Source organism: Enoplosus armatus, chromosome 22 (assembly GCF_043641665.1).
Source record: "Enoplosus armatus isolate fEnoArm2 chromosome 22, fEnoArm2.hap1, whole genome shotgun sequence".
NCBI classification, from domain to species: Eukaryota; Metazoa; Chordata; class Actinopteri; order Centrarchiformes; family Enoplosidae; genus Enoplosus; species Enoplosus armatus.
In genome coordinates this window covers 471,803-613,416 of record NC_092201.1, presented here as the reverse complement: position 1 = coordinate 613,416, position 141,614 = coordinate 471,803, and the positions used below count along the sequence as shown (strand labels likewise).

Sequence of the window (141,614 nt, the reverse complement as noted above, 5' to 3'; positions counted from 1 at the left end):
CGCTCTGGATCCAGTTTACATGGTAACTACAGACAAGATGGCCGCCGGGCGGGGCGGGGCGGGGCAGCGGCCGGGCGGAGCCTCCGGGGGGAGCTCTTCTCCTGGTTGATGTTTCTCATATTTGGCATCAGATAAGTTAAAACGTCCCGTTTCCATCGTGTGCTTTTTGTCCTTCGGCCTCTTTTCTGCTTTAAGGCAACTTATATTTGTGATGATTTTAATAAAACCTTTTCTTAAAAAAATGTACAAATTTCTTAATACAAACCTCTATGGCATCATCAGTAAACACTGTATAGAAAATATATAAATATGCTTTTCTCTTTTTCAATGTACAAATGTTCTGCAGCTCCCGGTTCTCTTTTTTTTCCTTTTGTCCTCCTCCTCCTCCTCCTCCTCCTCCTCTCATCAGTCTCTCTTTCCCATTTTTGACCTCATATATGCACAATTGCTATTTACAGTGAGGGGGCGGAGCTGTGGCGAGGGGGGGCTCTGGGGGTCTGGCTCACGAGGAGTCTGTGCAGGGCGACGGCGGCGGCGGGTACAGGTGGTGGGAGTAGCTGCGCTCGGTGTAAGGCGACGGCGGGCAGCTCTCACAGTTCTCCTCCGCCGACAGGTACTGGCTGCGGGGCGTCGGCGGCGGGGGGAAAGGCTCTGAGTCGTAGTTGAGGTCGCTGGTGTAACCCTTGGCGGCGGCGGCGGCGCTGGACTTGAGTGGCGCCCGGCGTCCCGGCGTGTAGTCACTGTCGCACACGTCGGTGCTGCAGGGGGTGGTGGGGGGGGCGAAGTGGCGGTAGGTGTAGGGCCGGTAGCTGAGAGAGAGAGAGACACACTAACTTAGAGTCTATAGTACGTTACAGTCTTTATGCTAAGCTAAGCTAAGCAGCTGCTGACACATGAGGTCTGACTGCTGGTTTTCCTGGATTCAGTTTTTTACGGATAATAAAATAAAATAATAATCAAACAACACGATTCTTTTAAATGAACTCGTGTGTAACGCACGGATCAGAGCAGAGACGGAGGTCTGACCGATCCTGGTCCTTCAGCTCAGACTGCCCTGACAGCAGGGACTTAAATCTGGACCCTGGTTCCTCTGATGGAAACAACAAACTAAATAAAAACTTGGTTCCAGAGAATCTGAACACTCTCTCGCTTCTTCTGCAAGAAGAAGAAGAAGAAGATCATATGAAGCCGACAGGAAGCTACAGACGGAGCCGATTTAAACCAAACAGAAAGAAACCGACCGTCTTTGAAAGCAGCTCTGTTGTAAACGTTGACATGTGCAGCAGGAAGACTCTAATCTGCTGTCGGGTTACATTAAAAACCAGATCGTTACTCTAAACACACAAGATGGAAACTGAAGCAGTGTCAGTTCCAAGGACTTGAAGTGGACCCTGAAGATACTGTACCTGTAGGATCTGTGTGTTGAGGGACTGTTGGAGGAGTAACCAAACTCCATGGTGTACTGAGAGCGGACCGTAGCAGGAGACGGAGGAGGATTCAGGATCTGTGACAACAAAACACACTTCAGTTTCACTCTGAATGACAAGACTTCATCATGTGAGCTAGCTGTTAGCAGCAGCTGCGAGTTAAAGCTAAAAGAGACAGACAGCCGGTTCATGTCTCCACTTATTATTGGTGCCGTCACTCTGTTCTTTCCACCAAAGCTCATAGATAATTTTCACAATTTAAAGATAAAACAAAGCGTCGACCCCTCTGAGGGACGAACAGCTGATTTAATGTCGATGTGTGTGTGAAACTGGACGTAGGGCCTGAACAACGTCCCGGAAAGGACAGAAAGTCAAAAAAAGTAGAACCTCTGAAACCAGATCTGGTCTCATGACTTGCAGGAGGCTGTAAAGTCTCACCGGGGGGAAGTAGGTGCCCTTGGTGCTGGACGAGCTGCTGGACGAGGCTCCGGTGACGTGAGCGCGGTCGTACGGAGGCCCGCTGCTCCCGCCCATGATGCTGAGGGAGCCGATCACAGACTTCCCTCTGGACATACCTGCGGAGGGTTTGAAACGAGCATCAGCATCACGTTCATTAAACGAGACATGCGAGACGTACGAGACGTCCGAGACTCCGAGCGTCCCACCTGGCAGCGAGCTGGACAGCGAGCTGGGATGCGGCACGTATCCCAGCGGCACCGACGACGGCCCGTGAACCACGAAGTCGTTGGTGACCGTCTCGCCGTCGTCCTTCATCTGTGGACAGAGGACGCGCTGACACACGAAATACACTGCGCCCACCACGAAGAGCGCCATGACCACGCCCACGATGGAGCCGATGGTGTTGTTGGAGGGAGGAGGCGGCTCCTCTGTCGGATCTGAAACCACAGAATAAGAGCGACGTTAAAACACAGCTGACAGCATGTTAAACATTTACAGATTTATTACATTATTTATGATGTGTTGTTGTGTGTCACTGTGGCTTGCTGATAATAATAATAATAATAATAATCATAATTATATTACAGAGGACATAAAACCCAGACACACTAGTATAATAAAACACACTGCAGGTCCAGCAGGCGGACTGAGACTCACAGCAGCCGATCTCATCGGAGTTGTCGGTGCAGTCCATGTTGTGGTCGCACTTCTTGTGTTTTCCGATGCACTGGCCGTTGGAGCAGGTGAACTGGTCAGGGGGACATCGAACTGGGAGACAAACGAAACCGTCACAAGGTCATCAGATACGATGATTCCAAACATATGAAGAGTTACAGAACGGTTCATGCACCAACAGCCGAATGGATTAGTCGATTGTTGAAGTCATTATTCATGTAAAGACATTTTGTGGTCCTCTGAGTTCTGACGTAAAAAATCTGTTATCTCTGCTCCTCATGAGGAGTACAGACGTTCAGGAAGCAGCTTCTCACGTTCAACATGTCACTCATTCATGTTCCTGCAGGACTTCGGCTGCAGTCAGATCCACGTGGCTCATTTATATGACGTTATGTTGTGAACTTTAACCTCCAATCTAATGCACAACAAAGGAGAAGAAGAAGAGTGTAACCCCTGACCCGAGCCGCTAGCATGCCGGCTCGTACGAGCGATCGTCTGTCCGCACCGACAGATTGAAAACACACGCTGACTTTGGAGGAATTACCAGGACACGCGGCCTCTCATGACCGAGGTGTACACGGCCGAAGACAGAAGCATAACGTCACACTCGGCTGCAGGCGTGCCGGTAAAAGGTGAACAAGGTTATCCTTCCGGTCTACGTGACGTCAGGTTGTGTTTCTCCAAAAAGTTGAATCCGTCTCAACTCGCAGCCTAAACCGAACATTCTCATTTAAAATGAACGCGCTTTCGCTGCAACGCTGGATTTGGTCTGAATGCCGCCTAAAGGAGACTCGACCAAAGATCCTCTGTGAGGGAAGAAGCTCCACTCTGTTTCTGTAGTCCAACGACTCCAACAGAGTGAGACCTCTTCTCTAATAAAACCATCAGCTGATCAGACCCATGCTGGTTACCCGTCTCACCTTCACACTTGTTCTCGTCGGAGCGGTCCTGACAGTTGATCTCTCCGTTGCAGCGGAGGCTCAGGTCGATGCACTGCCGGCTGTCGCACTGGAACTCGGACTCGGAGCAGACGGGACAGTCCTCCTCGTCGCTGCTGTCGTCACATTCGGGGTAACCGTCGCACCTCCAGGCCTGAGGGATGCAGTCCACCTCCCCGGACGTACAGGAGAACTGCTCCGGGGAACAGGTGGGGGGCTCTGAGGGAGGGGGGGGGGGCACCGTGAGACTGTCAGACTCTGTGAAAGCCAGTAAGTGGACCTTGAGTTCAGGTTATTTATGGGGCTTTTACCTCCGCAGGAGAGCTCGTCCTGCAGCAGCACCAGGTGGACGGGACACGAGCAGCGAGTCGTCCCGTCCCCCTTCACGATGCAGATGTGGGAGCAGCCGCCATTGTCCCAGGTGCACGGGTGTTTACCTGGAGGGACAGAAAGCTCAGGCGAGTCCAGAAACCACTGCAGAGTCCAGTATGTTCAGTGAAGTGATGAAGCAGAACCAGATGTTTTAGGTCACGTTTGAGGATATTTGACACTTCACTTGTCGTCTTATTTTGTAAAACTGATCAGTAACTGAAGGTGAATATTGTTAAAAATCTGGTCATACAGTAAATTGTGATCTTCTATAATATTTGTATCAGGAACAAAAACAACATGCAGCTGTAAACGTCGTCTGTGAGGCGAAGGACTCGGACTCACTGTACTCCCTCATGTCCAGCTCGTGGACGGCGTGGATGTCACTCAGGTAGGCGATGCGGGCCTGGATCTTGGTGCGTCCCTCCCTGGTGGTCTTGTCGATGCGTTCGATCATCTGCTGCTGCTTGTCGATCCAGTACAGGTGGTTCCCGAACACCGTCAGACCCACCGGCTGCAGGATGTTGGAGTCTGCGATCACGATCCGATTGGCTCCTGAGTTTGTTAAAGAAAAGCAACGGGGGAAAAAACAAAACAAGGCTGTAGGGCAAAAAACTTCAGGAGCAAAGGCAACAAAACGGGTGAGAAACTGAGGGGTGAGGCAGGAGGGGGGGCAGGAGGAGGTGACAGGGACACGCCGAGGTCAGCTAGAGATCACACACTGCTGACAGTACTATAAGAATATATTCTTATTTTAAACACAAACACAAGAACACAAGTGTTCCCCCGCTGTACATGTCCCGAACAGAAGAGGGTCCCGGTCTCTCCGAGTCCGTCTGTTAGAATTTATTTAAAAGAGACGTTTGTCAGAAAAGCTGACTGAACTCCGGGATCAACGCTGCTCCTCTTTACTAATTCTGGTTTTCCAGTTTTATGTCTTCACAGCAACATGGTTCTGGTCCTGGTGCCCAGTGAAACTCAGATCTACTGTCAGTAATTTGTTATGAATGGAGCGTCCTGAAGGGGGCAGCAGCCTCTGCAGAGTGAACGACATCACGGAGCTTTTGACTGTCCTCAGTCCTGCATCAGAAACACGAAGAGCAGCTCAGGAACCAGGACTCGGTGTGATGGCGAGCTGTTTACAGATGGTTTACATTCCTGTCGGCCTGCGTGGGGCTCCGGAGAATCACAGGAATGTGCTGAGCTCCAGGCCCCGAGCCACCGCCCCCCCTCCAGAAACAAAACTCCCCTTAAAGAGGCTTCATCTGCTCGGTTCACACACAGTCCCAGTCCCTGAAACTGAGAGAGACAGACAGGCAGAGAGACAGGCAGGCAGGCAGAGAGACAGGGGGACAGAGAGACAGACAGACAGAGACAGGCAGAGAGACAGGGGGACAGAGAGAAAGACAGACAGGCAGAGAGACAGGCAGGCAGGCAGACAGACAGAGAGACAGGGGGACAGAGAGACAGACAGACAGAGACAGGGGGACAGAGAGACAGACAGACAGAGACAGGCAGAGAGACAGACAGACAGAGACAGGCAGAGAGACAGACAGGCAGAGAGACAGGGGGACAGAGAGAAAGACAGACAGGCAGAGAGACAGCGAGAAAGACCGGCAGACGTAGAGACAGATAGACAGGCAGAGAAACAGGCAGACAGAAGGACAGGCAGGCAGAGAAACAGAGAGAGACAGACAGGCTGCTGTTCTACATGAAGGTTCACTGTCTCCATCAGGACTCGTTATTTTTGGTGAGTCCATGTTTAAAGAGGTTTATGGACAAGAAATAGTCCCATAAAAGTGCATATAGTGTTTTTAACAAATGAAACCAACCAGATATTCATCAGTGAGCTGTACAGGTTCAGGCTAGCTGTTTCCCTCTGTTTCCAGTCTTTATGCTAAGCTACGCTAAGCAGCTGCTGGCTGTGGCTTCATATTTATTCTTTTATGTCTGAACATCGGGATATACCTGCATGTTCAAAATGTAAGACGTGAGATGATTTACTGAGTTCTGTACATTTGTTGAGTATTTTCTCTGCTGTCATGAGACTCGCAGGATTAAAGAACTAAGTTTAGGAAGTTGTGATTAGTATTACCAATACTGTTCCAGAGCCTCAGACTCACCGGAGAGGTCGCTGCTCTCGATGCGTCGCAGGTCCGAGTCGACCCAGAACAGCTTCCCCACCTCGTTATCGATGGCCAGAGCGACGGGTTTCCCCAAACCGCTGAAGAACAAAACCTCCCGCTCCGTCCCGTCCAGCGCCGCCCGCTCGATCTTTGGCGAGCGCTCCAGCAGGTTGGTGAAGTACATGTACCTGCAGACAGCGAGGAGGGAAACACATCTCCTGTTCAGATCAGCAGTGTTTCAGGCTGCTGCCTTTCTGATGTTTGTTTCTGGCGTGTTTTCCTCTCTGAAGGAACCAGAACATCTGCAGACTTCATTTCTCGACCACACAATGACCCAGAGATTACTGCGCGAACCCCGGCCCGAAGGGAAGCCTGCAATTATGGCTCCAAACAAGCGGCTCGGCACCACGGAGCTACGACGGCTTCAAGAGGATAAACAAGAGGACCAATGATCACAAACAGGATGCAGAGATACAAACTAAAGTACTTTCTGAACACAAAGTACTGCAGTATTTCAGCCATTCAGAGCTGCCTGTGAGTATCTGAGGTGTCAGAGAGAACCTTCTGAAGCTCTTTAATGTTTCCTGGAACTGATTTAAAACCAATTTAACTTCAGACACAAAGAAGAAATCTGGCAAATAAACTAAAAGAAAGTCTTTTAGTGAAACTTGTGAAGTTGATGGCAACTTCCCAAAACCTTCACGCAGCCTGGTGACCTGCGAGTCCGCATCATCATCATGGAAGCAGAACATTAACAATGAAGCGGCTCTGCTGTCAGGTTTAAACCTGTTAGTGATGTTTTATTTTGTCGTTTACTGCCGTCTTTAAATAAAGGCTGATGCGGTTTTGCTGGTCCTGTGAGGAGACTGACCCTCTCTCCGGGTTGACGACGATGGCTCTGGGTTTGTCGTGCTCTCCTCTCAGCACCACCCCGACTCTGCTGCCGTCGGTCCGGGTCACGTTGATGACGTTGGTGACCTCGCTGGTCCAGTAGATGAAGCGGCTGTAGATGTCGATGCTCAGGTCGTACAGCTGCAGACCCTGACTGGGTCCCCCCAGAGAGCTGGACACCACCGTCATGCTCTGACAGGACGAGACCAGAGACACCGCGGTTAGGAACTTCTCTAATCATTTTTATTAACGGTTTTATGGACTAAATTCATCTACATCTCCTCCTGTCTGAGACGAAAACTAAATAAAAAGTAACTTAAACACTAAAATGTGTTTCAGTTTTTATCAATGAATAAAAACTAAATTCCTCTTCCTCACCTGGTTTCCGTCCTCCTGAGCGCGGCGGATGACGTTCTGCTTGGAGTCGATCCAGTACAGCTGTTTGTCCAGCGGGTCGTAGTCGATGGCCCGGACGTTCCTCAGGCTGTGGATCGGCAGGATGATGTCCGGACTCTGCTGCTCGTCTATCACCATCCGGTTGATGGCCGTCTTCTGGCTGAACAGCAGGAAGGAAGTCGGAGCTGAAAGAAAAACAGAAAGCAAAACATTTAAAACAAGTCTGTGAAAGAAAAACAATATTAATATTAAATTATTCTCAGATTTCTACCACTAGTGGGGTAAAAACAATGTCCTGAGGGGTGACATCAGAGGAGAGGTTGTGTTGTTCTCTACGCTGTCAGCCTGGACCAGCCTGGACCAGCCTGGACCAGCCTGGACCAGCCTGGACCAGCCAACCTTCAAGTCATATTGACTCCTGGGGAACCTTCCTGAAAGCTCCGATATATCTGACTGAAAATCAAACAAAGATGGACGCCTAGCGTTGGCCAAAGACTGAATATGATATACAGTGGTCTTAGCATGCTAACGCTAACATGTTAACATGCGTCAGTGGGGTCTTAAATGTATGTAAACGTTGTGGTTTGAAAACAAACTGCAGCCTTAGAGGCTCCTAACAGGTTTCAGTGTGGATCAGGTTCACGGCGGTCTCACCGCTGCAGGTCTTGTTGTCGTAGTTGAGGGAGAAGTGGGCGGGGCATCCGCAGACGAAGCTGCTGACAGGGACGGCGAGGCAGAGGTGGGAGCAGTGTCCGTTGGTGGAGGCGCAGGCGTTCCAGCCGCCCTGTCTGGACGAGTGGAACACCAGGATGTCCATGACGTAGTCCAGGTGGCCCTGGATGACGGTGCGGTTCTGACCGCTGGTCTTGTTGGCTCGCTCGATGCTGCGCTGGCTCCAGTCGGTCCAGTAGATGTAGTCCTGGTACTGGGTGAGGCCGAAGGGGTGAGGGAGGTCGTCGGCTATCACCTCCCGGTCCTGACCTGGAGAGAGAAAAGACGAACAGACGTGAGACGATCGAGAGCGTCAACGAAACAAAGAACTAAATGAAAAGTAAAACTAGTTCAAGAAGGTTAAGTTAAAAGTAAAAAAAGTGACGCCATCAGTTTTTACGTTTACATTGTCAATGTTTCTCTGTGTAGTTCAGCAGATTGATTATCTGCCAGGTTGAATGACTGTATTTATAGATTTTGTCATGTTTCACTTCAAATGAACTTCTCTAATCATTTTTATTAAGTGTTAAAACGGAAGATTTATGGACTCATTTCATCTACAATCCCAGAGAACCCCCCCCGCCCCCTGTTGTCGTAGTTGTTTCATTCACCACTTAGAAGACTGAGACGAAAATATTGATGACTAAGCTAACCTGTCAGTTTCTGTTGACTAAATTGACGAGAAGGAAATCAAAAGCAGGTGTCAAACATGCGATCACAGAAGAGTTGAGACAATAATAAAGAGTCTGGTGCAGCAGACATCTGCCTGGGAGGGTTATTTTCTGTCCTCGTCCTGAGCCAACACTGAGGCTATTTCCCTGCACACAAAATTGGTAGTGTTGTAAGAGCAGTGTGAGTGTGTGCTGAGCCTGGAGTCTAATAACAGTATCCTTTTAGGAGTTTTCTGCGAGGAATATTTCGGTCCTGGTTTACATCCACTGGCGCGCTGAGAGGAACAAAACTCCACCGAGCAGAGCAGCTTTTGTTTCAGCTGCACTTTGAAGAGAGCGAGAACACGTTCTTCTTCACGAGAGCAGGAATATATCAATGCGCCCCCCCCGCCGCCGCCGGACTGGAACCAGTGATGCTGTGATCACACGTTCAGCATTTTAAACGACTAAAAGTGGTCTGACTGTTTCTGTGAGAGCTAAAGGTTCTTTACCACAGAGCACAATGTTTTAGGGGTCATTTAAAAACATGTCTCCGACTGAACACTGCACACACAAGAAGACATGTTTGTCTTTACTGGACGCAACTCACCGAGCATGTTGGACGACTCGATGAGCGTGGTGTCCAGGTCGGTCCAGTAGAGGCGGCGCTCCGCGTAGTCGATGGTGAGGCCGTTGGCTCGGCCCACGTCGGCCACCAGCGTGATCCGACCCGTCCCGTCCATCGCTGCTCGGTCGATCTTTGGCTTCCCGCCCCACTCGGTCCAGTACATGTACCTGTGGAGAAGAAACACAGCGATTCCCATCAGGGTCTCTGATCCAGCTTCTCTGAGGCTCCACGACCAACTGAACCCCTCGCTTCAGCTTTAACGCGCCTCCTTTACGCATTAATTTCAGCTGCTTTCATCTCTTATTCTTTAGCTGTCAGTGATCACACCTCAACTCCTTTCAGTGCTTATGCTTCAAATGATGCTTCGAGTCCTTTTAGGTCTCAGGTCCTTACCCTTGGAAAAAAAAAAAAAAACCTTCTTGTCCTCTTCTAACTTCCATAACTTCAACTCCTCCCAGACAATTTGCTTCAATTGCTTTCAGTTCTTCAGTTAACGCCTTCCTTCATTTGAAGCACTCATTTCTTTAAGAACTTCCACTTTAACTGACTGTGTTTGTTTGTTGATGCCATTTAAACATCTATTAATTGTATTTCGTCCACCACTTCAACTACTTTCATTTTATTATTATTGCTATTATCATTATGTGATAAACTGGACCTGCAGGCAGCGTCCAAACCCAAATCCTTCCTAAAACTGCATCAGTCCTGTCGGCAGCTCCTAGAAACAGAATCAGTTCTCACCCTTCAGCAGGATCGAGAGCCAGAGCTCGTGGACTGTCCAGATCCTTCCAGACCAGGACCTGACGGTGCTGCCCGTCCAATTTGGCCACCTCGATGCGGTTGGTGCCGGTGTCGGCCCAGTACAGGTTCTTCCCCAGCCAGTCCACCGCCATCCCCTCCGGGTAGTCCAGACCGAACTCCACCACGTGCTCCAGAGCGCTGCCGTTCATGAAGGCCCGGCTGATGGTCTGCAGGGGGGACGGACAGAAACCAGGAACAGGTTAAAGGTCAGACTCTCATGTCAACATTCGGGATGATATATCAGCTCAGTGATTTCCTCAAACAGCTGCTCAGGAGGAAATAGTGCATTTGTCGGGGATGAAGGAACATGTCACCCAATGCACCTCATTATCGATGAAGAATATTATACATCTATGGTTCTATTTTTTTTGTCTCTAAACAAAATAAATGTAACCCTCCTCCATCAGGACTGACGACGATGAGGAGGAAAATCCAATGAACAGGATCTCGTGTTCAGTCTGGACAAGAGGCAGATAAAGCAGAATAGATGGAGGGGGAGGGGAGCAGCCATCAATTATTTCCACCCTGGCGTCTCCTGGGAGCCCATTACTGCTCCACACTGCGGGCCTGCAGCCAACCAGCAGGAGGTCTGCGCTCACATGTTCCCGCTCTCTGAAACTCACCTTCAGAGTGATGTCGGTCCAGTAGATGCGGTTGTCGGTCACGTCGAAGTCGAGCGCCGAGGCCTCCTTGACGCCGGTGAGCGGAATGGCCACGTTGTTGTTGTTGGTCTCCAGGGAGATGCGGCGGATGTCGGTGTGGCGGGAAAAGAGCAGGAAGGCCTCGGGGACGATGCAGGTTCTCATGTCGGCGATGAGTTCGAGGCCGATGGGACAGCCGCACTGAACGCCCAGAGGCTTGTAGAGACAGAGGTGACTGCAGCCGCCGTTATTCTCTGCACACGGGTTGGTACCTGAGGAGGGAGGGGCCACAGGTGAGCTCAGGTTTAATAGATGTCGCCAAGACTAAATAATTAGATATTTTATTTCTATCTTTCTGGGCAACATTAACCGAGTCTGCAACAAAGACTACCTCGGCTGTGACCCTCCTACAAGAATATCAGGTCACATTAAGGTTTCAGAGCGTCTTCGGTCCGAACAGGGAAACAACAAATCCTGGTCACATTTGAACACAGTGAAACACAAAACCTCTGAGGAGTGGACCACAGGATCCTGTGCTCACCGAAGACCTTGTGCACGTAGGTGGCCTTGAGGCCCATGAGGTCGGGCAGCTGGTCTATGATGAACTCTCTCTCTGCGGTGCGTTTGTGGACGCGTTCGATGCTGCGGCGCTGCCAGTCGGTCCAGTAGATGAAGTCTCCGAGCAGAGTGAAGCCGAAGATGTGAGGAAGTTTGTCCTCCACCAGCACCCGTCGTCCCATCCCGTCCATGTTCATCACCTGAGAGACAGACAGAGTATCCTAATCTGCATTAATGTGGAACATAATAATAACAACCATAAAACCCCCAACTGTCAGAGGTTAACAGCCTTCACAATAAGAGCATTTTGTTGCGTTTTAATCTGAAATCAGGAGACAACACAGAGACAGTCGGCATGTGGAGGAAGATGATTCTGAAAAAACATTTGATCTAAAACTAAATAAAAATCGAAAGAAGAAAAACACAAAGCAGCTTCATTTTAAATACTCTGAGACATTAAATATGTTTATGGTCTCTGTTCCCATCATGCCCGGCGGGTGGACGGATGGCGGCCGAGCAGCCTGATGGAGTTTCCACATTGTGTTTCTCGCTGTGGATACTGAGCGCGCTCAGAAGAGCTCAGGCGACCTGGCAGCACATCGCAGCGCCGCTAATTAGAAGCAACAGCCAGAGCAAACAAACAACGGCAGCATATGGCCGCCACATTTCCTCTTCTTCTCTCACTCAAACTTTGACATCTCACTTCTCCGAAGCAGCAGGCAGCAGCAGCGTCTCTAAACCCAGAACTGAGACTGCTCAGGACCTGCTCAACAAAACCTGGGACTGAGTTTAAACAACGAGACATGGATCACTTCATGACTGAACGAGACTACAAAGTTCTGCTGAACAAAGCAGAGAATTCACTGTTTGGATCATGATGTCCACCATGTTGGCCGTGTTTTCTTAACCCCTTTAATACCAAAGTCTGCAGGCAGCAAAGCTAAGGAATAATAATAGATACAGTATTATTATTATACTAATATTATTAATATATAAGATGTTATTACAGGCTGTTAAATGATATTTATAGTTTGTTCATTTTACGTTTACTTCTCTTGCTCTTTGTTGGACTGAACTTCTGTTTGTGAATATTTGGAGGAGCCATTTATTATCTTATATAAAACACAATTTTCATATATATCTCAGATAATCTACTTTGATACTTTTCTACATTTCAAACATCGTCCACAACTACATTAACCTACTGATGAAAATACTGCAAACTTCGACCTTCAGACAAACAAGTCATCATGATCCGTGTCCTTCGCAGCTGATCGGCTCTGATGCAGGTGAGTTCAGACCTGCTCGGGTTAGACTCTGGTCTTGACCTTACTGCAGACTGTTTGGGGCATCATTCATTCCAAACCACTAGACTTGATCCAGTACAGTCAGTCCAACAGGTGGAGCTGTCACTCGTGTTTTTTTAAACATTTGATGTTAATGTTTTAGCTCCAGGTCACCAATATTCTGTCCAAACGTCCCTTTGGTACCAAACATGGAGAACCAACAACCACAGCCGACAGCTTTGAGGAGAAACATCAACCAAAAGAAAACCGGCTCCGTGGAGTTCCTGATCTGGAACTTTAGTTTCCAGTTTTCTGCATCGACTCCTTTAAGACACCTTCATGGCACCAACTCGCAGTACGACGAGTGAAACCTTTGAGAGGATTATTTCTAAAACATGCAGAGAGACTCGAAGCGTCAACAGTCGAGAAATGTCAGGAATCTACAGAGAAGAAAAAAAAACAGTGAGGCCTGTAATCTGTGCCGTCCTTTAACTGATCAACAGTGTAGAGCGACGCTATTCGCTGCTCCCAGAACAGCCCCTGCATGGCTGGCGGCCATCTTTCAAAACATCTCACACACACACACACACACACACACACACACACACACACACACACACACACACACACACACACACACGGAGAGAGAGAGTGGTGTATAAATATAAAATGAAGTTTCCATCCTCAGCGCGATGGCCTCAGCCAAAAGGTCTCCGCTGGTTTGGGAGTTGTGACCGCAGCGCGGCGACGGTTTCAGATTCGGGGTCTATTCTAAACAGAGCCGACCGCAGCTGGAGTGCAGGCCACAATCGGAACCAGATGTGGGATCTGGCCGCAAAAACCGGGTCCTCCGAGAAACCTGAGGGAGGAAGGGAGGCCAGCTGAGGCCCCTCGGCCCCTCCCCGCTGAGCGAGACCAGAACCATCATCACCACCTTGAGGGGGCTCGAAAAGGGGGTTCAGGTGGGGTCGTGCCACCCCGGAGAGGAAAACCAGAAAAATAAAGGACACGGCGAGATGGCGTGAGGATGCAAACCACAGAGACAGAAAAAGAGAAGGCTCCATCAGAGTCGTATTTTCATCCCCGACTGGACCGTCAGCACGACTTTAACACGTCTATGAGCTTCAACGCCCACACGAGTCCGAAAGAATAACCTCCATCTGTGCACCTGGACTTCAGTCATGAGTAAATCTGGAATTTAATTGCAATGTTAAAGAGAACATAAACTACTCCAGATTAAAAACAAGTTTTCTCATCATGTCTATGCTGGGCAACATAAGGTATGACAACAGGATCGTTCTGGTTCAGAAACTAGTCTTGACCACAGAATCCTGCTTGAATCAACGTTTCTAAAAGAACGAATCACATCACAGTACGACTGACTGGTGCCGTCACTTTATTTTGAAGGCTGACAGGGAGCATCATCCCGCCTCTTGTGACCTTTGGCTCACTGGCCGGCCCGGTGGGAGGCCGTGTTCACCAGTTAACCGTCACAGTGAGGGGTCGCTGTGAACCAGCAGGAGCTCCACTCCAAAAGAGGCCGAGAACAAGAAGTCACAGCGTTCAGCTCCTGTGATCCTCCAGGTGAGAACAGACCGAATGCTAAACTGCTCAACTCCCAGGTGACTGAAAACACACAGCGTATAAACTGACAACAAAACAAAACACGGACCTCGATCTTGTCGGTCTTGGCGTCCCCCCAGTAGATCCTGCGTTCGTCGTAGTCTAGCGCGAGGCCATTGGGCCAGCCCAGAGAGGTGTTGACCATCACCACTCGCTCCGTCCCGTCCAGATCAGCACGCTCGATCTTTGGCACCTCGCCCCAGTCGGTCCAGTACATGTACCTGAGAAACAGGAAGAAAGTCAGAGTGTGTGACAGCAGCATCATCATCATCATCATCTTATCTGGAACGAACTGCTCCGACTCTGTTCCTTTAATCAAAGCTTTTATTAAACAATTTTTTCATGTGTTGCACAGCTCTGTAACTTCTATTCTCTGGTGTCATTGACTTATCCACTCACCCAGCCACAGGGTCCAGTACGATGGCTCTGGGCTCGTCTAGGTCTTCAGAGATCAGGATCTTGCGCATGGTCCCGTTGAGTCGGGTCACCTCGATGCGGTCTGTCCCGGTGTCGGTCCAGTAGAGGTTTCGGGCAATCCAGTCAACAGCGATGCCGTCGGGGTGGTTCACCTGAGACGTGACCACGAACTGGGCGTCGCTGCCGTCCAGCAGGGAGCGGCGGATGGCCTTCACGTCGTCGTCCGTCCAGTAGATGTATCCCTCCACCGGGTCGTAGTCGATGGCGATGGCGTGGCGGATGTCGTCCACCTGCAGGATGATGTCAGTGAAGTCCGGCGTGTCCAGAGAGATTCGCCGCAGGTCTGTTCGCCGAGCCAACAGCAGCATCTGAGTGGCACCTGAGGAGCAACACGAGGGTCAGGGTTCAGTCAGCTGCTTCAGGGTCAGTTCACCCAAAGTACCGAAAACATGTCGTGTCTAAACCTGCAGACAGAACGTGTCTGTAGTTCAGGTACAATATAAAGAGTACGTCATGTACTTCAAAACATTTAAAACCTTCTTCTGGATTCATTTCAGTCTGTTGATACGAGACCTGAGCACTCGACAACTTACCGAGGAAACTGAACATGTTATCCTCCCTTCCTAAACTTCTCACGTTAACAGGTTAACTTTATCCAACAGAAAAAAAGACGCCTTGTCTTCTTAAATGGGAACTGTAAAGACACGCCAGGTTAGGCCACAAGTTTAATTTCCATTTTTAATGTATCTATGCCACTGTTGATCAACTAATCGATCGATTGATGAGTTACTTTCCACCACGAGCTTTGGGCCACATTTGGTTTGTGAATTGTTCCTTTAACTCCCTGAAATCATCAGCTCACTGAGTCTAAACCAAACTGTTTTTTTGTGGCAATGCTGAACAAAAGCAACAAATTAGCAAAGCTTTAACATCCCAAACACTGTGTGGTGTGTCGGAGACGTGGCTGCAGTCAAACAATGAAGTTCAACCCTGCAGGTCAGACTGAGACCACGTTTCACTCTGAAGCAAAGAGGCAAAAGAAAAAGAAAAGCCACTGAAATGGTTAAACCCCAGCAGTGAAAGGACACATTGTCTGCAGGGGGAACATGTGATCCCGTCTTTCACAAAAGCTTCCCCGCCTTCACTCCTCTGTCGCTCCGCAGGCGAGGGTTACTGAACCAAAAAATGTAAATAAAAGAGGCGGAGGGAGGGAGGAGGGACACGGCCGGGGCTGCCATTCAAACAGCCGGCCCGGTGATGGAGTGGGGTTACCATGGCGACTGCAGGTCAACCCAACACCACCTCTAGCTGCTCTGAGCGTTCAGAGGTGACGACGATGGTGATGGTGATAATGATGAGCAAGCACGTCTTCAGACTTTTTAAATTAGTGAAAAAGCGAATGGGGTTTGGTACCAGTCTGAAACTAAAACAGTTTCTCTTCCTGCAGGAACACAAATGCACACTAATGAATTCAACATGTCCGCTGGGGCTGAATTCTTGTAAACAGTTACACAAGAGTTGTTCTTTTCTTTCTGAAAATAATAGATAATCTCCAAACTTCTGCGTCTTTCACTGACGCAGTTCAGGAAAAATTTGGATCCTTTTCTGTTTCCACTCGAGTGTCTCTGAAGCCAAAGTGCAGATAACGAGAGCGAGTCTCCTCTGCAGGGTTTTCACCAGGTTCCCTTTACACTCCCACTGTTTCAAACTTTAACACACGTGTGGATGATACGACCTTAAAGTAATAAGACGATATTTCAGGTGTTTCTGCAATAAAGACACAGACGTGCTGACGTTACGAGTCCAGCTGTAAACTAACGTGATGCAGTCCTTTGAGTCCAGCTGGAAACGATAACTGATGTCTGATCAGCAGCACAGACATGAGTCCTTCACACATTCCCACCTGGCTGTGACCTCAGCTGTCTCCAATAGATTATATATATATATATATATATATATATATATATATATATATATATGATATCATAACACAGCACTGGTGTCAGCTGATACTCTGAGATGAGGTATTTCTGTATCTGATACAATAAGTTGGACCAATGCATCCATAACCAGACCTTAGATTTGTCTGAAGATAACAAAAGTAGAAGCATCAAGTTAAGACAGTCCCAGACACGTTTTAGACCCTGAGAACAGAGTGGGACCCTTTAAGACGTGCAGGATCCAACAGAACCATGTTAGTAACAGATTATTGATCCTTTTCATTCTTTTGGTAAACTGATGTTTTAAATGTGCACCAGTGTGTCCGCAGCCTCGGAGGGACAGCACTGGATGATGGTGAGATGATGATGATGTGCGTCCTCACCGTCTCTGCAGGTCTTCCCGTCCTCCAGCAGCTGGACTCCGGTGGGGCAGGCACACTGATAGTAGGGCTTCACCGGAGAGAGGAGACAGAGGTGGGAACATCCTCCGTTCTTCACAGAGCAGGGACTGCTCACTACTGTCAACACAGAGGACACAGTCAGTCTCACTACAGTCTGAAACAACAGGACTCTGTTTCTGGTCATACAGGAGGAGGAGGAGGAGGACTGCTACTCAACATCTCACAGATTCTGAAAGTGACACCAGAAACAGGCTTTAAAAGCTGCATTAGGCCGACTGAGTTTTGTCATTTTAAAGTGAAGCCTCAGTCTGGTGACCTTCTACAATGTCGTCAGTAAATCACGACTGCAGACCAAAGAGTGTCAGTCCGTCTCTCGTGTTATCACGGATCTTAAATGTTGGCATGAAGCTTCTACTGATCAAACGTCCTCTCGGCACTGACACGAGGACTATTTGGACCTACAGATGTTTTGTCTCTTGGCGCTGAAGACGTGGATGTCCATCGGTGAGAAGATGTCCGAGTGGACGATGCGCTGCTCGGCTCCCGTCTGTTTCCTGCAGGAGTGGATGGAGTGGGTGTTCCAGTCGGTCCAGAACAGGGTGTCCTCGTACAGGGTGAGGGCGAATGGGTGAGGCAGCTCCCCTTTCACCACCACCTCCCTGAAACACACCGCGGCAGGGGGGGGTTACTAAGTACATCTACTCAAGTACAGTATTTCCATTAATACTTCTACTGCACTACTTTTATCTTACAGCTGTAATTACTTTTCAAATGAAGTACTGTTTACTGTCCTGTTTTTCATGGAGTATACTGTAGTACTGCTATTCTTATTAAAAGTACATGATTTGGATTCTTCTTCCAGTTTTTAACATGACCTGAAACATATCTTCATAATGTACACGCCTTGTTACTTCTTGTTACTGTTAAATATCATCAAATATATCTGCCGGGTCCCCAACATGAAGTCCCTGTCCTGGTCCTGAATGTGGTGCTGGTTTCGTACCTGGAGGACCCGTCCAGATTGCAGCGATGGATGAAGTTGTGTTTGGCGTCGGCCCAGTACAGTTTCTGTTGGCTGTAGTCCAGAGTCAGACCATTGGGCCAGTAGATCTCTTTATCAATGATCATGGAGCGGTTCGTCCCGTCCATCCCCGCCCGCTCAATCTTTGGGATCTCACCCCAGTCTGTCCAGTACATGTACCTGAGGACACACAGAGACACACATATAATCAGTACATGTACCCGAGGACACACAGGGACACACATATAATCAGTACATGTACCTGAGGACACACAGGGACACACATATAATCAGTACATGTACCTGAGGACACACAGGGACACACATAATCAGTACATGTACCTGAGGACACACATATAATCAGGACATGTAACCGAGGACACACAGGGACACACATATAATCAGAACATGTACCCGAGGACACACATATAATCAGTACGTGTACCTGAGGACACACAGGGACACACATATAATCAGTACATGTACCTGAGGACACACATATAATCAGGACATGTACCCGAGGACACACAGGGACACACATATAATCAGTACATGTACCCGAGGACACACATATAATCAGAACATGTACCCGAGGACACACATATAATCAGAACATGTACCCGAGGACACACAGGGACACACATATAATCAGAACATGTACCCGAGGACACACAGGGACACACATATAATCAGAACATGTACCCGAGGACACACAGGGACACACATATAATCAGTACATGATGATCTTTAAGAGATGAAACAAAACAAACAGCTCCAGTTTAAAACATGTAATATAAATTATTGTTATACATGTTTCTACATGAACGTCACAGTCTGTCCTGCAGAGGACGAGCAGCTCTAAAAAGACACTGTCTGTGGACACAGACAGACGAGTCGGGTCTCAAGTGGAGGATGTACATTTACTGATGCAGCTGTTGCCAGGCAACCAATCAGAGAGCAGATGCAGGCCGAGGAGCTGTTTACTGCCTCGACATGGAGGAGCACAGAGACTGAAGCTGGGGGGTCACAGGGGACGTTACACGCCGTGTTGATACACACCGTGTTATTACACGCCGTGTTATTACACAGCGTGTTATTACACGCCGTGTTATTACACAGCGTGTTGATACACACCGTGTTGATACACACCGTGTTATTACACCGCGTGTTATTACACAGCGTGTTATTACACGCCGTGTTGATACACGCCGTGTTGATACACACCGTGTTGATACACGCCGTGTTATTACACAGCGTGTTGATACACAGCGTGTTGATACACAGCGTGTTATTACACACTGTTATTACGCACCGTGTTATTACGCACCGTGTTATTACTGTGTTAATACAAACTTTGGCTCAGCTGTGATTATAATGAAGACATCAGATGATTATTAATTATGATGAAGTTTCTATGAAGTCTGGTCTGAGAATATGTTTCTACTGTTGTTCCTGTACAGATGTGCTGCTTGCTGTTCAGCTGTATTTCCATCAGGTGTGCCGTTACCTGTTGGGAGTTAGAAACACTGCCGACTCGTCAGGACCTTCAGTCGTGTTTGTAGGCGACTGCTGTGCAGCCACTTCTCCTCTGTTTGTTTTAATTACCATCACAGCTGGACGCCCCCCCTCCGACACATCAGGTCTCCACAGGAGCCAGACCAGAGAGTAAACTCCACCGCGGAGGGGGACTTCATAAAGACCTGAACCTGAATCCTCTCTGAGGTGAAGACCACGATCTGACAGACACAGACCCACCATCAGTCGGCACACGTCTACGAGCAGAGACCTCCCCTCTAAACTGAGTTTATGGCCGGAGAAGGTCCGAAAACATGAATAAAGTTATGAAGCAGAATGATGATTATTTCTTTCCGATGCCACACATTTATCTTGTGATCAATCTGTCATTATTGATCATAAGTTTATTTAATTGAAGTCACTATGGCTGCTGGTTTTAAGTCCACATCCACGAGTCTTCAAATGGGGAGGGGGGAGGGCTGCGGTCCTTAATGAGTCCAATTAGGCGGCTTTTAAAATCTGTCTGATGTAATGACGTGAGCTATCGTCCAATCACAAGGCTGCACACAAAGAACTGTGAGGAAACAGCGAAAAATTTGGAGTGTTGATAAAACAATCTTCCAACGAGGACCATTGGACCTTTTATAGACTAAATAATTGATTGATTAATCAAGAAAATCCTGGTGGGGTTTCCTGCAGGGACCACCTCGCCCGAGACAAAGACCACCTCGCTGACTGGAATGGACAGTTACATAACATGAGGCTCTTTCACACAGCAAATGCCAGATAGTCAATGAGTGTGGTTATTGTTACCAGTGGTTCCCAACCTGGGGGTCAGGGCCCCTCGGGGATCCAAGTAGAATTTCACCAGAAACATCAGTGACACAAAATAATGCAGATTCTCTCTGATTTTGCTTATTTTTCTTGTCAAATACAGAATATGTTCACCTCTGCAGGAAACCATTTGAGAAGGACAAATCACTGAAACTCTGATGTGACGTCACCATGTACTACACCACAAGCTGGAGCTTTTCAGATTAAAGACTGTGTTTCCAACAGGTTCTACAGGATGTTCCGAGTTAACTGTCTGCAGAGAAAGATAAACCAGAAGTGCTCTGTATCGTCACGTCCTCCAAATGAAGAGGTGACCCACAACCAGAGCTGCTGGGCCTCCCCACGTAATCCCATTCAGCCCAAGACAAAAGCTCGAACTGATAGTCTGCCCAGGAGCAAGAGGCAGCAGCAGCCTTTAAACACAGCGGCTGGTTGGGTTTCACTGCACACAAAGCCAACGAGTTGTTAGCTGTGACTAACCTGCACATGAAGACTGAAGGGTTTCAAAATCCACATCAGACAGTCAGAGACCAGGAAACTACAACCTGAGCCTTCAAATGTGACTCAGTGTTTAGAGTGTGTACACAACAGAAGTGCTGCAGGTTTGATTTGAAAGCACTCGAAACATTCAGGTGAGTTTGTCTGAACAACGTGGCGGCAGAAAAAGGAGCAAACCCTCCAGTAAGATGCGGAGCACACAACACGGCCCCTCACCACAAGAGCTGCATTGTATTTGGTACCTGATGCATTAATCATCCCAGTTGAACCGAGTCCAGCTCTGCGTTCCATCGTGGATTTGGAGAACCAGTTTTCCTCGGAGACTCTGCTGCACTAACAGACTGAACCCGACTACAGACTACAACACATGTGGAGGAATAAACGCTTTACATACTGCATTTACACTGCAACAGCTTTTGAAAACTGCAGTTTAAGTCGTTCTTTGTACTGTGCTGATTAGCAGGCTGTGATTTGTTTGACTATTTTTTTCATTTTGCTCTAAATAAAGACTGAAACAGACCATCTCCGATAAATAATAATAATAATAATAATAATAACTAAAGGTCAAAAACTATTCATTTTATAAAAGAAAAACAAGAAATTAATTGTATGTGTGATTAATAAAACAGACGGTACACAAAGAAGGGTGTTATGGGTAACTGGAGCTAACACACACCTGCAAAATCACACCAACACCATGTGGACATGAACTTTAAGCAAGCTGGTTGATTCAACGTCTGACAGAGAAGAAGAAAAACATTCAAATGACTCAAAATGTGTCTGAAAATAAAATAAACAGTGAATGTCTCCATCACACAGAGAAGCAGCGTCTCATCAGCAGCAGACTAGTCTCTGTAGCCAGACCTCCACACTCTGGTCCGGCGCCACCCATCGCCTTCTGGGATAGAAGATAAAAACGCTCTGCCGTGTTTTGCTTTAAACCAATCACAATCGTCTTGGGCGAAGCTAAGCTGCAGCGACGGTGCCGTTGCAAAATACTGTGGGGGGGTGGGGCAATTGCACGTGGGGAGGCGAGCCCTGGCATTAAAATGATAAAAATCCCCGCTAAAGAGAACGCCACATAAAATAGTCAATAGTCAACGACGTATGTAGACTGTGTGATGTGATTTTAGCCATTTCAGCGTGTAGGCGGCTAGCTAGGTGAAGTGTAAGCAGCAGCAACAAAAACACTAGTGAACTCTCGAAACCGTTCAGAACAACTATAATCACTTCTGACTTCAGATCGTACCAACCAGGTCTGTTCCAGCTTAAACTGACCTTTAGCCCGCTAACAAAGCTAGCTCTTTACACTTACAACTCCACTACTCTGCTACTTCCTGTCCCATCTGCTTTTTGTCTCTGTATTTGAGTACATTCAACAGAAGACGAGGTCACTGTGTGAACTAGTTCGTTTCCAGCATTACGAGGACCCCATCACATATGAAGGGAGTGTTCACAGTCCACATACTTCTGGCCACAGTGAAGGACAGACACTGAGTCGTCCTCAACACATAAATGAAAGAACATGTCACTGCTGTGTTCCTGCTGCAGCACCTTCTTCTTCTTCTTCCTCAGTAACTGCTGCAAAAACAAAACAGCTGCCGCGGCAACAAAAGGCCTTTGTGAAACACACGCAACCAAACAAACAGCCGAAAACAGCGACGTATGCAACCCATTTTATGCATCAACGAGGGAGCCTCAGTGTGTGTAGCAGTCATGCTAATGAGACGGATGATGTGTTCGCACGCACGCACGCGCACACACACACACACACACACACACACACACACACACACACACACACACACACACAGGTTATGACTGATTAAATCAGAAGCTGGTGTAGTTATTTGTACAAGAGTGTCATCACAGCTTTGTTCAAAACATCTCTTCATCCTGACGACTGGGTCTGGAAACTCTGACGGGACTCAAACGCCACACAAACATTTCAAAATAATGTTACCAAACAAAGAACAACAAAAGTGAAAGAGTGAGAGAGTGAAAGTGAAAGAGTGAGAGAGATAGAGTCAACGTGTGAGAGTGAGAGTGTGAAAGTGAGAGAGATAGAGTCAACGTGTGAGAGTGAGAGTGTGAAAGTGAGAGAGTGAGAGTGTGAAAGTGAGAGAGTGAGTGAAGGAGTGAAAGAGTGAGAGTGAAAGAGACATGAAGTCACATGGGCTGACAGGTAACGCACTGATTGGACAGTTTGTGACGTCATCCTGAACTTTACTGAACCTGATTATGATCATTATTATTATTATTATTAGTGTCCATAGGTTTTACACACACTTGATATTAAAGACTGGCCACGTGTGTTTCAGCCTGAACAATAGGAGGAAAGTGATGTCACTCCTACACCAGCCAATGAGGTGCTGCAGTATCAAAAACCAACACACAGCCTGTATGTCCTCATCAGTTATCCAACGAGAGCGGGACACATGGATGGCCCCGCCTCCAGCACAGAAACTTCAAAATAAAAGTAGATGTTTAAAACTGCTAACGTAATTAAAAACAACAAAACTGAACTTCTGAACACTGAATCTCTCTAACGCTAAAGGTTTCTGAGATTGTAAACACAGCGTCTTTTCATTAGCACCCACCCAAGTTTTATAAACTACACGCGTGGACGTCAGTCAGTTTTACTGTTTATGTATCATCAGACACAACTGTAGGACTGAGAATAAACTGTACAGTGATATCAGCTCTGTGTATCAGCCAGCGCTCGCTGACTTTTATCTCCGACGCTGCGCCGGATCAAACACGACGAGGAAGAGTTTCATGAATAGAAACCCAAGAGAGAAGAGAAAGAAAGGGAGGAAGAGCGACACATTTAAATAAAACTAATGAATACATTACAGGACGCTTTCATCTCATCATCATCAGTCCTCATGGATCTACATCTAATACAACACCTCTCCAGAGGGAGAGGAGGAGGAGGCACAGGGACGAAGAGGAGGGAGAGGAGGAGGAGGCACGGGACGAAGAGGAGGGAGAGGAGGAGGCACCGGGACGAAGAGGAGGAGGAGGCACGGGACGAAGAGGAGGGAGAGGAGGAGGCACAGGGACAAAGAGGAGGAGGAGGCACGGGACGAAGAGGAGGGAGAGGAGGAGGAGGCACGGGACGAAGAGGAGGGAGAGGAGGAGGAGGCACGGGGACGAAGAGGAGGGAGAGGAGGAGGAGGCACGGGGACGAAGAGGAGGAGGAGGCACGGGACGAAGAGGAGGGAGAGGAGGAGGCACAGGGACAAAGAGGAGGAGGAGGCACGGGACGAAGAGGAGGAGGAGGCACGGGACGAAGAGGAGGGAGAGGAGGAGGAGGCACAGGGACGAAGAGGAGGAGGAGGCACGGGACGAAGAGGAGGGAGAGGAGGAGGAGGCACAGGGACGAAGAGGAGGAGGAGGCACGGGACGAAGAGGAGGGAGAGGAGGAGGCACAGGGACAAAGAGGAGGAGGAGGCATGGGGACGAAGAGGAGGCACAGGGACGAAGAGGAGGGAGAGGAGGAGGCACAGGGACGAAGAGGAGGAGGAGGCATGGGGACGAAGAGGAGGGACGGAGAGGAGGAGGCACGGGGACGAAGAGGAGGGAGGGAGAGGAGGAGACGAGGTGATGAAGAGGGAGAGGAGGAAAGGTGACGTCTTCAATCGACCAACAGTCCAAAACCACGGTTCAACCAGCTCAGGTCACATGCCACCCACACACACACACACACACACACACACACACACACACACACACACACACACACACACACACACACACACACACACACACACACACACACACATACATCACCAGGTCCTCATAAACCCTGATGACCTCTCAGCTCTGGTGTGTCTACCTGTGTCTGCCTGAGTATTTATCCTCTCTCTGATATGAAGACCTCAGATCTTCGTCTCTTCGTCCTCAACACTGACGCTGTTGTTGGGTTTCAGGAGGACTGGGTGGACGGCAGCCTGCTGGAGGAGCAGCTCAGTCACCCTGCAACCCAATCTGATCCAGGACAAGCCCCAAACAAAGCAGCAGGAACACACCCCTCCTCTTCTTGTTCAGGACTCAAGAGCCTCAGGCTGCTTTCAGCTGCACACAAACTCAAAGCTGCTCTTCTGTGTTCACACACATCTGACCAGCTGAGAGGATTTTAACCACAAACACGCACGGAGCTCGTTTCCACGCCGACAGTACGAGTTTAAGACCGATAAGAAGACTTTCTAGGAACCAATTGGTTCTCTTATTTTCCTCTTTTCTGATCCTACAGCTGCAAAACCCACCAAATAATCTGTTGATTATGGTCTCGAGTCGTCAATTTGGTCTTTGTGACGATCTCTCAGAGTCCACAGGGACACATTCAAAGGCCTTGTTTCTTCTGACCAACAGTCAAATATTCAATTTACTGTGAGAAGAACAACAGGAACTAAAGACTATTCAGTTATCACATTGTTGCCTGCTGCTGTTAAAGGAATCTCTCTTGCAGAGAGTTAGATAAACTACAGCTAGCAGCTGATTAGCTTAGCTTAGCATAAAGACTGGAAACAGGGAGGAAACAGTTAGCCTGGTTCTGACCTCATGACTTCAAGGAAGAGGTGGACACACTGCTGACGAGTTTCGTTCCGTTCAGAATCGTTAATCTTTTTAGACGTCGACGGCGTTGTTGGTTCCCTTTTTCTAAGCTATGTGAATGAAATGCACTTCAGTATGTACAACAGTCAGTGAACACAGCACCGCTCTCTCTTCAGCTCAGCATAAAACTAATATGTACAAACACCAGCTCTGATCTCCACTCTGCTGAGAACCTGAAGGCCCCTGAACAGGTCAGACTCACCCTCGTTCTGGATCCAGAGCGATGGCCCTTGGCTGGTCCAGCTCCTGCCAGAACAAAACCTTCCTCAGAGACCCGTCCAGCTCCGCCACCTCGATCCGATTGGTTTCCGAGTCCGTCCAGTAAAGTTTACTCCCTAACCAATCACAGGCCAGTCCGTCCGGGGAGGCCAGACCCGGGACCACTGTCTGGACCGTGCTGGCCCCCGACTGGTTGAAGACAGTGCGTTTGATGGCCTCCTCGCTCACGTCGCTCCAGTAGATGAGGCCCTGGGAGTAGACGTAGTCCACGGCAGCGGCGTCCTCCAGCCCTCCCACCACCACCGTGGCGTTGGCCTTCTCGTGTGCCGCGTCCACGAGCCGAAGGTCCCGCCGGTTCGCATACAGCAGCAGAGGCACGCCTGCGAGAGACGGACAAACACACAAAAATACACCGTTTAAACTGCCGTGAGATCAGCTGACAGCTCACTCTCCACCTTGGAAACAGCAGCCGACAACACAAGCTCCTCTTACATTTGACAGAAGATCGAATGAAAACGCTCCAGAACAAGAGAGTAAGTGGCCCTTGAGTGGAGTTTGTGTTATATGCTGAACTGAAATAGAAATAAATACTACAATACAACTGTGTTGTGTTTTTCATTTTGTTCCCTGTGAAGCTCAAACGATCAGTCAAATAACTGATTAATCAATCAACAGAAATGTGTTTGGAATCGTCTCCTTTGAGTCATTTAAGAAGCAGAAATAACAAACGTTCTCTGGTGTCTCAGATTTTCTGTTTCCCATCAGTCAACTGAATGTTTGGGCTTTTCAACTGACAAAACAAGACATTTGAAGGCATCACCTTGGACCATTTTCCACGATTTTCTGATGTTTTAGACGGAACAACACGTTGAAACAAAACAGCAGCAGATCAACATCATAATAATCGAATCAGTTTACGAACTCAACGACTCTGAATGAACCTGGATCAACTTTAAGAAAACAAAGTCTGTGTTCAGTCTGATAACGCGGTGTGTCGATGAGATGCTGAGGGACTCTCTGGACCCTCTGCTGGATCTTGGCACTCGGCCGAACCCACAATTTGACACATCCAGCTCTGCACGGCAGCGTGGGATCAGAGAGGGGGTCTCGGGGAGCCCCGCTGCTCCGGCTGCCAGCCTGTTTTCACTTCACGTGGAGGGAGTTTCCTTCTCCAAATATTTACTGAATGTCAACATCAGACCTCCGACGGACGTCCTTAAAGGCTGCTTCCACCCTGAACTCTGCCAGGAGGACACGTCAGGACATGCAACATTATCATTATTATCATTATCTATTCATCTGATGTGCCCAATAATCAATTGTTTGGTCTATAAAAAAGCAGTTTTTAACCTGAAAAACAACGATTAATGATTAAATGATTAATCGATTCTCAGAAATGTTTCTGGTGAATTTTCTGTCGACTGATCAAATAATCGTTTCAGCTCCAGTTATTAAGTCTTTTTTTCTTACCGATGTTCCTGTTTTATGTCCCAGTAAAGTGAAGATCCAAGACGTCACTTTGGACTGTGGAGAACATTTTTCACTATTTGGTGTCTTCAGCACTGAGAGTCAAAACTGTAAGGCACTAAAACTGGGCACCATGAACGCACCACTCGCTTGTCTTTATTTGATCAGATGGTTGTTTCTGATGAAGTGGTGAAGTGTTTTGATTTGTCAGATGTTTCATTTGTTGGAATAGTTCATTTGTTGGAATATATATATATATATATATAGAGAGAGAGAGAGAGAGATTAAATAATCACATCCACAACAAGATGGAAACTAGAGCTGCAACTGATTCATTATCAACTAACCAACCAGTTAGTCTCTCAATCAATGGACCGCTCGGAGCTGAAAACAGCCCGTCACACCTCCCAAAGCTCCGAGTTCACTGGTTGTAAAGTCTCGTTTCTTCGGGCCGACAGAGGCTCAGACTGTGGAGGAGGACGACTCAACGTCTCAGCAGTTTGGTTGTTTTTCTAAATGTTGGGGGCCAGACTCATGAAGGCTTAACTCAGAGAGGTGTGAGGAACTCCGTCCACCTACAGAAGAACTGCAGGTGACTTGACATCCATCCATCCATCGACTCGCCCATTAACTGGCTTTGTTCCGGCTCAGACACTATTTATAGATAAAAATAAACTCTGTCCGTCTCTGAAGACTTTAATTAACTATGCAACATGAAAGCATCACATGACTGTATTTAACTGTGTATAAATACGTACTGGCTCTCAGTAAACTGAACCTCTTTGGGTTTCGACTGCTGGTCGCACAAAGGAGACATTTTATTGGCGTTCTGAACATTAAAGGATTAATCAATGAATTAATCAGCACATGAATCGATAATGAAACAATCATTATTTGCAGCCAGAGAGTAAATAAAGACAGAAACTAGAGAAAGAAAAGCTGAACTTAAAGCAAAGCAAATGTTCATTCATTGACAGAAGCTTAATTCTCTCTCTACATTGAGCTGCGTGTTTATCTTTATAATTGTAATTTATAATAATTTATAATTATATTAGTTTATATATCTGTAGTTTGATGATCGATTCATTGTCTCTTTCACTTTTCAGGCAAAACAGCCCAACATGTTTTGATTTTATATCATTTTAAACTGGTTTCCTTGGGTTTTTGGACAAAAGACATCTGAAGAAGTGACTTATATTCTGACATATTAATGGAGAAAATAATCATTAGTCACAACAGTCCTAAATAATTCAACTTAAATGAAAGTGAAGCAACAGAAATTGTCTCTATTTGTCTCATAACTGATAATAAAGGAGCATGTCAACTTGGTCTTCAGTCTGACATGAATGTGGGTCTGTCTCAGTCCAACGTGTCTCTTTAAACCGGTCCACCACGTCCCGGTGGAGCTGTTGGATCCCGGACTTCAGTTTCCAGCTGCTTTGTGTGCGGACCTGGTCTCAGCTAGCTGGCTGCTGGTTAGCGTAACACCAGCATGAACACATGAACTGGTCCGACTGGGACACTGGTCTCTGAAGTTGATGCCGATTTAAACACCAAGAATTAGCATTAAGGTTATTGATTAGCCTTCTTGTTAGCATCATCAAGTAAAGTCCGTCAGTGGGCAGCTAGCTGGATGACTTGCTTACATAGCATTTGTTGTGCTAACTGCTGCTAACCCTGAACCTACTGTTTCAGCCTGTTTAAGTTACTAAATACAAAGTTCACAAGTTAACAGCGGCTGCAAGCCCGGTTACAATAACAGATCCGCTCTGGAAGGGGGGCCGGGAAGGCCAGCAGGGCTGTGGAGAGTCCAGGGGGCTGTTTTCCAGCTAAGCTGGCTAACACGGGCTACTTGTGGTTTCATTCTCCTTCTGCTCCAGCAGCAAACAGGCAGATAAGCACGCATAGCAGGCTGGCTAACGTTAGCTCCGCTCCGGAGAGATCAGCCCCCAGAGCGGGCCCTGGCCCGGACACACATCCACATATCCCCCATTAAAGCTGCTCCTCCCGACCGGTAACAACACTTTCACACATCTACAGATGACACGTCAACGAAAACCAGAGCGAGACGGAGGATTTGTCCAGAAACTCACCTCGTATGAGAAAACAGAAACTACACAACAACAGAGTCCGCAGCACGACACCCATCTTCCTCCCGTTTCTTGGCCCTGCCGCCGCTCTCTCTCAGCGCAGGATTCCCATCGCTGCGGCCGCTTCCTCGGGACAAAACGCGGATTTCCAACAGTACTCGGGTTGTGACTGAGCTACGAGAGACGTTAAATGATCCCCGCTTCCATCCTGGCTGGCTGGCTTCTTGCTAACTGCGTTGGATCAACTCTCTGTGTCTCACATTGTCCTGCAGGAGATCCGTCGTCTCCTTCCGCTGTGAGGAAGCTGCTCCCCCCGCCTCCTCCTCCACCTCCACTACCTCCTCCTCCTCCTCCACCGCCACCTCGCTCCTCGGCTCCGCTGCTTTCTATTGTTGTTCTGATTTCATGCTCTCGAGCCAAAGATAATGTTACAACACGGAAAACGCCCCGCAGCCTGCCCGTTCAGCTGCTGCTACAGAGGAAGCGAACACGTCCCGGATCCTGGATCAGAGACGCGAGCTGCCGCACGAACCGAAGTTCAGTTTACACGCACATTCCTGCGGGACTAGTTTATCACCGAGAGAGAGTTCACACCAGCAGCAGGCACACACCCTGAGTGCTGGGGGTCCTCTGAGAGCAGTTCACACGGAAATAAGTCCCCCTTTCTCCCCTTTTACTGACAGTCTGGAGTCTAAATCAAATACAGAAAAACTGTGGATCGATGGAGTCAAACTCCACAGGCTTGTCCACCTGATGAAGGTAATGAGAGCCGAATGAAACTAAACTCCTAAATTCATTTGAGATTAATGGTGAAGTTCAGAGAAAACAGTCAGAATAACATTAAATCCATCATTTTGATCAAAAATAAGTCAAAAGTCTGAGAAAGTTCTGATCAGAGAGTCAGATTTGCAGATTATCATGAGGACTGAGAGAGTGTCATGATTCTGATTCTTCAAACGAAATCACAGGAAATATCACGACAATATAAAATCTGAATTTAATACATTACACGTAGAGAACAAAGTCTGAGTCCAAACAAAGTCAACTAATTGTCAGCATCTTATTCTGATCTGGACCCTAAACGTTAGGGGGGAAAGAGTCAGAATACATTATGAATTATTATTATTATTATTATTATTATTATTTACAGATTACATTTAAAGAAAAAAGTTGTTTTTCTCAGAATTGTATTTTTTTCTCTTATTCAAGAGTCTGAGTCAAGAGTTTCAGATCGCCTTAATTATCAGAAGAACAGTAAAGTCAAAAAACTGAATTCTGAAATAAAAGTCAAAGTTTTGAGAAAACAGTCAGAAAATATGGATAAGAATAATGGAAATATTTCCTCTCTACATTGCCCCCAATCACCTTCCGTTCCACTGATCAACAGATATTTCATGTGAAGGAAGCCAACCTGAATTCGGTTAGGGTTAACCCGAACCCGTTTGAAGTTTAAAAAACTTGAAATAAACAAGCCGCCATCAGCTCAGCTTTATGAGAGACATCTGGAGGTCATAATTCTCCCTCTTTTATCAAATCAACACATTAATGTGGCTGAGGTTTATCTTCCCACAGAGACACAACTCAGGAAAACAACGACAACACATTCAAAAATCACATTTTTTAATCCTTACAAGAACAAAACATCAAATTCCAAACTTATGCAAAAGCATCACTTCACAAAACAAGACCAAACTATTTCCATCGATGTAATTAATTAGACACTGTAAAAACCAAAGCAATAGAGGTGAAAACAAGTGAACAGTGCAGCTTCAGGCCTTCAGCTCAGAGTCTGCAGGAGCTCCATCAGGCTGCTGCTGCCACCTGCTGGTGAGCTGTCGCTGCAGCAGCCTCTGACATCCAATACAAATGTACTTATTATAGGAAAATAGTGCGCGGCCAGTGAACTCTTACCTATGAAAAACAATCTAATATTTAAAAAGAAGCATATCATATTTATCAAAAACACAATAGTGCATCGATTTCCAAAGAATTGCATCCTTCGTTTAAATCTTTATCCACATGTGAAAGAAAATGTGGACAAAATACAAAAACAACACAGTGAGAGAGTGAGTCCGACATCTAGAGTGAGTTGGTGATTGAAGAAGCAGTCACAGGCTCGTATGGCTGAAGCATGTGGAAGTAAAAAGACATGCAGGTGTACGTCTTATACACAAAGGGTTAATTAACCCCATGGCGAAGAAGGCCTCGAAACCAGAAGGCCTAATGTACATATACATCTGTGTCCGCTCGTACAGTCCAGTGTTTCTCTACAGTAGCTCCAGAGGCTTCCTGAGATTCAGGGAATAAAAATATTGCTGTTTGTTTGTTCTTTGTTTTCCAGCTGAAGGTTTCTCTGCAGTCAACAGGACCAGGACTGAATGAGCTGATCAGCAGGAGGTTAAACAGGTGATGAAGACTTTCTGAACTCACGCTCTGACCCCTTCTCAGCTTTACAAGAACATAAACTAAAGTCAGTATGTGATTAAAACCATAACGTCAGAATTAAGAGAAAAGTCAAAGTTTTGAGGATAAAGTCAGACTGTACGGTAGCATAATGCTGCCAACACTAAAAAAAAAAGCTCAGTTTGTTATTAAAGTTTCTTTCAGTTGATCTGAGATTATAACTTGATATTTTCATGTTATTATGACCTTTTCTCATTACTAATACATTATTTATGAAACATTTAATATTATAAAATATTTTATCTTGTTATATCACGAAACTCACACGTTATTACCCAAAATCAAATGATCTCATGACTCATTAAAACAAGAAACTTTTCTCATTATTTTCTCATTCAGGCATTGACTGAATCTTTCTTATTTTAACAACTTATGAGAAATTTTGTGTCATAACGGGGTTATTAAGTTTAACATAAATAAAGTGATATGTTGTTTGTTAAAAAATGTAAAAAAGAAACTTTTAATGTTATAACAAGAAACTGAGCATGTATCTTTTGTCACAGTGGCAGCAACACACTGCCATAGACTTCAAAATGAACATGAGAATTTGAGAAAAAGTCAGAATTGAGGACAAAACTGACAAACGACATAATTTCGAGATAAAAGTCAAAAAGAAGACAAAAGTCAAGACTTCTAAGAAAAGTTTCAGATTCCTGGTTGAATTCTGTGAATTAGAAGTCCTGAATTCAGATGATTTTTAAAATCTTTTGTGCACAAGATTGCAAATTATTACATTAACTCATGTATTAACTTTTTTAAAATGTAAAGAAAAAAGATTTTTGGGGGCTCAGAAAAACATTCTGAGAAAAAAGTCAGAATTCTCAGATTTTGGTTCAAATTCTGAAAAAATTCTGACCACATTTTTAAAAGTCAGTATGCAATTAAAACAAATTATTATTAGTCATTTGAACCAAATCAAGTCTCAAGTCGAGTCTGACGTCTACAGCTCTGTCCAAAAGTGATCATGACCGAAAAAGGTCAGAGTCAAACAGTCCTGAACTCTTTAAAAGTCTTTGTGTTTCCAACAGAGCCAGAAGAGATTCACACCTGATCGTACCTGACAAACTCTGCTGTTATTAAAAATGAAGGGTGGCCAATATACATTTCCTGTAATGTTTATTCTGTGGTAGTTCTCCTTTTAATATCTCAGTGTTCAGTGTTCATTTATGGTAATATTTGATTTTTATATTATTCTTGATTTGTCATGAGCAACAGATACAGTATCCCATTAACTTTACTGTATCACAATATATCTCGATATAAAAGTACATATCAGCGCTGTCCATGAAAATCCATGAATCTCCAAAATGACTGTTCAATGAAACCTGTTTTCAGCTTTGTGACCGTGTATTTTTCAGATAATTCAATGTCGCCCACACCTATTGGAAGATGATGCCAGACGCAGAGGCTACAGAAGGCTTTGTCCTCATACAGTTCATTATTTTCCATAACTGCACAGGCCTGAGTGCGTTATCCTTCTTATACCACAGCCACTTGCCAAAATCTTATTTACTCACAATGCCAAATAACAATAAACTGAGGACACTATGCCAGAGCTGTGTGGTTATTTCAAAATAAACACACACCCTCAAACACCCTCTGGCCAATCAGAATGGAGTATTCTCTACGCCCCTTCCATTATTGTGTAACTTTGTTTTAAAATTAAAATGTTATCAGATGAACATTAACAATCTTAAATGAACTCATAGTATGTCTTCCTTTCTGTCCTTCTGAGCTTCTGTCATAAAAATCAAAGACCTGTGAAGAGTTTGTCCTTCCTCACACCTCATAGTGCAAGTCGTTGAGCTCCAGTCTTGTGTAGTGGCGTCTGTCGAAGGACTCCAACGCCTTGCGGCCGCCGACGGCAAGGGCCAGCGTGAGCACGGCGAGCCCCAGCACCATGAACGCCACCACGCCGCTCTTCACCGCCCCCCGCGCCACCACCGCGTTCCCCCGGCCGACGCTCGAGTTCTGGAGGGGGTGGTCGGACTGGACAGCGCCTTTGGGGACGATGACCAGACTGGCTGCTGGAGTCGTCCTCATGGTGGACGAATCAGTGGGGGTGGTAGTTGTAGTTGTTGTTGTAGTTAGAGTGGTGGTAGGAAGAGGAGTAGTTGTAGTCGTGGTAGGAGTAGTAGTAGTGGTAGGAGTAGTGGTAGGAGTAGTAGTAGTGGTGGTTGTAGTAGGTGGAGGAGGAGTAGTCGTAGTAGTAGTAGGAGTAGTTGTAGTAGTAGTAGGAGTAGTCGTAGTAGTGGTAGGAGTAGTCGTAGTAGTGCTGGTGGTAGTAGGAGTGGGAGTTGTAGTAGTAGTAGTAGGTGTTGTAGTTGCAGTAGTAGTAGTGGTAGTTTCAGTGTTGGGCGGTGGTTGGTCAGTAGTTCTTGGTGCAGCCTCTTTGCTGGCCGTTACAACAGGAAGTGATGTGGTGGAGCTCAGAGTCGGCTGGGTGGTTGTGGTGGTGCTGACAGGATGAAGCTTTGCTTTCTTGGACGTTTTATTTTGCTTTTTGCTGGTTTTGTTTGTCTTTTTGGTGGTAGTGGTTGTAGAAGCTGCTGTTGTCGTAGTTGTAGTTGTAGTTGTGGTGGTGGTGGTGGTGGGGGGTGCTGCAGTTATCGGAGGCATCGTGGCGATGATGATGATGGGTGGAGGTGCTGCTGTGGTGGCGGGAGCCTGCGTGGTGGTGGTGGTGGTTGGTGATGTGGTTGGTGCAGAGGTTGTGGTTGTTGTGGTGGTGGGGGGTGGCATTGTTGTACTTTGTGTGGTGGTTGTAGTGGTGGAGGGTTGTGTGGTTGTTAGTGTAGTTGGGGCCAGGGTGGTGGTGGTTTGTTCTGTGGTGGTCGTCATGGCCACAGGTCTCACCGTGGTTGGATGAATCACTCCTGTGCAGGAGGAAGACAGAGTGAAATGTAAAAGATGTGTTACTGTGTGCTTTGGCCAGCAGGGGGCAGTTGAACTTCACAACAAGCTGACATATTATCAGCTTATAAAGTAGCAGATGCTAACATGTTAGCAAACAGCTGCCTACGTACATCCATCGATCCGGACTGATCCTTCAGGGGCCTCAAACCACACCGATTCTCCTCCACTGTACTGAGGTGATGTCAGTAGTGATGGGCGTCTCAAACCTCATCCAATAAAACTGAAGCTAACTGCGAGGTGAGGACGATTGGACGTGAACTCACCCAAGCAGAATTTACCTTTGTAGATGTCGTAGGTGTTGATGCCGTCCTGAGCCTTCATCAGAGGACAGTCCTGCTCTGTCTGACAGTGGAACAGGAAGCAGTTGTCATCGCCGCCGTGTTTTTCGGCGTTGAACACAGCCATGTTGCATTTGGCACCTTTAGAAACACAACAAGGTGTCATGATGTACAGACGTACTGATTTTGACAGACTGTGTCTGTCTGTGCTAAACCATGTTACGTCTGGTGTTTTCCTCCCTGAAACGTCAGTTTATTGAAGTAACACAATCATCTTCATTCTCTGATTAGATTTTCAGTCAAATATCCGTCTAATTGTATAATGTGACCAAGTTTTAACTGGTGAGATCAGGAGCTTCTAAAATATCTGTTTGATGTTCACAGAAATGAAAGCAGATTTCTAAGTAAAGCTCTCACATCGCCGCCTGTTTTCAAAGGCCGACGTCTAGACTGGATCCCAAAATGTACCTCGAGGCTTGTTGTTGGCTCCCTTAGGGACGAAGCTAACGGAAGTGTAGTGTATACTAAAGAAACGTTGCCAGAGTCTCTGGAAAAGATACACAGATGGAGAAAATAGATATCTCTCTGTGTCCAGAGACGAGTTCAGTCTTTAGCACAAAGGCTGGAAGCAGGGTGAAACAGCTAGCGTAGCCACAAAACAGCTAGCATAATCAATGCTATGTTAGGTGTTATTAGCTGGTTGATTTTATGCTACAAAACTACAAACAGCATTTCCAATATATACTACCTGTATGTAGCTAGCTGATGTTATGGTAGCTGTTTCTTGCTAACCAGTGTTGTACCATGACAAATTTAGCCTAGCTTAGCACAAATACTGAAAAACAGGAGGAAACTGCTAGCTTAGCTCCAAAAGAGAAAAAACAAATCACCTTTAAACAACCAGTCCACCAGACCATAAGTCAACACAGTTAATCCCGGAGAACCTCATGTCTCAGGGGTCAAGATGCTGACCATGAACCACAACGAGTCCAGCTGTCAGCAAGTCAGGGTTAAATAACTGACACAGCTAATATGAAACCGGCCACCATTTTGGACTCTCTGTTTCCTCAAAGGTCAGCAAGGTCAGGACAGTTTGGTCAACAGCGCTAATGTTGTCTACGTAATAGAGACACATTTTCTAAATGAGAACTTATCTGCAACAAGCTAATATCAGCTGATGTCTATCAGTCTTCGACTACATGATGTTGGTCTTGATGTTCATCACGTTATGGTTACAACAGGCTTCATGAGACTTCTCTGGCCCTTGAACCCAGACTTGTCATGATCAACAGTCCAGTTCATCTCACCTGGCTTGACTTCTTCTGAGCAGCAGGCGAGGACACAGTCGCGCTCGGACCGGACCACCCGAGCGTCCATGGCCGTCGTCGGTCTATTTAAGGCCTGTCTGACGTTGACAATAACGTTCTGGTGTTGTCTGGAGAAACACGTCTCTGGTTCCACAGCTGACACAGGAAGTGATGTCACCGTCAGCAACAGCAGCACAGCGGCAACGAGCAGCCTGAGCGTCTGCGTGGGTCGAGTGGACGCCGGAGGACTCATGGCTGCGGCGGATCTACACTCGGAGATCAGAAAGGCCTCGGTGTCCACAGCAGGAGAGCAGAGATCCACACGAACGTACTGCAGGACACAAACATGTTGTTCACTCTTCATGTTAAACTGACACTGAGGGTCTGACACAAGTCTGTGAAGTCACAGAGATAACACTGACTTTAAAGGGTCTGTTCACCAAATAAACACCTGACACACTTCCACTGCAGAACCTGAACAACCTGTGATCCGACCAGCCCCTCGTGGGCTGCAGGGAGACGCCTCTGAGCCCCGAGCACAGCGCACCGCTTCATACTGAGCCGCTGTGGTCGACTGCAGGACAGCAACAGTAACTCAGCTTGGAAAATAGAGACATGGGGACTGAATGTGATGAACTTCCTGTTTATCAGACCACAAACGAGACAACGAGTAGGTTGGAAAAACGATAGATGCTGCTGGCGACTGGGCCTCGCTGATTACTGTACAAAAACACACAACTTTATTCACTGATTTTGGTGAAACTCCATCATTTTATGGAGAAAATGTGTTCTGGTTTTCCCTCTGATGTCCTCCGGCTGCTCTGCCTCAACTCTCTGTGATTTACGGAGTTTCCTGATGGACAGAAAGCTTTAGAAAGTGACTGCTAACTGCTGCTAACTGTAGCTGCCGTTAGCTCAGTTAGCTCTGAGCACCAGGGGAGTGTTGGTGTTTACACCGCCAGCACAGGAGCTTTGGACCGCCGGGAGGAGGAGGTTTTCAGTCCCGGGCTCTGAGAGTCAGATGGTTAGTCAGCTAACTAAGAGCATAGATATAGATATAGGCTTTGTTTTCTTTCTCCTTCTTCTTGGTGGGCGTGCTGTCACTGCTGTGCCCTGAGCAGATGACCATCCCTGAGGCTTATTACGTAATACGTCTCACGGAAGTAAGACACGACAAGCGAAGGGAGCGTTCAGAGCAGACTGAAGACTGAGCTTTCGGCTCACAGGGATTACTTCTACATACGTTTAATAAGACTATCCAACATTGTAACTCTGTGTATATGACAGAAAGTAAGGAAAAGCATAATAGGTCCTCTTTAAATGAAATATTTTCTCATTTCAGTTTGTTCTGTTTTGGTCTACTGAATGAAACAAGAGGACTGAAGCTTTTTACTTGTAAATGAAACCGTCTGATAAAGCCATGAGGAGAACTCAGGTGTGACATGAACGCAGCATCATGGATGGCTGTGTCCAAACAGAGCTTTGGAAGCAGAATTAAGGACAGACAGAAAACCTCCATGAAAAATACCCATAAAAATGTTTCCTCGTGTGGATGAGACGTCTGCAGCTGTCGACTTAATTAAATCAACGGATTTCCTCGATCATCGATGCTGGAGGGAAATGTCACCTGCTGCTGACTGATTACAGCAAAACAACACAAATATAAATATATAACATATACGAAGGAATAACAAAGTGGAACCAAATGGCAATTCAGTCTAACTATGAGTCTGATTAAATGCTGAATTAAGGAGAAAGTCAATATTTCCTTAATGGCGAAAAGCAAGTCTGTGGCGTTATGTAACAACAGATCCACGTTACAACATCAGAGAACCCTTTACATGAGTTTCTACAAGTTCCAGAACAAACGACATGAAGACGTAGTCTCAGTGACAGCTTCGACTGTATGTGACACTACAACGTCCCCGAGTCCCAGATCTGTCTCAGCTGACAACAACCGAACAAAAAAACTAAATTAGAAATCAATCTGCGGAGGAGAAAATAGAAATCTAAAAATGGAAGCTGCTCCTTCAGGAGCCGACGCAGAGTAGCTTCCATTTTTAGATTTCTACTGAAAGTGAACGAGGTCAGTCGGGTTTTATTGATGGACACGTTGATTTGTCTCCAGCCTTCAGATAAAAACCCCAAATGTGTCGTATTTCAGGCAGAAACTCACCAGAACGACAGACGGTGTGAACAGTCCTCCATCAGATGCTCCGTGGATCTTTGGGTCCACAGTCCACAGACTTTACCCCGGCTCCTGTGAGGGACGGGGGGGGGGGGGCGTTATTTCACCTTATCTGAGCCACTATCAGTGAGTCTGAATCAGGTGTGTTCTGCACCTTGATCATGTTGTCTGGAGGCTTTAATTGGACAAACATGAGCAGAATCCATCGAAGGCTGATCATAGGTCAAGATTTGATAATAATAATCATAAACTTTACATTACAACGTGCTTTGCATGAGAAAAACTAAAAGACAATTACATGAAATCTGGAAAATAAAAGTGCAGAGAATAAAACAGAAGAAGAACTCAAGGTCCACTTACTAGCTTTTTGTGGAGCTTTAAACTGAATCTCATGGGAGACGAACTGAGGAAGACAGATGCAGTTAAAGCTCAGAAAAAAGCTGGTAAGTGTTCCTTGAGTTAATGTTTTCAAATGAAGATGTTTGTAACTGCATCAGAGCATCGACACTGACTGAACATATGTTGAAATGAATGCTGAATATTAAAGAAAGCATCCTGTTTTGATTCGCCACCAAAAAGTTAGATTTTCTGATTTCCCCCACATTTTATTTATCAAATATATTAATGATAAATCTGATTTCCCTTTATGCTGTTTCTAAGCCTTCTCCTTGAGGAGAATAATTCTGGCAGAGAAATACTGAATCCCCTTATTTTGTTGAAATGTTATCATATTTTAGTGCCAGAAGATGTCAAACCATGTTAAAACCAAACCATGAGTCATCTCTGTGTAATCTACAAATGTGCAGCCAGGAATAACACAAATGACCTTGTGTCCTCCCTGCTGTGTTATTTTCTTTATTTTAAAAAGCGTTAATTAAAAATCAAAAACAAGGTATTTCCAATGTGTGCTCCATGTACACATCTACTCCACCAGGTTCAGACAGAAATATACTACTTTTCACTTTCAGGCATATAATCAGCTTATAAAACATTTTGTAACTTCCCTGAAAGGTGCTAATCTGCATAATGACTCATTTCACTTTTACTTAATTAAGTAAACATTTTTTAATAGTTTGAAATATTAATATTATTTTTAAATTGTCGTTTTGCTTCTTAAATTTGAGGATTTGAATTCTTCTTCCACCACAGGTCTAAAAAGTTCTGCCTCAGCTTCTGTTCATAAAGTCTATTCAATACGTTCCCGACAGGCGAACTGAAGGCGAAGCACGACATCGGCGGGCGACGACGCTTCGGTTCGGCTGAGAGTGACTGAAGCGATGAGCACCAAGAGAAGAACTCAGTCACCAAAGAAACTCTCAGTGAGCTCCGGAGGAGGAGAGCCTGGACAGGAAACACACCCTGCCGCTGGAACACCTCTTCATAACTGTATTGTATGTTTTGGTAATATTTTACTGTATGTTATATGTGTTTTATGGATGTGGCTGTTTTACTGTGTTTTTGCTTTTTTAAAATATGAATAAAGATTTCTTAAAAAGGCAAGAGAAGAACGAGGTTAAAACAGATGTGAAACAGGTCCGAGTCTAAGGAGCAAGCTCCGGTGCGTCCACCGAACTGCGCCGTTAGCTAGCTAGCTGTTTGTGGCTAATAAGAACTTGGAAACACTTCTTCAGGCGAAAGCGAAGCTACAAGCCGCTTCGCGCGCGCGTCGTCAGAACTCTGAAACTGCTAGCTTAAAGGCCATGTAGCAAAGTAAAGAAGCTAATTGTTACACATCGCAGTAAAACACGTTCAAAGTCTCTTCAGTAGCTTCATAGCAGGAAGCTAATGTCTGCCTTTGTGTGGCTGTTCGCTTGTGGGTTATTCGTGTACCACCTGCCGAACTAACACGTCGCTGTACTGGTTCTAATTGTGCTAATGTTACTGGATCATGTAGCTCAAACTGGGACACAAGGCAGCGTGGTGTGATTCTGCTGAGGTCGGGTTTTTATTTTCCCTCCACAGCTTCACGGTTGTACCTTTATTTTCACCGAGGACACAGATTAACTCGGCGCGGCATCCATCATCCATCCGTCGGTCGGTCAACAGTCTGATGAGTCGGTGTTGGACTGGGACTGGAAGCCCAGCAGCAGCAGCAGCAGCGATCCCAATCAAACCAGTTCAGTCCCAGTAAGCGAACAAGATGTTTCCCCCATCCCGAGAGGACATGTTGATGAAGAGCTGGTGGCACGATGAAGAAATTCGTGTTTCTCCTTTAAATGTTCAATAATAACCGTCTCTCCGTCATCACCGGCCGCGTTGAACGGTTATTAAAAAGCCATAAATCCCGTCGGCAGCATCTGGTTTCTGTCTCCTGGAGGATGAACTACATTACATGATGGCTGGTGCGGAAGATCTGCTCCTCTCCGGAGTCTGACCCATTTTAGTCTTTGTCCTCTGGCAGGGGGGAGGGATGGAGCCTGCATCCCAAAATCTGTCGGCAACACGCCGTTTTAATACCTCTACTAATTGGCTTGAAAAATATATTTATATGCGAATAAAAAGCTTCTTCTTCCCTTTTAAACCTCGCGTTTAGATACAAATCCCAGTTTATAAAATGTCTAAATATAAAAGCAGTTCACAGGCAGCTTCATCAATAATTGAAGAGGATGAACAATACATTTGAAGAAAAGCACTTTGTTTTTAGATCACAGAGATAAAGAGTTTACTTTATAAAACCTCTCCATGTATGAAATATATGGAAGCTCATTAACGCCCAGAAAACAAAATATATGAGACAAAGTCAAAAAGATTAAATATTGAGTCAAAATGTTTCAAATGTTTGGAAGAAATAATAGACATATATAAAGATAAAAAAAATGAGATTATGGAGATTTACTAAATCAAAATTGTGATTTACTTTTCACTTTTGAAGTCCAAGTGATGACTCAAAATTATACTTATTATAAATCTTCACATACTATTAAGTATTCTAATTTTGATTTAAGATTCTTTTTATTTTATTTTATCATTATTAACTTTTCCCAGGTTGAACATTCCTGCAAGGATAATTTTGATAACAAAGATTAACATTTAGTCATGATTAAAAAAAGAGAACATGTAACACATAATTATGTTTTAAGACAAAGGTGTTAAATTATCACATAATATTGACATATTTAAGTCAATATTGTGATATATTATCACATATGTATGTTACCATTTAAAATTCTAACTTCAACAATGTAAGGCGACAGGAAAATTACAGAAGGTATAAAAGTATATAACGTCAGACTTTATATGCAAGTAAAATTAAGGACTCTTTAAGATACTGTCGATAGTATTTGAAAATTATATATATATGTATATATATTTATGTCAGAATGAAACAAAGAACAGCAGAAGCTAAATGTTAGCAGTAATTATCGGTTTAATAAAACAGTTGATGAATGTAGTATCGCCATTCTTCTTTTACAGATCTGCAGGACCTGTGACATAAACAAAGCCTTTGAAAACACAGCAGAGTGACGACTTTCACATGGAGTTTTATTCTGGCATGACTCTATGGAAGCTCATTTCTGTCGGCCAGGAAAATAAAAGATGAAGTGTATATAAAACTAGAAATACCTTTGAAAATTCTAATAATATTCTTAACTATTATATTCTGAGTCAAAATGATCAGCTGTGTGATAAATTTGATTTATGTCAAATGTATTTGTTATTAATTAAATTAAAATTATGAGATAATTGAGCCATAATTTGTCTTCATTAAGTCTACATTAAGTCTTCACTTTGTATCTCATAATTTTGATCTAAAACGTGTTTTGACTTTTATTATTACATTTAAAGTCACAATTATGAGGCAGCAAGTCAAAATTAGTCTTTGAGTCTTCCATACATTCTTGTATCTGTGAATCTTTGTATCCGTCCAGCATCTTTTCATAAAAACACATCTTGTCTGACTCAAACAGCAGCAGACTCAAACGTCAGGCCAGTTCAGAGAAAACACTCGGCCGGGTTTCAGAGTTCAGTTCAGAGATAAACTCGAGTCACTGCTCAACACCTGAGAGACAACAGGTAATCCTGCCCTCTCGTCATTCCATGTCTGCCATCTCTACGTCCTCCTGCGATCCGGCTGGTCTCTTCTTCTTCTTCTTCTTCTTCTCCTTCTGGGTTGGAGTAGATGATGAGTCCTGTTTCTTCTTCAGTGGTGGTGGTGGTGCTGCTGCTGCTGCTGCTTCAACTGAGGAGTAAGCCAACGACAGAGGAAACATTTTAGAGTGAGACGTCATCATGAAGCATCACAGTACGTTAACATGCTGATGTTAGCATTTAGCTCTGCTGTGCTGTGCTGCCTCAGAGCTGCTAGCATGGCTGCAGCCTCTCAGTCTGGTTTATTCCACGTGTCGGCCTTGTTAAATGACTAACAGTGATGTGCGAGAAGCAGCCTGTATAACAGGTCTGGGTCCAAACAGTGAGAACACGGACTCAGACTTTAGAAAGTAAATGGATCTGTGTGTAAAAACAGTGGAGGTCAGTGTAGTGTCATCAGTTACCTTCCATACCGGCCTTCTCCTGCTGCATGTGCTGCAGCTGTTTGAGCAGCTTTCGCTTCTTCTTCCCAGACAGAGTGATGTTCGTTCTTGGACTCGACCTGAAATAAAACACAAAGTCAGACAGAAACATGACGACGTGTCTGATTTAGCAATCACCACTCCTATTAATCATGGACAGAATATGAATCCTGGCAGGTTTCATTGATCACTGACTTTCTCTTCTTCAGGTGATGGACGGTGATGAGACCCTGATCCACCACAGCTCCCACTATCTGATGCCTCTTCCTCTTCTCTTTGCTCAGAACTCGCCGCCGCTTGAAAAGATTCTTTCCCAGTTCCTGCAAGACGACAACGAAATGAGTTCAAGCAACAAGACAGATTTACGTTTGCAGCTGTTCTCCAGGCCGTCACAGAGAAACCTGAACTTCATGTCATTAACTGCAGAACAACCTCAAGGGTGAAGAGGCAGAAAACAGACTTCCTTTTGCAATGTGACCACCAGGCCAGCAGAGGGCAGGCTGACAACACAACAGCAGTGTGTCTCTCTCATGTGTAATTACAGTAAGCTTCAGTGTTTCTGACATAAATAAATCTGTGACCATCTTTCCAAACTTCAGACAGTTGAATAACGACACTTCCAGAAGCTCAAAGACCTTTCTTCTTATATTAAAGTTGATTTTCAACCCTGTTTGATGACAGCAGGCTGTAGCTACTGCATGAGAAAGGTTTGTTGTTTGTTCTGGTGTAAAGTACTCAGATCCTTTACTGAAGTAAAACCACTACCACCACACTGTGAAAATACTCCACTACAAGTAAAGGTCCTGCATTCAAAACCTTACTGAAGTAAAAGTATGTAAGTACTGTCAGTATCACAGTAAAATGTTCCCCGTCAGTGTTTCTGGATTCATATTTCTGCTGCATTCACATGTCTGTAGATGTTTCAGGTTGAGCTCATGTGGAGTACTTTATATACTGTTGGGTACTTTCACGTACTGACCAGCTGATCCGAGGAGGCTTTAAATAGTTTATTTAGCTGAAGAAGAAGAAGGAACTCTTCATCCTTCAGTTCATCACTAACATCTGGAGATACATGGTTTCCACTGGACAGGAAGTAACTAGTGACTAAAGCTGTCAGACAGATGTAGTACAAGTATCAAGTACTAGATCTCCCGCTGAGATGTGGTGCAGTAGAAGTAGAAAGCTGCATAAATGGCAATACTCAAGTAAAGTACAAGTACCTCGAACTCGTACTTAACTACAGCACTTGAGTAAATGTACTTCGTTATATTCCACCTCTGCGCATGACTGTTAATCAAACCAACCTGTAAATAAGGGAGCAATAAACAGGCTAGCTATGCTAGCTAGTGAAGTAACAGAGTTTACGTTAGCTGTCCTTGCTAGCTGCTAGCTGCTAGCTGTCCGGCTAGACATGAGTTAGCTGCGGTAAAACACTTCCTGTTCTGTATCTTCCACATCGTTACTATTAAACAGAGTTTCTCACAGTTTTCGGTCTGTTGATCTTCCCTCCTGGAGGCGACATGCTGACCCTCTCACATGGGACGAAACGAGCTTCTTCTTCTGCGGTTTCCGGGCAGACCTCAGGGCTCGCGGCTCTTTACTGCCCCCTCAGTTCAGTCCACACATTACAGGGACAGGCCTTCACCTCCAAACAGACAGCCGAGGAAGAAGTATTCCAATCATTACCTTAAGTTAAAGTATCAAGAGGAATAATATTGTGTTATACTGTTATATTATTGCATCATTAGTATTGATGGGTTAATATGTAAACAGTACTTTACAATCGATTATATTTTATAAAGTGGTCGCGTGTTTTGTTTGTAAAATCTTAATTTGAAAAGTAACTAGTGACTATAGCTGTTGAATAAATGTAGTGAGGTAGAAGTATTAAAGGAAATAATCAAGTAAAATACAAGTACTTCAAAATTGTTCTGAAGTACAGTACTTGAGTAAATGTACTATCAGCACTTTACTTAAAGTGTCTATAATGTTGATTCTAATAACACTATTATTTAGCAGCTAAAGAGACGTTTCCCTCAGGAGTTGAGGCCAAAAACAGGGACTTCATTCAGGATCATGTTGCTCTGTAGCTGCTGGACGTTCAACACATCAACTGAAAGGTGACGACATGTTCACATTGTGTTGTCAGGTTGCTCCTGCTGCCACCACGTGGTCAACACAATCAATTATTGCAGCTTTAAATGATCAAATTCAGATGATTTTACCCCATAAAGTTTCAGTTTCCATCATGATTCCACCTTAAACTAAAAACAGGAAGTTTAAGGTGGTTTGAAGGTGTTAGCTGAACTGTAATCAGACTCAGTGTGTGTCTTCTCTCTCCTGTTGTTGTTTCCATGTTTACTCTAGTTTGTTGTTGTCTGTATGTGTTTCTATCTGCTGCTGTGGTGACCCACATCCCCCTGCAGGAACCAATCAGGTTTAATGTAACCCAGAGTGACTCCACTCACACACACACACACACACACACACACAGTGTAACGTTGCTGCAGAGATTTTACCAGGAAGTCAGAGGGATTCTGGGAAGTGAGACTGAGACGGGATCAGAAAAAACCCCCAAAACAATCATGAGAAGACGAAAAAACCTGACAGACGAGTTCATTTGTGACTGACGGCTTCAGACTGGATGTTTCTACTGAAGCAGCTGCAGTCAAAGTTAATTAACGTTAGAACCCCGAAGATTTCCCTTTCTGATGCTGTTTAATGTCAGCACGTTTCAGAGCCATTCAAAGTAGTTTTATCTCTCTATAATATATATATATATATATATATATATATATATATATATATATATGTATATATATTCCATTCCCACACCTGATTCAAATTCCCTTTATATGTCTTTAAATGAGGGGTTGACAGATGCAGCATCCAGTGTTACTGTCTGTAATCTGATCTGATTGATAATAGCTAACAAGTACATTTACTGTACTGTACTTAAGTACACATTTGCAGTACTTTACTTGAGTCTTTCTTCTTCTCCTCCAGTACATCTCAGAGGGAAATATTCACTGCGTTTATCTGACGGCTGCAGTGCTTTTACACATTAAAACACACGAAGAGTTTATAAAGTCTGATGTTTTGTTATTAAACACTTTATTAAGTCCAGCTGAATCGATCAGTCCATTAATAGATCAGTGAACTGACAGGAGGTGAACTGATGGTGTGAAACCATTTTCTGGTTCCAGCTTCGAGCTGATAGTTCAGAATGAGCTCCACCTCAACCAACTCCAACAGCAACATCCTGCTTCACATTAATGAGGAGGAATAATCCTCTAATGACAGAATCTATAACAGGAGGACAGACACAGGAGGACAGACACAGGGGACATCTGACTGCTGGAGTACTTTAAGGACAGTTTACTGATTATACTCACAGACTGTTACTGGAACAGAGTATTTGTACTGTGTGGTATTAGTACTTTTACTGCAGTTGACACACGAACAAACACAAAAAGATGTGAATATTTCTCTTGTTAAAGGTTAGAGACTCAGAACAGTAAAGAATGTTGAGGATGTTAAAATACAGAGTTACAGTCGTCCCTAAAACAATAAAAAGCCCCTACAGGCGTCTCCCTCCGTCAGCAGCAGCCTTTAAATATTTGCACTTTCTTGGAAGCAGTGAGGATATAAAGCCGAGCGTTCACGGCTTTCTGAGAAACTCACAGGACTCGCATGAGGAGCTGCGTGCAGTCACGCACACACGACTTGTTTCTGCATTAAATCCACAGAAACATCAAACTTCTGCTTGAGCTGTTCAACAGTCTCAGAGGAAACATTGTCTTTCTTAGTTCAGCATACACGCTGTTCATGATCAGGTCTTATTATTCAAGTATTGATTTATTCAATTTTAGTTCAGTTAACTCATTTTTAAACGTTTGAGTTGAATCATCTTTAAATGTTTTACCTGTATGTTTGTTCAATATATCTGAAAAATGATGAATTTATAATAATTTCACCAACTGAATGACATCATAGTAGTAGCAGTTTATAATCCTTTAGCTAAAAACTTCTACAGATCGGCTGTTTTTAAGAAATGATTACAAAGCTGCAGTGCATCCTGGGATGTTTTTTGGGGTCTGTTACATTTCGAGAGATAAAACAGATAAAAGTGACTTTCAGAAATAGTTTCACTTAATTCTGATGATTCCTTTTTGGTCTTTTAATCTCAGATTAACAGTATGAACATTCTTTAGTGTTAGACATGAATCAATCAGCTCGAGTTCAGAGCAAATCACATTTCTCAGATTTCACAACTCAAAAAGACCTTAAAGAGTTAAAAAATGAAGATGAGGAGCAAACGTCCGGACCTTTCAGATTGAACTTTATTTTCTTTTACAAACATTTCAACAAAGAAAAGAAACTCTGGTTCTGGTTTCAGATCTCGTCAGTCCACCTTAAAACCTGGACGCAAGAAAGATCTTCAGCAGGAACCGGAGCTCTGCAGGCTGTTGAGGACTTAATGAAGTACAGCAAGAGCGGCCATCGTTGTTGCGTTACTGTGTTAGTGTGTGTTTTATGACACACATGTTTGTTTCTGTGACTTGAAGAAATTTGTGTCGACTTCCATAAAAAAAAGCTGAAATCTGAAGAAACAAACATGGAGGAGAAGAAGAGACAGACGGTCAGACAGGAAATAAACACAGAAACTCTTTGGACGATGGATCCTCTGGTCCATAAAGCGCCACACAGTCCTTGCTGATGTATTTAAAGGTCCCATACTGTAGAAAGTGAGATCTGAGGTCTCGTTTGATTATAAAGCAGCTTTAGGTGAAATAATATATAATGATAACAGTAATATAATAAACACTGTGAAAGATTCAAAGCGCTCTGTCCACAGAGCCATGCACACAGTCTGTACTCGGACACTGCGCCTTTAAACCAGTGATGTCACTGATACAGTCACCGCCCTCAGCCCCGCCCCCAGCAGGTCGTTGACCGACTCTTCAGGTGTTGCAGGTTGTTCAGTTTGTCTCACAGGTCGTGACGGAACGTCGGTTAGTTTCTTGATGGACAGATGGCTTTACTTGTTGCTAAAGTAACCGCTAACTACTGCTAACCGTAGCTGCCGTTGACCAGTTACTAACTAGTTACCAAGTCCTATTAGTTAGCTGGCTGACTGTGCACGGACTGGGAGCTCGGAGCCCGGGCCTGAAAACCTCCTCCTCCCGGCGGTCCAGAGCTCCCGTGCTAGCGGTGTAAAAACCAACACTCCCCCGGTGCTCCGAGCTCCCGGTCCGGGCAGAGTCAGCTAAGCTAATAGGACCGCAGCAGTTAGCGATTACTTAAAGGTATAATAAGAAAGTGAAAAACATCCGTCACCACCATGTTAAGTCCTGAACAGAGGGAGAGGCACCTTCATCAGACCATAAACTGGAGGATCAAAGATGAAGTGTTCCTCCGTCACATCAGGACGTCCTCCAGAACCGACGGATGGACGCCGGCAGCCTCCAGACTCTGCAGCAGCCTCTGAACTGTGGCTTTCTTCCCGTCGCTCCGTCTCCACTGAACCAGACCGGCCAGAACCGCTCCGTGAGTGCTGAGCGAGTGATCGGACCGGCACCGAAACAAAGCCTCCGCGGACAGACCCAGATCCATCAGGACCGCCTCCCACTCGCCGCCGAGCCGAGCCGCCAGCCGGGACAACTCCCGATCCGAAGGAACCTTCTGGAGAACCGAGTCAGGAAGCCGCCAGATGCCTGCAGAGAGACGACAGCAACGTTTCCATACTTTCAGATCTGAGATTCAAATCCGGTTTCACAGATTCATTCTGACTAAACTTAGACTTTGATCTCAAAACTCAAAATTGACATTAATATCTCAGAATCATGACTTTTCGTCTCAAATCTCTGACTTTAATCTCAGTCTTGTTTGTCTTCCTGTAAAACTACTTCTGTGACTGAATGACTAAGACTGGTTTTATTCTCGGCATCGTATCTTCCATAAAGTCCAGGTTTTTATATGGAGCCCTGGTTGTGGCCCTTTAATCACATGACTGCACGTCTGCAGTCGGTGATCAAAACAATAAAGACAAAAAGCACCAAATGTCTTCTTCATGTTGAGTTTGTTCAAAGTTTCCAGGTTTGAATGATAAACTTTATTGGTACTGTCGTCGTCTCTCTGCTGTGAGGGGGGTGTGCTGTTTGGTCTCCATTCATTGGACAACAGCATCAACAAAAACAACAGAAAAAAAAAATACTATCAGTTGTTCTTCAGTCAACACGTGTTGCAATTGGTGTTTTTCTTTTCAGTCACTGTGACACAGGAAGTGCTGCTCGTACCTCCACGTGCACTTTGACTTTTATTACAAAGCTGTAATGAAAGTTTATTATTTATCATGAACTCAGAAAATAACATACATGTTGCTGAGTTTCATCATTTGTTTCATAGGCCGGAGTTGTTTTTATTTTTGTGAAGCACTTTGTAACCTCGTTAAGAAACGACTTTATTAATAAAGTTTATTATTAGAACTTGTCGGCGCTCTCTGGTGGACAAACTCTGTAACAGTTGGAGCTGAAAACATGAGCTGAGTCTTTGGATAGTTGTTTCAGACCCATCAGCAGGTCCAGCACTCCTTTGGTTTAGTGAGTTCATGATTCAAATATGCTGCGAAATAAACAGAAGCATTGTTTTCTTGAAAAATGACTTTAAAAGGATCAACTGATTACTGAACTAGTTGCTCTGGACTCAAACCCCCTTATTTGTCAGTTTAAGGGTTAATTAAGAGGCTGATAATCTGTGCAACTAAACCAATGAAGTTACCATCAATTATGAATTATTAGTTTAACTTTGTGCTGAATCGAGGAGCTGGTTAATTGATCAAATGTCTGTAAAATGTGAAAAATGTCAGTTTCTCAGAGTCCAAAGTTTCAAAACCCCCAGAAGTACCCCCAAGGTCTTTTTAAATTCTATTGGTTCTCATTTTTTAACGCATTCACTTTAATGACCCAGTTTATCTGAAGCACTTTCACTGTTTATTATATATAGATGTATGTGGTCAGCTGATCTTTGATTGTTTTTGATTTACTGTCTATTTGAAATCAAGTAGCTGCCGTTTCTAATGTTTTCTAATTATGAATTGACGTCACGGTCTCGTCATGGTTCACTATTAGTCGCTCTCTCTGTGTTTCTGTGGAGGTTTTGTTGATGATGATGCAGCTCCAGAGACTTTTCCTGTCAACATGAAATGTGTTTTAAATGTGTTTTATGACTTCAGTGAGTCACACGAGTTCACAGACTGAGAGAAGCAGCGTCTCAGCGTGTTGTTAACCTGTCTGACTGCCAGCTTTTCAAATATCCAGCTCTGCAGCTTTAACAGAGAGGCTGCTGCTGCCAAGATTCCTGGAAAGCAGGAGGCAGTAAAAGGCGGAGGAGGGATGGGGGAGGGGGAGGGGGAGGGGAAGGGGAAGGGGAAGGGGGAGGAGGCCCTGGCAGAAAAAAATCAACTGCTCCCCTCCTCCTGGTCTGTCAGGACTTCTGTAAAAGGTATGTCAGAGGTCCAGGCCCCGCAGGGAGCACCGTGGGTGTTGGGGTGTAACACACCTGCAGCTCTGCCTCAGACAACAGGAGTTAACACAGTTTTCCTGCTGCAGTCATGTTTCTGACTGTTGGCAGCTGAAGTCTCACTGCTGTCTTCTACTGACAACCAGGTTTCATTTTGTGATTTAAGTTTAATCTTGTTTTCTTAAAACAAACTAAAGTTTTAAGCTGAAGTGGTCTTTATGGAGAAACCCAGTGAAAAGTTTTAAACTGCTAAAGACTTTAACTGTGACGTCTTGCACCTGCGTGTCTTCTCCGCGTGGTCTCACCTGTTGAGCTGGGTCCGGGTCGTGTCTGGAGCTCCAGCAGCAGTTTGTCTCTGACCCAGCTGAACTCCTCCAGAGAGCTCAGGAACGAGTCGAAGGCCCGGGGCCCGCGGCTCGGCAGGATGTCCAGCAGCTTCAGACTTTTCTGTCTGTTTGTCGGCTGAGACACGATGTCCTCCACCTGAGTCTCTGTTAAAATGTCCTCCTGGTACAGAAACGGAACGATGGTGTCACTGACCAACAGCTGCCCGGACAGCTCCAGTCTGTGTCCCCGCAGCAGAGCTTTGTGTGCCGGGTCCATTTAGAGGAGCTGAGAGCTGTCACTACTCAAGTGAAACATACTAGTTATCTCATACTCAACTAACTTGACAATTCATCTGGTCGTGTGATAGTTACTAGCCTGGACAACTACACTTTGCTCAATGCTATTGTGTCCGACTGGAAACATGCCAGCGGAACCAAGGTTTTGCAAACGCTAACCATTTAGTTTCCCATGATGTTTTTTTTTTTTTAGACATCTTCTAATTTAGTGCAAGACTTTATTAACAACAGATTTAATTAAGTGAATCATCATGGACAATTCTTCAATTCGGCATGCATGTGATACACCAGTTATCACTAAATTCAAAAGAAAATCTCAACGTTTTGTACCGACTAGCACCTGTTTCTAAAGTGGTGGGCATTTGCTAGCTAACAGCGTAAGCTTATGCTAAAATTAAGGTTTTGTATGAAAAAAGTGCTACATTGTTGATCAAATGTATTCCGAATTTACAAAAAGAAAATACATTTTCTGACACGTTCATACTTTATGTTCTAACAAGTCTTAGTAGTTAACAGCAAAAGAGGAATCAAAAACCGGTAGATTTTTCAATGAAGTCAGGCTGAATGGTTTCCATACAGTGGACAACGGGACGTGTAGGGACAAGGGCAATTCAATCGACTTTATGGCAACTTCATTTTCGAAACCTTCAGGGACTCATTCATATTTAATATATCAAGCACCACTTCTTACAAGAAAAATGTTTCGTACTGACTTGCTCTTGTTTCTACTGTCCTGTTACCGTGCTAACCGTAACGTTAGCTGACAAACAGCATGAGCTCATGTTTAAATGAAGGCTTTTAGTAATGTAAAGGCTTCTTGTTTTGTAAGATATATACCGAAGTTACCAATAACGGTAATAATGTATGTTCTACCAGGTGTTTATAGTTAATAACATTTCGGCTCAATGGTTTTCATAGAGTAGACAACGACACGTGATGTGGCAAGCACAATAAAACAGACTTAATGACGGATGAATTTAGGAAATTATTAGGGACTAATATTCAACATTCATGAAACACATTAAGTAGCATTACTCACAAGAAGAAAACTGAAGGTTTCGTACCTCTTGCTTCCACGATGAGCACAGTAGCTGCAGTGTGATCCAATGTTAAAATTAAGGTTTTTATGAAATACACTTCTTGATAGGTCAAATATAAGCCGAATTTACAAGAATACCTGAAATCTTCATGAGGGCTCATATTTGTTTTGTCTATCTGGTGTTTTTACCGATGAACAAGCAAACCTAAAACTGCAGGATTTATGAATAGAGATCCTCTCTTCATCCTCCTATTCAATATTTATTTTTAAGTTAAGGTCAGCAGCACCGGTTTGATGTTATTATTAATGATTTCTGGGTTCTGTTAAAGTCTGTATAATGTAAAAATGTGCAATTATAATAATGTCTTAACACATTCCTGTTGATCTGGTAGAAGGATCAGTGTTTTGGGTCACATGATGTAACAAGAACAAATTCAAAATGTTTGCACAAAAATACAAACACTCCTGGGGAGTCAAAATCCTGTGGTAGAAAACTATTGGCTTACTATGTCATACTTTTAACTTTTTTTTACATTAATGAGGGTGAAAACTAAAACAAATAACTCAAAATACAAAAGTGAAACATCAGCAAAACAAATAAGTTCTGAGAAACAGTAAAACATTGTGTAATAAACAGAAACCAACACCATGATGAAGCACCATATAAAAGTTTTTATTTATCTCATCAGCATTACAGAGGCAGAACTGCACATGCTTTCAGTCTGTGCAGCTTCTTTACAAAAAATGTACCAGAAAACAGTGTGACACAATCAATAAATATTTAAAAAAATCAAACAGGCAGAGAGCTGCAGAGAGCTGCAGGTTTCACCCCGCCCCCCCCCCCGAAGAAAATCTGTCCCACAGCTGTGATATGTACAAAGATCTGCAGAGTTGTGGTCCTGCTCATTGTGTTTTATGTTCACTTATAAAGATCGTTTTCATTTAAAGAGTCTGTTTTATGTCTAGACAACATGCACTTTATCACTGTGACATCGTAGCTGAAGAAGAAAATGAGCCACCCTCCCCAATGATTAGCCCTCCATACAAAAATAAAGGAACTTATAACAGATTTGAACAGGAACATCATGTCGAGTCGACAGTATTCAGATGCAACAGCAACTGTGAACAAAGTCCCATTTACCTGAGTGGCCTGCTGTTAAATGTTTTTTAACAAACGGACCCTTAAAGTCTGGAAGAGTGACGCCAAAATGTTTGCTTTGACGATTACATGTTAGAGTCACAGAAACAAGCGGATCAAACATGAAGAGAAGCAGCTTAAAGTTTAGTTAAAACCTGAAAGTTCAAGCAGAATTTTTGAGGACATGCAGACGACTAGGTGAGGAATCATATCTGGCTGCCATGTTTGTTTAAATTGAAGCTACGGCTGCTAAAGAAATCACGTTCAAACAAATTAAGATTTAAAAGGTCATTCATAGAGCTGTAGCTGTTTTTGCAGTGAAAACAGAAGCTACCAAACAGCGTGAGCAAGAGCCGAAATTAAAGTATAAACACAACATAAACCGAATTTACTAGAAGACCTGACATTTTAAAGAGGGTCATATCTTATGTTCCACCAGGTGTTAATAGTTAACAATCAACAAGGAATCCTAAAAATGTAAGATTTTGAAATAGAGTATGGTTAAATGGTCCATGTAACGAAACACACAAAAGGAGGATAAACTGAAACAGTTAAAGCAGAATGTTTGAGGACGTGTTCACATCCAGATGAAGAATCATGTCTTCATAATCCAGTTGGTTTCTGATTTAAATCAGAATTCCATCAGTTTTCTTCTGTATTTTATTCAGACAAAGCTTTTGTGTTCAGACGTCACATGTTATAATTTAAAGTTGTAATTTGTCTCATTAGAGCTCCAGAAGAATGAACTCCACCAGCTGTTTGTCTCCGTCAACCAGTGAACTTGTCTTCACGCAGCAGCAGTGGATGAAACAAGCAGCCACGTTTCCTTTTGACTAAATGTTTGCAGATTTTGGCATTAAGTTTGGATGAAAACGTTGAGTTGATCATAGTTCATAAATACAATTTGTCCACGTGTTTGTTAAACTGTTACTGTTGTGTAAGTTCTTCTTCTGGGGTTTTTAGTCAGTTATCAAACAGCTTCAGGAGCATCGGCGCCTCCCTTTGGCCTGGAGGAGGACCGGACAGACTGTGATCAGATTTATGAGGTTACGGACTGAGTCTTAAATCTCATCTGGATTTCATCTGATAGGAGTCCTGAAATCAGGCCTTATTGGAGCCCAGAGCAGGATTATCGGGTCCCCTGTGACACTGGGTCTTTGTTTTTGTGTCACTTGATTGGTTCAGAGCTCCAGAGTACTGCATCCAGCAGGGACAAAGTCTAACAGGAGCCCAGAGGGGTCAAACGCTGACTTATTAAACTCTGACGTGTGTTCAGATGAAAATGATCAACAACACGGAGGACGTCTGTTTGTTTTCTACGCGGCTCATCGATCAGGAAACCTCGTCCCGCTGGCTCACAAACTCTTCAGCCAATCAGAGCGCAGCATTTCTGTATTTGAAGGTAGGAACAACAAACTGGAAACTGATGGAAAGTGTTGATTCTAGCTGCCTAACCTTCTTAGGTCACACAGATTCGGGAGGAAAAAGGATGTTTCAGTTATATTCTCTCTCTTTTCGGTTCACTGAGTTTTGTCTGTCAGTTTTAAGTTCATTTCATTCACAGCACTTTATGGTACACGTCTATAATTTCCTTTGTCTTTTTTAAACAGTTTAACCTTCAGTATCTCACTGGGAAACACTTTATTTTACGGCTCCATCATTTTCAGAACAATTTCATGAAAATGACAGAACGATGTCATTTGGTAGAATTTATAGAGGAAACAGAGACAGTTGAGTTTAGTTCACAGCTCAGCTGTAAGCGTGCGATTCAACAAATACAAAAGTTTGAATATTAAGTTTAAATGGAGCTTTTCTTCAACAGATGCTTCTAAACTCTAATGTAGAGCTAAAACGATCAGTTCATGACCTGATTAGTTGATCAACAGAAAATGAATCCGTTTGTTTCAGTCACTTTTCAAATAACACACGTTGCTTTTTTTCTTAAATATCTTTTTGGACGTTTGGTTGGACAAAATAAATAAATAAATAAGTAAAAACTGTGGAGACGCTTTGAGCTCTGACAAACTGAAAATAAATAAATAAATGAGACTAATTGATGATGACGATGATCATCTGCCGCAGCCGTAAGGAGATGAGCAGAGATCAGATATTTTCTGTGACTCTGATGTAATCAGCAATGCAAACGTCATCAACCAAGTTACCCTTTAATGTTTGTGTTCATGTAGAAAAATGAAGACCGTCACCAAAGTGAAAGATCAGTCTCTAACGAAGACAGAAAACCTGACACCACGTTCAGGTCTTCAGGTTCATAGAGCCGTGGTTATATATGTAACATTAGATGTGTTCTGAGGTTTTATCAATAAAACACTGAATTGATGATGAGAATAATGATCAGTTGCTGAAGGCAGGTTTTGAACAGGTGAAGAGGTTCAGACGACATGTAACCACCTGGATCATCAGAACTGAAGTTTATACGTTCTTTAAACTCACATCGTGGTCTGTAACTTCACCGCGGAGCCGAACTGACCGGTCCACCAACAGACCAGTACTTACTGCAGCTTCGTATGTGGAGGGGCAGACCAGGGGCAGACCAGGAGCAGATCAGGGACTTTACTTTGAGAAGGGATTCAGAGCCGACAGAACATCCTCCTCCAGCTGAGACATGTTCAGGACTTTGTCTCTTGCTGGGTCTTTGTCAGAGCAAGGCATGATGGGATTGGTCAGTGGTCAGATGGGCGTTGCACACAGCCGGTGCAGTACTCCACCGTGAGCTGTAGTCCTGCTCCATCTACACGTTGTAGGTGTAGTCCGTCAGGTAGTCCTTCAGTCTGTTGGGTAACGGCAGATCCTGGACCTGCCGCGTCGTCCTGTTGATGGCGATGCGACAGAGGTGCTGCAGCGACGGCGTGGCGGTGTACACGGGTTTGGTGAGCAGCAGCTGCACCGTGCCGTTGGGCGGCGCTGCTGAGGGTTGAGAGTTCGACGCCGCCTTGTCGCTGGTCCTGGACAGCTGCACGTAGTGCTCCACCAGGTGGACCACGCTGTCAAACTGCTTCAGCTTCGGCTTCACCAGAACCACCGAGTCCAGCTTGAATTTACCGTGCTTGTACTCGATCCGCAGGTTGGTGGGACCTGCTGACGTCATGGCGGAGATGGTGAACAGGTAATCCCTCTGAGAGCTGTCCCGGACAAGGAAGGTGCCCTCTGAGGCGTCCTGGAGGATCTCTTTGGCCTCGTTAGCGGTCAGACTGCCCCAGTACCAGCCTGACACCACAGAGAGACAGGAAACAGTGAAATACCAGAAATACACACCAACAAAATCCGTCATTAGGAGAGGCTGATCAGCTGATACCAGATCAGTGCACATTGATCTGTCTCCTTTACAGAGAACTGACTCACATGTTGAGTCTGTATGTGGGTCACTGTTCTTCAGGACTGTTTGTTTATGTTTCGTGTTGCTGTCAGCAGATATTTTAACTCCCAAATATTAAGTAATATTAAATATTTTAGTAATTTCAGTATTAGTGGCTATACTCTGAGATCCTCAGACTGTTTAATGATTCTTGGAGGCCTGAAGAGGTCGAACTAACCAGCAGTCTGAGTCGGTTTCCACTCAGCTGAAAGTGTGAGCTGCACAGAAACTTTTACTGTTTATAGAGTGACATCTGTAACATGTGTCCAGACTACAGATGAAACAGCTGTTTATTGACGAGCACCTGTTCAATACATAATCAAACAATCAAACCTGTGTTCTTCAGGTCTTTCATGGCTAAGGCGATGCGGCTCTCGTCTGATTCCACAGCCCTGGAGTTGTTGTCGGCTCGTCTGTCGCTCTCGATGGTTTCTGTGGACTCGGAGGACTGGCAGGTCATTGGACAGATCCAATCTTCAGCCTAGATCTAGGCCCACAGCTCAGACATGGGACGAGGTCTCTGCGCCGGTCTGTACTGTCCTGGAAATAAATCAGATCCATCAGGACAGTCTGACTGCTACAAGACTGCAGCTGGAAAAAAACTCAAGATTAACAACGTTATTATCATCTCAGACTCAGACTCGTCCCTCTCGTCTCAAAATGAAATCCATTCAAATGTATTTGTTTAAAACAATACTGTTCCTACGTAAAAGGACCGACCCAACAGAGGAGGACCTCAGACTTTCACACTTCAACAGGGTCTTAACTTCTGCAAACAACTGGTTCACTCAACAGCACAAACATTTTTTACTATTTTCTAACCAAACGATTAATCAAGAAAAGAATCAATATACAATACAATAAAAAGTGTATAAAGTTAAAACGTACGTGGTTAAAACAACCCATTTTACAGTGTCCCAGTCAAAACATCAATTGTAGTGGACAGGACAAAAATATAATAAAGACATTAAAAGTTTAATTTAGTCTTATTTTCACAAGTCAGATGGGTCAGAAAAACGTGGGAAACATGATTCCGGTCAGAAGGGATTAATACGATTTAATACATGGGTTAACGTTTGTTAAACTGGACATTTGGTCTTCCACAGGAGTACAGCGACTAACAACAGGGTTACTTCATATTATATGCAGAACTGGAGAGTGAATACTAATAAACAGAAGAAAATGTATTTCATTTTTAACAGATTTGTACACCAGCCAACAAACGAGACGACCTGAAATTGGAAGAATTTTGAATAGAATTTGGTGTAACGTAACAGATTTAAGAGGCAACAGCTCAGGCGCTTTAAACTGTCTCTTGTGATTCACATCAACTGTCCGTTACATGTGTAAAAATATATTTTAAGAGGGTTTACACGTCAGCAGACAATCGAGGCAATGTCAAATAATTATTTCTTAATGGAATTTGGCGTTGTTAGCTTTGTAGTTAGATAATCCGTTTATCTTTTATCTATCCATCCATTTTAAAGTAAATACAACTAGGTGAATTGTTTCTTGTCTGCAGAAATGAAGACTGGGCTGTGATGAAAAGAAAATTGTGCTCTTTTATTTTCCAGCAGATTTAGACACCAGCCGGACACCGAGGTGACGTTAAATTGCAAAATTAATGAATAGAATTTGGCACAATGTGATATTTCCTTCCTTCCCCGCCAGGACAAACTGAAGACCAGGCGACAGCACAGGTGCTCTACATTGACTCTACATTGACATTTCTCACCTGCCTGGTACATGTGTAATAAACCAGCTAATATTCATTAATGTTGGTTGACAAAAAAATACAAGCAAACGTACCTGAGAGGAGCTAGCTGCTAGCTAGCCAAACCCGTCGGCTCAGAACATTTACAGTGTGAATCCCCAGAAGCGCTCCTCTCATGTATGATGTTACTTTCCGTCCTGTTTTCTGTCCTTTAGCTCTCGAATGGCGGGTCGGTGTGGACACTGACGGAGGTCCAGCCGTCGAAAAAGAAGCTTCTCCTCTCAAACCTCAGATCTGTCAGTCAGAGCCGTACCGCTCCGGTGCGGACGAACAAGAAAACACCGATTTATGTCCGTGTCCCGGAGAGCTACAAGAGCACCGCGCGTGTCCCGAACATGGTGTCCGTCCGTCCGTCACTGTGCTGGGGACAGACCGTGTCCACCGAGCTGCCTAATAACCGATATCACCATAAACACAAAAGAAGCATTTCCAGGAACTTTCCAGGAATATGGTCACGTGGTGCAGCGAGGAGCGATTTAAGGTGGACCGACACACACACGCACACACACACACACACACACACACACACACACACACACACACACACTGCCTTCAGGTGTTCAGCGTCAGATATTTAAATTACAGGTTGCATGCACGTGCAGAGAGACCTCAATAACGTAACTCAGAGTCTTCCAGTGGGCACGCGGGGTCACAGAGTACAAACAGGGCCTCCGCCAGAATTTTAGATACTGAGCCCCCCCGTGAAGAACAGCATTCATATCAACTACAACATGTAATTGCAGAATTGAAGAGTGGACATTAACAGAAATAAAATTGTATTTTATTTTAAGCAGATTTGTACACCAGCCGACAAACGAGGTGACCTTAAATTGCTAGAATAGTGAATAGATTTGGCACAACCCATTCTTAATAAACAAACCGGTGCTTTACCTAGACTCTAGTGTTTCTCATCACTGTTACATGTGTAATAAACAGTCGGTTATTATTCTATCATAACTGATAAAAAATCATTTTAAGAAGTGATTTAAAGGAAAATTATACATTCATAGGTGCTTGTAAAAGTACAAAATATAAGTAGAAGTAAAAAAGTAAAAGTTGTCACTATGCAGAATGGTCCATTTTAGAATATTACTGTCCAATTACTGTTCAATTATAGTTATTGATGCATTAATGTGTTCATCACTTTAATGTTGCCGCTGGTGAAGGTGGAGCTCATTTTAATTACTTTATATACTGCTGGGTAGCTTGTAATCAATAAAGTATGTTCTTATCATAATGTACAATAATACATCATCATTTATTTGTTTATATTTTGTATTATTAATCTGAGGACATCTGCTTAATGAGTATTTCCACCATTTTATATAATTTCCTAAAAATGTCTAAAATCCAGACTATAAACTCAGTAAGGTCACGCTGCGCCACACTCCGGTGCAGTAAGAGGCGCTGTGCACCTTTCATGCTGCTTTTAGCTCGCCATTAAACGAAGAAGAAGAAGAAGAATCTAAACAGCGAAGAAGAAACTTGCGCGGGTTGTTTGACTGTTTTGCTAACTGCTACAAAACATTTAGTTAGCAGATCTGTCAGTGCCGATCTGTTCCATCACTACGGTGAGTACGTAAAGTACTAGATTAGTAAGAGTCGGCAAATATAACTTAAATTTACTTCGTATTCCAGCCACACTGTCGCACTGTTTGTACGGAGAGGACGTTTGGCCGAATTAAGTTAATGAAAGCTGTCATTTGTTGTGCTTGCTTTCGGTTTTCGGTGAACTTCCCTCTGACAGAAGACTAGTTAAGATATTTAACTAATCAATGGGGTGCTCTGTTGAATTCGGCGCATGATTCAATATGTTCAACTGTTAGTGTTCCCCACAGTCAGTCATTGTTAAACATTAAAGTAAACGTCAACACGGCGCTAACATCCTGAGAGACAGCCGGAGATTTCAGATGTTCATATCAATGGTACACAGAGTCACTCGTACCACATGTTTAGACCTTTCAGACAAATTAAACCTCAACTGTAGGTAGTTTACCCAAGATGACAGTTAACTAAAGATGTCAGATTTGGATTATGGAGTATGGTTTAACCTTTGCTTTATGAAACCCTAACGTTACTCGGTTTAACGTCAACGTTTGCTCAGTTAACGCGTAGAAATAAAGGTAAACGCCAACAACCTGCCTTAAGTTAACTCACAAACGCAAATAGCAGCAAACCTGGGTAACATTGTTCTGGGCAGCTTATTGAATAACAATATATTCTCTCAGTTTGTGACACTAATTTAAACACTTGTTGAATCCTTTTCTGTCCTAATTCCAGTGGTGGAAAGTAACTAAGCACATCTGCTCAAGTCAATTTTGAGGTACTTGTACTTCACTTGTATTTCCATTTCATGCTCCTTTATACTTCCACTCCACTGCATTTCAGGGGAGAGACTGTATAGTGTTTACTGTTTACCTTGTACATTAAGACTTTGCCAACAAAATAAATCGGCACATCTTTTAAAATCGACACTGTGATTAAACTACCCAACGCTATATAAAGTCCTTTAATTAGCTCCTCTTCAAGCAACTTGCACACTGTCCTTTTACATTGTGATATTGTTACTTTTCCACCCTGCTGGATTCACAGTGAGGCCGTCATGGAGTCCACAGAGAGCAGATTCGCTCACCTGCTGCAGCCGATTAGAGAGCTCACCAAGAACTGGGAGATCGACGTGGCCTCAGAGTTAAACGACTATTTGGAAGAGGTAAACTCTCCAGTTATCATGTCAGAATCTTAACTGTGTGAGACAAAGTACACTCATATATTCTGATTGAGTTTCAGGTACATTTGAAGTATCTGGGATAATTTGAGCTTCCTCAGGATATCACAACCTTTTCTGTGTGTCTTTGTGTTTGTAGTTGGATGACATGTGCATCACGTTTGATGGAGGGAATACCAGACTGAACTTTGCAGAAGCAGCGCTGTTGATCCAGGGCTCAGCGTGCATCTACAGCAAGAAGGTTCATGAAAACACAGCGCAAATAAAACCGACTTGATAAAACTGCTCATATTGAACGTCACCGTCTGACTGTTTCAGGTGGAGCTCCTGCACAATCTGGTTTACCAAACTCTGGAGTACATCAACGACAGAAACAAGAAGTAAGACGAGCTTCAGGTCTGAGTGAATGTTTGTATTCCGAAGGGATCAGATGATGTAGTTTCTCTGACGTTTGTTCCCAACAGACGTAACAAGCAGACGGCAGCGTCTGAGGAGGACGGAGCAGACGGCGCAGCGAGCAGCGCCGACACCGATGATGAGGCTGATGTAAGAAACTGCACACTGACTCAAACCACAAAGTCTCTAGGCATTCTGGGTAATGTAGGAAATCACAGTCTGTTTGTCTCCTTCAGTTCACTCCTTTGGATGTTGAAGTCTCCGAGAGCAAACAGAAGACCGGCTGCAACACGGTCAGTTATACCTGCCTGACCCTCTGCACACACACACACACACACACACACACACACACACACACACACACACACACACACACACACACACACAGCCAGTGTACACCTGTCTGACCCTCTGCACACAGACAGTGTACACCTGTCTGACCCTCTGCATGGCGTGTGTCTGCTCTGTGTTTGATGTTCAGACGGTGAGCGTCGCTCCTCTTCCTCCTGACTCTCTGATTCCTCCTGAAACCACAGAGAAGCACAAACTCCCTCTCATCAGGTCAGTTTATGAAAACACACACTTCGAATGTCTTCAATACAGAGACGACACACAAGAATATTCTTGGTGCATAAAGATCAGTCTGACAGATTGGTGCGCAACGACTTTGATCAGCTTTGTTTCTGATATTTTTGGTCATTTTTGTCTTTTAGTTTCATCACAAAATGTTCTTCTGAATCCAGAAAATGTGTTGAAATATGTCATAGTGAAACTTGCAGACTGTGCGTGTGTGTGTGTGTGTCAGTCTGAAAGGTGAGATCGTGTGCAGTCAGAAGGACTTCAGGATCAACATTTTCATCCCAGGAGATGAAGATCTGATCCTCCTCACCCTCGGATCGGCTGCTTCCAGGTTTCTGTTGGAGGATGATCAACATCCTGCAGACTCTCTGCATCAGCAGCAGCACGGAGGTACATCTCCACTAACATGAATGTGATACAGATACAACTTGATCTGATGTTCATGGGAAAAAAAACGGATATAGGAGGAGTCTTATCAGAATGCAATCAAATCTGACACAAATCAGAAGGTTTTGTTTCTTGAGAAGCAGCAGGTTTGTTTTTGAACGATGTGACATGTTTCCAGTTTTCGGACGTCGTGTTTTTAAATGTTCTCCCTTTGTCCAGATGCCGCGGCTCCAGCTGAAGCTGCAGCGTCTGATGTCGAAGATCCCGGAGGTGATGCTGCAGAGGACTTCCTCCCTGTCGACGACAACCACATGGAGTTGGACCAGGAACCAGGGGAGCACGTGGACAGACACCAGGTCTCAGTTCTGCTTTTCTTTTCAGTCCAGTTTGGAGACGTTGGGATAAAACAGATTTTTCCCTTTTAGATTTTTAGTGTGTCTTCCTGTCAAATGTCTGCATGAAAAAGTTATTTATTTATTTAACCAGAAAGTCTGTTGGTTGAAAATGGTTCATTATTTAAATGTAAAGCTTGTTTTATCGATGAGCGTCACAGAGCTGCTAACACAACTCAGACTCTTCGCCTTGTTTGAATTCCTCGTCACTTTGGTGAAATGTTTTAAACTCTGTCTCAGGCTTTGAGTGAAGGCAGGATGATCCGAGAGAGACGGCAGGTCGCAGACGACAATCTGAGGAGGACGGAGGAGACGAGACCTGCTGTAGGTTCATTCATCTTTAGATTACAACTTTATTCTCATTGTAGTGGAGCAGTTACTCCAACAGTCATGACTTTATTCTTGAAATATTGCGACTATTATTCAAAAATATTATCACTTTATTATCATAATTTTTCATCTATAAGAGTCCCTAATGAATCCCTCTTCTGTTGTTCATTTTGTGTTTTGTTTCAGGTGAACGTGTGGACGCTCCATGACCCGTACGCTGTGCTCGGGGAGGATAAACCGTTTAAATCAGGTGAACTAACGGCCTTTCACGTGTTTTATAGACTGTGATGTTGTGCTCGTTGTTGACAGTGTTGTCTCCCTTTTAGGAAAATGCTACAAGGTTCCTGAAGGTGTGGACGACGGTGGAAAGAGGAAAAGAAAACGACCTGCTTCACTCCAGGACTTCAGGAGCTGGTTCGCAGGAACCTGTAAGAGGTTTAACATGTTTTAGCTGTTCCTGAGGGCTTCAGCAGTTGTGGCATGATGACGGTTTCTGTTGTGAATCAAGTTTTGTTTTCTTTGTTGCAGTTGATCCTCCGGAGCACAAGTTAAAAAATGGACCCACATTTACAGGTAACGTGTCTGTTCCACCTGCTTTGTCTTAAACCTATTCCCACTAATAATCATGATCCTTATAACCAGCACAGTGAGTTGAGACCAGACTGCGACCTTTTGATATTTGTTTTACCATATAAACAATATCAGAATCAGAAGTACTTTATTTATCCCCCGGGGGAAATTAGACAAGAGACTGTAACAGGCTGCATGCACGGTCGACCCATGCACACTAACTCTCTCTATATTATACCTAAATAAGGTGTGTAAATTTGCAACTACAAAAAGGAGCTAAAAGCCAAACCTCACTGACACTGACACTGTAAAATGATGCCATACAAACGGTATGTATCAGGACACGTGTTCTACTTTAAACTGCTAAATGCAGCTTCAGTTAAAACTGTAATGGACTAAAAAAGTGACAACAGAGTCAAAATTAAAATTAGATTTGCAGACTGCAGTGAATGAAGCCACATCTGATTTGTAAAACAGTTGAACTGAAATCATATTTTATTGAATTTGTATTGTTTTATTTACGTGAGAAAACAACTGCGACTTCTTTTTGTTTCAGACCTGAACTACATTTATTTGAGCACAATGAAGGACAAACTGAAGACTCGCAAGAGGATCTACAGGAAAGCGGTGTGTGTGTCTGTGTGTCTGTGTCTGTGTCTGTGTCTGTGTGTCTGTCTGTGTGCACTGCTAACGACAATGATGCTTTGTGTGATGTCACTCAGGGTGTGGTCGTCTCTGATGAGGAACTGAGGCGGACCTTCCTGCAGCCGGAGGAGGCGGGGCCACATCAGCAGGGGGAGGAGCCTGTGGATGGATTCAGACACCCTGACCTGCTGGGTAAAAACACCTCCACACACACTCAGACACTCACACTCTTCTGTTGTTAAGCACTTTGAAAACCTCACTTCAACTCCTTTCACTGCAACACTTACACACAAATTACATCTGGTTTCAGTTTCTACACTTGAACTGACCGTAATCCTTTCAGTACTTGAACTTCAACTGACACTTCAACTCTTTTCAACACAGTATACATTTCTGAGCAGCTGCTCACTTGATTCAATTTAAAATAATATTTAAAAGGTGGAGATGACGACACCTCAGACAACGAACATGAAGCGTTTCCTGACGATGTTCCAGCTGAGTTTGTTGGAGGAGCAGACTTCATATCGCCAGGTAAAAACACACCTGCAGTCCTGTTTTGGGGACTTAAAGGTTATTAAGTATGTGTGTCGTTTCACAAAAACATCACGGCAACCAAACTTTACAAAGCAATAACTAACAAATCAGAAAGAACAACAACAAGACAAACAAGAAACTAAAACCGACCTGAGAGGCCGTGCAGTGAACAGCGAAGACCTGCAGGATCAGGACAGACCTGCAGGATCAGGACTGACCTGTTTTGATGAGGTTTGTGATAAACTTTATATTTTGTGTTTCCAGACGTTCAGAGAGATGAACTGAGTTATGAAGATCTGGTGAAGCTGCGTGTAGTAAGTGATCAATACGTCCACTCATCTTTCATTCTCTGATGAAACTCTTGATACAGACTTAAAGATGGCTGCCTGGACGACCAGCTGATCCTGTAAATAACTAAATAAATAACTCCATCTATATAGATTAGACATGTTAATAAATAATTGAACAGATTTGATAAATGTGTTCATTCAGAATATATAAACAACATAAACTCTTTGTCTCCAGGAGCAGCTGGAGGTGAAATCACCTCTTTAATTGATTAATTTGACAATAATTCATAAAAAACTCAGATCAAGTTCAAGTGTATTAATAAATATGAAATGTCAGTTGATGAATGTATAACGTGTTGTCTCTGCGATGTGGTCGTTCAGGAGCAGCTGGTGGTGAACAGTCGAGGTTACACTCAGGAAACTGCTCTGTCTCGAAGAGTTAAAGACTGGGAGGACAAGATGCGACCTGAACTGGTGCTGCAGGTAAAACACTGGCAACCAGTTTGTTCTGTCATCAGCCGCAGCAGCAGGAGAGACGATCGCTGCTTCATCATCGCTTTAAGGTCCAGCTGTGAACATCGTGTCCAGACTGACGTTTGTTTGTGTGTCACTTCCTGTTCGTGGTGTTTCAGGAAGAGCGTGCCGTGTTTGACATCCACGATTACGGCGACAGGATAGTCGCAGCGCTGGACGGCGTCGGCCACCGCCGATCTTTCTCCTCCATCGTCGCTGGTTTGGATAACTTTGAAGCCTGCAAGTATCTGCTGGCTTCACTGCAGCTGGTAAATAACACACTCTACCAAACTCAATACAAAAAATGATGAAACTTAGATTATAGCTTATATATTTAGACTTTAACATTGTTTTATTGTGTGTGTGTGTGTGTGTGTGTGTGTGTGTGTGTGTGTGTGTGTGTGTGTGTGTGTGTGTGTGTGTGTGTGTGTGTCGTGGTCTCGTGGTCTCGTGGTCTCTCAGGCCAATGACTACACAGTGGAGCTGGACAGTGTTGCAGGTCTGGAGGACAGCGTGGACTCGATGGGACTGAAGCTGCTCAGCACTCACAGAGCGACAGACAGATTCAAAACTCTGCTGGCTTCAACCTGAAACTCGTGAGTTCAAACACACGAGCTCTTTGTATTGAAGCTCATAAACGTACGTTTCCAGTAAAGACACTTTGACCAGAGGTTTTACTGTCTGAACCTTGTACTTATGATTCAGCCAGTAATTGAATCATGATCTGTGTCTGTAGAAGTCTCTGATGATAAAAATGACAACTGTTTTGTCTTAAATATGAAATATTTGTAATAAAAACCATGTTGAATTTGTTTGCTCATAACCAAAGTAAAACCTGATGGTGGTTAATTTAAAATGTGTGGAAGAATGTAGTCTGTGGTTTTATCAAAACATGTTCAGGGGGTTTTAGATTCACCATCATTTAATTTATTTATTGAACACGGACAATGTACAGTTAGCTAGGTGGCTACATTTCATCAGTTGTCCCTGGGCAGGTAAAATCTCTCTCTCAAAACTATTTAAAGATGTTTGCCCCTGAGGTTTTGGGGTTTTCTGTCTTTTAAATTTAGGTAATTTAGAATTGATCACTGACGTAACATGAAGCATGAAGCATGAAGCTGTTTGTTGCTGCTCAGAGCGACACGCTGAAAGGTGGGGTGAAAATCAAAGCATCAATTTCATGTTAATTTGTCCACTCAAGTGATTCGTTTCAGAACACTTTTTAATCATGTAACACAAGTTACATCTGCCTTCCAAAGAGAGTCCAAACTTTAAAGATGTTTAGTTGACAACATGTGACATGTTTTTAGACGTGACTGAAGAGGCTCTGCAGGAACCTGGAGTTTCAATGTTTCTCTAAACAGAAACGTTAATATTCAGTTTATAGTTTCCGTGTTGTGTTCAGTTCCTTCAGAGTTTGATGTAGTTGTTGATGTGGTTCCTCACGCTCTCTGTGATCTGCTCCTGGTCCTTCATCCTGTTGTAGTAGTCCAGAAACAGCCCGTCAGGACTGATCAGGTAGATCAGGATGGTGTGATCCACGATGTAGTCTCCGTCCTCGTCTTTGGGCCCGGGGCTGGCATACACTCTGTAGTCCCGCCCCGCATGTTTCACCTCCTCTGGTGTTCCCGTCAGTCCGATCAGACGGGGGTGGAAATCTTTGACGTAGCGGGCCAGAGCCGGCACGTCGTCCCTCTCCGGGTCCACGGTGATGAAGACGGGCTGGACGGGCGGCAGCGAGGCGTCCCCGTCCAGAGCCGACACCACGGCGCTCAGCTTGTCCAGCTCGTCGGGACATATGTCGGGACAGTGTGTGAAGCCAAAGTACAGCAGCACCCAGCTGCCCAGGAAGTCTGTCTTGGTCTTGCGCTGCCCCCTGTGGTCCAGGAGGCTGAAGTTGCCCTGACCCAGAGCCACCTGCTTCAGCTGCTCCATGCGCTGCTGCCGCAACTTCTGCTGCTTCTCCGAGTAGACGAACCACCACACGGCCAGCAGACCGCCGCTGAACAGCAGCGTCACCACCAGGCGAGTCCTCAGCTTCAGTTTAGCTGCACTAACAGACGAGTTCTGACCCTGAGACAGGAAACACCTCTGAGTCAGCTGAGGAAGACCACGATGGTGAGGAAGAAGCCTGACCCGTTGACTCTCTGAGGTCAGCGAGGAGACAAACCTCCTCTGGATGTGAGGAAGACCTCGCCAGAGTCTTCTTCCTCCACGCAGATCACCCACAATGCACCGGAACCCCAACATCTCCAAACGTCCTCCTGCAGCACAAACACAAGTCAGTAGGATTAATTGAATCTAGGAAGTATTCAGATCCTTTACTACAGTAATAAAGTAATAATACTACAGTGTAAATACTGATAGAAGTACGAGTCCTAGATGTTTTTGAGGAAGGGGGACTGCACTAGTCTCTGTGAACTGAATCTCTTTATGTTTTGGACTGCTGGTTGGACAAAACAAGACATTTAAAGATGAATTGATTTTATCATAAAAACATTAATTGTAAATGTAACAGACAGATTCATTGTTAATGTAAAATAATTAATTAATTTCCTTGTTAAGTGATTAGAATTGTAAAGAGTGAACTCAGATCTTTCCACAAAACACTAAATATAATTATCACCTGGTTGACCCTTTCAGTCCCAGGCCACCTTTTACTTTACAGGATATATATATATATATATATATATTTTATAAACAACTTTTATGTGAATTGTGGCATCTGACATTCATGATGTATTCATTGCATTCATTCATATTATCAGCCAATGTTATACGTTTACAATAAGTTAAAACTTGGATGGATGTAAAAAATGGATATAGACCTTCGGGAATGTGAGTAGTGGAGAAGTAATCAGATATTTTGCTTGTTTAAAGGGTTAGGGTTAACCCCTAACCCTGCGCCATCTTGGATTTTACACTAGTAATGAATTTACTGGAATTCATCTGCGCTTGATGGGAATAAGTCGTGTTCTTGTTAGTTTAATCCCGCCTGACATCGACATGAACCCTCCTAAACTGTTGCCGGGAAGTTCAACTGCCCTCGGGTAGGTTTACATTCTTATTATTCATAGGATAAGTTACGTTTATTGACACTGAATATCAGCAATGACTGCTTCACTCGGCTAGCCGAACAGGACCGTGATCCGTAGAATGGCCGTCCTGTATCAGGGCTGGAATGACAGCAGCTCAGTCTGTTAGCGGACAGGACTGGTTCAAAGAATAACATGAAACACGAAAACTCACAGCAGTGCTAATAAAGCTTATAGCTAACAGATAACTTAATGCTAACCAATCCAGCATGGCACAGAAGCTAACGTTAATGTCCATAAACCCCCAGTCACCTTAACCTGCTGCTGTGAAGCTAACGTGAACTTGCCGGGACATTAGCATACCACGCTGACAGGTTAGCTTTCTTAGCAAGGAAATGCGTACGGTTTAACTAGACAGAAGAATAAGCGGACACATTTACCTTCAGTCTCGAAACAGCCAGCCTCTGTGATCAGACATGTAACTGTCAGAGTCAAACTGAGCCGGTTGTGAAACACATGAACTGTTTTTACCTGAAACTGCTCACGTTAGCTGATTCGACTGAAATGAGAAGGCAGGCAGAGGACGGAATAATACTGAAACATCGGCTCAAGAAGAAAAGTATAACATTTATTATTTCGTTGTTCATTAGCTACTAACAATAAGAAATGTTAAAAATAATTCACACGTACATTTACAAAATTCTCGAGTTCAATCGTCGGTTAATATCAGCAGATTCGTGCATATCCTTAATGGAGCTGTAGGGCGGCAACTTTCCACAAGATGGCGCCGGAATTATTATCACATCTATGGTCCACATGAGACATTCTGTTGTAACATACAGTGTATGTTACAACAGAATGTCTCATGTCAGAATGTCTCATGTCTCTGTGATACCAGTATCACAGATCTAACGTTATACACATCTGGTACAGCATACTGACCTTATGTGTTTCAGCAACATGGACGTGTTGTGTTCATTGTACTGTTTTCAAAATGAATTTAAATATCAGTTGATCCAATAATAAAAATAGTGTTTCTTTGTTTAGACCACAGAAACACAGGAAGAGTTTAAATCTTTACAGAACATAATTTACTTGAAAAGCATTTTCAAACAAAATCTCTTTTATAATAATGTCTGTTTTCTCTTCGTTATGCTTTTTCCAACTCTAGTGACCAAAATAGACGACCAGAAAACAAATGTCATTGGATCGAAAGAAAAAAGTCTCGAGGCACAAAAATAATAGCAAGAAGAAACGGTGTATATTACAATGTTTTATTTATTTATTGTATTTTATTAACTGCAGTTAATGAAATCCAAGGGCACGATTAGGATTATTAAAACGACAGATTAATCACAGAGAGGACTGAAGTTAATACAAATAATCCACATGTCACATTATTATAAAAACAAATCAAATCATTCAGATGTGTAGGTTTGTCATGAGTAGAAAGCAGACATAAAAACTAATAAAGGTTTATAATAATTGGCTCACTCAGACCGTGATATACTGAAACATGTAAAAGAAAGACAACATTAGGTTTCTCTCACATTTTACACAACATTACATCTTTCAAGCAGCCCTGTTTGACCTTGTTGTCTGTCCCTGTGGTGACAGTAATAATGTCCCTTTATTCCCCTCTGTCTTCTGTATTTTTGGTCCTCTGTGGTCACTGTGGGACACATCAGTAATTAATCTCTCCTCTGTCTCTCAGGATATTCTGTACATCCTGCCAGCATTGATTTAGACTCTCTCTCTCTCTCTCTCTCTCTCTCTCTCTCTCTCTCTCTCTCTCTGTAGTTAAGTTAAACCTCTCTCGTCCTCCCTCTGATTCTCCTCTGCTGGTTCTCTCCATATTTTATTAATGAACTCTGTAGGCAGCAGCCCAGAGAAACCAGGTCATATCACACTGTCACAACACACATACTGCAAAGTCATATAATACTATAATACTATATGGCATGTTATCTTATCGTGTCATATCTTACAGGTAAAGGTACGATACCTTACTTATCTGTGTAATATTGTGTCATATCTTATCGTAATATATTTTATTATATCATATCTTATCCTACCTTATTGTTTATTAACTTATTTCATTGTATTCTATCTCAGTGTAACGTATATGTGATAATGTAACCTATCACATCATATTGTATGTGTCTTACTGTAGCAAATCATATCTTAATGTAACTGTTCAGCTGTCATTATGAACTGTATTTAAGTATCTTTTAAAGCCTTAATGTAGAATATGTTTGAGCACTGATATCCCTGTATACTGTGTTCAGCCCTCAGATGATGTGCGTCACAGTGAACCTGGAGGAAGCATCACTCTGAGACCTGCTGTATCTGTTCACACTCGTCTCCTTATGTAATTCCTGAAGAAGAAAGTGAAGCTAAGTGTTTCTCTGAGCCTCCTCAAGTATTCCAGTAGTCTCTGTTGGCCTGTTTGAAGCCCTTATATAACTGACTCTGCAGTGCTGCACAGACACACAACACAGCTCTGCTAAAAAGTCCTACCACTCTCAGTGTTTGTTAGCGTTAGACGCCTGCACGTCCATTTTAACATGAATATAGAACCGACTAATTAATGGGTTTGTCTATAAAACATCATAAAACAGTGAACCTGTGAAGCCGGTAACATGCTGGCTGTGTTTATATCCACAGACTATTCAGTCTGTGACACATATAATAAGTGGGTGAGAATAAACCCTCAAGCTGAAACTCTGATTAGGAGAAAACTGATTAAGTAACCTGACTGTCATATTAAACTCCCTGAAACATCTGACTGATTTCTCTACAGAGCCGGCATGAACAAATTGGGGGAATAAAACCTAATTAAGTAACCCTAACCCTACTTAGTGCGCATGAATCATAAAATCATGAGATCCTGAGGGGAACACGAAGGTCTGAACCACATTTCATCACAATCCATCCAACAGTTGTTGAGATCTTTCTGTCTGGATTGAAGTGGAGGACAGACAGATGTTAACATCCCAAAAAATCTCATACGAAAAACATACGATGTGAAAACTGAGTCGTCATCATCATTTATTTTGTAGTAGCTCATTCAGTCGCTCACAGTTAGCTTATCTGCCCCCTTGTGGCTGTTAGAGGTATGACCAGTTTCATGTTCATGACTCTGTCCTGTCAGACATTTATAAAACCAATCATCTCATCAGCTAAAGGCAGAGTGGCCTCTGTAGTCTGTTTCCTCTCTCATCATGTGGCCTGTAATGTTATCCAGCCTGGATGTGTGTTGCCTAGCAACCACTCAGAAGTGAAAGGGGTGTTTGCTGCATTTCCATTTTTACCAGCGGGGGTTTGTGGACCAGCGAGTCCTGCAGTGTGTTTGTGTTACCTGGTGTTAAATCACACCTGCAGTACGACAGAGCTGAGACACACCTGAGATTACACCTGCTGGAGGCCAATCAGAGCTTTTACATCTCTGAGACATGGAGACATGTCTTCATCAGGAATATACACTAATACTTCAACGTACACTTTAACCTCAACTTCAGTCAGTGGAGTTAATCATTAACGTAAGAAGAGTCTCTGCTAACCCTAACCCTAACCCTAACCCTAACCCAAGTGTCTGATTTGATGTATGTTGTTAGCTAACAAGCTAGTCAGCAGTCCATTAGAGGTTTTGTTGGTAGCTAATGGTAACAGGACTGTAGAATCTGTAAGTCACACAGAAAGTGGAGTATGCAGGTCCTGTTGAACAAATATCACTTCAACTTTAGTCTTTTATAAGCATTTGTAACTCACGTTAGCATTAGCAAGGTGACAGAAACAGAGTAGGGTCCAACTTGTTGCTAACGTTAGTCAGCTAATGTGCTGCTAAACGTTAGCTTGTTGCATAAGGTAACCTTAACCTTCGGACTCTCCTGAGGGGAAACAGTTATAAACACAGAAGAAAGTAAAGATTTCTTCTCTAATTCTTATGTTTTGTTATTTGTTTCCAGGGCTATGATTGGTTGCTAAATGTTCTCTGGTTCAAACTGAGGAGTTTTACATGTAAACTGAAAATCTAAAGTTTTGGACTGTTTGTCGTCAGTTTAGCCATTTTTTGCCTCATAAAATTAAATAATAGATCCAAAATACACAAACATCGCATTTCAGAAAATAAAATCTGACCTAAAGAAGCTTGTTTCTGCATTCACAACCCCACCGTGAACAGATCAATGTTATCTCCTTTTTAAAATGTGATTTCAGATAAAAATATTTTTAGATTTTGCATAATGTCTACGTCTGTAATAAGGCAAGATTTGCTGATGTTGACAGATCAGACAGATAACTGTGTGAATTTATACAAACAGAAAAGTGTCTGTGTATTTCTGTATTATGAAAGGTTTGATTTAGATTCCTTTTATTTAATTCATATAGAATTATACATATATAATTCATATATATATGTTATTGTTAGATATGGGTTTATCCATGTGTTTTTATTATTATGTATTTATTTACTGTTGTTTATTTGCACAATAATGCACCATATATCTACAGAGTTAGTTTGACGTTGTTCAATTAAAATTTTTTTTTTTCACAATTTTCTGACATTTTATAGACCAAACAAATAAGTGATTAATAGGGAAAATAATCCCCAGATTGCTCGTTAATGACAATAATCATTAGTTTCAGGCCTAGCAGATGTTTGTAACACACCTGTCCTCGTGTCAGGAGACAGTTTAAACATCCAGGTTCATTGTGTATTCATGTCATGGCCTCTGTATCTCTGTAACATGTAGTGACGTCGCTCTCTGCATCACACTGAGAGGGGCTGATGCTGAGGAGGAAATATAGGACAACAGGAAGAGGAGGAGGAGGAGGAGGAGAGGTCTGCAGTTAACACTCTGTCAAACCATAAAGAGAGAGCTGCAGCAAACTGAGCTGCACCATCTGCATCTCCACACCAGGTATTTATTGATTGTGTGTGTGTGTTGCATGTCGGTGTGAAACGTGTGCAGCAGAGAGACGATGTTGGTTTTATTATGAAAGGACGAACACAAAGGAAGGTCATTCAGAGAGACGACACATGTTACAGCTGCAGGGAAACAAGAGCTGAAACTATGTACATCTACTCAAGTACTGCACTGAAGTGCAATTCTGAGGTACTTGTACTTTAGAGTATTTCCATTTGCTGCGACTTTCTACTTCTACTCTGCTACATCTCAGAGGGAAATATTGTACTTTTTACTTCACTACATTTGTCTGATAAATTAAGCATTATTGCAGATTCAGATTATGAAAATAAAATATAATCAACTAATAAATGATGATGTATTTTTACTACTGTATTAAACTACTCAGCAGAATATAAAGTCATTCAAATGAGCTTCACCTTCAGCTGCACCATTAAAGGGTTCAACACATTAATGCGTCAAAAAGTATAATCCATTGATGCTAATACTTGTTCTTTTACATAAGTGAGATTTTGAATGAAATACTTGAATACTTAAGTAAAAGATCAGAGTGCTTCTTCCACCTCTGGCTTAAAAGAATAGTTACAGTGTTCATGTGTTCATGTCATGTGGGAGTTTCTGTAATTAACAGTTTCTGACTTGCAAACCAAACAAACATCATCAAACATCATTTGAGATACTTAAATCCAAATTTAATGGATATTGGACTCTAAATATAGTATTATTATTAAATATAGAGTATTTTTTAATTCTCTCACAACAAAGACGACAGTGAACACAACACCAGACGTAGTGAAAATATCTTTATTTGATTACACTGTGATTCAGACACTACCTTCAGTTCAACGTGACATGAATGCAGAGCTGTAGTCAGGATGTGGTTAGCCTAGCTTAGCATAAAGACTGGCTCTGTTACTTAGTTACATGATGCAAAAACGGCAGTTTGTGATTTTAGTGTGATTTATTTGCTGGAACAATTTTTTGACAAATGCTCAAGTTCATTTCTGACTTGGTGGTTGTCATGGTTACAAGAAACCAATGTTGACTATCGGCAGGAAATGGGAAACAAGCAGTTGTCTCAATCTTTGCTGACCCACCCGTTGACCCCAGTCTCCTCCTTAAACTGGATTTGAGGTTGACACCAGGCGGTTAACAGGAGTTCTGCTGCAGGTTTAGATTTATAGTTCAGACTGGTGTGTATATGATCAGGCTCACAACAACTAACCAATCAAAGACAAGGAGCTACACTCAGTCGCCTCGGCAACTGAAGGTGACGTTGAGGCTCTGATCACTGGAGGTCGTCGTGGAAACATCATGTTGGTGCATTTGAACAAATATTATCATTTAATCCAGTATCGACCTGTGTAGTCCAGTATCGGTGGAGCTGTGGTGCTGTCGCAGTTCTCTCTCTAACAGCCCCCCCCCCTCTGTTTCCCTCCAGCCTTCAGTCGTCTCTCAGCTCCGGGAGGATGAAGGGGCTGCAGCGGCTCAGTCTGCCCGGAGCGTGAGGACCCTTCCTGGGCTCCGTCTGCCTCGTCCCTCCCCCTCCTCGCAGCTCTGATCCTCCGTCTCTCTGCAGCAGCGTCTCTCCTCCATCAGCTGAGAACATGGACGGACTCCGCCTGCCGCCCGTCATAGAGGAGGTCCTGGATCCATCCGGTCAGTCTGTTTACATGCAGAGAAATCTGTCTACTGGAGGTTCATGTGTTTGAATATTTCATGGGAGTGTTTAGTTCTGTTATTTCTGCTGCTTCACATGTGACCACACATGAACACTGGTGATGAACTAACAGCTGGTGGTGCAGTGTGTATGAACAGTAGTTTAGTGAGTGAGGAAATGCGACGTAAATGATCTGAACTATAATTAGAATATTATACATTTATCATTAATAATTCAGTTCAGTCACAACTCTGCAGCTGAGCTTCTCCTGTTAACACAAACAGATTGATTCTGATTCTCCTTTAGATCATCTGTTCACACTGTAAAGCTCCTGTTAACACTTCCTGCACATGTTTCACAATAAAAGCCTTTTATGGAACGGTAAGGATTTGCTCCGTCACGTTTGAGCCTCTGAACCGCCGCAGTACGCCTCCTCTCTGCCTCTGTTGTTACACCATGAGACGGGGGGATTATATGACCTGTGAGCTGATGGAAGAAGACTCTTAATGTGAAACATCTGAGTAGGAAGCAGCTGTGAGTGTGTGAAACAGCTGGAGCGCTCAGAGAAACTTCCCCCGGATAAATGAAGGTTTACAAAAAGAGGGAAAGTGTTGCGTTCCACCGATGGCAGCTTAACAAAGATCAATAAAACGTTTACATGCACATGAGCATCCTGGGTATCGATCTCCCTGCTCACATGATCAGAACGGTTTCCAGGTTTCTGATGAGTCCTGATGTCTCTCCGTCTCAGTCACGATGTTCTGTTCAGGATGCGGTGTCACGCCAACACCTGTAGTAGTAGATCCAGGTGTTTACATGCACTCAAAATAACCAGGAGCCTCGTGTGCATGCAGACGCACTCTGTGAATAAAAACAGTGAAACGAACATTATACTGAATAAATGGACACAACAGGTAAACATGGAGGAAGTGTCGAGTTTAAACGGCAGCAGATCAGAAAACAGGAGACTTCTTAGTGAAATATCATCAAACAAAAAACAGAAATAAAGACCTGTTTCTGTCCAACTGCTCCTGTAACAGGATTCGTCAGTTTTCTATATTTGTTTGCTGTCTGTGAGTTTATTTCTGAATTTAGGTTTCTACAGCTTCAGACTGTGTGTGTGTGTGTGTGTGTGTGTGTGTGTGTGCGTGTGTGTGTGTGTGTGTGTGCATGTGTGTGTGTGTGCATGCGTGTGTGTGTCAGGTTTATTCCTGTCATCAGCCTCGTGTGAGTCGACGTCTTCAGGTGTGATTCACTACATTTAAATTGTTTTCATTGTTTGTAGATAAACAAACAAAAGACTGAATGAATGACATCATTGATTTAGTCTGCTGTCAGCTGATTCATTGATTAGTTGATCAACAGAAAATGAATCAGCAACTGTTTTGATTCCTGACTAGTGAGTCATCAGACCTGTGCTGCTGTGATTGGACGGACGGAGCATTGACAAGAAATAATAATAATAATATTAATAATGATGGTGGACAGATTCTGTTTCACATTTTTCAGTTTTAAAATCTCATCAGTGATTTTACATTTTTAAATTGTGACTTTTCACATGTGAGAATGTGATTATATGTAATGATTCTGATCACATGATCACATTTACATCCTTTGGCCCTGTAGAGGTGTTTTACAGGTAAAGAGGCTGCAGGTTTACTGCAGGATCAGAGTCAGGATCGGAGTCAGGATCGGAGTCAGGATCGGAGTCAGGGTCTGAGGAGGAAGAGGATCAATAACGGGACTCATCTTCCAGAAATCACAGCCAAACTTTGATCTCAGACTGTTTGTCCGGAACAAAAACCTCCTGAGTGACAGAAAGCCTCGATGTCGTCCAGCTGTCCATGACGTGAGCTGATATATTGATTAATGTCGGGGTCAGACCACGCGACATCAGCCCGACAGGAACTAACCAGTGTCACACTCAGCGCTTCGGACACCATGTTTGTTTACTTTCTTGTTCCCGGTAGTCGTGAAAGACAGCGAGCTGTGATTGGTCAGGACCAGGACCAACGTGTAGTCTGTCTTTTATTTACGACCTGCTTGTTTCCAGTAGATAAAGAGGTGAAGAGTGGAGGGAGGAGGAGGAGGAGGAGGAGAGAGAGATATTTTTAGACGCAGTGATGACGACAGACAGGATGAAGGACGACAGCAGGAGGGATGATGGGAGGTTTCATCAATCTGTCAGCTGACAACATAAATACATTCAAAATCACGTGAAGGTGAAACCATGTGACATTTTGAACAGAAGATGATAATCGTCACCTTTAACAGTTAATTATTTGACATTTTCACCTCATTAGCTTCATTAAAGTGTGACGACTGCCTCAGAACATCAGACCTGATTTAATCCTTCTGCAGCAGACAGAAAGAACATGTGAAATATAAAAATGACTTCACAACAAACACATCAGTGAAAATCCTGTGGTCATTTGCATGAATACAAATTCATAATGAGCTTTTATTTACATTTGAAATAATTACTGTTTCACTGATATGTGTTGCCTGAGTGAAAATCAGGAGTGTTATTATTTGTATTTATTTTTAGATTTCCTCACAGCAAGGTGAAAAGTATAAAAGTTTAATAAAGTATAAACAGTGACAAACGCTGTTATTAATAATAATTACAGCATGACGATGACGCAAAACACTGAATCAGTCAATCAGTTATTGAAGTTAGAAAGTAGAAATGTTGATGCAGAATCTAAAATCTCTGTTTTTGACGTCCTCAGATGTATTAAATACAGATTAAAACATTTTCCTCACATGTGAAGGTGAAACTTGTGTTTGTCCTTCATCACCACCAGATGGAGACAGAACACAGTTTCTAAAAGCAGCTGTGACAGTTTCTTCTGGTCCTCAACAACCTGAGAGACATAAATTATTGACATGTATTATTTAACAAGTAAGAGTAATAACTCACTCTATGTTTGGTTACTACATTCAACTATAGTACTCTTACATACAGTATAAAGTACGCAGTAAGTCCAGTGTATGCAGTATGTAGAGTGATGCTATGGTCCATGCTAAAAAGTGATGTGCATGCTTGGACACACGTGTTGTTCCACCAAAAAAACTTTTTGATTTTTGCTAATTTTTCCGACAGCACTGATGTAGCCGACTTCAATAACTTCATGAGTCACAAACCATGGCAACAACAAGGTGTCCCGGCCTGTGCATCACTTTTTAGTGTCCCCTGGAAACAGCTTCCGTTGTGGTCTCTGCTACTTACAGTGTTTCTGTATTTGGTTGTGTTTTCTCAGTTTTGACAATTGTAGAGTTTGTGCTCGAAGTTTAGCATTCTTTCTGCTGAATGATCGCAGAGTCCATGCTAATATGTTAGCATACAGTACATGTGTCATAGAAGGAAATGTGTTTCAGTCATTAGTCTTTTAAATGAATGAGGGTTGTAGAAATACTTTTCACATTTTAGATTTAGATTTTTCTTTCATAAAAAAATCAATATTATTATTATTATTATTATTATTATATGTATTTGTGGAAGACACAATGATGGTCAACGCTGAGCTCTTCTCTTTATTATTTGAAGACGAGCTGTGTGAGCTGAAGGTGGAGAAGCCGATCATGTTGGCAGAAACTCTGACGGCCAAAGAGAGGGAGTCCCTGGAGGAGAAGGAGGAGAAGGAGGAGACGGTGGGAGACGGAGAGAAAGGCCAGCACGAGGAAGAGAAGGAGGTGAAGGAGGAGAAGGGAGAGGAAGAGCGAGGAGGAGGTGGAGAAGGGAAGGATGAAGAAGAGGATCTGGTGGAGCTGAGAGCTCAGGTGTTACAGCTGCTGCTGGAGCTGGAAGAGACCAGAGAGGTTTCCCAAAGACACGAGGAGAGTTTCCTCGAGCTGCAGGGTCAGAAACTCCATCATACTGAAAATATACTGAAAAGAACATTTTCAATAAATCACTAAAATGTAAAATAACAACTGATGCTGTTGTCTGTTTCCTCCCTCTGATCTCAGGTCTGTTAGAAGACGAGCGACTGGCGAGCGCCCATCAGGCCGAGAGTTTCACCAGACAGATCCAGAGACTGCAAGGTGCCTCATGAGTGAACATCAGTCACATAGTTAAAAAAAAGTTATTGACATTCTTGGACACTAAAAAAAATGCAAACGAAAACCAAAAAAACTTAAAAGGTTTCACTTTTGAAAAGTATTATTACTTTATACTTTACTTTCCAAAGATGCCCTTTCTATGTCCTCATATTCCAAAATGTCCTCATATTTCAAAATGTCCTCATTCTCCAAAATGTCTTTATGTTCCAAAATGTCCTCATACTCCAAAATGTCTTCATATTCCAAAATGTCCTCATTCTCCAAAATGTCTTCATATTCCAAAATGTCCTCATATTCCAAAATGTCCTCATACTCCAAAATGTCTTCATATTCCAAAATGTCCTCATTCTCCAAAATGTCTTTATGTTCCAAAATGTCCTCATACTCCAAAATGTCTTCATATTCCAAAATGTCCTCATTCTCCAAAATGTCTTCATATTCCAAAATGTCCTCATATTCCAAAATGTCTTCATATTCCAAAATGTTCCCATACTCCAAAATGTCTTCATATTCCAAAATGTCCTCATTTTCCAAAATGTCCTCATTCTCCAAAATGTCTTCATATTCCAAAATGTCCTCATATTCCAAAATGTCTTCATATTCCAAAATGTCCTCATACTCCAAAATGTCTTCATGTTCCAAAATGTCCTCGCTGTGTGACAGTGATGTGTCTTTCCTGTCGAGGTCTACAGCAGTAAAGAAAATGTTCTCAAGTAGATAGAATTAAAGAAACACTCCTTTAAAACTTTGATTCCTCCCCTCTCCTCCTCCAGCTCAGCTCCGGTCGGTCCAGGAGGAGATGGACAGTCTGGAGGAGGAGAAGGAAAGCGAGTTGGAGGAGGTGCAGGAGGAGCTCCGTGCGGCTCAGGAGGAAGTGCTGATGCTGCAGCAGGCGGCCGAGGAGGCGGCGGCGGAGAGAGAGAACGACATCGCCTCGCTGCAGGAGGAGCTGTGTCGGCTGCGGGCCGAGCTGCAGCGTCTCCACGTCACGGCGCAGGAGTACGAGCTGGAGATCACCACGCTGAGAGCCGAGATCAGCATGAAGAGCCAAAACAAGGACTCTCACAGACCCGGTAACTCGGCCTTAGACCTGGTCTACCCACCTGCAGGTCTGACCTGGTTTCACTTCTTATTGTTCGTGTCCTACATGTTAGCTAGCAGGAGACACTGCAGGAGTGAGCAATGTTGTTGTTCTGGTGACAGTTTCCTTTAATTCAGTAACAATAATTAGGAGTTTGGTTAAAACCCAAATATACATGAAAGGACATGTCATTTATTTGATTTATTTAGCCTCCAACAGCACTTTCACCATCGTGCTGCTCCAGAGGGCCGAAGCTGGCAGCACCACAGTGAGTTAGAGCAGGTCCCTGTTTGTAGCCTATACTGCCATCCTGTGTATGAATACTGTAACTGTAGTATTTTAGTGTTTAGAGTATTGGCTGCCTCGTCTTGTAATTATTTACTGCCTGCGAGCCAGTGAGATAGAAATACAATCAGTTGACTTCTAGCTGTTCACTTTCTTTGTTAGGTGTGATTAAACTTTGGACATTTTAAGTCTCATAAGAAGATGTAGATGTCCATTTCAAAGTGTATATTAAAGTATAAATGATGTTTAGTGTTTGAGGCTGACGGAGTGTTTTAATTCACAGCCTCCTAAAAATCAAACTAGAGTAAAAAGCTGGAAACAGATTCTTCTGTTCACTTGTGTTGTTTCTGTCTCTGAATAAAAAGCAGATGTACAGTCTTCAGTCTAATTAATGTGATTAATGAGATCAATTTGTTTGTATTCAGAATAATTGTGAGCAGCACATGGTTAATAACAAACTGTGTTTGGTTCATTAGTGTCCCAGTTACAGGACTCAGATAATTTGTAATGTCTGACTTGAAGCCTTTGGTTGTCGTGTGGTGAAGGAGCTCTCTGCAGTCGCTGTCTGAACTGATCAAAGATCATTTTCTAGAGAGAAGCTTCACTCTGTATCAGCTCTGTGTGTCTTTGTAGTTCATCACACCAACAGAGTGGTGACTCCTCTCTGGTGAAAACATCAGCCGATCTCACATCAGTTTCAGCAGATCAATAACTGAAGCTGATCAGCCTCTTAGTTCTGAACCATAACTAACCATAACATCTGTGTGTGTCCAGGTGACGTCAGTCATGTGAAGGACGAGTTCGTCTCTCTGACTGATGAATGTCAGACTCTGACCAGCGACAACAAAGAGCTGAGCAGCAAAGTGGAGCAGCTGCAGCAGCAACGAGACGCGTGAGGGGTCCAACCAGCTGTCAATCAATCTGCTGGAATTTTTCACCATCCACAGATTACTGACACCACTCTGTGTGTGTGTGTGTGTGTGTGTTACTCACTATATTATAGACTCATTTTAATCAGTACCTATATAAGATAACATCTGTTGTTACCATCGCCTTTCCAAAACTGCCATTGCTTAAATTCTAAACATTTTAAATGCAGTTCTGCACTGTGAGTGAACACCAGCTTGTACACGTTCTCATGAACCACCTCACCTCCTCTGACTGCTGTGTCCTCCTGCTGTACAGATGTGATGATGTGTACCTGGCAGTCAGAGTGGAGGGCGACACTAAACGTGAACAGGACGACCTGGTGAAGGCCGACTCTTACATCACCCTGTCTCAGTCCGGTCCTGAACGCCAGGATGATCCGGACTCCCCATCAGTCCAGGAGGAGGTCTGCAGTTCAGAGCTCAACGTCCTGAAGGTCCAACTGAAACAAGCTGAGGAGACGGCTCACAAAGTACAGAGAGAGGTAACAGACAGTTATCACCAACGTGTCCTCAGATTATACAGACGAGGACTTCTTATCAGGTTCAAAGTGTGCCGAAGCAAAACTGTCAAATGTGATCAAATCTCCCCCAATACTGCAACGATATCATGTGTTTGTCTGTGTTTGTGGTCATCGATGTATTTATGTGATCTTGTGTTATCTAGCGTAGCTCGACTTTGAACCGTCTGTCTGTCTGTCAGTGTGATGGTTTGAAGGGCGAGCTGGTGGACCTGCAGCAGCTGTACGACAGCAGCCAGCGGGAGCGAGTGGCGCTCGAGCAGGAGCTGCAGCGCTGCAAGGCCGAGCTACAGAAAATGGTGGGCAGGAAGTCACAGGTGAGAGGCCAGAGGTCAACGGCTCAGGTGCTTTGGTAATAGGGGCGTGTTTTGTTCTAGTCACCTGTATGCGATACCTGGCTTTGGTACAGTTGAAACTATCTTTCCTCATATCTCAAAATCTGTTTTATTGGCCAAAACATTTTCGGACAAGTTGGTACATTACTGTGCTGAGTATCAGGTACCAACAGTAACAGTACCTACACAAGAAATACAGCGTAGAGTTCAAACATTTGGACACAAGAAATGTAAATAAGGTCCCACATTTCTCAAAAGAATTCAAGTTAAGTGCGACACAGTATAAACATGAAAAAGATCTCTCGATATTCTTCAAATCCATGATTTTCACCATGAAGTCTGTCCGTCTGTACTGTATGCATGTAGGTCGATAACAGCTTGGCCGAAACACTCTCTGGATGCCTCATCTGTCATTTTGCTTTGTGGTTTGCAGTCGCTGCTGCTTTGGTCATGTTGCTGGATTTTGAGCGTTTTGTTGTGAGCTTCTTCGTAACATGTGACGCTGCTGGGCAGTTTGTTTTCGTCAAAGCAGTCATCTGTCTGTTTCTACTTCTGCTCAACTTACCGCTTCCTCCGCACAGCCTTCAGGAAGGGTCTTAAGATAGAGGTTTATTCAACTGTCAGATGATAAGAAAGCAGTGAAGCGTACTGACAGTCAAGGTCCTTCTGATTGGCTGGTAATGTATCATGTGTGGAACATCTCCTTAAAGACAGGTCAGTCCAAAAATACAGATTTGGATTCTCACTACTCTTCAGAGGTGTGGACTAGAGTCACAAATTCAAAGACTCCCCTGGTCACCATCAAAAAGGACTTTGACATTAATGACTCGTGACTTCACTCAGACCTGAGCCCCCAGACTTAAACAACAAGATGCCCTCCCCAAACCCAAAGCAGAGGGGTCTTGGTATCAATTAGAGACGAGACTTGGGAGTCAAGACTGGGCCCTAGACTTGGGACTTGCCTTTTTTGATCTGACACCTGACTCAGGAGTGATACAGCAGTTAAGGTGATCCAAACAAACAAACAAACAACAACAACAAACTTGAAACTCAACATGGGACTTGAGTGTCAAGACTTTAAACAAGATTCTACTTGTGTGACTTGAGAGTTGGCTTGGGACTTGATTTTGGGACTTGCCTGGGACTTGCCTCTTTGTGACTTCACTTGGAATTGGACTTTCTTGACTTGAAACTTGACTTGTTTGGAACCAGAGTGTAGTTTGAGACTAAAGACTTGCCTGTCTCAACTTGGAACTTGGCTCTGGACTTAACACTAGACTTGACGGGGACTTGGGACTTGTTTCCTTCTTTCCCTTCACTGTCATATTTCTATCTGATCGCTGTCACTTTTGTTTCACATGAACACAATGAACTAAATCAAATTCTGTGTAAATTTGATGGTTTTTGATGCTCAGCCTGCCTGCATATCAATCTGTCTCTCTATTTTCTTTTTCGATCCGTTATTTTATCTGTTTCTTCTTTTCTGTTTGCTCCACGCTCGCCTTTCTTCCCGACACGCTCTGACTTTATTATTCTGATTATTTTATGGTTTTACTTTCTCTTACCACGCCCCTCTCCCCATGCCCCCCTACACTCCTACCTTTTGTCTTTTCCCCAGAACTGCACTCGTCCGTCTGAGCCCCCTGTTCTCTCCATCCCCTTCATAGGAATGATTGTAATAGTGGCCTTGATTTGGTGCTGGTGGGAGGAGCTGGCGTCCTAGAGGGGACCAGGTATGGCCACGCCATTCTTTCTCTACCAGACGCTCTGCTTCTTTTAGACTCCGAGAGTGGCTGAATCATGGGGTGACATCCAAGCTAACTGTCTCTATGTACAGTAGCTGTTTCTGCCCGTACACCATGTCTACAATCTGTGAAGTAAATGTTCCACCACAGACTATATTTCAATTAAAGGCCTCAGTATGCGTCAAACGAAGTAGTTTGTGTGACGTGTGGTCTAAAGTCAAAGGGTTTCGTCTTTATTATGAATGTCCACTCTGCTGTCGTCTACTCTTGGCTGCATCCCGCTGCCTCCCTGATCTCAGTCCAACAACTCTGTGTCTTTTGTGTCTTTGTAGTCTTGACAGCAGACCGTACGAACGTAGATGCACAGACGATTCTGCGAAACCCCAATTACAATCAATTCTTCTTACATCCAACGCCATTGCTTTTAAGATTCTCACTTTAGAGCATGGCAGCTTACGTTAGGGAAGGATCACGGTTGTGGTTAATAAAAAGGCGAATATTAACGGCAGGTCTGAGACAGAATGCTAATTCTGGCCTCCTTCATGAAAGTCAGACATGCAACACATTCATGCACCACCCGACCTCCACACCTTTAAGGTTATGCCAGAAAAGAAATGGTTCGTACGATGTGTTTTACGACCACATCTCGAGGCAAAAGTCTTTATAGCTGTTCAGGATGTCCACAGTCCAAGGCGGAGTGAAACGTTGGCAATCGTTGGTGTCACATCACATTGTTTAGATTTGGAGATAACAGAACACATTTTCAGACAGTCTCTCCTTGAAGACATTCATAGTGTTGCACTATGTGGGCGTGATTGTCTCATAATTTCAGAAAATTAAAAAAGTGAACGCAGCTCAATTCCACCATCAGAAACGCTGTTGATGATCAGACAAACAATTCGTTTGAAGCAGACTGAGGCCTTAATACAGAGGCCATCTGATAATATGAGTCCTGTACTCATCACGACCCCTTTGGAATTGGGGTAATATTGTTTCCTTTGTTTGTTTCTTCTTCCTTTGGCCCAAGAATTGATGAGTATTAAATAAAATGAAATTCTCGAGTAGCTACTCAGCATGGAAACACGTTACTTTTGAATTATTATCTGCAGATGCTCTGAAAACAGTCTGGACAAAACCTCCACAGGTCACCTTTAAAAGATGTGAAACAAAAACACTGGGGATAAAATCCTCAATCTCATAAGGTCCCCAGGTAGTCTCGTCCACTTTGATTTCAAATTTTGTGACTTGTGTCTTTGTGCTATCATGGCCTTCTCCAAACACTGAGCTGAGGTCAGCTGACAGCCGCTCAGCTCTGCAGAAGCATGTTAAATGCTTTTAGTTTCGGGCTTTTAGTTTCCCACGGTGTTTGTCTGAGTGGTGGTTTGAGGAGTGATGCTGACAAGTCGGTCATGAGGATTTTGTGGTGAGAGAGTTTGTGTGAATGTGGTCGGGAGGCTGTCAGTCATGACTGAAGCTGGGGGGGTGAAGGATCGACTTACAGTTACAGGACGTTACTGCTGCAGTCTCTCACACAGACCTGACAGCACTATATATATATGTGTGTGTGTGTTTAACTGTGTATGGAAGCTTATTACTGCCAGAAAACAAAATTACACAGATGAGGAATTTGTCATTTCTTTTAACTTTTAAAACAATTTAAGATATAAATGTTCGTACTGTAATATAAAATAATAAAGTTCATGTAATTTAGACATGTATTATTCACTCAGAGGCATAATATGTGACAATATTTGGTTTTGTGGAATGAATGAATTTTGCACATAGTTATTTACACTATTTGTCTTTGACTATCATACGTTATCAAGACGTTTTCAAAATTCTGACTTCATCATTTTAACTTACTTGGCTCACTAAGTCATATATACAAGACTTCTACGTTACTGTTTAGGCTTAGTTAGTTTGGACTCACTAGTATTATTTGTGTATGTATTATACATAGTCATAATTGTATGTCATAACATGACAATTTTAAACAACATTTATGCTCACTAATTAATCATGTCAGTGGTTTAAAACAGCTGTGACGCACCAGCCATACAAGATCAGCATTTTCAAATGTATCCGCGCCACAGAGAGTCGTGGAAAAACCAGTTTGTGAAAATGATTCTGATCATTTTATCCACATTAGTCTGAAACTTTGTTGTTAATTGTGTTTGTTTTCATCGTCCAGTCGTCTTTTCCTTATCTTTAAAATGTGACTTGCAGTAACTCCACTGACATTAATTCATCTCTTTCTCAGCGGAGTGACATCGAAGGCTGGAACCTGGTGGTGGCAGCGGTTGCCGTGGCAGCCGTTGTAGTTCTGGTTGTCCCCAGCTTCACCAGGGCCTGAGGACTACACAGGAAGTGACCCTACTGGGAAGTCTGGGATTGTGGGATTGCCGTCACCCATCCAGTGCTGCCCTCATACATGTTGCTGTCCTGATGTCTGCTTGTCGCATCGCTCTGTTCAGTGGGACGACACCAGCGTTTTCACCCGAATGCCACAGACGTCAGTGAGTGCTGGAGGGAAAAGCAATAAGATTATTGAATTGAGTCGTCCATAAAGACTCTTAACTCTTCCAGCAGGTCGTCATTGCACAGCAGGCCAGCTGGTTGATTTATTGATCGGATGTGAGATTTTCAAACATTCACCATCATGATTCAAGAGTCATTTTAATGTTGCTGGTTGAGGAGCTGATTTTGACGACTTAAATGTAGTTTAATCTTCAAAACGTGTCATATTTTTGCGTGTAAATTAACTTCGACTTGGAAAGTAACGAGTAACTTTAGTTGTCAAATAAATGTAGTGGAGTAAATAGTAAAATATTTCCCTCAGAAATTGAGTAGTATAGTATAAAGTAGCAAGTACAAGAACCTCCAGATTGTACCTAAGTACCATACTCATGTAGTGGCGAAACGCTAAACGATGATGAGACAAAACAAAAAGAGCTGTTGACGATTAGCTCGAGTCCAACCAAGTTGTTAAAAACAAGAAACACTAAAAGTCCAAAATGTTAATGTTAAATTTATATATTGTAAATCTGTATAATCCAAGTTTTTCCTTATTAGTCATTGCAAACCATGTTTGTTTACAAGTTTAATATTCAAATTAATAATAATGATTCCCAGATTTTTTTCGGAAAATGTACAAAATAGAAATAATGAGCCCTCACCATAGAGCAGCATGTCCACTGTAGTTAAAAATGTCCTTTCGGAAAATATCAGTGAACATTATTATAAAACCCAATAGTGAGAATGCTGCAGCCTACAAAATTAAACATGTGATAAAGAAGAAGGGCAGAAACAAAGTTACAGCCTTTATACATCAGCTAACTAAGTTCTGGTGGCTAACAGACACTGAGCGACACAATCATCCCACTGGAGTCGAGTTTGTGTCCACCTGATTAATGAAAGTCCAATATTTACTCTCCTTTTTGCTCTGGTTTTCTTGGACTGGACTGTTGATTCTCAGTGGGATCAGTAGTATCAGTGGCTTTCACATTACAGGAATCATTTAATTACATGTTAATATATCAGTTAAATCAGTGCAGCTTTAAGTCGCTGAAGAAGTAATCAATATAAGCAGCTGCTGCAGTGTTTATGAATGAAAAAAACCAGACTTCCGGCTCATGACGGACTTTGTTTGAGAATCACTAGATTATATTATCGAGGAAACACAAATTCTTTAGAGCTGCAACTTACAATTAGTTCTATTTATATTATTTATTTCTACTTTATAAGTGATTATTCAGTAATCGAACAGCTCTAAAATTCTTTGCCTTATTTTTCCGTACTGGATCAAAAGAATATTTTGCACTCGCTGAGTTACACTGATGACGGAGATCACGGTAGCAGATAAAATTCGATTGTTTAGTGTTTTTAATACATTGACTCTGCTTTAGTCTTGCTCGATGCTGTATATTATCTTATCATGTGTTTGTCCAAACATTACCATGAATGTGGATTATTTAACAGATTTGTAGCATGGCAGAAACAGCAGATTTAAGGAAAATGAATTAAATCAGCTTTATTTTACCTACCTATCCCTTTACAGATCAATTTAAAATGTCTGTATTTGTATGTTTATAGTACCAACGTGTAGTATGTACATCTACAGAAGTAAAATAGCACTTTTTTTAAACTTTAGAAAGTTATTTGTTGCTGAATCATTCCGATGAGCGATTATTCGTGGACTGACTTCACTGTGCCAGTTTTAAGCTCAGACTGTACCAGAGTTGCTTTACATTTTAAAGGGATGTTTTTGCACAGTTGGTTTATGATTTTAGAGACAGATGTTTTTTCTTTTGTTCATATTTTATATGTTCATTGGGGGCCGTGTTTTTTTCACATAGACAAGTTGGATCCTGATAGAGGCCTGACTCATGTTTACATTTAAGTGGTGACCAAATAATCCTAAGAAATATAATCAGATGACTGTGATCCTGTTTAGGCTGGAATCAGGTATTTAAAAACGATTTAACTGTTGAATTGTTCGTCTTGATTTGTGCTGATGCATTTGACCTTTACCAAATATTAACAATTTCAAAGTAAAAGACATTCCAGTTTAAATAAATGGCGATGTGACACTGTTGAGAATTTAAATACATAACGAACCTTCCCTGCTCGCTCTGCTTAGCATGACAGAGGGTGGACAAAATATCTGAAACATCGAATGAGAAAAGGCTGAACTGTGTACACGACAGATGCAGAGGCATTAACGTGACAAAGCAGGAAACTTTAACAAACTGTAGCAATTTAAACTAATATAAGGTCATATTACAATTATTTATTTAGTATTTGATGATTAAGTGATATATATTGTGGTTAATAACAGGTCGTGTATTGTCCTAAATGATAAATAGCATGTGTCATTAAGACCTTTATATAGTTTTTGTATGACAGTTAGACATGTAGTTACTTTAATCAGATTATAACGGAGGACCAACATACAAATAGAGTCTGTTAAAGAGGTGGCTGGCTCAAACTCTACATGATGAAGCAGTTATTTGTTTTGCTTTGTGATGTATGGAAGTCCATTTCCACCAGGAAAATAATAACATAAAAAAAAGATTCAAAAGTTAGGAATGACAAAAATATAAAGTCAAATCTATAAGACAACTCACGACCCATTCCTGCCAGAAAAGAGAAAAACATTGATAAAAATATTATTAAAAAAAATAAAAATAAATTCTGACTGACTGAAGAGATTCTGACTTTTAAAGTTTAAATGATTAATTATGAAGTCATAATTTTAAGATACTGAGTCAAAATTATGAGATTAAAAACTTTGACTCACTAACTCCACATTTTAAGGTAGGTAGTAAGTTAAATGAATGAGATGGTAAGACAAACTTTTTATTCACATACCATCCCATGACTTTGACTCATTTAGTGAATAAAAACATTGACATTGTGTCTCGTGCTTCTGTCTCATTATAGCCTAACTTTGACTTTCTGTCTTGTTGTTGTGGTGTATCTGGTCTTCCATACAGTTGTAGTCTTTACCGTAGTGTCTCTGTACTCTGGGCTGCCTCGTGTCCTCTTGATGTGTCAATAATGTGTGATTTTGTGTTTTATTTGTGACGTGCGGTACTTCTGCTGACAGGAAGAAATGTTGTAAAATGTGAATGTTGGTACAAAACAGTGAGTTTTTGTAGCGAGTGTGGATGCTGACTGAATAATTGTTAAACAGCCTGTTCTTATCTTTGTTTTTATTTGTCTTCCTGGAAGCTGCATGCTAATGCAACTCTGTCTGTGGAGCTTTCGTTTTCATGAATACAAATGGTTTGAATAGTTCCTGTTTGATTCTCAGTTGGTTCTCGCTTTAAAGGAAGTTATTATTTTTCATACAGCTGATTAGTCTTAAGTACAAGGTTTTGTCAAATGTTTGCAGAATAATGTAGCAGTAGAAATAGCGAGTGGGGATGGACTGATTATTGGTTTACTGATATCTACCAGCTGTATCAATGCAGCTGACAACATTTCAGAAGAAACCATACAAATGTTTATCCCGTCGCACAAAATGATATCTTTTGTTTGCAAGAAGCAACAGAAACACTGACTTAACACTTAACTTCCTGCTTGGTTTCGCACGAATACCTCCCACGTAAATTTGGATTTGGTCTGGAAATAATCTTAAGGAGCAAACGATCCTGTTCCATGTTTTATAACTAGTAATGTGTAAGAGATTTTGAAATAATCAACTCAAGTTGTTGTATTTTCCTCTCATACGATCATGTGTGGAATTTAAAAGGCAGCAGAAACACAAGGATTTAAATTCCTGCTTTCTTTCGGACAAATAATGTTGATTTTGAATTGTTGAAGAATAGGCAGATTATTTGGCTATTGGGTTAAATCCTGAATACACCACACTGATATGAGAAACCTTTATCAGTCCATCCTTAGCAGTGACCTGGCTAACGTTAGCTAGCTGTAGACAGCTCAGTGTTGCATGTTAGACTTAGAGAGGTAGTAAATTTGCATGACAATAGACGAGTAGACTGCGACGCCGTAGCAGCTGTAGAGTTAGACAACTCTCTCAGTGTCAGTGGTAGCATGAGCGCTGTAATCCAATTCTTCCATTAGTTACTTCAGACTGTTTTATTACTATTTTTGTAGTTAAAAGTTAGAAAAGTCTTGATGTTTTAAAATCTTTGTGTTGTCTGTTTTCTCCAGAGTCAGATTTTTCATCTCTGTTTCCAGTACAGAGATGGTACGTGGCTAGCTTAGCTTAGCACAAAGACTGGAAGCAGGCGGAAACTGCTAGCCAGTGTTGCCACAAATTGGCTGGCTGTCTTACTTTAGGTTTTTATGGCTAGTTAATGTTGTAATGTAACATTATTCTAGCTGTTTGTAGATAAGTGATGTTTTGGTAGCGACAACATTAAGCTAGGTGTTTGTAGCTAGTTGCTGTTATAGTAGATACAACGTGTAATGTTTAACAGGATATCTAGCACATCTAATGTCATCGTAGCTGTTTGTAGCTAAGCAGTAATTTGCCAGAACATCTTTATCCTAGCTTAGCATAAAAACTGGAAGAAGGGCTAACAAATCCCCCTTCCAACAACTCCAAGTCTGTCCGATTGACATGTTCACCAGGTGTAGAAACAGAAACGTAAGAAGGACACATTGTGGTTTCACCAGCAGTTAGCATTGGAGCTATTTGTTTATCAACAACCACTGCTGGACTAGCAGTTTCCCCGTTTCCAGTCTTGGTGCTAAGCTAGGCAGACCACGTCCTGGACCTACCTCTGTATTGGACGCACAGAGATGAAACCGAACAACAGCTGACTGAGTGTTGATTCAGACGTGTCCTCAGATGTTCTGCTTGATTCTGTCGCTTGTCTGTTGGCTTTGTGTCCGTCGCTGTCAGGTACCAGGTGTGCTGTATGAACTCTGCTTTTAGTTAGACTTCTGAACTTTGAGTCGAAGTAAACCGGCATGTCGTCATCTGGCTGCTGTTCGTTCTGCTTCTGTTTTTAAATGATGGATTCTTCTGAGTCTGTTTCTCTTCTTTGCTGACTGGACACTTAATTGTATTGGTGACGTTTCTGCACAACATTAATGTCTGTTTGAGTTATTATTATTATTATTATTATTTTGTGATGGTTTTGTTAAAAGGGGCTGTACATTTTGTAAATGAACTGACCAATAAAAAGTAGTTTATCCTTGTCTTTAATGTCCCTTGTTGGTGTATATTAGGTTTGTTTTTTTATTTGCAATTTTAATAAAACTTGATTATATATTATTATATTTGTATCAGTATGAGGTCACTAAACCTTCCACACAGACGCTGTTATGTCACGTTATGTTACGTTTCATCGAGTTATGAAATGTTATATCACGTTACATGATGTTTGTTCTTCTTACAGTTACAGTTACAGTGTTAAGTTATATTATGTTTCATGTTGTTGACAGAGTCATGCGTCTTATGATTTGTAAATATATTTAATATCTTGTGTGCAGAAGTTAGAACTTGTGCTTGCAGGACAATAATTTGTAATTATGAGTCATTGGATGTTCAGTCTCAAGTTATTGATCTTTTTCTTTTTTGATGATGATGATGATGATGGTGATTATTATAAATAATACTGTTATTATTATCCATGTGTCCTTCTCAGAACACCAGAGGCCTTTTAGCATCATGAGTCAGTCTCAGCTTTAATTTTAGTTTGTCTCTAAAATTACACTTCACTGTTTTACTCTCGTGATGACAGAAATGTGAGCTCGTCCAGCAGAGGGAGGAGGAAGATCTGTGTATTACATCATTTATTTAGATTAGAGAAAGAAAATAATAATCAATCAATCAATCAATCAATCAGGATTCGGCTTGACCCTGTCATCTGATTGGCTGGCCACAGATGACGTCCTGTTTTCTCTTCATCAGTTTATGAGCAGCCTTTTACAAACGGGCCCCCGGTGTCTCTCCCCGGTTTGGAGCCTCTAAAAATAGGCGGAGGTGTCACCGTGGCTGCGGAGCCCGGGTCCTGTGGTTGGGGGGGTCCTGGGTGGGGGGGTTCCGGCCTGTCCCCGCCCCGCTGCCCCGCCGCCACCCAATGAGCTGCTGCCTCCGTATCTGTGTCGGATTAGAGGATGCCCGGGCTGTAGTTGTATATGGTCATGGCAGGGGCATTCCTGGGAGTCCGGCTGAGTGACGCCGAGCTTTTTAAACCTCTGATCCGCTTCTCCTCCACCCGCAGTCCCGACTCTCTCCAGGCCGCCTCGCCGCCGTCTGCGCGTCTTTACCCGGACACAGGAGCGAGTCTGTCCGGAGGAAGAAACATCAACTTCTTTTCTCTTCTGTTTCTTCTTCTGTTACTTTCCTTCACATTTAATCCCGCAGGAGCCCATGACATCCCCGGACTGGATTAACTGACTCTGGATCCGCTCTCTGACCGGAGCGCATGCTTTCACTCTTTACGCAAACTTTGGTGAAGTGTGTCACTCCCAGCAGGCTTGGCACTGCCCCTACCGCTCCCCTTCTGCTTCTTCCTTTCTCTTTTTTTCTGCCTTTTCTTCTCTGCCCACTCGGCTTTGTGCTATAAAAGGGGGGCACCATGATGAGCAACAGCAGCTACTTGGAGCCGCAGCAGCTGCCGCCGCAGTTCTACCAGAGCACCGCGGACATCGGCGAGGAGGAGGAGGAGATGCCGGCCACCGAAAAGGACCTGGCCGAGGACGCTCCGTGGAAGAAGATCCAGCAGAACACCTTCACCAGGTGGTGCAACGAGCACCTCAAGTGCATGAACAAGCGGATCAACGACCTGCAGAAGGACCTGAGCGACGGGCTGAAGCTGATCGGGCTGCTGGAGGTGCTGAGCCAGAAGAAGATGTACAGGAAATATCACTCCAGACCCAACTTCAGACAGATGAAGCTGGAGAATGTGTCCGTCGCTCTGGAGTTCCTGGAGAGGGAACACATCAAACTGGTTTCTATCGGTGAGTCTGCTGAGTGTGGAGAGTTTCTACGCAAAAAGAGTTATTAAAGAAAGTGCATGTTCAGTGTGAGTGAGTGTTGGAGGGGGTGAGCTGAGGGTTCAGGCCCAAGTGATGAAGATGATGATGAAGGTTTTATTGTTGACGCCACAAATGATCCTGAACCAGATCCTGATGAAGTTCATGTGAACAGCTTCTACGACCAGTGACACAAATGACAGCGTGATTAAAAGTGATGAGGAACATAAAACAAAACGAGTCAGTGATGATGATGAGGATGAGGATGATGATGATGGTTGTTGAGGAGAGAACAGCTGCGTTGAAGTGGAATAAGACTTTAAATCCTCTGAACCCTTCAAAGTGTTGATAGATAAATAATCTGACATTACAGCCCTGGATGGAAGTGTTTCACTGTGTTTCACTATGTTTCACGCTGGTGGTGTTTACTGTGTTACTGTGTTTGATATTTCTCTGTCTGACTGAGGAGTTGGAACTCGTTGTTGGTCTCAGGTGTGTTTGAGATCAGGTGTTAACGCTTCACTAAACTGCTGCATTGAGTTTTAAACTTGAAACTTCACCAATCCCCCCCCATTTGCTTCATAACTATCGTAACTGAAAAGTAAAATAATTTTAAGGTGAAAATCCAGGAAGAATTGTAATCTGTCAACTTTTAAGGGGTTCTCACCCTTCTGAAATCCCTTAATCCATTTGAAACCTCCATTAATTAACCCAAAATCATTAATCATTAATGTAACAGCATCACCGTTACTGTGAATACTGGAAAAATTAAGGCCCTTTCAACAACAAATCCCAGTAACCCCCGTAATCAACACACAAAACCCTTAAATAAACCCTGTGATTGATATTAAAAAAACTATTAAAGTATACGGTAATGTATATATTGATGAATCCATTAATTATCCTTTTTACATCCCATCAAAAATGTCTTATTTACATACAAAATGATAAATAGATGAATGGTGTTATATTCAATAAACAAGCTCCAACATGTGAAGCTGACAGACTTGTTGCTTCTTCGTTCTCAGAGAATAAGTTGAACCTGTGACTTTAATCTTCTCTCAGCTGATCTGCAGTCAGCTTGTTCATAAATAAAAACAGATCTGGAGATGATCAAGAAATTCTTCTTCTTGATTCCTGAAGGTCTCGGTTTGTTGTTGACGGTTGAATCAGTCTCAGCTGTCTCACTGAGCGTGTTGTAGTACTGTAATGCTGTTGTACTGTAGTTTTGTAGTGCTGTAGTGTTGTAGTGTGGTAGTGTTGTAGTGCTGTAGTGTTGTAGTGTTGTAGTGCTGTAGTTTTGTAGTGCTGTAGTGTTGTAATGCTGTTGTACTGTAGTTTTGTAGTGCTGTAGTGTTGTAATGCTGTTGTACTGTAGTTTTGTAGTTTTGTAGTGTTGTAGTGCTGTAGTTTTGTAGTGCTGTAGTTTTGTAGTGCTGTAGTTTTGTAGTGCTGTAGTGTTGTAGTGCTGTAGTTTTGTAGTGTTGTAGTGTAGCCTTGTTGTATCAATGGAATAAAGAGAATAAATCTAAACTGTTTGTAGTCACTGACTCCAGATCTGTCTTGTAAACTGTCTGAGCTGTTGGTTCATTCACATGTTGTGACTCTGCAGCTGTGGGAGGGTCGGGGGTCTGTGAGGCCTCTGCCGGGGAGGGGGTCTCGTAGGGGGGTGGAGGTGGGGGTGTATGAGTATTAGGTGATGGATGGCAGGACAGCTGAGCTCTGCTCTCCCTCCACCAACAGCTGCTGAAAATAGACCCAAGAGACACAGAGAGGAAGCCATGAACTGAGATCCACTTCAGTCCAGATCCTCTTTGATAGAAACACAAACTTGAGTAGAAACCAGAACTCTAATGTCTAATAACGTCTTATAACTGTTGGCATCTGAAATTGATCTGTGTTCAGTTTCTGAACATCGCAGTTTATTGAACCCAGTATACGGACACTTTAACTTCCTGGAAAACAGCTCATCTTCAGTGATGATGTAATACTGCACTGGGCAGGGCAGTCCAATCACAGAGCCTCATGGACAGTGAGAAAGATCACACTGATTTTCTGATTTAGGATCAGTTTTGGATGAATTAATCACCATGGCAACAGCAGTAAATAATTCAGAGCAGCTCCTCACTGAGTGTTCTCTCTGTAACTGATCCATCCCATAATTTCACACTTTGACGTGTCACAGAACCGTTGAAGTCCCAGTTTGACATCAGCTCAGTGTCACATAAGAAACATCTCAGCTCTGTTTGTTTAATAGTCTTCATTTTCATTTTCAAACAGGATTGAATACGTTTTGAGGTCAAAGGTCACGGCCCCTGTTGTCCATCTCGCCATGTCTTTGTTTTTGAGCGTTGGTGAAAGTCGTCTGCTGTCTGTATGTTCGTGTGATCTCGAGGAATTCATTCTTCTTATTCTTCAAAAGACAAAACACGGGCCGAGTGACGTGTCTCGTTTCGTTAAAGACAGTCACACAGATAATGATACCTGCAGCAGGGAGAGCGAATCAGAAGCTCAGAATGAGTCACATGACTGCAGGTGTGTTGAAAGGTGTGTCATTCTGAACAGAAACAAACTGGATCTTTCTGTTCACTCTCTCTCTCTCTCTCTCTCTCTCTCTCTCTCTCAGTGTCTGTAATGGTTTCCATGTGTTGCAGCAGTCAGCAGACAGGAATGTCCAGCTGAAGCCAGGACCCCCCCCCCCCCCCCCCCACACACACACACACACTGTGTTTTACAGCCATGTGTCTGTTTGTCACTGTGTTTTTATTAAAGGTTCAGTTCACCTCAACCACAAAACAACAAACACATTTTTACCTCGAGTAGAGGAGTACTGAAACTTAAAAAAAGAAGTATTCACATCATTTACTGAAGTAAAAGTAGTGGTATACTAATGCTCAATTACAAGTGAGAATGGATTGAAAATACTCAAGTAAAGTACAAGTACCTCAGACTTGTTTACGGGTTGAGATTAATAATCAAACAGTAAATTCAACACTGTTTCCCTCGGTGTGGTTTGTGTGGTTGCCATGGTTACACAGCAAGCCGCCAGTGACTCGGAGACAAACAGTCGTGTGTGTTCACAAGAGTCCTTCATCACGTAGAACATGTTCTGCCTCATAATCAGCGTGTTTCCTTCAGTGTGAACGGAAATCCACTGATGTTGTCTGTTTCCATGGTTACAGTGCTGAATGACATTCAGGAGACTTGTTTCATTGGGACTACTTCTTTGGTAAAAAGTAGTTCCGGGGCTGTTACGTGTTCCGACGCTGAGCATTGTCTCTAAAAGCTTACAGTTGACGGTGAGCGCGGTATCATGAGTTCATGGTCCTGCTCTCAGAGGACGAACCCTCCACAGGTTCGTGGTCTGTGGTCTCCACTTCAGCTGGCTTGTTCAGGATCAGTTCCAGTAAAAGTCCTTCAGACCTTCAGGAAATCAAACCAGCTTGTGATGCCATTTCATGTATTTATGTTCAGAATAATCTCATTATTGTATATAAGTATATATATATATAATCTATTCATATAAACAAGTTCTTGATATTTGTCATTATATGTTATTATTATATTTATTGTTGTCTGTTTAACCTTTTGGCATCTTGTCACTTATTATTATCATTCAAGTGTTTGACATTTTTATTGTTTTTTTTGAAACAGGATATCTGTCCTTCCTGAGGAAGTCCTGTAGTCGGTCGAAATGTCACTAATGAACTTAAAGGGAGCTGTTATTCCAGGATACTCTTTGCAGTAGAGGCGGAGTCCGCCATTCGTATTGAAAAATCACAAGTTTGCATCAAACACTAAGAAATGAGCAAATATTCACATTTCAGAAACTGAAACCGTTTTAAAAACAGGACGAGGCTTCATCTTGATTCATCTTCTGCTGATCGATCAGTCGACTATCAGCTATTGATTCCTGCTCTGCTCAGACTGTAGTTATGTCCTGCTGTGGCACACAGAGTTCAGGTCCAGCAGCAGGACCCTGTCCCTGTAAAAACCACTAAATTACCACCAAAGACCACAAAACGGCATCAGAAGCAAGAACCTGAACCCTGACAGTCTGGAGAGCGTCAGGAACCAGAAGGCACTCATGGAGGGTTTTACCTTCAGTCCTCTCTGGTTTCTGTTTCATGATGTGTCTGAAGTCCGTCTGTTTAATGCAGTTTGCAGATCAGCAGGAGGGTTTTCAGACCCCCCGCCCCCCTCGAGCTCAGACCGATGATGAGCTTATGTTTCCTGCAGCAGAAACCATGTGGCACTGAGGATTACAGCCAGGTCTTCTGTTAGTTCTTGTTAGACTAGGATCCGGATCAGGTCTGAACTCTCTAATACACAATCACAGACGTCCTCCTAAAGATCTGCATCATCTGCGTCCACGTGGATCTGCACTCCTTCAGCTGCATTAATACTCGGCTGTAATAATGATCCTCGTCACTGACACTCTTCGGTATCTCTGCACACCTGAAGGTGTCGCAGTCCTGCACGCGCTCAGTTGCTGCCGGTTGTTTCAGATTGAATACGTTTGGTTGTTTTCACTTTTATTCAAGTGTTTCTAGTTTCAAATGTGTGTGTGTTGGTGTTTTGCAGCTGACTATCTTCTGTTATTAGTGTGTACAGCATGACGGGGCAAGATGTGTTTTACTGGACCAGAACTGAGTCAGAGGTCAGGTTCATGGTGGATGAAGTGAGGTTTAACATGAAGGAGATAAAAACTGTACCAGTATGATGGTATGTAGATGTTCCAGAAGCTTTTAGTCGATGCTGATGAGTTTGTCACTTCTGAAGCAAAACCTCCATCTAAAAATGTGAGGGTTAGGGTTAAAATCTGAAAACGTCAGAGCCAGTGGTGGAAGAAGTACTCAGATGTTTTAGTAAAAGTAAAAGTACCCATACAATAATGTAAAAAAGGAAACAGGAAATCGACATATTAATCAATATTGAGAACGATTGTTAGTTGCAGCTGAAGATAAAAACATGCAGACAGTAACTTTCAGGCTGAAGTGACGTCAGAAACTTCCTTAAAGCTCATCAGACAACAACAGTTATTGTCACTCTCAATTAATCTGCAGATTCATTTTCTCAAATAATTGCTTAATTGCTCATCTATAGAATATCTCAAGAGGATCCTACATTTCCCATCATGCAACAGGTTTGTGTCCTTCATCAGAGCCTCCCTGCTTGTTAAACAGCCACATGTTTCAGACTCCACACCTCCACTTTGTAACACAGATTGTATGTGTGACATTTGTAGTGTCCAAGCCCAAGCTGATGACATCACTATGACATCACTGTGACATCACCAGGGTTAGTTTTTATTCCAGAGATGCAGATTAACTATTTTCACAGACTTTATGTGTAAAATATGTGGAATGCTCCTGTTGAACTCTAAAACCACCGTTTTTTATATGGAGTTCTGACTGTGTGTGTGTGTGTGTGTGTGTGTGTGTGTGATCTGCTGACTGTCACAATGCTGCCTCATCATTAATGTTTAGTTTGACTCTGAGCAACAAACGTTCAGTCTCGTTACTGTCATGCCCCCCCCCCCCCATGTCATGTGGTCTGTGCCAGCCTGGGGGGGCGGAGGGCTGATGAATGCTGTCTGTGTGTGGGAGTCAAAGGGAGGAGGAGGGTGGAGAAAGTGTGTGTGTGTGTGTGTGTGTGTGTGTGTGTGTGTGTGTGTGTCAGCTGTCGTCACAGTTGGTCTGAAGCATTTCAACCAACAGCTGAAGGGTCGACAGATCCTTGACAGGCCGACACACACACACACACACACACACACACACACACACACACTTACCAACAGGAAGTATACTTACTGGTGGTTGTTCTGAGGTGAGAGCAGTAAAGTGAATGATGCCACAGTGAACTGTGTGCAGAGAGCTGCAGTTTTACCTGTTTCATCTTTGTCAGACTTGGAAAGTAACTAAGTACATTTACTCAAGTACTGTACTTAAGTACACATTTTGAGGTACTTTACTTCCATTTTCTGCTACTTTCAACTTTAGTACATCAAATGTTGATGCAAGGAGGCAATTATTGTACTTTTTACTCCACTTTATTTAATTGATAACTTTAGTTACTAGTTATTTTCCTAAAATACCATGAAATTGATTATTAATACAAAATGTAATCAACAGAAATGATGGTATTATTATTTTCATAAGACTTCAGGAGTTAGAATGAGCCCCATCAACATGAAAGCGATGAATGCATCAAACATTATAATCCAATAATATCATATATATCATTTTGCAGAATGAGTACTTTTACTTTTGGTACTTTAAGTATATTTAACAACATCCTGGTTATTTTGAGATGAAAAGCGTCTTTGAGGAGCAGATAAGAAACAAACGAGACGTTCAAATCATGTGACCGTCCACTTCAGTAGCATGTTTCTGTGTGTGTGTGTGTGTGTGTGTGTGTGTGTGTGTGTGTGCGCGCTCAACCCTCCAGCTGTTGGCTGGAAATGCACACTTAAGGCTTTTATAGGTCACAGGTGTGTGTGTGTGTGTGTGTGTGTGTCTTTAAATGGCTCTGAGTCTTTGTGAAGTTGAACTCTCTCGAGGTTCTTCAGGATAAACAACAACACACACACACACACACACACATTTATACAGCTGCTGCGATCAGATCTCTGTCCAATCAGGTCACATCCTGTCAGTCACATGATCCAATAAAAGAGGAGTTCAGATGGAAACAACTCGAAATGATCTTCTGGAAGTTTGCTGGTTTTCAAAGTAAAATATTTGGGTGCTGCAGAGCAGGAACACGTAATCCATCGAATGACTGTGAACACAACCTGAGAACTGAACGGAGAACAGGTGTTTTAGTGTTTATTTGTAAGAGAGTAGATGATGTCTTCTTCAAAAGTTACAGTCTCTTTGAAACAACTCAGCAACCATCCGTCCTCCAAAACTTATTTTGGTAACAAGTCAAACAAACAAGAATCAGGTTTTTATATTTAAAGTGGAGACTTTGTCTTGATTTTGGGGATCAGTGACTAACATTTGACACATTCAACAGATCTGACTCATGACTCGTGAGTTCATGAATGAATGAGTGGACGGTTTGTAACACACTGAGAGACTCCAGAGGAAGACGAGGAGCGTCTCCTGTGTTGTCTTTTCTTCGTCGGTACCGAGCGCAGGGCGGCACAGAGCCTTGAACGTCAGTGTGGGAGGTTTCCTGTCGGAGGTCAACCAGAAGTCACAGACTGAGGAAGATAAAACACTGTGAGGAGGAGGAGGAGGAGGAAGAGGAAGAGTTCAGTCCATCGTGTCTTTTCTTTACTATTGATTTGATTGGCTTGGTGGCAGTTTAAGAGTTTGTTGGTTTGGACTGACGTCACGTTCGACGCCTCTAACCGAACAGACTGCAGCAGCTGTTTGAGTCCCATGAAATGTTCTGAGAGGACGAACCTTTCAGATTTTAACACACGAGCAGGACAAACTTTAACATGTTGATCTGTTTCTTTCTTCTCTCTGCAGCCTCATGAAGTCTTTCTTTTTAAATGTCACATTACACAGTTCCTCCATCAGACCGCAGTCTTTCTGTCAGGACTCCATTGTTTCTCTGCAGCAGAGCGACCTTTAGGTTGTTTGTTTGGTAACCGTTGACGACGGCAAGCACGGCGGACGTTAGCGAACAGGACGGGCTGTGTTTCAGACAGACGTGTTGTTGTTGCGGCTCAGAGGGTGTTTGGCAGAACACCAGAGTCCAGTCCTGCTTTGCTCTGCTGCAGAGTACGGTGGCTCTGCTGGGACAAAAAGTCACATGACATCAGCAGTTTTTATATCTAGAATCTGAGGAAAGTCAGCTGATCTTTGGTGCTTTTTTCTGTTCCCCACGTCTGTTCATTTCAAGGTACAAACCGAGAGGAAGCTGTGTGTTGGGATCAGGTGCAGGACAACAGGAGGGAAATAGTTGAATTTCTTCCTCCTTTGAATCAGTTAAATTTGGTCTATAAAGTTTTGTATTCACGTGTCTTGTTATACTTTAGCTCTCTCTTTCAGAATAAAAGACACATCCCTGTCCACTTACTTTTGTCTATAATATAACAAAAACTTCAGACATTCAACAGGCGATCATGGAAATGAAGTAAAACTACACAACAGCGTGGTGATGTCTCACTCCTCTTGGGATTCTGAACTTTACGCTTCTTTGAAAGCTTCTCAAATGTACAAGTGCAAAGTAGCATGAAAGGGAAATACTCCAGTAAAGTACAAGTACCTCAAATTTTTACTAACTCACTTAGTTACTTTCAACCACTTTGCAAACACTGAATAACAAACTGTGTCTGTTGGATAAAAACATTGCGTGTGCGCCTGAAAAACGAAACGCTTCAGTAAATCTGTTCAGGGTTCAGCTGATCTGAGAGAAAAGAACAAACAATCTGCAGCAGCTCCTGTTTCCTGGGGAAAGATTACAGCGACGCTCCGAACACAACATTTCCTCTCTGAACACCGGACCTGACTAATCTCTGGACACTGAGCTTCCTGATAGAGAGAGTGTGTGTGTGTGTGTGTGTGTGTGTGTGTTGAATAACAGACATCTGAGCTCAGAGAAGGACAATATGATTTCAAACACACACACACACACAGTTGTGTTTCCATCACTTCAGAGGACATTACATAGACTTACATTCATTTTCTGGAGACTTACATTAAAACTTCACCCTAAAGTCTAATTATCTACGTTATGAGGACGTGTGTTTTGTTCCCAAAAGGAAGGCGAGTCCCCACAATGTGTAAACAGATTCATGTCCCCACAACATGAGTAATACTCGATCTCTCACACACACACACACACACACACACACACACTGTAAACACACACTGAAGCTGGAAGAAACTTCACATTGTTGCAGAGTTTAGCCACGTTAGCATCACGGCTCTGTAAGGAGTTTGACTGTCAGCCCCTAACCCTGTTGAAGTGAATGTGCTGAAAGGAGCAGAAGATGTTATGCACTGAAAGACATTTGTGTCAGTTGAAATGACACTTAAAATGATTGAAGAGTTAGTTCAAGCATAGAGTTTACATATCAGTTCAAACTAAATTACTGAAGGGAATTGAAGAGTTGACGTCCAGGCATTTAAAGAAAGTTTCAGTTAAAGTGAAGGTGCTGAAAGTAGTTTGAGTTGATTAAACTGACAGCACTGAAAGGAGTTTAGGTGTATTGTTTAAATGAACGTGTAAAGTAAATCAGTTGTCATGCAAACATTTAAAGAAATGAAAGTGTCAGTTAAAGTCAGTTGAATTGTAAAAGGAGTTCAATAGTCAGTTGAAGCTCTTACACTGACAGGAAGTCAGGAAGTGAAGTAGGTGTGTGAATAAACCCTGTCTTTCATTTCTCTCTTTCTTATAACTAGGTGGTGTGATCATGCAGCCGACAGTCTGCACAAACACTTGGGTGATTTATGATTGTTTGCTCTGCTCTCACAGTGTCTCCTGATTGGACGATCCATCAGAAACTTTAACTGTGTTCGTTTAATGAGCCTCGCAGGAGAACACGAGGTCTTCATCGGTCTTTAAAGATGACTCGAGTTCATGTGGTGAAAAAAGTGAACCACTAAAAGTTTTCTGTTTAGGAACAACTCACAGTTCTCCCTCAGATTCCTGGATGTGTGTGTTACTGTGTGTGGTTGTGTGTATTAGTGAGGACTAGTGTGTGTGTGTGTGTGTGTGTGTGCACATGTGTTTCCTATTTAAACTGACCTCATTCCTCAGACCGGGGGTTGAATGACATCATCCTGCAGCAGATCTACTCTCTGCTGTCGATGGATGAAACTTTCACATTAAAAGAAGTCTCCTGACAGCTGAAAGATAAACAATGTGAAGCCATGAACTTTTATTTTGGCGAGCAGATATAAAGCTCTTGAACAGAACAGGAAACTGGGTCACATGAGCTGATCCCAAAACGTTCAGTTGAGATGTAAAGCTCAGACGTATACAACAAACACTGGTTTCAATTAGAGCTTCAAGTTCATTTCAGCCACACAGATGATTCCAGATGGTTAGCTGAGAAGGAAACCTGAGTTCAACGAAGATTCTGTGGAAAATGAGAATTTAAAAAACGTTTTCTGGGGTTCTACAGAATCATCTAATGTTGATGTTGTTGGGTTGTAAGAAGTTTCCAGTTGAAAACCATCTCGAGTCTCAGAAACCACATGAAACCCTCCATAACGACCTCGCTGCTGCACAGATCTAATAAAACACACACAGGTACTGAAACAGCTGACCTGCTGGATCACCTGCCAACCTTCACACACAAAACAGGCTTGTGGAACTGACGACGGGTTGATCTCTGTCGTGATAAACAACATCATGTGAATCTTTACTCAGCACCAACAGATGCTGTCATGTCCTCATTTAACCTGTTCTCCCGTCTGACCCTCAGACTCTAAAGCCATTGTGGACGGGAACCTGAAGCTGATCCTGGGTCTGATCTGGACCCTGATCCTGCACTACTCCATCTCCATGCCCATGTGGGAGGACGAGGACGACGAAGACGCCAAGAAACTGACCCCCAAACAGCGTCTGCTTGGTTGGATCCAGAACAAGGTGCCCCAGCTCCCCATCACCAACTTCCACCGAGACTGGAGGGACGGCAAGGCACTGGGAGCACTGGTGGACAACTGCGCCCCTGGTAGGTACACAACGAGAACTTTGATGTCCCAGATTTTAATTATTAAGTCTGAGTGCGGAGTTGAAGATTCATTTGACATTTAAGCACTGGAAGGAGTTTAAGCTTCTGAACTCTGTGCTGCCTTCAGGTCTTTGTCCCGACTGGGAAACATGGGACCCCAGTCAGCCGGTGGAGAACGCCAGAGAGGCCATGCAGCAGGCTGACGACTGGCTCGGAGTACCACAGGTAACATTTACCTGTTGCTTCACCATTGTCCTTTACCACAACACCAAAACGTGGTGGATTAATCAAACCACACCTACAAGAGTTTGGCCACCAAATATAGAAACCATGAAGGAACATTAAAGGTTTTTGTTTGTTTTAACAAAATCTTATCTTAACACCATTTTAAAGAAAGAAGAAAATGTATCATTTAGAAAATAATTTGTAGGGCCGTAGCCAGCAATACTGAAGTAATAAGTCTCCCCAAACCTTCCAAAAATCTTGACAAGAAAAACAAAAAGATTTATTCATTGAGTTAACTGTTCAAGTAAACTATATTCCATCCCCTGTATTTATTAGCTTAAAATTGTAGTTTACTCCTTCATTCCCCTCATTGTTCTCTAGGTACTTTTCTCTGAAGGCTATTACTTTGTTCCTCATTCAATTTGACAAATATTGTATGTGTGGATCTCTTTAAAGGCCTTTAAACTTATAGCAGTTGTTCAAAATGTATTACAAAGTGTATTAAGTGTAGAAAATACTTGAATCTGCCTGTAAAATATCCACCAACTCTTAGTTTTTAATTGTAGAATTTGTAGAACTCATCCAGGTTACTAAAACTGTGCTCTTTGTATTATCAAAGAGCGGTGACAAAAAGAAATAAAAACTGATTGGATATAATAATATAATGTAAGTTTCAGTGTGTAATGAGTCTCTTAACGGCAGGAACAGAGTCGTAGTCCTGCTGCGATCCGACAGGCAGCATCAGGAACTTTCCTTTCACTCTGGTCTATTTCCAGACTGCAGAGTGATCCTGCAGCCAGCAGTTTAAATTAGCAGCAGAGTGGAGGAGGCGCAGTGAAGACAAAACACAAACTGTGGAATCAGATGATGAACGATTGTTAGTTAAAGACATAAAGTCATAGTCTCCATCTTGAGAGAACCTCCCTGTGTTGAACCCTGTGTAATAAAGGATGATGAAGCAGATGTTTTTCTGTGTAATGAGAGCAGCAGAGACCTGAAGGTTTCTGGAAGTGAGTCGGACTTGTTGTTGATTAAACTTTCTTCTGTTTCTGAGAGTTTGTTCTGTTAATGTTCTGGATTATTACTGGGAACTTGAGTTGGTGGTTGGATCACTCTGAAAGGGATAAATGAAAACATGACAGAGACAGATAATGTGTGGGTAGCAGCTTTTACCACAACAAGACTTTCTGTCTGACATGTGGTTAAACTAACCAATCAGAAGCTAGGAAGACAATAGGAAAGTAAACACAGAGGTAAGTCAGACGTTATATTAAAGAGCAATATGTAATAATAATAATTGCCGACCTTTCGTCATAAACCTGCTTCTCTAACCTTTAGGCCACCCCCCCACAGTACTATAATAATATAAGCTCATGAAATCTGATGCACTGCTGGAGTTTAGGGTAGCAAGGAGTGTATGAAATTATATTTTAGTTTTAATAATTTGTTACATAAATAAATGTCTGAACGAACAACAAAAATGACATGTGGAGTTCCTCAGGGCTCCATTCTCGGTCCTCTTCTGTTCAACATCTACATGCACGCACAAGCTCAAATAATGAAAAAAACAAATATGATGCACAGATTTATGTCACAAAAGTAAACTCACAATCATTCCTGAAGTTAAACAACTTGAATCACTAATATCAGTTTTAGCATATTTTATTTATTTTATTCTTTTTAAATCTTTTTTATATTGCCTTGTGTTTCTTTTATATCTATTCTTAATGCCTTTTTATGTCTTACGTAAATAACTTTGAATTGTCTTGTTGCTATATGAATAAAGCTACCTCGCCTTACTGCTAGTACTTTTTCAACCTCGTGAAAGAAGTATTTGGACATAGTGTTTCTGATGCTTTTACTTCAGTGGAGGATTTAAAAAGGCCTTCCTGCTGGGGTAATGAACAGAATCCATTGAAGGAGCAGCTGTTAAACATTTAACAGACCTTTCATGTGTTCACCAGCTCCAACTCATTCCTCCATTATTTTGTCTTTTTGACTCATAAAACGATTAACTTTGATTTTCTGTCTTTAGTCAGTCTCCAGTTTCTCTTCCATTAATGATTTTGGACTCCAGATATTCAGATTTGATTTCAGAAAAACTGTTTTACATTGTTAATTAAAAATGTTCTGTGCCTCCATTTAATGAGCCTCTTTGATGTGTTTTTGGAAGAAAGTCACTTTTTAAACCAGTTTGTTGCTCATTATTGGGATTATCTGCAGCTGTAAATGTAATATGTTCATCATCTCGTTCTTCTTCAGGTGATCGCTCCAGAGGAGATCGTCGATCCTAACGTGGACGAGCACTCTGTGATGACCTACCTGTCTCAGTTCCCCAAATCTAAGCTGAAGCCCGGTGCCCCCCTGAGGGCAAAGACGCTGCACCCGAAGAGGGCCAAAGCCTACGGACCAGGTGAGGAAAAAACACAGCACTAAAGTCCATCCAAAAACTGATCAGTTTAAATCTACTTTTATTGGCTTCAAGTGAAAACCATCTGTGTGCTGTTTCCATGCTTCCCAGTGAGAATGGTTTAAATTTTTTAAGTAACACGGACCAAAAATATGGCAATACATACAGGAACAGTCCAATCATCATGGGAAATGAGCTCATTGGTCAATTTTCAGATGAGCAGTTGATATTTGTAGAGCTGAAACAATCAGCCAGGTAATCAATTAGTCGACTGATATACAAATATTTGTGAACAATTTTGATTAATTGTTTAAGGTTTTTTGGCCCATTGGTCAGAGAAAACAAACAATTTAAAATCAGTTGAGATAAAGATATTTCACTATTTTGTGATGTTTGACATTTAACAGTGAATCAGTGAATTAGACAGTTGTTGATAGATGAGATACTAAAAAGTAATTTTGGAACAGAATTGTCATATATTATTTGTTTTTTACTATCATGGTTTGAATAACAGAATGTTTTGCTGAGATCTGAATGACTTGAATTAATTTGAATTCTGTTACTGCTGTCAACATGGGTTCATGGTCTTTGTCGGTTGGAACCACAAGGTTTGTGGGAATCATTCGATTTTTCATTGAACTTGCCTCCTCTCGTGTCTCTCAGGTATTGAGCCTCGAGGTAATGTGGTTCTGAAACCAGCAGAGTTTCTGGTGGAGACGGTGGAGGCCGGACTGGGTGAAGTTCTGGTTTATGTGGAAGATCCAGAGGGACACACAGAGGAGGTGAGAACACACTCTTATTTTATATCTAATCAAACACAGCAAAGTGAATTACAACTGAATGTGTTGTCTTTTTGCGACCATCAGGCCCGAGTGATCCCCAACAACGACAAGAACAGAACGTACTCTGTGGTCTACCTGCCCAAAGTGGAGGGGCTTCATAAAGTAAGAAAAATCACTCTGGAATATAAATCCCAATCATATAGCGAAAAGGTCGACCTGCTAGCTTTCACAGCTTTCATCTACATCTCATGGTCTTCTTTAGCGAATGGAGCTGGCTCAGGTGTCATCACGTGACTTACGCATGGAAATCCAGTCATGTGATGTCATTACTATTCGTCCAATCTTTACAGCTCTTTAGCTCTCCGCTTAAGTTTGCTTAACTTTCTTAAGAACAGATGACTCAAAGTTACAAACTTTATTCAAAAAGGGTTATGAAAACTGTTCCCGTAAGCTTCAGGAGGGATTTAATGATTTAAATGACAGATTTGGTTCATTGATTCATGATGTAAGTGACCCATCAGAAACCCTGACTGGCCTGTGTGGTGCTGCTCCTCTCAGGTGAAGGTGCTGTTTGCTGGGCAGGACATCGACAGAAGTCCCTTTGTGGTGAATGTTTCTAAGGCCATGGGCGACCCGACCAGAGTTCAGGCCCGCGGGCCGGGACTGCAGTCGACGGGAAACGTGGCCAACAAACCTACATACTTTGACATTTACACTGCAGGTAATCACTCAAACTGAAACTCATGAAACTGAACTATATTATGAGTTACCATTTAGACAGAGCACTAACTGCTCGACTTTAATCAGTTTACCTGGAAAATAAGCAAAGAAAGCTGCTAAAGAGTTCTTGAGCCAAATAAATGTTATGCTGGTATCTAATTACCTTTTTATTAGACATTTCTGTTGGAAATCTGGTCTAAAAGGTAACTCTTCTGTATTGTAAAAAAGCATTTTTGTCCATGTAGTCACACTTCAAGGCAAAAGGAGGGCTTCAATAAAACTGCAGCCTGTAGGGGACACAACATGACTTTAGGCTTATAGTACATACCTTCCTTTAATTCTCCAGAATTTCTTTCTAGTCAGGGATATTTTCCCACAAATGTAAAAGCATTTAGGTTTCTTCTTCCGTCTTACCAAAGCTGCCACATTTCAGTCTGTATGAATCAGTTCCAATAAGTGTCACATTCCTCTTTCAGTGCTTGAAAGTCTTGTTGTCCATCTGTCTGTCCATCAGGGGCGGGTGCTGGAGATGTAGGCGTTATCATTGTGGATTCAAATGGTCGGAGGGATACAGTAGAGATTGTCTTGGAGAACAAAGGCGACAGTATTTTCCGCTGCACCTATGTTCCCGTCCTGGAGGGACCTCACACCGTCTATGTGACCTTTGCTGGGCAGCAGATTCCCAGAAGCCCTTTCACTGTCCAGATCTCAGAGGGTAGGTTTTACACATCCATGTCTAGCACATTGGACACTGTCAGTTCTGACTTTATTTTTGTTCCAGATGGTGTCTGTGGTCCTTTTAAACATGTACAATTTTAATGGAAGCCATTTTGTCATAAATTAATTTCCATGTAACATTAACAAGAATCTGAAACCTGCAGATATTTTTACTTCATTTGGTACATAATCTGATATGAACAGCATAATGAACTTTTTGACCCTCCCTCTTGTAATCACCATCTCCCGTCGCTCAGCAGCTGTTTCTAATCAGAGTGAGTGTCACATTGAAATCTGATGTCCAGACTGACTGATTAAAGAACTCAAGAAAAAGTTTTTGATTTCCATAACAGTATGAAATCTGCAGTTCAGTCTGGGTCCAGGTCTGATGAGACAGTCGGTGCTTGCTCCTCAGTACTGGGTTTTATTGGCTGAAGCTGTGCGCTCTCATGGTTTTGGGCTGCGGTGTTCCGTCTTCTCCTTGGTGCTCCATTGGTCTGCTGGCAGAGATGTGGACTCTGACTTTGATCAGAGTTGGACAGTTTGACCGACAGGGGCAAAATGGATGGATGTTTGGACTTGACTTTAGCCAAGCCCATCTTGTCTGATAGGACTTGTATTTGATTTGGGACTTTGGGGCTGTCTTGACTGTGAATTGCTGTCTAGATTTAGGACTTGCCCGTTGCCTGTCTTGACTTGGATGGATGGAAGGTCCCAAGTCTTTGACTTGGATGGATGGATGGAAGGTCCCAAGTCTTTGACTTAGGACCTGACCTGGGATCTTTGTCTGACTGGACGTAGATTTGACTTGGGACTCTCTCTGAAATTGAACTTTTCTGTCTTGACTTGGACTTGATTTAGGACTTTACTACCTTTTGACTTGGGATTGCCAGCCGTGACTTGGGACTTGCCGGTCTTAATTTAGTGATTGATTTAGGACTTGACTTGTTTGTCTTGACTGGCACTTTCTATCTTGATGTAGGACTTGCCTCAAATTGGGACTTGACACTGGACTTGCCTGTCTTGACTTGAAACCTGACTTGTGACTTGTATATCTTTGACTAGAGACTTAGGACTTGACTGATATGACCCCAGACTTGCCTGCCTAGTATTATGATTCGAGACTTGCTGTCTTGACTTGGAACTTGACCCAGGACTTGTCTGTCTTGACTTGACTCAGAACTTGGAAATCTTGGTACTTGTCTGTCTTGATTTGGGACTCTGACTTGTCAGTCTAGACTTGACTAAAGCAGTCTGTTGGTCCGGATGTCTACTGGTCTGGAGGTCTCTGTCACCTCTGTACCTGTGTACAATTGTATCATCACTGTTGTTCCCTCCTTCAGTTTCCCAGAGCGTCCCGCCTCCGGGGTCTCCGGTGCAGATTGTACCTCAGTGCACACACACCCCACCCTCAGACAAGACAAGGAGAGGCCCCCCTCCAACACCGCCCAAACCCAGGCGACCAAGTTAGTACAGGCTGGGGGTGGGGGTGTGACTGGAGCCTGCCTGCGCTAGCCTGGTTTCCTTCCACCTCAACTCAAAACCATCTCTGCCTCTGACCCCTCTGATGGGGTTTCCCAGCTTTACAGCATGTGCAGCACCTGCTTCATCCTGAGCAGCTTTACCTTCTTCTACAGCAAAGAAACAGAGTGAATGTGGATGTGTGGAGGCCTTTCTGGATGCTCTCAGGATTAATGATCACCTCAGGCCAACCATGATTTTATCCAGTTGACAAACAACAAAACAAGGCGAACTTGTCAAATATTGAATGTTGTCTGAACAAAATACAGACTAAAACTGGATAAATTAAATCAGAACCTATCTGATCAAAGAATAAGATTATGAATCTGATGAGACATTTGAAGTCTTTTGATGCTTGTCAGTTTCGATACGGACACTTTTCAGTCAGTACCAAAAAAGTATTTCAGTTCCATCACCAGTTCTACACCAAGCCTCTGACTCCAACTAAGTAAATCGTCCAGATATCTGATGGTATATAGATTACTGACATTTATGTGATCCAGTGTGTGCGTGTGTGTGTGTGTGACAACTTTTGGTTAGTTTGGACTTCAGCTTTACAAACACTCTAGTGGTATTTTTATTCTTCAAACCAGATTTTTTTGTTCGTAAAAAATATGCAAAACATGAAGGGGGTTCCCCCCATTCACTTAATTCTGTAATTAGTTACCACTAATGAAAACAACAATGTTGATAAAACAGCAAAAACTAACCCATTTGAAATAATACATATATGTATACTCCAAAATGTATACAGTAGAACTAAGTGCCTCTGATTTCTGGCCTTGTGACCATTTAGATGTATTTGTTTACACACATAGGCCTTCATCATCATCATCATCATCCTCACCATTATCCTCATCTGCGTTATCTCTCTTTTTCTTAGTAACCAATATCAATGACCCTCCTCTTCCTCTTCCACCCTTTTCAACTTTGTATCACATCTGTTTAGATAAAAAAAAACTGTCTCTGTCTGTCTGTTTCACAGTGATTCTCACCTTTACAAAGTGTTTTATCTGTGAATTAGACAACGATCTGTACGCCTCTGAACTCTCCAAAGTTGTAAACATTTTGTTTTAAATCATTTATTTATGTTTCATTCTTTTTCACTTGCTGAAGTCATGGACCTGCAGCTCTGAGCTCTTCGTTCTTCTGACTGATAACCTTTTGTTTCATCTTGTCTTCATCTTTGCTGCTTTTTCCTTTTAGCCTCAGAAAACTGCTTCTCTCTCAGCACTGATCAGCTGACTAACAGATAAACCTGCAGCCGTCTACCTGTGAAGTGTGAAGTTTGTGTGAATGTTTCTGTTAGTTGATTATGATTTTAACATCATCTCCCAGTCTAACCAGTGTCCCACATCTCCTCCTGATTGGCTCTCACAGCCTGTAACCCAAATGCCTGCAGAGCGTCGGGCAGAGGTCTGCAGCCGAAGGGTCTGAGGGTGAAAGAAGTGGCAGATTTTAAAGTTTACACTAAAGGAGCAGGCAGCGGAGAGCTCAAAGTCACTGTGAAGGGACCAAGTAAGACGCCAAGACTGACTATTTAGCTTGAAATGCACCTTTACTGTACATGGTGCACAGTACTGATTGTGGGCGATATTTTTATTTTGAATCCAGAGGGCCTGGAGGAGCCGGTGAAGGTTCTTGAGATGGAAAACGGGATGTTTGAGTGTAATTATTACCCCATCCAGATAGGAAAATACATCGTAACTATCACCTGGGGAGGACACAGCATCCCACGCAGGTAAGACTGATCAGCTGATCATGTTGTTCTCCTATGTTAGTTATCACACGGATGATGTTAATTCAAATAGAAAACTGAGAGAACCCAATCCAGTCATTTGGGTTTTAAGCCCATGAAAATGAAGTTGTGAGTTGTATGTTGTGGTGTAACTACAGAATTAAAGGGGGACCCAGGGTAGAACCTTGAGGTGCTCCAGTGGATTTACACACAGAAAAGTAACAAGTAGAAAGTTTAGAGTTTCTTTGAAGATGATGACTCATGAGTAGTGAATTGCTCACATACAACTCTCTCCATATATAAAGCTTACTTTCACTCAGTATTGAATATTTAAACATAAATGTGTTAATTATATCTAACAGTTAATATGGAAGTTGTTCATTCAAGTTAAAAGACATTACACACATAAAAAAATGCAGCTTTGTCAGAACATATAAATGTATTGGACCATAATGTTAATTTTATAACTGAATATTTGGACATTTGGCCAATTGGTCAAATGTAACTAGAGAACTATAAGGGATCCAGGATAGATCCCTGAGGGACTCCAGATGCTCAGATGTGTGTAGATAGATATGGATGTAAAGCATACTATGCTCAATTCTAAATAATTGAACATATACAAAACTATAATACTATAACTATAATATGTGTGTGTGTTTTCAGTCCATTCGAGGTTCAGGTGAGTGAGGAGGCGGGGCCTCAGAAAGTGAGGGCCTGGGGTCCAGGTCTGGAGACTGGCATGGTGGGGAAGAGTGCTGACTTTGTGGTGGAGGCCATCGGCACTGAGGTGGGAACACTTGGTATGTCACAACAACTCACCTGCTGCTCAGAATGATTGACAGGTAGCTGGGGGCGGGGCTTAAAGATAGCGGCCATCTGTCTGAAACTTTGTTTGTCTGTAAAATATCTCAATGACTACTGGTCAGATTTCCTTAAAGTTTACTGTGAATATTTGCGGCTCATGAATCCTAATGATTTTGGCGACTTCCTGACTTTTCCTCTGGCAGTGCCTCTGGGACAAACTTTATATTTTGTCACATGCAAAATATTTATATCTGGGTAACTCCCTATTTTGTATTTATCAGCAGTAAATATAATGACATTTTCATCTCATCTCATGGCCGTCATCAGCGGCTTTGTTCCACTTAGTTCAAGGAGAGTGAAGACTTTTTTGTGAAGAAAGAATAATTAGAACTAATTAATAAATATGATAAATAAATACTGAACTGACATTATAGTGTGGTATATTTTATTGTTAATATTTTGCTTACAAAAAGAGTGTTTTGGAATATATGATGAATATGAGTTTCATTAACTGTCTGCAGGTTTCTCCATCGAGGGTCCCTCTCAGGCGAAGATCGAGTGTGATGACAAAGGTGACGGGTCATGTGATGTCCGATACTGGCCGACTGAACCGGGCGACTACGCTGTCCACGTCATATGTGACGACGAGGACATCAAGGACAGTCCCTTCATGGCTCACATTCTCCCTGCTGCCAATGATGTCTTTCCAGAAAACGTTAGACCAGCACCTCCCTGATTTTAAAACAGTTTCTGTAAAACGATTTTATTGTTAAACATGAAGTGTTGAATATTCTCCGTTCGTCTTCAGGTGAAATGTTACGGTCCAGGTCTGGAGCCGCTGGGCTGCATTGTCAACAAACCTGCTGATTTCACCATTGATGCCCATGAAGCCGGCAGGGGAGAACTGAAGCTCTACGCTCAGGTGAGAACTTATCAAATAATTCTCTTCTATGTAATGATGGTATTTTGATTGGAGATATGTGAAATCTGTGTTTGTGTGTTCAGGATGCAGAGGGTTTCCCCATTGACATACAGATCACAGATAATGGAGACAGCACCTACTTCTGTGTTTACATTCCCACAAAACCCATCAAACACACCATCATCATCACCTGGGGCGAAGTCAACGTTCCCAACAGCCCCTTTAGGGTATAAACCAATGTTCATTGTTAATTGTAGGCCGCAATTTGTAGCCTAAATGACTGTTAATGCCGTTGATTTCCAACACTTTGCATGTTGTGAACCAGGTGACGATAGGAGAAGGCAGCCATCCAGAGAACGTGAAGGTTTACGGTCCAGGTGTGGAGAAGACGGGACTGAAGGCCAACGAGCCGACATACTTCACCGTGGACTGCAGCGAGGCCGGACAGGGTGGGGCATTGTTATGGTCCAACATCATACCTGTTTTATGAGTCTTTTATCCTGTTATTTTTAATATTGAAAATAATACAGATCCTTCCACCACTGCACATGACTTTCATGTAGTTGTTTTTTCTTATGAATGATATTTGCTTTTCAAGTTGCTCTAAAAGCTGCTAGAGTATGATATGAAGAAGGTTTATTGTCACTGTCATTCCCTGCAGGTGATGTCAGCATTGGGATCAAGTGTGCTCCAGGTGTGGTCGGTCCTGCAGAGGCCGACATCGACTTCGACATCATCAAGAACGACAACGACACGTTCACAGTGAAGTACACGCCTCCGGGTGCCGGTCAGTACACCATCATGGTGCTGTTCGCTGATCAGGTGAGAGTGCAGACAGGTGAACTGCTTCTGGAAACGTTTCCTGCTAAAACGACACATTCAACAAACCTCTCACCTTTAATGTGTAAACAGGAAATTCCCATCAGCCCCTTCAGAATAAAGGTGGATCCTTCCCATGATGCAGCTAAAGTCCGAGCAGAAGGACCTGGACTCAACAAGACAGGTGATTTCACAACATTATGACTGTTAACACTAACTATCGTTAGTTTTAACTTCTTGTCTTTGACATCCTTTAAAAATCTGATCAAATGTTACTTAATATTGTTTTACATTGTCTTCTCTTAATTCGTTCACACAAATTAGTACTGAGAGCGTGATTGACAAAACTCACCAGACTCTTATTTTGTGAATGTTAGTCAACAGTTGAGTTTCCGGCAAGTAAATGCTCTCCACTTCCTGTCTGATCAGTGATGCTCAGTGTAATAAACCTCCAGATCATTTGTATTTCTATATTTAACTCTCTGCAGGTGTTGAAGTGGGTAAACCGACTCACTTCACCATTTACACAAAGGGAGCGGGCAAAGCCAAACCTGAGGTCCATTTCACCGGAGCAGCCAAAGGTGAAGCTGTCAGAGACTTCGAGATCATCGACAACCACGACTACTCGTACACCGTCCGCTACACCGCAGTCCAACAGGTCAGACAGCACTTTGACTTGTAGGATTTATAATATGTGAGCTGATGAACTGGTGTTAATTGTAGTTTGTGTCTCTCTCAGGGGAACATGTCCGTCACTGTGTGTCACGGAGGAGACCCCATCCCTAAAAGTCCATTTAACATCAGTGTGGCCCCCCCGCTGGACCTCAGCAAGGTCAAAGTTCAGGGTTTGAACAACAGTGAGTGCATCTGACTGATGGTTTCTACTGGAAACACATCCAAAACATTTGTCACGCTGAAGCAAGAAATTGTTTCCATACAGAAAGTCAGGTTCAGGTTCAGTTCAGAGCGGCAGTAATAATGTGACAGGTTCTGTGTTCAGGTTCAAATGTAGCATCCATATATATTTATCAAGAATATTAGCCTTTATTTGATAGTGACTGTAGAGAGGTGACAAAGATGACATGTAACAAAGACGGTCAGCATCTTAAATGCCCCGTAGATTTGGCAGGTTTTTTATTCACTGGATTAACCAAAAACAAACACATCTCTTGTTTTCTGAAATGATTACAGTAAGAGTTTACTGAAACTACGGTCCTAAACTGTAGGCCAGGAACTTGCACTACTCGTGCTTCACTTTACATCATTAACATCTTGTTTAAATAGTTAAAAGAGGTCTTGGAGTTTTGAGAGGTGGCCATTTTGTCCCAGCAAAATCTGGTCGAGGATAAATTGTTCCTTAGAAGATGTTTGTCCGGACTGAAAACTTGTAGCAAGTTCTAAAGGCAACTCTTTTAGGACAAAGAAAGATTTTTTTTTAGGGAAAATCAGGGCTAAATGCTCGTCACTCTGAATTAAATCCTATTAAAAAGATTAGTAATCACTAACTGAACATCCTGCTTGTGTGTCTGTGTTTGTGTGCGCATCAAAGAGGTGGATGTTGGGAAGGACGAGGAGTTCACCGTCAGTACTCAGGGTGCCGGAGGTCAGGGCAAACTGGAAATCAAGATCACCTCACCGTCACGTCGACCTATTCCCTGTAAGCTGGAGTCGGGCACGGCCAATGAGGTGCACACGGTGAAGTACATTCCCCCTGAGGAAGGACCGTACAGAGTGGACATCAGCTACGATGGAAACCCAGTACCAGGAAGTCCGTTCACTGTGGAGGGCATCATGCCACCCGACCCTTCAAAGGTGAGTCACTGTGAAGACATTTTGAAATGGAAGAAACCTTTCTTGGTTATCATTATTGGGTCTACCAATTTAATACGTATTCTGATTTAGCTCCAAACCTTAGACCGCACGCTAACTCCTTCTACCAACACATTTCTTAACATGTCCTTGTGTCTCATCTCTTTTGCCTGTTCACCTTCCAGGTTCGAGCCTATGGTCCAGGTCTTCAGGGTGGTGTTGTGGGTAAACCGGCCCCCTTTGCCATTGACACAAAGGGAGCTGGTACTGGTGGTCTGGGTCTGACAGTGGAGGGACCCTGTGAAGCCAAGATCGAATGCCAGGACAACGGTGATGGATCCTGCTCCGTGTCTTACCTGCCCACCGAGCCAGGCGAGTATGCCATCAACATCCTGTTTGCAGACCAGCACATCCCCGGGTCCCCCTTCAAGGCCGTGGTCCAGTCGGCGTTTGACCCCAGCAAGGTGACGGCCAGCGGCCCCGGCCTGGAGCGAGGGAAGGTCAATGAGGACGGATCCTTTACGGTGGACTGCTCCAAAGCCGGAGAGGCTGAGCTCACCATCGAGATCATCTCAGATTCCGGAGCCAAAGCTGAAGTTCACGTCCAGAACAACAGCGACGGGACCTACTCCATCACCTACATCCCCCAGTTCCACGGCATGTACACCATCACCATCAAATATGGAGGACACGCGGTGCCGAAGTTCCCCACCCGACTACAGGTGGACCCAGCTGTCGACACCAGTGGGGTGAAGGTCTATGGACCAGGAGTGGAACCCAGAGGTGAGGGCTTAAAAATTGTATCCTACCCAGTTACACGGTGGTAGTGCGTCTTTTTATATAATTATGTCAAACCTGAATCCACAATCTGCTTATCAAATCTGTATCTATTAAAATCCCTTTTCAGATCTATTTACTTTTACTTTTTTCAACAATTTAAAACAATACTAAAGCAAAAGCTTGATATTTAAGATCCGGAACTCAGAGATTTACGTTCAAATACCCCATATATTACATATTTCACTATAAAACAACAATCCCTTAAGATAACAGTAATGAATCCTTAATTTATCCCTGAAACCCCTTAAAAAGAGATCCCTTATTTTGTACATTCATTTCAAAAGCCCTTAATTGATAACGTAAGTAGATTTTTAGGTAGGGGTAGAAGATATTCGCTTTACCTCAGTTATCCATAAGGGACCCTGTTATTGAAACCCAACCCTACAGGCACGTTTGGCAGCTTTCAGATTGTAAGTGTTTCCCGGTTTACAGCCACACATCGCTGAAGTCTGGTTTCCAAACTCTCTGCTGTTCTGCGGTCAGTTTTTATGATGGAGGCTGTATGCAGAGTGAGTCAGCTCAGTTTGTTTACTGGCCTCCTGGACTTCTCCACGGTCAATTATGACAGTTAATAAACTCACAGGAGCACATTTGCAGTTTTGTAGGCTACACTTTCCTCATTATGTTTTTTTCTATTTTGGACCTTCTTGATTATAGATGTTGCATTTAGCTTCTTTTTGTGATCAAAATTAGATTTAACCAAAACAATGTAAAGAGTGTGAGTAGTAAGTAAGTAATGGTAACAAGTAATGAGAGCACAAACATGACAACCGTCCTCTCCCGTCGTAGCTCCCTCACGTATTCTCATTACGTAATAAGGAACTGGTTTGGACAGCAGGACTAACTGTCCTGAAACAACCCCTGTATTCCCTGACCATATGAAAAAAAGTATGTTCCTTGTGTAAACTTGTTATTTTTATTTGTCAGAGTCAGAAATACTTTATTGATCCCCGGGGGGGAAATTACACACGTCAGATTCTGGTCAGATTCTGGTCAGATTCTGGTCAGATTTGGCCCAGCAGTAGTAGGCACTGCATTTTGATACTCCGTAAAGGACACAATTATCTTCATATTGTTGATTTCTTCTCTTCATGTGTGTTTTCATGTGTGTTTCTTCTCTATAGGCGTCCTAAGGGAAGTGACCACCCATTTCATTGTGGACGCCCGGGCTCACTACAAGAGTGGCGGCAGCCATATCAAAGCCTGCGTGTCCAACCCATCAGGCGCCAACACGGACGCCTACATCACCGACAAAGGTGACGGGACCTACAGAGTGGAGTACACGCCATACGAGGACGGTGAGACTCTAAACTTTTTATTGTCACAGCAGGAGGTGCTGAGAGAATCTGCTGGACTGTTGATGTGTTTGAGCTGAAAGTCCTCCAGTTAGAAAACTGTTTCTGGAGCTGACACTGAGTCAGCGTGCTGACAGGAGGAGGGTTTGCTGCTGTTTTATGGATGTTTTTCCACAGCAACACATTATAATGTTGAAATGAAGTGCCTTGTGGCTTTCATAAAGCTTCTGTTTTCCCTCTGCCACAGTAAAGGGAAAGAGGCATTTGTGGCTTCAACAATTAAACTTGTTGCTGCACAAAGATTTCATCATGTTTAGGACTCTTAATGTGGCAATCTGACAGATCCTCTTAATGGTGTCTTAGCCAGAATCCAAATGTAAACAGAAGTCACAAAAATCAAAACAAGACGACAAAACAAAAAGTTGGCATTTTATTTTAAAACCTGGTTTAAATCCCAGATAAACTGATCAGTGATGCCAGCAAACACACCTATATTTTTAATTATAGTAACATGATAACATGTTAACTATTGGAGGTACTTAATTAAGGCAGGAGATGTTAACATGGTAACGTAAGCATGCTAAATACTAGATGGTAGACATCAGCACATAAACATCTAATGAATAGATCATACACGTGAACTATTACATGTACTAAATGTAAGCATGTTAATATGCTAATGATAGGACAGCAATAGGCTAAGCTTAGCATGCTAGTATGCTAATGTGCAGTGTAAGGTTTACCTGAGCTTAATGTTGCGTTCATGTCATATCGAAAGTATCGCAATTGCGAGTTTCTGACATCCAAATCATAGTTACGATTCAGGAAGATCTGCTATGTCTGAGATGGTGTTTAATGTGGAAGCGGCTGAAAACCAAACACAAACGGACGCCTCATGTCTGCCAAATTTCATGGGTCAAGGTAATTAAACCCAAGTGTAATAGTGATAGTGTAATATTTATAGTATTTATAGTATAGTATTTTTAATCATCACATGGCAGTCATACTACTGTCTGTAGTGATACACAGGCTAAAGAAACAGATGAGTAACTGAGAATAAAACAACAGTGACTCTGCACAGATATATAAAGGTAGAAAATGTAAATAAGGTAAAATGAATAGATTCAGTCAGACCTTCTACTGCTCACTGACAGAGGAAAGCAGAGTGAGAGGTGAGCGACTGGTATTAATAGCTGCAGTCTGTCTGTTCGCAGCAGATGGTTTTCCACTGATAGTAATGTGTGACATGTTGGAGCCCATTGCATTGTGGGACATAAATACTCTCCCCTGTGGAGGCTTCAGTCAGACCGGGATTTAATGAAAGATGATTTTCAGTCTGAATCTGGTCTGTTGCTGTTAAACACACATGCACTTCTAGGTTTGTAGCTAAAGGGTTTCTGGTTCAAAACCACTGGCTGAAAAATGAGTATGAGTCTAAGACTCAAGTTCCTTTGAGCAAGAGACTGAACCTACAGCGTCTGAGGTGCAGCTGCTCAATGCTCGCCATTGACTGAGGACTGGGGTTATGATGGATAACTCTCAGTGTTAGTGTGAGTAGCTGTATGGATGTGAAATTAGGTGTTGTTGTAGTCTGGTTTGCTTTCCCTGGATAAATAAAGCATCAAACAAGACTAACAGTGTATAGTAACACAACACCTACCACTAACATGCAGATGCTAGCCTGCCACAATAGTTTGCCACGGTAGCTGGTTTGCTGCCAGTTAGCTACACTACCATTTTGCAAGGTAGCTAGCTTGGTTGCTAAGCGGACGTTAAGTTTAAAACGGTTACATTTGTACCATGGACTCCGGTCTGACAACTGATTACTTCAGCAGAGGGTTTTTATAAAACTGGATGGTGAGATGCAGCTAATATGATCTCTGCATATCTCCAGAAAAGCAACAGATTTATCACAATCATTCGTTGTATTGACACATTCCAGCTTCCATACCTTCACTTCTGTTCCCATCTGTATGGTGCACCAGTGTGTGCTATGGTTGTCAGCTGACACATAGACCCTTAACTTTAGAAATATTAAATAAAGTTTGGCCTGCTAACATGCCAAATGTCAAATTAACTTCTGTCTCTGTCTGTCTGCAGGTTTGCATCTGATTGAAGTGCTGTTTGATGAGGTCTCTGTGCCTAAGAGTCCATTCAGGGTGTCGGTGACTGAGGGTTGTGATCCCAGTCGAGTCCGAGCCTATGGTCCAGGCCTGGAGGAAGGACTGGTTAATAAACCAAACCGCTTCACTGTTGAGACCAGGTGATTTTACTGTATTTCTTAATATAACATGCTGGATTACATTTTCATAGACATTTGAATGTTTCAGACCAATTTGCCTTTAATTCAGTCTATCCATGCTTCGTTCTTATCTCCCCTCTGCCCTGTCTCTTCAGAGGTGCTGGCACCGGAGGTCTTGGTTTGGCCATTGAGGGTCCCTCAGAGGCGAAGATGTCGTGTAAGGACAACAAAGATGGCAGCTGCAGTGTGGAGTACATCCCCTTCACTCCTGGAGAGTACGACGTCAACATCACCTTCGGAGGCCTTCCAATCCCAGGTGATGCATCTAAACTGTTTCATCCACCACGTTATTAAGACCCAGGACTCTGGCCTGTAGGGTTGGGCATGGTTGAGACTTGATAGATTCTGTAGGTATTTCAGGTACAGCAACGACTAACCTCTTCTGTGTGTGTTGCAGGGAGCCCATTTCGGGTTCCAGTACGAGAGCTGGTTGATCCCAGTAAAGTGAAGTGTTCAGGTCCTGGCCTGGGAAGTGGAGTTCGAGCCCATGTCCCTCAGACCTTCACTGTCGACAGCAGTAAGGCAGGGGTGGCCGCCCTGGAGGTCCAGCTGTATGGGCCCACAGGTAAGACAATCCTGATTTGTACTCTTATACCTGTGAGTTTCATCCATAGACTAATCTCAATTTAAGGCCTTCAGGATTGGATTTACCAAGGATGCAGTTGGCAGTTTAGGGTCAGCCAAGTAACATATACAGTGCATCCGGAAAGTATTCACAGCGCTTCACTTTTTCCACATTTTGTTATGTTGCAGCCTTATACCAAAATGGATTAAATTCATTTTTTTCCTCAAAATTCTACACACAACACCCCATAATGACAACGTGAAAAAAGTTTTTTTGAGATTTTTGCAAATTTATTAAAAATAAAAAACCTGAGAAATCACATGTACATAAGTATTCACAGCCTTTGCTCAATACTTTGTTGATGCACCTTTGGCAGCAATTACAGCCTCAAGTCTTTTTGAATATGATGCCACAAGCTTGGCACACCTATCTTTGGGCAGTTTCACCCATTCCTCTTTGCAGCACCTCTCAAGCTCCATCAGGTTGGATGGGAAGCGTCGGTGCACAGCCATTTTCACATCTCTCCAGAGATGTTCAATCGGATTCAAGTCTGGGCTCTGGCTGGGCCACTCAAGGACATTCACAGAGTTGTCCTGAAGCCACTCCTTTGATATCTTGGCTGTGTGCTTAGGGTCGTTGTCCTGCTGAAAGATAAACCGTCGCCCCAGTCTGAGGTCAAGAGCGCTCTGGAGCAGGTTTTCATCCAGGATGTCTCTGTACTTTGCTGCATTCATCTTTCCCTCTATCCTGACTAGTCTCCCACTTCCTGCCGCTGAAAAACATCCCCACAGCATGATGCTGCCACCACCATGCTTCACTGTAGGGATGGTATTGGCCTGGTGATGAGCGGTGCCTGGTTTCCTCCAAACGTGACGCCTGGCATTCACACCAAAGAGTTCAATCTTTGTCTCATCAGACCAGAGAATTTTGTTTCTCATGGTCTGAGAGTCCTTCAGGTGCCTTTTGGCAAACTCCAGGCGGGATGCTATGTGCCTTTTACTAAGGAGTGGCTTCCGTCTGGCCACTCTACCATACAGGCCTGATTGGTGGATTGCTGCAGAGATGGTTGTCCTTCTGGAAGGTTCTCCTCTCTCCACAGAGGAACTCTGGAGCTCTGACAGAGTGACCATCGGGTTCTTGGTCACCTCCCTGACTAAGGCCCTTCTCCCCCGATTACTCAGTTTAGATGGCCGGCCAGCTCTAGGAAGAGTCCTGGTGGTTCCGAACTTCTTCCACTTACGGATGATGGAGGCCACTGTGCTCATTGGGACCTTCAAAGCAGCAGAAATTTTTCTGTAACCTTCCCCAGATTTGTGCCTCGAGACAATCCTGTCTCGGAGGTCTACAGACAATTCCTTTGACTTCATGCTTGGTTTGTGCTCTGACATGCACTGTCAACTGTGGGACCTTATATAGACAGGTGTGTGCCTTTCCAAATCATGTCCAATCAACTGAATTTACCACAGGTGGACTCCAATTAAGCTGCAGAAACATCTCAAGGATGATCAGTGGAAACAGGATGCACCTGAGCTCAATTTTGAGCTTCATGGCAAAGGCTGTGAATACTTATGTACATGTGATTTCTTAGTTTTTTATTTTTAATAAATTTGCAAAAATTTCAAAAAAACTTTTTTCACATTGTCATTATGGGGTGTTGTGTGTAGAATTTTGAGGAAAAAAATGAATTTAATCCATTTTGGAATAAGGGTGTAACATAACAAAATGTGGAAAAAGTGAAGCGCCGTGAATACTTTCCGGATGCACTGTATTCATGGTTTGCTACAGCCATTTCAAGACAGTCCACCCTCGCTGAATCAAGAACCACCCTCTCCAATATCCTATATCCTGGGGGAAACCCAAACAAGAGTCCACCTGAACTAGGCGATCTTAATTATTTTTCATTCGAATACTAAACAGGTTTGTATGGATTCGAAATTTTGTTCAGACCAGCAATGGTGGACTAGAAAGTGTGGATCCAAGACCCAGTTCGGTCTAGTCTTTGGGTTTTGATCTGCCTAAAGACCCTTTAGTCCTACCCTCAAGTCATAACCATAAAAGAGTCTTCACCCAAACTCTACTCAGTCCTAGTTCAGAACCATTCCCTTGAAGAAGTGTAGGGCCGACTAAAAATATCACCAGTCTTGAAGTTTAAAGTTCAAAACTCAAACTTGCTCTAATAACGGATATAATTTATTTTGAAACTCTTTCATTTGAAACTCTGGTTGCTCTTCAGGTGTGGCTGAGCCAATCAGCATCACTGACAATGGTGACGGTACTCACACAGTCAACTACACTCCTGCCAACGACGGCCCGTACACAGTGTGTGTGAAGTACGCCGACCAGGAGGTCCCTCGCAGGTCAGTAGCGAAGAGATTTTGGACATAAAGAAGTCACAGTCTTGCTGGTTTAGGTCTTACCTTTCAAACTGTCTCCTCTCAGTCCTTTTAAGATCAAGACGTTACCGGCTCATGATGCCAGTAAAGTTCGAGCCAGTGGTCCAGGTCTGAATGCATCCGGAGTTCCAGCCAGTCTGCCGGTCGAGTTCACCATCGATGCCAGAGACGCCGGAGAGGGACTGCTCACTGTTCAGATACTGGTGAGTCACAGATTCCTGTCCTGACTTAGACTAGGTACTGCAAACAATCATAGCTGAGAAAGAATAGGGTTACGCCTGAAGGGGTACTTTTAAACCAGCTCAGGACTTGGCCTATATAATGAATGTAATGTCTTAATTCATTTCCATGTTGAAAACTACAAAAAAGCATGGACCACCACAAATTTCAAGGTCAAATATGAATTCTGATCTTGTAAATTAGCCAATTAACAAATCTGTATCCAGGACCTTAAATAATACTTCTCAAGGAGGCAGTGTGAGTGGATTTAAGATTTTAAGTTTTCCTTTAATGTGAGCATTTAATCAAGGACACACAAAAACTTGTGAAATTTTAACTGATCAAACAGTGTGTGGGTACTCTTTTGTTGTTTGGTGCAGATAATTGCTACCCAGTGTTTAGGCTAAAGGCCTGGTCACACCAGAATTCACAACAGTGAAATTTCAGAACAAAGTAACTTCACTTCAAAGGATTTGACACACAGTGGATACGAATAGTTCCCTTGAATTGACAGTTTTAATGTATTGTATGTTTAGCGACAGAGCGAGCTAGCTATCTAACATCTAACAAGGAAGTTTTTCCTTGCCACTGTCGCCAAAGTGCTTGGTCATGGTGGGAACTGTTGGGTCTCTGTAATAACATTATAAAGAGTCGGTCTAGACCTGCTCTATTTGTAAAGTGTCATGAGATGACTTTTGTTGTGATTTGGCGCTATATAAATAAAATTGAATTGAATTGAATAGTTTGTTAGTAACATGCCGTTTAGCTCAGAGAGATATTTTGGCAGGCTGGCGGCAGTATGTTACTTGCTAGCTAGCATGATGCTAGCCACGGTAGGTTACCAACTAACCCCACAACTAGTCACCACATCACCTAGCTCCATCTGAGGCCGCAGCACTCGGTCCGTTATTCTCGTTCACCTTTGAGGAAAAGTCAAAATATTATTATATTATTTTTTTACTTGTTATCTAGGAACAGGTGGCGTCTTCAGAGGTCTTTTTTTTGATGAATGATAAAATGTTGGGTTATGGTTGCATGGGACAAAACTGCCCTGCTCCTCTTCTTCTTAGCTGGAACGTATGTTAACTCGTGGTTAACATTTTATCTTTGTGAGATCACAACAATGTCTTTGAAGATACAACTTGCTGCTGGATAGCAATCAAGGACTATCGTACAGTAAGGAGGGCTGAGTTCACAGATGGGGCTTTACATTATCATCATCTTCTGGTGTGATCGGAGCCTCATATTCAAAACAGGAAACAGTTTACAATCCTACAGGCTTCAAATTCACCACATGAAGTCAGGACTGAATGTGAGCTGTAATAAAACACAAAACAGAAGAGTAGCTTGCACCTGGACCCTTCTCATAATCTTTCTCTTTTAACCCCTGATTGAAACTCTCCATGTGACTTCCTGTTCTACTGTCGGGGGCTCTTTGCTGTTGCTGCAGGGTCCGGATGGGTGCGGGCGCGAGGCCTCAGTGTTTGTGGAGGACTGGGGCAGGAGGGTGTGGGAGACTCATATAGTAAAGAAAACCATCCCCTTCAGTATTCATAAGAGAGGCTGTGTAAGGCCTGGACTCTCTCCTCTGTCACCTCCCTCCCTCCGTCACCTCGTCTCATGTCTCCCCTCCCCCCTCCTCCCCTTCCTCCCTGCCTCCTTGTTCACTTAAAACAGGAAATATGTTCCACTCAGGTTATTATTCATATGAGCTTAAGAGGGAATCAGTAGAGACAAGTGAGCCTTGTCCTGTTAACAGTTTTTTTGTTTTTCTGAATCAAAGAAAGAAGTTATTTCTATTTTGGATATTTTCTGTGCAGATTTATCTACTAAATTAAAATAAAACAGTCTGTTTAGTAGCTGATCTGGAGCTTTCAATCATATCACATGTTTTTTAGTACCAATTAACTTGTCAACATCTCTGGAAAACTTTGTGGAAATTTCTAAGAAAAGTTCATTCTTGACCTTGAAAACAGCCGTTAACAAAATAGTCTCACCACAAGGTCCATTTAGTAGCTGTTGGAGCTTTTTATCATATCACATGATCTTCCTCAGCTGATTAAGTTGCCCAGTTGTCATCACATCATGTCAAGTTGTATTTATTAATTTTCTACCCGAGCGCTTTAAGGACTTCTTGTCCAAGTTGAGAATGAAATGTCATTTGTACTCTGTGGTATTACTACTTTCACTCACGTAAAATATCCGAGTGCTTCCTCCAGCACTCCTGCTGTTACAAATCTGTCTCATTTGTAAATGTAAATTCAGTGCCTCCACCCGTCCCCCCACCCCCCCTCTGTGGTCTGTATGTGAACTGACCTTCATTCAGTTTTATCTAATGAGCTAACAGTTAGATGTGGTGTTCAGTTCTCCACTAACCTGCCTCCATCCATCCATCCACCCCTCCTCTGCTGCATTTGCTAGAGTTAGATCCTGTGTGCTGTTGAACAGATGAAGAACTTTAAACGGTCCATGTGAGTACTGTGAACACCACTGGTCTCAAACCATCAGGAGCCATCAAGGTTTTTATTCTGTCTCTGGATGACAGAGAGTTTGGTTTGAATGAAAAACCGGAGGTGAAGAGAAAGGAACAGTTTACAGTTTGGGACAGACCATAAAGACCTCCATCTCTCCTGAACCTGAATCAGGAGCTGAGAGGATCCAAAGACAACCAGTCAATATAATCAGGACTTAGTTGTCAGGACTCGATATCGTAGGAAAGCAAATTAAACGTGTTGTAGATGAACATTTTTACTGGTACGTTCAGTATCATCGTGTTTCTGTCGTCCAGTTGTTAAAAGAAGCTGTTTGTGCTGTGATGAAAGACTAAAGACGGATCAGTAAGGAGTGCTTCTGGATGTAACTTAAAAACAAATCATCATTAGATTGAGGACAAACTCAGAAATTTGATTCTTAGAAATATGAAAATGCTAAAATATGAATGTGTGTCTCAGAGTTAATGCTGAAAAAGTGTACGCACATTTCATTGCTTTAAAAATTTTGGAAGAAAATAGGCAAGAAATGTAAAACTGTAACCACAGAAGACACCTAACATTTAGTGTATCGATACAAAGAAAATCCTGAATTATCAGTATAGTCGACACATGGTACTGAAGGAGACCACTGATGGCCAGTACTTCACTTCACTGTAGGATAGTTTTAGTACCTTAAACATATCTACACAAACACACCACTGACTTCCTGTCCGTGTGTCTCCAGGATCCCGAGGGAAAACCCAAGAAGGCGAACATCCGAGACAACAGAGACGGGACGTACACGGTGTCCTACGTCCCGGACATGGCAGGACGTTACACCATCACCATCAAATACGGAGGAGACGAGATCCCGTACTCTCCGTACCGCATCCACGCCCTGCCCACCGGTGACGCCAGCAAGTGTCTGGTCACAGGTCAGACTCCGCCCATCACTCCTCTGGCAGCCAATCAGATTTCATCACCTGAAACTATCACAGCATCAATGATCCTCTTGTTGTTTTCCTACAGTGTCAATCGGAGGACATGGACTGGGTGAGTCAACTGTATTCTCCACTACAGCACTTACATGTGCTTCACTGATGATACTAGAAACTTACATTTGACATATATGGAGTAGTTTCTCTATTAGTGGTTCCCCAAACTGTGCAGGGAAACATGTCAAAGATCAGAGAAGAAGAAGAAGAGACAATAAAGAGTCTCAACAAAGTGCAAAACTATGAAGTGGTTTGAGTCACTGTCTGGCTCCTGCCCGGGTTGTGAGGTCACCTTCCTTGTTAAATTGTGTTTTCCCTTTGAACTCAACCCCAACCAATCGTGTCTGTGATGTCTAACAAGACAACAAGCTCCTGACTTCCACACAAGACAGGCCCCAGGCCCTTTACATCTTCCATTGTTGTCTGTCCCACAGCTTTAACTTTTATAAATTATTATAGTCGCCTGTTTAATAATGTATATCTGAAACATATAGGTTTGTAAAATACAGTGGAAACAGAAGAAGAATCTCAAACACTCATAAAGTTCAGGTTTTGAGAAGCTGTAAGCTACAAGAAAGGTTTGAAGATCAGTTCAGCAGCTGGGCTGCAACAAGGCACGTCTTCATTCTGTCTGTTAATAACCACAACTAGCATCCTGATTCGTCGTACATCTTGTCAGGATCAGGTATCGGCCCGACCATCCAGATCGGAGAGGAGACGGTCATCACCGTGGATGCAAAGGCTGCTGGGAAAGGTAAAGTCACCTGTAAGGTGTCGACCCCTGACGGAGCGGAGCTGGACGTGGACGTGGTGGAGAATGCTGATGGGACGTTTGATATTTACTACACGGCTCCGGAGCCCGGGAAGTACGTCATCACCATCCGGTTTGGAGGGGAAAACATTCCCAACAGCCCCTTCCATGTGGTGGTGAGTAGGGGAAGGGGGGGGGGGCAGTCTGGTCTGCAGGTCAGGTTTTCTGTTGTTGTGGATTACTTGTTGTGGAAAATCATTAAAACTGGAAATAAAGTCACTCTTTGGTGACTATAAAGAGACTATAATGGTAACGATTGGTCAAACGTGTCATTTTAAAAGCTCATAAGTCTGTTGGGACCCACTGGATCATTTTTCTAATAATAGATATATAACAGATATTTAACAACATCACATTATTAATACAGATGCTGTGTAGCATGTTGCATCTAGTGATGTGTTCACTGGCGCCATCATCAGGTCCACATTTTAGTTCATGACCTCTATGCTAACACAGAATGCTAAGATGCTAACATAATAATAATAAGAGTCAACATGAAAATGAGATAATGCTCACATTTAGAAGTACATGTAAAAGGTAAAACATATATATTAATACAGGCAAAAGTATTTGGACCTGCAATACAAATGTATCCTGAAACCCGTTGGACGTTGACTTTAAAGCATCATTACCACAAAACGGAGACATTTGTGTTTGTGCATGGAGGAGTGTGTGTTTGTGTGTGTGTGTTCCCTAAAGGTTGTACCTTGTTCCCCGATAGGCGAGTGATACCATCCCAATAATAGAGGAGCCATGTGACAAGCTTCAGTTACAGCAGCCCTACACTCCCTATGTGGGCTTCTCCCCTCGCTGGGTACACAGTGTTGTTATATACCCGCTGTCCTCTTTACAATCGTCCTCTCTGTCGTTTCACTGGAGCTGTTCCAGACCTACACAGTCGATAACAACCCACATTCACTTATTGATCTCTTATTGGCTCAGCATGGTGCTGCATGTTTAATCTGCATGATTATCTGTCTGCTGCTGCTGGAAGGGGGGGGGGGGGGTGTTTTAGATTTAAATGTTGTTAATTTTATTTATTTATTTTCTATTTTAATTTTTTTGTAGCTTTATTTTTCTTTTACACTGTTTACTGTTTATTATTTGTGTTTGTTCTTTTGTTTTAATTTTGTTTTAATTTAATGTAATTGTTATCTTGTCAAATTAGTTTTGTTTTGTGAGGGACTATGTACAATAATAATTCAAAAGTCTTTATTAGCATGAAAGTTTTAAAAACAATGTTGCCAAATATCTGGTCAGTACACAATAATAGTAATATGAACATTAACTCTAATAAACATCTGTTTATTTACCAGCTCAGGTTTGGTTTTGATCATTTAACAGTTAAGAGGAAGTTTGGTCTAACTGGTTTTAGACCAGTCTAAATGTCCCTCCCCTGATGCTCCCTCTCTGCCCTCCTGCTGTGCTTCCTCCTCCTCCCTCCTCTCTCTGGACAATATCCCAGAGTTCCCAGTATGGTGACACTAACGCACCTCCCCTCTGGCTCTGGTCTAGGCCACCGATGATCCCATCAGCCCCGTGGACGGGATGGAGCCGATGCTCCGCCCCTTCAGTCTGGTCATTCCCTTCACTGTGCAGAAAGGAGAGATCACAGGTAAGAGCTCTGGCTGTTTACATGCTGTTTGTTTGTCTCTGAGAGGAGAAGATAGAGAAGGTAAAGATCTACTTTGTAGAAAGTTCACTGTCAGTTCTGAATTCTCACTAATGAAGAATCTTTGGTTTGAGAGAAGAGAGAGAGTAAGAAAGCATGCATGCCATCACTTTATTCATAATGATGAAAAACTTCTACACAACACTTCTGTATAAGTGTGAATCTGTACACATAAGTAGGACAGTTCTGATATATCAAATTTAAAAATATCAATGTTTTCATTGTGTTTCTACCCAAAGTGTCAGTTTAAGCAAACAATAAGGTCTGTGCTTCAAATGAGCTTAAAAGTATTTAGCAAAAGAAGTGACACTAGTTAATATCTCCGTTTTGAAGCTGTATGATATTACCTTCCTGTTTATATTAACTGTATATATGGTGAAAATATTGATTTGTGACGATTACAGTCAAGTCATTTTTATTTCTAAAGCCCCATATCACAAATCAGAAATTTGGTGGAGCTAAACTTCGCAGTCGTCATCACTGATGAGTGAGGATCTTTACAATGTTTACAGTCATTTTACTTGATGGAGTTTTTCTAAGCCCAGCTTGAAACCAGACCTCTAAAACCAACACCATGTCAGCCCGTCTCTCAGTCCTGTCCGACTTCCTGTCTGTGGCTCCTATATAACTATAATATAGTTTCATGTTTAAAAAGGCTCCTCAAACAGCTTCTCACTGTAGTTTTTATCAGTGGGGACTATTTTCAGCAGCGGATTAATCCACATTTGGTGCTCTAGTTAGTATTTGGGGCAGCAGGACGGTGTATGTGGGATTGTCAGAATTTACGAATAAAGTCACAGTGGGAGCCATGATTGTCTGTGTTTTGTCCTCCAGGTGAAGTGCGAATGCCGTCCGGTCGAACCGCCTGTCCTCACATCACCGACAACAAGGACGGCACCGTCACTGTGAAATACTCCCCGACAGAACGAGGCCTGCACGAGATGGACATCAAATATGATGGAAACCACATCCCAGGTAACACCCCAACATGTATTCACTTCATGTTTATTTCTTTTCAGGCTCAGCTAGAGCAATAAGGATTCATTCAACCAGAGGTCTTTGCAAACAAATAGTAGAGTATCATCAGCAAACAGCTTGACTTTAGGATCAATCGGACATTGTCCTAAACCCTGGCTGCACTTTATCAAACTGTCCTGTTAATAGGATTCCTCTTGTGTTTTCTCTGTTACAGGAAGTCCACTCCAGTTCTATGTTGATGCCATTAACAGTGGTCATGTGACTGCCTATGGCCCTGGTCTGAGTCACGGCACGGTGAACAGACCGGCCACCTTCACTATCGTTACTAAAGACGCTGGAGAAGGTATCAATATCATAAGTTATTATGCCCTGTGAGCCCCTGGAACATGTGTAGGAAGTGTTGACTTACACTGACAGCAACTTAACAGTGATAGAAAACACAGCAAAGTAGAAGTGATAGAAGTGATCGGAATTAAATTGTGAGTTAGAACCGTGTTGTAAAACAGAGAACGTGTTCTGGGTGTTGAGTATAACATGTTATTGTACTGATGGAATTAGTGCTGTGAACATTTTACTGAATTTACCATGTCAGATGTTCAGTACAATTAATTACACCCCTGCCGATGGTTTTTACCAAGCTATTATTAGGGACCGGCCTTTATCTGTTTGTCTCTCTCTGCAGGTGGTCTTTCTCTGGCTGTGGAAGGTCCGTCTAAAGCAGAGATCAGCTGTAAAGACAACAAAGACGGGACCTGTACTGTGTCCTACCTGCCCACCGCACCTGGAGACTACAACATCATCGTCAAGTTTGATGACAAACACATCGCCGGCAGCCCCTTCACCGCCAAGATCACCGGTACTGAAACTCTGAGTGTGTCTCTGCAGGTCATTTTAGATTAAAGCCAGAACAACTCATGGAGGCCTTTGTTTCAGAGGTTTCATCATACTTTTTTAGTTTTTTCAGTAAACTGTTCAAATATCTTTTGGGTATTGAGAAATTTTGATCTAAGTTTGACATTTTCTCTGTATTTCCAACCTCTTAATAGGTTTGCTTTTTTGCAATTGCATTGCATTATTTTATAGTTTTATTATCCAAGACCGTAACAGAATTACTTGTAACATCTGACAGGTTGAGCTGGTTTTGTTACTTGTTTTGTTTTGATGGATCTCCAGGTGATGACTCCATGAGGACGTCTCAGCTTAATGTCGGCACAGCAACAGATGTTTCCTTAAAAATCACGGAGACGGACCTGAGCAGCCTGACAGCGAGCATCCGAGCGCCGTCTGGAAACGAGGAGCCGTGTCTCCTGAAGAGACTTCCCAACAGACACATCGGTCAGTTCTTTGTGTTGAGAAACTTTCTGTATGTAATTCTTTAAAGGAGCTTTAGTAATAAGTGACTTAAATAACTCATTTTATGCTCTGTTTGAAACTGACGACCAAGTAACTCGTGTATAACATACTCAATGTTTCTGATAACTTCAGCAATAATCAGTGATTTTATGATTCCAAGTCTCTTCTTCTGGGTTTGTTGCTGATGTTTGTGGAACAGTCGACTGATTTTAAGGAACTCTTTAAGACACAAAATATGACTTAAAGTTAAAATATGACTAAAATCTCCAAACGTCAGTTTAACAGACGACCAAACAAAAGGACAAAATTATTCTGATAATGCTCCTCCTGCCTGCAGGGATCTCGTTCACACCAAAGGAAGTCGGGGAACACGTGGTGAGTGTGAAGAAGAGCGGGAAACATGTGACCAACAGTCCCTTTAAGATCATGGTGGGTCAGTCGGAGATTGGAGACGCCAGTAAGGTGAAGGTTTACGGTCAGGGGCTGGTGGAGGGACACACCTTCGAGGTGGCCGAGTTCATCGTCGACACCAGGAACGCAGGTAAGATTAACACCTGAGTTTAAACAGGTTAGTTCAAGTTAGTTAATATATAATATATTAGTCACATGATCTTCTTCATCAGTGCTGTGTGGACATTTGGTCCATTTTGGAGATCGCCACTTAATGTTTTAACCTTGGGAACAGCAGAGAAATAATTAAAAAACAAAATTTCTAGTTGTATTTTAAAATGACAGAATTGGTTTTTAGTGGCATTTATAAAAAAAAATCCTCCAATAATTTTGATAATTCTATTTTTATTTCAGCTACATCGACAACTGCAAAAAAAACAAAAACTATTTTCTAAGTATTTGTAGAAATTACTTTTTGTGGCTCATGGGTATGGTCTAAACACTTACAGAATATGCTTTTTAATTATTCTGTTATTAGAAACAAACAATTCCTCCACGTAAAGTAAAGGTTTAGTTATGAAAACAGAACCAGACTCTTCATCAGAGGGAAGATACTCAGACTGAGACGAGTTCATTTGAGTATTTGTATAAATCAGAACATATTTTTGTCTCTTGTCAACATATAACGTTTCTTTTTGATTGGATGAAAGGATTTTTGTCTCTTGTTGTTTCGACCCCCTCTTCCTCTTCCTCTCAGGTTATGGAGGTCTGGGTCTGTCCATCGAGGGTCCCAGTAAAGTGGACATTAACTGTGAGGATGTGGAGGACGGGACGTGTAAAGTCACTTACTGTCCAACTGAACCCGGAAACTACATCATCAACATCAAGTTTGCTGACCAACACGTCCCAGGTACAAACTGGACTGACATCACCTGATTGATTACATTAGGTCCGATCAGCAGGGGGCTGGCGGGTCTTTGCTGCAGGGAGGTCCCAGAACAGAGCCATGCCTCCAAATGTAACCTGCTGCAGATGGAAATAAAAGTCTTCTTTGACTAAATGAATGTAATCCGTTCAGCACAGTCAACATTTTGTCTCCAACAGTTTCTGCAGAAATCAGCTCACGAATCAGGACAAACAAGTCGTCAAAAACGATTTTTTCTTTAACGTCATAATATTTTTGTGTGAACAGGAAGTCCGTTCACAGTGAAGGTGTTCGGTGAGGGCCGGATGAAGGAGAGCATCACCAGGAAGCGTCAGGCTCCCTCCATCGCTACTGTGGGCAGCACCTGTGACCTCAACCTCAAAATACCAGGTGAGCTGTGACATCACTGTCTCCTGCACCTCCACCTGTCCTCTCTGCTTCCTCCTCTTCACCTCCTTCTCTTTGTCCCTCGTTGTCCTCCTTCCTCCCTGCTCCTCCCTGCTGGTTTTAGGGAACTGGTTTCACATGGTCTCGGCGCAGGAGCGTCTGACTCGGACGTTCACTCGCAGCAGTCACACCTACACTCGGACGGAGCGGACGGAGATCAGCAAGACTCGAGCAGGAGAGACGAAGAGGGAGGTCCGCGTGGAGGAGAGCACTCAGGTGGGAGGAGAGCCCTTCAGAGACGTGTTCGGAGACTTCCTGGGCCGAGAGACTCTGAGCGGATTCAACGGCATGCCGGCCGGCAGCCGACCGCCGCTGCAGGACGGTGTGTGCGTGTGGACGAGTGTGTGTTCTTGAGTTCAAAATGTTTCTAACTTTATTGATACTGATGCAGGTTTTCAGTGTGTGTGCATGTGTCTGACTGACTGGTAATAAACTTTAACAGGTTGCCATGGAAACGTCTCACCGCACTACCTTGAACTAATAAATAATGATCTGATGATAACCTGATCTTGCATGTAAATGTTTGTGATATTTCTGTAACGCACTGAAAGTTTCTGTGGTTTTAATTTCTACATTTCAGAGGTTCAATTTTTGAATTGCTTAAAATTCCCACTTCCTGGGAATTTTCCAGAGCTTTCAGCCACTCTGGGAATTTTTGGTGGATTAGGTGGAAAGGGTGGCTTTAGTTTTCGGGGGTTAGGGTACCCCTTTGGGAGGGAGTGGGCTCACATTGAAGGAAACATGTTTTTATTTGAGCTTGTTTATGTTCTCTCTGAAAGAATCAGATTTTTGTGCCGCGTGTAGTAAACATTTATTTATTTATTTATCTTACAAACACAAACCTGGTTTTGTTTCTGGCCTGTAGAAACTCTTGTGGATAGCTGACAGACATCAGCAGACCAACATGTCTCCAGAGCGCAGATCAAAACCGTACAAAACATCTGGGGTGACTAGAAAAGGTTTGAATCCAGCAGGACAAATCATCTGATCCATGTCCCTCTTTCCCTCCTCTTCCTCCCCTCCTCCTCTTCCTCCTTTTCAGGTGAGACAAGTAACCAGGAGATGACGGCTCAGGTGACGAGTCCTGGAGGGAAGACGGAGGACGCAGAGATCATTAAAGGAGAGGACAGCACCTACAGTGTCCGCTTCATCCCTCAGGAGATGGGAGCCCACACTGTTAATGTTAAATATCGGGGCCAACATGTCCCTGGGAGCCCCTTCCAGTTCACCGTGGGGCCCCTGGGAGAGGGAGGGGCCCACAAAGTCCGAGCAGGGGGAACCGGGCTGGACCGAGGAGTGGCAGGGATCCCAGGTGGGCTGGAAACTCTTCTTTCTTCTTTCTCTTCTTCTCCTTCCCTGTCCTCCATTCTGTTCTCCCTTTCCTCCTCCTTTCTTCTTCCTGCCTCCTCTTCCCTGTCTTTCTCTTGTCTACGTATCATGAAGGTGTTTCCTCTTCCATTGGCTTTCGTTCTTTATGGTGCTGGACGTCCAGATCTGACTTCTTTTCTTCATAAACGTCTCAGATCTCTCTTTTTTTTAAAGGAGACACCCCCAAACTACTGATTCCCTCACAGTTTACTGTTTATGATGTGAAACTGTAAAAGTGCACAGTGTTTGTTGTTTTTCAGCTGAGTTCAGTATCTGGACCAGAGAGGCCGGAGCTGGAGGTCTATCCATCGCTGTGGAAGGACCGAGCAAGGCCGAGATCACCTTTGAAGACAGGAAGGATGGATCCTGTGGAGTCGCTTACGTAGTTCAGGAGCCTGGTGAGACTCTAACACTGACTCTAGATCTGATTTGATCCCTAACACAGACATTAATGGTAGGAAGTCTGGATCCCTGTGTCCTCGGCAGAGGTTTTATGTTTGTTCTTTAGAAGAGAAACGTGTCCCACTCAGAGTGAACATTACATGCAAAGTACCACAAGGCTCACTCAGGACAGTTTGTTATTTAAAGGAATGTGCATTTTTTTAATGATCTGGTTTTTATTTTAGTAGTTATATTGATTTAGATAATCATTCGATCAGTGGATGCATCAATTTTGGCAGCTTTTTAACTGAGTGCATAATTCAAACACACGAATAAGAGAAGTTTTAAATGACTCCACAGTCACTTATTATATGCAGGATTTTACGTTATATGCACCTATAAATTAGGGAGTTTCACAATAATGGCCAAAACTACAAAAAGTAAAAATGTACAAAATCAGTGATGTCACAGCGAACACCAGTTATACTGAGGTACAGAGGAACAGGAGACTTCTGTTGGAGAGCTATGAACGTGACATGATAATGATATAAAAAGCTTTTATATTCTCAGTTGGCTTCTTTGCTCTTATTCCTTCTCTCCAGGCGACTATGAGGTTTCCATTAAGTTCAACGATGAACACATCCCAGACTCTCCGTTTATCGTCCCCATCGCCACTCTGTCTGACGACGCTCGCCGCCTCACCATCACCAGCCTGCAGGTGAGAGCTCTTCATTAAGTTAGAGAGAACAGTCACTACAGCTGCGGTCACTGATATATGAACAGTCTCCATGTTAAACCTTCTGATGTGTCATCTGCTATATTAAAGGCGACATTTTGATTAACTGTGAATAGATTTATTATTAGTGTCTGACTGTCTGCTCTATACTGAGAGTGTATTTCTCTGTTCATGTGTGTGTAAATGCATCTGCTACCTTCCTGTTTTAACTATAGCTGTGTATTTGGCCTCTGACCTTTGTAGTTAAAAGTGACAGTTGAAGCTTTACTTAACACCTGATGCATGAACTAAAGAAAAACATTTGTGTATGAGTATATGTACTGACTATAAAAACATTGTACAAGACTGATACTAACAGACATACAAATGAAGAGAGACGACAAATATATACAAATTTAAGTAGTTTGACATCAAACAAGCCTTAAGCCTAAATTTAAAGTTTTAATATCTATATAACACTAAGAAATCTTAGATGAGACTTGAGAGATATGTCCAATGAAAATGTAAAAATCTGATTCACTAAAACTTGTTTTTGGCTGTTAAATCAGGGAATTAACTGTAACACCGTAACATGGTCTTAATTAATGACATTTACAGCATACCGTAAACTTTATTTTCTATTTCTTCATCTGTTCTTTCTTAGGAGATGGCACTGAAAATCGGGCAGGAGGCCTCCTTTGCTGTACAGCTGAATGGAGCCCGAGGGCTGATCGATGCTAAGATCCATACACCATCAGGAGCCATAGAGGAGTGCTACATCACTGAGCTGGACAGCGGTAAGACCAGAACTTTAAAACTGTCCAATGGAAGGATTTTATGTAAATACACAGCAGTAATACCAACCATGTACCAGTAAAAGGTTGGGTTTGTGAAAGAAAAGAGTTTTAACATTTCAGTCTGGGTCCACTACCATTCAGTTTTTTATACGTTACCTCTACATGTCATCATCCATAAGCACAATAATAATGTTCGTCGCTATGCAGATGACACCCAACTCTATGTAGCTGTTGATTCTGATGAGTCAGGCCTTCTTTACTGCTTGGCAAACTCACAGCATCATCTGTAATCCATGTGTTTCCACAGACCAGCATGCGATCAGGTTCATCCCGAGGGAAAATGGAGTTCATTCTATTGATGTTCGTTTCAATGGCAGCCATGTTCCCGGCAGTCCCTTCAAGATCCGAGTGGGAGAACCAGGACAGGTTGGAGATCCTGGCATGGTGTCTGCCTTCGGACCTGGACTGGAGGGAGGAACCACAGGTATACAAAAAATAAACACCTTAAAAACACCTTAATGAAAAAAATAGGTAGATTTTAATGGTTGTTCATCATGACTCCTTCAGGCGTCGCATCAGAGTTTATTGTGAACACGTGTAACGCTGGCTCTGGAGCTTTGTCTGTGACCATCGACGGACCATCGAAGGTGAAGATGGACTGTCAGGACTGTCCTGATGGCTACAAGGTCTCTTACACACCCATGGCTCCCGGAAACTACCTGATCTCTATCAAGTACGGAGGACCCCAGCACATCGTAGGCAGCCCCTTCAAGGCCAAAGTCTCAGGTGGGTTAATGGACCACAAAGCCTGTTGGCACTGTCTTGTGATTATTGTGTTCAGTGCTTGAATTGGAGTTCCCTGGAGTTTCCCTTCATTGGAAGGGGCCTAGCCCAAACTGGGAAAAACAGACCCAGACCATTATTCTTAACTTACCTTTACAGTCTACACTTCAGACAAGTAGTGTTCTCCTGGCGCCCGCCAAACCCAGATAATAAAGCATGATCCACCACTCCAGTCAACACGTTTCTCCTGCTCCCTCCAGAGTCCAATGGCAAATGCTGAAGTTGCTACCTGAGTTCGGACCTGGATAGTGACTGTTGCAACTGAGGACAAAAATGTAGAAAATGTGCACTTGCCAGGACACTTCATTATAGATATACAAGATGTAGACCAAACCCAAAACAAAACTTATACCCATGGGGAGAGTTTGGTGGATGGGAGAAAGTCAGCCCAACAAAATGGCCAATAGCTACAGTCGTAAATACACAATGAGCTGAGGCAGCTGAACCCTCTCATTAGAAGGCCTTATACTATAGGAGTGCAGTATTTTTTAATGTTTTCTTGAATCTCTCTGCAGGACCTCGTCTGTCCGGTGGCCACAGTCTGCACGAGACGTCATCTGTTCTTGTGGAAACCGTCACCAAGTCATCGGCGATGGGAGGGCCCTTTGCCTCCTTGCCCAAATTCTCCTCAGACGCCAGTAAAGTCATCTCCAGAGGCGCCGGACTGTCGAAGGCCTTTGTAGGTCAGAAGAACACGTTCACAGTCGACTGCAGTAAAGCAGGTGAGGAACCACACAGGAATGATTCGTTCTCTATCTTGAAAATAAATGTTTTACCACCACTGATTCTTGACCCTGCAGGCACCAATATGTTGATGGTGGGCGTTCACGGGCCAAAGACGCCTTGCGAGGAGGTGTACGTCAAGCACATGGGCAACAGGATGTACAACGTCACGTACACAGTCAAAGAACAAGGCAGCTACATCCTCATTGTCAAATGGGGGGACGAGAACGTCCCAGGCAGTCCCTTCCACGTCACCGTCCCTTAAAACTGAACTCTTCATCTCCATGTCCCTCTGCCGCAGCTCCTCACCATCCTCATCTTGATGCACTGAAGACGCAAAGACTATTCACTTCCTGTTAAAGCAGACAGTTTTCATGCTTTGTGCCACGTTTTTCATTCATTTCATTGAGACACTCCTGCAGCAACAAGAGTTCTGTCACACCAGCATTTAGATCAGTTCTACTGAATTATGCTAATTTGTGATGTTGGACAATTACAAACCGTCTTAACCTTCGAAGGGAGAATCAGAGAGTCCAAAAGTTAGTTCATATCAGAAGATATTACAATTTTAGCACAACATAGTGCAAACAACATTAATTTGTGCACAAAAAATATTATCTAAGATGGATCCTGTTTAACTTATATATATTTAGCATTTTTAAATTTAGTATCTTGTTCATACAAGATACTAACATCAGCGCCCAAGATGAACATTGATCTGTAAGTCGACACATGAAACCCTGACCTGCTGGTTTCATTGATTCTCACTTGAAGATTCAGTCTTCCCTTCATGATGAATTTAAACCAACTCAGCAGATCTTTGTACCATCAAGATTTCTTCAGGTTATTTTTACAACCAGGAACAGAAGCTTGTGTCACATCATCTGGTCAAACCTGTTTTGTATTGGTGTCTTCCCACAAAGCTGCAGAAAGCTGATGACGGAGGATCAGGACAGGCTGTGCTGTGACTTTATGTCAAGAAGAAAAATTCTTTGCTTTTGATTTTATTTATTCAGACCTTTTTTTCCCTCATTTTATTTTCTTTGACAGAAAATGGTCTTATTGTAGAGAAAGAGCAGGTGATGAGGTTTATCTTCTCTCCTGGATTATTTGTTCAGAGAAAGACAGACGTGATGAGTTTTTTACCACTGGAAGATGTGCGGTGAAACAATCTTTTGTGAATGTTGAAAAAACACAGGTGATGTTGCAACAACACAATATTACAGAGTGACATTTTATAGTGATTTTGTATGTAATGGATGAATGAAATGAATTTTAACTGTTTGATATGTTAACCAAGATTGTGCAGGCATAATAAAAGTTTATTCGCTAACTTGCCACAAAGACCTGCTGCTGGTCGTCTGATGCTTTGTTAATTGAGAGATTTAAATGAACAGTTAACGCAGTGTTGGCTATCAGGCCGCAAACATGTGATCTGACAAGAACCGATCATCCATCCAGGAGGAGGGTCCCCTGAGGGGGGCGCTAGAGGAAAGATCATGGACTAAAATCTAACCCGTTCATCCTCTGGAGAGCAGGAATGAGATCAGGACATTTACCGACAACCTGCCTGTTATATTTTAAGATTTTTTGTGGAAAAATAAAATAATACATTTGATAACATACAAATTACAGGTGAATTTATGGTGTTCGCTCCTTGAGTTGTGTTTACATACGAACGTACGTAGATTTACAATATACAAAGTTTTGCAGTTTACGCTCTCCTTTAGTTGTGATTATGTGATGTATATGCTGTCCATGGGGCGACCCAATCGACCACAGAGAAACACCTTTAAAACAACCAAAGCCATGCGATTTATTAACATTAAGACATACAAACAACGCTGGCACAGGAGCTTTACAGCACATCGTGCCCAGGCCAGGTGCACCTCGTTGGGCAATCATGATGTAGCACACCTGGGCAGAGCCAGAGAGGGCAGAAGAGGGAAAGGGACAAACGGCACAGGGAAACACATACAGCAGGAACAGCGACGTTTCACACATTAATGTGACTGTAGTGACGGCTTCCTCTCATCCATGTGAAGCGGATCATTGAGGCAGCCAGACAAAGAGAGGAGGATGTTTTAATATTGACCCTGGTCCTTCAGCTTCAGGCTCCATCATGAGGTGGACTTCACTGATTAAAATTTAAACTTCATGTTTGAAGCTCGGACAGAGTCAGCAGCAGCTTGTTTGTGAGTCTCAGCCTGAGCTGTTTCCCCCACAGGGATCTTTAAAGTTTCATCAAAACAACAACCAGGAGGGAAAGAAACTCTGCTGCAGCACAAA

At 43.0% G+C, this 141,614-nt stretch overlaps 8 protein-coding genes across 19 annotated transcripts; 3 read left to right on the top strand and 5 right to left on the bottom strand.

The window, feature by feature from the left end:
- Window positions 1–347: 347 nt before the first annotated feature.
- On the bottom strand, window positions 348–29,323 carry lrp6 (low density lipoprotein receptor-related protein 6). Of its 8 annotated transcripts, none has more exons than XM_070928661.1 (24): window positions 29,205–29,323; window positions 25,628–26,024; window positions 17,941–18,138; window positions 17,396–17,596; window positions 16,920–17,047; window positions 14,579–14,975; window positions 14,229–14,400; window positions 11,254–11,470; window positions 10,695–10,984; window positions 10,012–10,238; window positions 9,253–9,437; window positions 7,936–8,262; window positions 7,264–7,466; window positions 6,866–7,077; window positions 5,992–6,182; window positions 5,873–5,878; window positions 4,214–4,483; window positions 3,811–3,936; window positions 3,482–3,718; window positions 2,544–2,654; window positions 2,093–2,323; window positions 1,866–2,002; window positions 1,407–1,504; window positions 348–809 (listed from the first exon to the last, which is right to left on the bottom strand). In XM_070928661.1, the coding sequence occupies exons 1-24, from the start codon at window positions 29,257–29,259 to the stop codon at window positions 503–505; spliced, it is 4,923 nt and encodes a 1,640-aa protein (XP_070784762.1). In that variant the 5' UTR covers window positions 29,260–29,323; the 3' UTR covers window positions 348–502. The 8 variants fall into 8 exon arrangements, with proteins under 8 accessions (XP_070784762.1, XP_070784764.1, XP_070784765.1 ...); XM_070928663.1 differs by lacking the exon at window positions 5,873–5,878 and adding an exon at window positions 15,896–15,898 and having other exon boundaries at window positions 4,214–4,423; window positions 16,920–17,054; window positions 17,400–17,596; XM_070928664.1 differs by lacking the exon at window positions 5,873–5,878 and having other exon boundaries at window positions 4,214–4,423.
- A 12,388-nt stretch (window positions 29,324–41,711) lies between these two features.
- On the bottom strand, window positions 41,712–44,422 carry LOC139305239 (uncharacterized protein C11orf98 homolog). The gene is made up of 4 exons (XM_070929183.1): window positions 44,348–44,422; window positions 43,060–43,184; window positions 42,847–42,944; window positions 41,712–42,533 (listed from the first exon to the last, which is right to left on the bottom strand). The coding sequence occupies exons 1-4, from the start codon at window positions 44,384–44,386 to the stop codon at window positions 42,385–42,387; spliced, it is 411 nt and encodes a 136-aa protein (XP_070785284.1). The 5' UTR covers window positions 44,387–44,422; the 3' UTR covers window positions 41,712–42,384.
- A 2,767-nt stretch (window positions 44,423–47,189) lies between these two features.
- Window positions 47,190–50,988, bottom strand: cradd (CASP2 and RIPK1 domain containing adaptor with death domain). The gene is made up of 2 exons (XM_070929174.1): window positions 50,691–50,988; window positions 47,190–48,581 (listed from the first exon to the last, which is right to left on the bottom strand). Exons 1-2 carry the CDS (start codon window positions 50,986–50,988, stop codon window positions 48,286–48,288), a joined length of 594 nt encoding a protein of 197 aa, XP_070785275.1. The 3' UTR covers window positions 47,190–48,285.
- A 4,946-nt stretch (window positions 50,989–55,934) lies between these two features.
- Window positions 55,935–58,420, bottom strand: socs2 (suppressor of cytokine signaling 2). The gene is made up of 3 exons (XM_070928910.1): window positions 58,368–58,420; window positions 56,892–57,098; window positions 55,935–56,410 (listed from the first exon to the last, which is right to left on the bottom strand). Exons 2-3 carry the CDS (start codon window positions 57,016–57,018, stop codon window positions 55,935–55,937), a joined length of 603 nt encoding a protein of 200 aa, XP_070785011.1. The 5' UTR covers window positions 57,019–57,098; window positions 58,368–58,420.
- A 1,426-nt stretch (window positions 58,421–59,846) lies between these two features.
- ncaph2 (non-SMC condensin II complex, subunit H2) lies at window positions 59,847–66,443 on the top strand. Its single transcript, XM_070928909.1, has 20 exons — window positions 59,847–59,903; window positions 60,925–61,042; window positions 61,197–61,298; window positions 61,376–61,437; window positions 61,522–61,597; window positions 61,690–61,746; window positions 61,935–62,014; window positions 62,259–62,405; window positions 62,637–62,775; window positions 63,052–63,135; window positions 63,328–63,391; window positions 63,468–63,569; window positions 63,670–63,714; window positions 64,268–64,338; window positions 64,434–64,548; window positions 64,795–64,887; window positions 65,155–65,204; window positions 65,562–65,663; window positions 65,813–65,962; window positions 66,156–66,443. The coding sequence occupies exons 2-20, from the start codon at window positions 60,935–60,937 to the stop codon at window positions 66,282–66,284; spliced, it is 1,776 nt and encodes a 591-aa protein (XP_070785010.1). The 5' UTR covers window positions 59,847–59,903; window positions 60,925–60,934; the 3' UTR covers window positions 66,285–66,443.
- A 223-nt stretch (window positions 66,444–66,666) lies between these two features.
- Window positions 66,667–69,195, bottom strand: sco2 (synthesis of cytochrome C oxidase 2). Its single transcript, XM_070929138.1, has 2 exons — window positions 69,169–69,195; window positions 66,667–67,957 (listed from the first exon to the last, which is right to left on the bottom strand). Exon 2 carries the CDS (start codon window positions 67,941–67,943, stop codon window positions 67,104–67,106), a length of 840 nt encoding a protein of 279 aa, XP_070785239.1. The 5' UTR covers window positions 67,944–67,957; window positions 69,169–69,195; the 3' UTR covers window positions 66,667–67,103.
- A 9,631-nt stretch (window positions 69,196–78,826) lies between these two features.
- ccdc136b (coiled-coil domain containing 136b) lies at window positions 78,827–84,252 on the top strand. Its single transcript, XM_070929345.1, has 7 exons — window positions 78,827–79,178; window positions 79,289–79,363; window positions 80,155–80,490; window positions 81,522–81,639; window positions 81,933–82,158; window positions 82,377–82,511; window positions 84,148–84,252. The coding sequence occupies exons 1-7, from the start codon at window positions 78,827–78,829 to the stop codon at window positions 84,250–84,252; spliced, it is 1,347 nt and encodes a 448-aa protein (XP_070785446.1).
- A 9,081-nt stretch (window positions 84,253–93,333) lies between these two features.
- flncb (filamin C, gamma b (actin binding protein 280)) lies at window positions 93,334–139,609 on the top strand. Of its 5 annotated transcripts, XM_070929037.1 has the most exons (49): window positions 93,334–93,359; window positions 93,393–93,715; window positions 104,124–104,372; window positions 104,500–104,597; window positions 106,860–107,010; window positions 107,671–107,789; window positions 107,874–107,951; window positions 108,348–108,510; window positions 109,024–109,224; window positions 112,128–112,265; window positions 112,362–112,488; window positions 113,152–113,288; window positions 113,814–114,007; window positions 114,101–114,214; window positions 114,298–114,441; window positions 114,540–114,663; window positions 114,876–115,036; window positions 115,127–115,217; window positions 115,522–115,691; window positions 115,773–115,890; window positions 116,583–116,845; window positions 117,028–117,625; window positions 118,807–118,980; window positions 121,078–121,240; window positions 121,375–121,535; window positions 121,677–121,844; window positions 124,078–124,201; window positions 124,284–124,440; window positions 127,673–127,862; window positions 127,957–127,980; window positions 128,602–128,849; window positions 129,455–129,547; window positions 130,249–130,348; window positions 131,240–131,380; window positions 131,598–131,726; window positions 132,066–132,239; window positions 132,557–132,718; window positions 133,074–133,277; window positions 133,884–134,036; window positions 134,319–134,441; window positions 134,563–134,820; window positions 135,541–135,810; window positions 136,127–136,264; window positions 136,850–136,965; window positions 137,627–137,759; window positions 138,067–138,243; window positions 138,327–138,545; window positions 139,118–139,324; window positions 139,403–139,609. In XM_070929037.1, the coding sequence occupies exons 1-49, from the start codon at window positions 93,334–93,336 to the stop codon at window positions 139,588–139,590; spliced, it is 8,181 nt and encodes a 2,726-aa protein (XP_070785138.1). In that variant the 3' UTR covers window positions 139,591–139,609. The 5 variants fall into 5 exon arrangements, with proteins under 5 accessions (XP_070785138.1, XP_070785137.1, XP_070785139.1 ...); XM_070929036.1 differs by having other exon boundaries at window positions 93,334–93,715; XM_070929038.1 differs by lacking the exon at window positions 129,455–129,547 and having other exon boundaries at window positions 93,334–93,715.
- Window positions 139,610–141,614: the final 2,005 nt, after the last annotated feature.

What these genes read in the sequence shown, in the direction of transcription:
- lrp6 (XM_070928661.1), bottom strand. Translation starts at nt 29,259, where the DNA reads ATGGGTGTCGTGCTGCGGACTCTGTTGTTGTGTAGTTTCTGTTTTCTC. An exon ending in GCTCTGGATCCAGAACGAGG is followed by an intron (nt 18,139 to 25,627) that starts GTGAGTCTGACC and finishes GTGTGTCCTCAG; the next exon opens with GTACATGTACTGGACAGACT. An exon ending in CGAGTCGTCCAACATGCTCG is followed by an intron (nt 8,263 to 9,252) that starts GTGAGTTGCGTC and finishes TTCTCTCTCCAG; the next exon opens with GTCAGGACCGGGAGGTGATA.
- LOC139305239 (XM_070929183.1), bottom strand. Translation starts at nt 44,386, where the DNA reads ATGTCGCCTCCAGGAGGGAAGATCAACAGACCGAAAACT. An exon ending in CATCACCTGAAGAAGAGAAA is followed by an intron (nt 42,945 to 43,059) that starts GTCAGTGATCAA and finishes GTTTTATTTCAG; the next exon opens with GTCGAGTCCAAGAACGAACA. An exon ending in GGAGAAGGCCGGTATGGAAG is followed by an intron (nt 42,534 to 42,846) that starts GTAACTGATGAC and finishes CTTACTCCTCAG; the next exon opens with TTGAAGCAGCAGCAGCAGCA.
- cradd (XM_070929174.1), bottom strand. Translation starts at nt 50,988, where the DNA reads ATGGACCCGGCACACAAAGCTCTGCTGCGGGGACACAGACTGGAGCTG. An exon ending in ACCCGGACCCAGCTCAACAG is followed by an intron (nt 48,582 to 50,690) that starts GTGAGACCACGC and finishes GTCTCTCTGCAG; the next exon opens with GCATCTGGCGGCTTCCTGAC.
- socs2 (XM_070928910.1), bottom strand. Translation starts at nt 57,018, where the DNA reads ATGACCTGCCAGTCCTCCGAGTCCACAGAAACCATCGAGAGCGACAGA. An exon ending in GAAAGACCTGAAGAACACAG is followed by an intron (nt 56,411 to 56,891) that starts GTTTGATTGTTT and finishes CTGTGGTGTCAG; the next exon opens with GCTGGTACTGGGGCAGTCTG.
- ncaph2 (XM_070928909.1), top strand. Translation starts at nt 60,935, where the DNA reads ATGGAGTCCACAGAGAGCAGATTCGCTCACCTGCTGCAGCCGATTAGA. An exon ending in ATCAACGACAGAAACAAGAA is followed by an intron (nt 61,438 to 61,521) that starts GTAAGACGAGCT and finishes TGTTCCCAACAG; the next exon opens with ACGTAACAAGCAGACGGCAG. An exon ending in AGCAGACTTCATATCGCCAG is followed by an intron (nt 64,888 to 65,154) that starts GTAAAAACACAC and finishes TTGTGTTTCCAG; the next exon opens with ACGTTCAGAGAGATGAACTG.
- sco2 (XM_070929138.1), bottom strand. Translation starts at nt 67,943, where the DNA reads ATGTTGGGGTTCCGGTGCATTGTGGGTGATCTGCGTGGAGGAAGAAGA.
- ccdc136b (XM_070929345.1), top strand. Translation starts at nt 78,827, where the DNA reads ATGATGGTCAACGCTGAGCTCTTCTCTTTATTATTTGAAGACGAGCTG. An exon ending in ACAGATCCAGAGACTGCAAG is followed by an intron (nt 79,364 to 80,154) that starts GTGCCTCATGAG and finishes CTCCTCCTCCAG; the next exon opens with CTCAGCTCCGGTCGGTCCAG. An exon ending in CTCACAAAGTACAGAGAGAG is followed by an intron (nt 82,159 to 82,376) that starts GTAACAGACAGT and finishes TCTGTCTGTCAG; the next exon opens with TGTGATGGTTTGAAGGGCGA.
- flncb (XM_070929036.1), top strand. Translation starts at nt 93,334, where the DNA reads ATGATGAGCAACAGCAGCTACTTGGAGCCGCAGCAGCTGCCGCCGCAG. An exon ending in TGGTGCTGTTCGCTGATCAG is followed by an intron (nt 115,037 to 115,126) that starts GTGAGAGTGCAG and finishes ATGTGTAAACAG; the next exon opens with GAAATTCCCATCAGCCCCTT. An exon ending in TGGGCTTCTCCCCTCGCTGG is followed by an intron (nt 129,548 to 130,248) that starts GTACACAGTGTT and finishes GCTCTGGTCTAG; the next exon opens with GCCACCGATGATCCCATCAG.